General features: G+C 41.4%; 3 protein-coding genes across 17 annotated transcripts; 2 read left to right on the top strand and 1 right to left on the bottom strand.

The window, feature by feature from the left end:
- Positions 1-19,346: 19,346 nt before the first annotated feature.
- Positions 19,347-81,437, bottom strand: LOC108702752 (band 4.1-like protein 1). Of its 9 annotated transcripts, none has more exons than XM_041579093.1 (25): positions 81,086-81,437; positions 50,139-50,332; positions 49,370-49,513; positions 48,530-48,634; positions 48,276-48,318; positions 46,795-46,870; positions 44,323-44,541; positions 44,076-44,163; positions 43,758-43,910; positions 43,485-43,582; positions 42,945-43,120; positions 40,044-40,180; positions 38,073-38,105; positions 36,926-37,084; positions 36,712-36,813; positions 32,176-33,453; positions 30,757-30,867; positions 28,951-29,274; positions 28,256-28,390; positions 27,529-27,594; positions 25,800-25,886; positions 23,079-23,156; positions 21,416-21,496; positions 20,253-20,369; positions 19,347-20,110 (listed from the first exon to the last, which is right to left on the bottom strand). In XM_041579093.1, exons 2-25 carry the CDS (start codon positions 50,301-50,303, stop codon positions 20,102-20,104), a joined length of 3,984 nt encoding a protein of 1,327 aa, XP_041435027.1. In that variant the 5' UTR covers positions 50,304-50,332; positions 81,086-81,437; the 3' UTR covers positions 19,347-20,101. The 9 variants fall into 9 exon arrangements, with proteins under 9 accessions (XP_041435027.1, XP_041435026.1, XP_018093890.2 ...); XM_041579092.1 differs by having other exon boundaries at positions 32,167-33,453; XM_018238401.2 differs by lacking the exon at positions 81,086-81,437 and adding an exon at positions 59,498-59,662 and having other exon boundaries at positions 32,167-33,453.
- A 16,989-nt stretch (positions 81,438-98,426) lies between these two features.
- On the top strand, positions 98,427-108,558 carry srsf6.S (serine/arginine-rich splicing factor 6 S homeolog). Of its 2 annotated transcripts, NM_001086178.1 has the most exon segments (6): positions 98,427-98,556; positions 100,431-100,579; positions 103,382-103,494; positions 104,277-104,479; positions 105,720-105,875; positions 105,959-108,554. In NM_001086178.1, coding segments are annotated over 6 exon segments (2,004 nt in total). In that variant the 5' UTR covers positions 98,427-98,449; the 3' UTR covers positions 107,235-108,554.
- Positions 108,559-119,808: 11,250 nt separating this feature from the next.
- Positions 119,809-138,129, top strand: l3mbtl1.S (L3MBTL1, histone methyl-lysine binding protein S homeolog). 6 transcript variants are annotated; one of them, XM_041578585.1, is made up of 23 exons: positions 119,809-120,037; positions 121,292-121,413; positions 121,553-121,674; positions 122,555-122,655; positions 122,776-122,875; positions 123,175-123,298; positions 123,395-123,512; positions 123,859-123,949; positions 126,169-126,257; positions 127,143-127,247; positions 129,401-129,536; positions 130,128-130,219; positions 130,981-131,132; positions 131,241-131,317; positions 133,547-133,632; positions 133,991-134,101; positions 134,401-134,515; positions 136,072-136,171; positions 136,267-136,431; positions 136,516-136,565; positions 136,698-136,843; positions 136,983-137,045; positions 137,357-138,129. In XM_041578585.1, the coding sequence occupies exons 3-23, from the start codon at positions 121,569-121,571 to the stop codon at positions 137,489-137,491; spliced, it is 2,262 nt and encodes a 753-aa protein (XP_041434519.1). In that variant the 5' UTR covers positions 119,809-120,037; positions 121,292-121,413; positions 121,553-121,568; the 3' UTR covers positions 137,492-138,129. The 6 variants fall into 6 exon arrangements, with proteins under 6 accessions (XP_041434519.1, XP_041434517.1, XP_041434520.1 ...); XM_041578583.1 differs by having other exon boundaries at positions 119,810-120,037; positions 123,392-123,512; XM_041578586.1 differs by having other exon boundaries at positions 119,810-120,037; positions 122,588-122,655; positions 123,392-123,512.
- The last annotated feature ends 6,050 nt before the right edge of the window (positions 138,130-144,179 follow it).

Here is a 144,179-nt window from a genome sequence, read left to right on the forward strand (position 1 = left end):
AAATGAGGCTGTCCTGTAACATAAGATGATACTACAGGCCTGATTATTAAATTCTGATGCTATTTGCACTGGTTTCTGTACTGCCATGTAGTAATTATATCTGTATACCAGCCTTATATTGTGACATTTCTATTCTATGTGTACTGTATATTTTAAATCGGTCCTAAGCTCAGTAAGTGACAGCAGCACAGAGCATGTGCAGTGAATCGGCAGAAAAGAAGATGGGGAGCTACTGGGGCATCTTTGGAGACACAGATCTTTACTGCTAAAGGGCTGTGGTTGCCTTGGGCTGGTACAGAAGCCCAAAACATAATGTACAACATTTCTAGCCTATGTCTATAGTTAAGCTTTAGTTCTTCTTTAAATGGGTGGTTCACTTTAAAAGTTTACTTTAAGTATGTTATAGACTAGCTAATTCTAAGCAACTTTTCAACTGGCTTTCATTTTTTCTTCTTTACAGTTTTTTAATTAATTTTCTTCTGCTGACTCTTTCCAACTTTTAAATAGGGATCAAACTGGAGAGGTGCTGAATAAAAAGCTAAATAACTCAAAAACCACAAATAATAATGATTGAAAACCAATTGCAAAAATCATACTAAAAGTTATGGGCAGATTTATCAAAGATCAAATTCGAATTTGTGAATTTGTTTTTACTCTTATAAAATCGAATATACTTACAATTTGAATGGGAGGTTATTTAAGAAAAAAATAGAACACCTAATATTCAATCTAATAGTCCCAACCCAAAAATCCAAATTAAATTCAAATCAAGTTTTCCCTCAGAAAAAAACTCGAATGTCAGGAAGGCAATTATCATCTTCAAATGGTTCAACGGACCTCTGCCATTGACTTGTAAATTAACTCGGCAGGTTTTAGGTGGCGAATATTTGCATTAGAACATGGTTTACATGGTGTGATAAATCTCACATTGGAATTTAAAATTGAAATGGGGGATTAAAATTCGAATGTGTGAATTTTGACACCAACAAAAAAAAATTGAAAATTCAAATTTCATATTCAATCCTTAGGGCTCTTACTGACGAGCAGTTGAAGCTGTGCTCCCCTGCGTTCTGTTTTTCTGCGTTCAGCCACAGGGGAGCGCATTTAGCTTTTTTCAGTGGGACTGTACTGTGGGCGCCGAACGCAGGAAAAATGCAGCATGTTGCGTCTCAACCTGCGTTCGGCGCCTACACGCACCTGTGTGAGTACAGCCCCATTTAAAAAAGCTAAATGTGCTCCCCTGCGGCTGAACGCAGAAAAACGGAACGCAGGGGAGCGCAGCTTCAACCGCACGTCAGTAATAGCCCTTAATAAATCTGCCCCTTGATGTTGAACAACCTCTTTAGGGCCCTCTCCCCCAATCACCTGCAGTAAAACTAGTGCCTAGTGATGAGTGCATTTTTTCGGCAGGCATGGATTCACAGCGAAATTCCGCAATGCAACATCTGCAAATATATTCACTAAACTCAAAACACCAAAATCCACCACAAAAACATTTTCAGGCAAAAAAAGTACCCAAGAAAAAATTGTTGCTGAGACAAAAAAGTCGCCACAATAAAAATGCCCATTGACTTAAATGCACTTGAGTGAGAATAAAAATTGTTGCGTGCGTAAAAAATTGTTGAATGTTAAAAAATATTTGAAGCTGATTGACTTGAAAGTGTTTCGCGAATTTTTCTGGAGTCTTGCGAATTCTTCAGCGAAGCCGAATGGGATAGAATCGATCATCACTGCTAGTGACAGTAGCCTAACTGTTCTGTCTCCCGCTGTTGGTAATGTGCAAATATAACTCACCTGCTCCACTGAAACGCATAGAATGATCAGCCCAAATCCCCCACGGAGTGGAGAGCACGGCAAGATGCCCCTGGATCACTTCGGATCAGGATGGAATCTCTGGGTCTGATGTCCCGGAAGTTAATTGTCTATATCGGAGGCTCTTTCAGTCAGATGTGTCAGTTCCTAGTGTGTGACTTGCCCCCAGCATTCCTTTACTATACTGGAGGGATGATTTTGTTAATCAGACTACACTGCCACAATTACAAATACTCCAAATACAGTAGAACTGGAACAATTGTGACTGATTCAGTTTCAGCTCCTTTGCGGCTTCAGGGCTTCAGCTTTGGCTCCTTTCGTGCCTTCAGGTCTTTTCCCGGCTTCAGCATACCTCCCAACCGTCCCATTTTGAGCGGGACAGTCCCGCTTTTGACTGCTCAACCTGCAGTCCCGGATGTGTCCCGAGTTTCTTTTAGATCTGCCAGAAAAAGATACAAAGTTTCTATATTAATTGGCTCTTGGCAGAGAGCCCAGAATACTGTACATACTTTAGTAACGGTTTTAGATAAGATCTTACACAACTTAAAGGGCAATTCACCTTCATTAGCAAAACTGTAATAACATATAAAAACCACAGAAATGTGCAAACTTTCATAACCTGTCAAATTCTGTAAAATGGACATGGTAATTAGGGGGCGTGGTCACAAAAAACACACAAAATTTGACGCACTGCGCACGGCAAATCTTTTGTCCCTCTTTCTGTTTCCAACATGTTGGGAGGTATGGCTTCAGGACTTCAAATTTGAGTCTTTTTGTTGCCTCTGTCTTGTCGCGGCTTCGGGTCTTCGTCACTTTGGGTCTTTTTGCGACTTCGAATCTTCAGCTCTACAGGACTTTGGCGGTTCGGCACTGTCAAGGGGGGCCCAGCTGTGCTGCACTTTTCGAATTAGCAGGGCCCCCCTTGACAGCGCCGAACCACCAAAGTCCCATAGAGCTGAAGCTGCAAAAAGACCCGAAGTGACGAAGACCCGAGGGCCCGCTACTAATGATGGCGCCCCTGTATATTCAAATGCATTAGTGGGGGCCAGATCAACAATGAAAATGGTAGAAGGCATGCACAGCTTTATGCAGTGTTAGACTTAGGGGCCGATTCACTAAGGGTCGAATATCGAGGGTTAATTAACCCTCGATATTCGACTAGGAATTAAAATCCTTCTACTTCGAATATCAAAGTCGAAGGATTTAGCGCAGATAGTTCGATCGAACGATCGAAGGATTTAAATCCAATGATCGAAGGAATATCCTTCGATCAAAAAAAGTTAGCCAAGCCTATGGGGACCTTCCCCATAGGCTAACATTGACTTCGGTAGCTTTAAGATGGCGAACTAGGGGGTCGAAGTTTTTTTTAAAGAGACAGTACTGGTCGAATAGTCGTGCGATTTTTACTTCGATTCAAAGTCGTAGTCGAAGGTCGAAGTAGCCCATTCGATGGTCGAAGTAGCCCAAAAAGAACTTCAAATTCGAAGTTTTTTAACTTTCGAATCCTTCACTCGAAGTTATTCTACATCGCTGAGGGAAATTTTGGTACTTTTCAAAACATGCTAATAATAACACTGACCTTGTTAAAACCCATATGATCTCTCAGATATGACACAGGTCCATCATTTGTTTGATTCTTTGATAAAACTAGCGGAGCAATACCATCTAGTGGCCAATGAGACAGTTGTATCTGTATGAGATGAACAGCAAGACACACACCAGAGGGACCTTCAGCACCTAAGATTTTTATCAGCATCTGCACTTAAATTTAAAAACATTACCCCCCAAAGCTGTGCAAAGGAATAGCAACATAAATTTAAATGGCAGATGACAATAAACAACTTGGGTGCTGAAGGTCCCTTTGGTGTGAAGTTAATTTCCGGTTCAGCGCTCAGATGAACGCAAGCTGCCTAGAAATCGAAGGGCTTGGACCTAGGGCAGCAGGGACCTTTATAATATATATTTTTTTCTTAAAAACGTTTTAAATCTCCCCAGCCGCTGCTGGAGATTTAAATAAATCCGTCAGTAAAGGTGGATGGTGGGTTATATACTTCAGCAGATTTGAGGGCGTTCACCTAGGGTGACACCAGACCTAACTACAGTGCTGGAAGTAAGCCTAACTTATTATTAGCAGTTTTGTAGGAAATGAAGTATTTTGGTGTTACTAGTCCTCTAACACAATAATGCTTCAGCTATGGACAGATTATTTTTAGGACTTCTCTGGTGCAATGTTAAATCATCATCATCATCATTTATTTATATAGCGCTGTCAAGATACGCAGTGCTTTACTGCAGTTATAGCAAACAGGGAATAAATGGTCGATGACAGACAAGGATTACAGAGTACAATAGGGTTTACAAACTAAAAGGTTAGGGTACAATTGAGCCATTAGGATTGTATAAACACTTTGTCATTTTTGATACAGCAATGATTAATTAAGGTACATTGAATAGGCCTCTTTAAACAGATGGGTCTTTAAGGAGCGCTTGAAAGTTTGGAAGGTAGGAGAAAGTCTGACAGCTTGTGGCAGAGAGTTCCAGAGAAAAGCAGAAGCCCGAGAGAAGTCTTGTAGAGGAGAATGGGCAGAAGTGACCAGAGGAGAAGTGAGGCGAAGATCAGAAGCAGAGCGTAGGTTTCGTGAAGGAGAGTATTTGGAGATTAGAGATGAAATATAGGGAGGGGTTTCATTATTAAGGGCCTTGAATGTGAGTGTAAGTAATTTGAATTTGATTCTAGAAGAGATTGGGAGCCAGTGAAGGGACATACATATGGGAGCAGCTGATGTTGAGCGGCGAGTTAGATGAATGAGTCTAGCGGCCGCGTTTAGAATAGATTGGAGTTGTGAAAGGTGACTTGTTGGAATACCTGTGAGGAGTAAGTTGCAGTAATCAAGGCAGGAGATGATGAGAGACTGAATTAGTGTTTTAGTTGATTCTGAACTGAGATAGGGTCGTATTCGAGCAATGTTGCGCAGTTGAATACGGCAAGATTTTGCAAGTGTTTGAATGTGTGGTGAAAAAGACAGATGAGAGTCTAAGATGACTCCTAGGCAGCGTGCCTGTGTGGTGGAATGAAAGGTGGTGTTGTTTACGGTGAGTGATATCTGAGGGACAGGGGAAGATCTTGGAGGAAATATAATGAGTTCTGTTTTAGAAAGGTTCAGTTTCAGGTGGCGCTGTGACATCCAGGAGGAGACAGCAGAGAGACAGTCTGTGACTTGGGAAAGGACAGAATTAGAAAGATCAGGAGTAGACAAGTAGAGTTGGGTGTCATCAGCATAAAGGTGTTACTGAAGTCCAAATGACTGAATGAGTTTCCCTAGTGAAGTTGTATAGAGCGAGAATAGCAGGGGGCCAAGAACAGAGCCTTGAGGAACTCCGACAGAGAGTGGGAAAGTAGTAGAAGTAGAGTTAGAGAAGGAAACTTTAAAGGAACGGTGAGACAGATAAGATGTAAACCATGAAAGAGCAGTGTCCCGAATGCCAGATAGAGTGTAGAATGTCAAGGAGGAGTGTGTGGTCAACTGTGTCAAAGGCTACAGAGAGATCTAGAAGGATTAGAATGGAATAATGACCTTTAGACTTTGCCAATAGAAGATCATTGGTTAATTTGGTGAGTGCAGTTTCAGTCGAGTGTGATGGGCGGAAGCCAGATTGCAAGGGGTCGAGGAGGGAGTTGTGAGTGAGATGCTGGATCAGGCGTTTGTAAACAAGCCTTTCTAGTAATTTGGATGCGAATGGAAGAAGGGAGACCGGTCGATAGTTAGTGGGAGAGCTGGGATCAAGGGAAGGTTTTTTGAGGATAGGAGGGATTAGTGCTTGTTTGTATAATGATGGAAAGGTACCAGTAGAGAGTGAAAGATTGAATAGGTGGGTAAGTGCAGGAGAGAGTGTATCAGAGATTGGGTGGAGAAGGCGAGAGGGTATGGGGTCAAGGGAGCAGGTGGTGGGTTTTGAGCTGGCTAGAAGTTTGCTAACTTCATCTAGAGTTGCAGGGGTGAAGGAGTGCAAAGTAGATGTGAGTGGACTGCACGTTGGTCTGAGATTGTTGTCGGACGGTATGCTCAGCCTAATGAGATCGATTTTTTCATTAAAGAAATGAGCAAGGTCTTGGGCGGTAACATTAATAGATGGAGGAGGTCGAGGGGGGCATAGGAGTGAGTTAAATGTGGCAAACAGCTGCTGTGGTTTGGAGGACATAGTAGATATTAGATAAGAGAAGTATTGTTCTTTGGCTAATGATAGAGCTCGGTTATAGCAGGAGAGCATGAATTTGAAGTGGATGAAGTCAGGATGAGTTCGTGACTTTCTCCACCGTCGCTCAGCTGATCTACTACATCTTCTGAGGTACCGTGTGTAATGGAAACAGAAGTTTCTCACCTACAAGATGGCGACGGCGTCCAAGATGGCGACGGCGTCCAAAATGGCGACTCCTTCCTTCCCCATGTGGATCCTGCTGGTCTCAGTGTGATGATGTCGGCTTCCTCTCGCCCACCAATTGGTCGCCGGCGACGGAATGGTCGCCGGCGTCAGAACGTGCGTCGGCGTCTTGGCGACAGCGTCTTGACGCCGGCGTCAGTGTCATGACGTCATTGCGTCCAAATCTTGGCGCCAAACTCTGCCTATTTAAACCCCTCGGACATTACAGATCTTGCCCAAGTATAGGTTCATCTTCGTGATTCCTGGGTGTTGTATTATTGACTGATTTCTTGTGTACCTACCTTTCCTGTTATTCGGATTGACCCTTTGCTGCCTGGATTGAACCCTTTGCCTGTACCTCGACTATTCTCCTGCCTGATCCCTTTGTACCACGAACTCGGTGATTACCTGCCTCCTCCTTGGTCCGCACTCCTACTGCGCCTTTGGGCCCTTACACCGTGTTACACTAGTGTGCCAGGGTTGGGGTTTAGCTGGCCGGCTGTGACGGGTGGTAGAAGGTGCAAGGGAGTCAAGTGCTGTTGAAAGGGTATCGTTGTAGAGAGAGAAGCTGCCATATTGGGACAAGAGAGAGTATTAATATGAGATATGGATTGTGCTGATACTGTTGATAATTGTTGTGGTTCAAAGGCATTAAGGTTTCTGTACGTGTGGGTAGAGAGAGATGGTTGTGAAGGTGCAGGTGAAAGCAGTATCTGAAAGGAGAGTAGATGATGGTCAGACAGAGGGTAGGGAGAGTTAATTAAGTTGGATGGGAGGCATGAGAGGCAGAATATAAGGTCAAGAGCATGACCCGCGATGTGGGTAGGTGAGTCGGTCCACTGAGAGAGACCAAAAGAAGCTGTTAGAGAGAGAAGTTTAGAGGTGGCAGCAGAAGCAGAGTTGTCAATGGGGATGTTGAAGTCCCCTAAAATGAGAGCAGGTGTCTCACTGGAGAGAAAGTATGGAAGCCAGGCAGCAAAGTGATCCAAGAAGGTGGAGTAGGGACCTGGGGGGCGATATATGACAGCAACACGCAGAGAGATTGGAGAAAACAAACGTATGCTGTGGACTTCAAAAGAAGTGAAGGAGAGAGAAGTCGGTGTCGTTAGATTTTGAAACCTACATTTGGGGGAGAGAAGAAATCCCACCCCACCACCATGACGGCCATCCGGTCTAGGAGTGTGAGTAAGTGAGAAGCCTCCATAAGCAGAGGGCAGCAGGTGAAGCGGTGTCTGAGGGGGAGAGCCATGTTTCAGTGATTGCAAGAAGGTGAAGGGATTTAGCTATAAAGAGGTCATGGACTGCTGTTAGTTTATTGCAGATTGACCGTGCATTCCAGAGGGCACATGAGAAAGGCAGGGAGGGTGCTGGTTTTATGTGAATTAGGTTTGCAATATTAGATGTGCGTAAAGTCTGAGAGACTGGAAAAGACCTTGTTGAATGCCTGAGAGTAGGAATAAGTGAGGGTACAATTGAGTGAGTTGGACCAGGGTTTGGGGAGATATCCCCAGCTGCAAGTAACAGTAATAATGAGAGTGAGACAAGGTGTTAAATGTATGCTTTGTTCAATAATGGCAAGTTGTCTGGTTACGAAGGCAGCAACGTTTCAAACTACCACCACCAAGTTTAAGGGGTATATTTATCAAGGGTCGAATTTCGAATTGAAAAAAACTTCGAAATTAGAATTCAAAAACCGAAATGAAGTCAAAGGTTGTTTTTGGTCGAATAGGTAAGTTTTCAATCAAATAGGTCTGTATTCGGCCGAATTCGAATCATACGAATCAAAGGAATGTCGCAATCGATCCAATTGACTCCGAATAGGTTCTAGGAGGTCCCCCATAGGCTAAAACAGCAATTCGGCAGGTTTTAGATGGCAAATGGTTGAAGTCGAGTTTTTAAAGAGACAGTACATGATAAATTTCTAAATTCTAATTTTTTAATTTCCTTTCAAATTCAAATCGAATTTGGACTATTCCATAGTCGACGTACACCAAAAATAGCTTGAAATTCAAATTTTTTTCATTCGAAAATTCACCCCGACCTTTGATAAATCTGCCCCTTTCAAATGTTGGTATAATGTTCTTACTGTGAAATGCCATATCTGCTTTAAACTAGACATAATGGTGCCTGCGATGCCCACTTTTTACCTACATGGCTATAGACCATTGTACATACATCCCAACATTTTGGAAATAAAAAGAGGAGGAAAAAATTTGGCGTGTGTAGCGCGGCAATTTTTTTGACCACTCCCATTTTTGTGGCCACACCCCCTAATTACCATGTTCATTTTACAAAATTTGGCAGGTTATGAAAGTTTGAACATATTTCTGTGTTTTTTTCAGTTATTACAGTTTTGAAGGTGAATTTCCCTTTAAGCTGTGAGTCTAACTTTTCCAAAGGGACCTGTTACCTTTACCACTCAAAGTAAAGTTGGCCATATATGGAAAGATCTACTGGTTGGGATGAGGTTGCCAAATGAGTGGATTTTCTCCTAATATGCACATCTGAAGGTTGGCAACACCTAGAGGCACATTTACTAAGGGTCGAATATCGAGGGTTAATAAACCCTTGAATTCGACCCTCAAAGTAAAATCCTACGAATTTGAATTCAAAGGATTTACCGCAAATCCTATGATCGAACGATCGAAGGAAAATAAATAAAAACGATTTTAATCGACCGATCGAAGGATTTTCCTTCGATCAAAAAAACCTTTGAAAAGTGATGGGGAAGGTCCCCATAGGCTAACATTGTACCTCAGTAGGTTTAAACTGCCGAAGTATGTAGTCGAAGTATTTTTTAAAGAGACAGTACTTCAACTATCGAATGGTCGAATAGTCGAACGATTTTTAGTTCGAATCGTTTGAGTCAAAGCCGTAGTCGAATGTCATAGTAGCCTATTCGATGGTCGAAGTACCTAAAAAAAACTTTGAAATTCGAAGTTTTTTTAATTCGATTCCTTCACTCGAGCTTAGTAAATGTGCCCCCTAGTGATTCGTTCATCTGGCCAGAATACGGTGACGGGGAAAAAAGCCAATGCAGTCCTCCCCCCAACATATTTTAAAACCTGTCTGATTGATATCTGCCCAGATACTGTTGATGGTAGTTTTCACCCAGACAGCCCCAATTTTAGACATTGTAATCTGATCGCCCACCTTTGGTGGGCATTTTGGGGGTAAGATCCGCTGGTGACCTTAGTATCTTATAATACACAAAAGCCATGAATATCTTGTAAATTATATCCTTATAAACGGTGAGTTCTGATGTCATCAGTTATAAACGGTGAGTTCTGATGTCATTTCTGTCACATGACTCGCTGAAACGTGTGTATTATAATAAATAAAGTACCCCCAGTTGCAAAATATGAGGATATTAGAAGTTACCTCGGAGTTCCATGACCTGTATAAAAACATTCGCAATTCAGCCTCGTGTTTTTATATGGTCATGAAACTCCTCGGTAACTTATAATATCTCTATATTTTAAAAGAGGGGGTACTTTATTCACTATATAAATGGTATAGAGATGTCATCGGTTATAAATGGTGAGTAGTGACATAATCTTTGTCACATGACTCACTAAAATGTGTGTATTATAATAAATAAAGTACCCCTTGTTGGAAAATATGAGGCTATTAGAAGTAACCTCGGAGTCTCATGACCTGTATAAAAAGACTCAGCTTTCGGCCTTGTGCTTTTATATGGTCATGAATTCTTCGGTGACTTAAAATATCCTTATATTTTACAAGAGGGGGTACTTTATTCCCTATATAATACACAAAAGCCATGAATATCTTGTAAATTATATCCTTATAAACGGTGAGTTCTGATGTCATCAGTTATAAACGTGAGTAGTGATGTCATTAGTGTCACATGACACTAATGTGTTTTAGCCTCGTGTTTTTATATGGTCATGAAACTCCTCGGTAACTTATAATATCCTTATATTTTACAAGAGCGGGTACTTTATTCACTATAATTTATGGCTATCTTGAAAAATAGCTCTATAATCTTTTTCAGACGCATTTCAACAATATTTTTTACTGATCTCTTCTGGATCTGGAACTCCCTTTGATCATGGCATAAAAATTCTGGTATCAATATCAAAAAATATATTCCAAGGCATTCTATAAAAGTTAGAAAAACAGTTTTTATTTCATATCAAATATTAAAAAGTAGGCATACAGACCAATTGATGCTCCGCCTTATGCGTTTCGTACCCAACCGGTACTTATTCATAGGCATAAAAATTCCGGTTTACTACTTTACTATCATTGTAGGGTTCAGTACATACAACTATGATTTGAACCACTCATTTGGTCAGTTGATTAAGAAACTTGCAGGACAAATACTTTTTTTCCCGTTCTAGTGTGATTTATACAGGTCAGAAATGTCAGTACAGTTTATGTTATAATGGATATTGTACCCCCTAGTTTAATTTGTAAGGAAGTTAGACTCCTTATTTATTTTAGATGGAACTTCACGGTTCTATACAATGGAGCGATGTTGCATCAGTAACTCAGGCTGTCAGAGGACACTGGAAGCTGTAGATCAGCAGTGACTGGCAGGCTGCATAATCAAAATGATTTGTTTTATATCTCCCTTTCATGTGAATATAAAGTCTGACATTGAACAGCCATCTTTACAGTGCAGCTGTCACAGTCTGAAGGGTTGCAGTGACCAGATTCTCAGCAGAGGAAACGGTTTCTACATTAGCCACAGCTGGGATCTATCAGTCACATTATTGCCGACAATCATTTTGCCGACAGCAGGAAAACAAGATGGTTTATCCTTTTGTTTTATGGATTCCTAATGTAATCAGAATAAGCTGAATTTAAAGACAGGTCACTTAATTTGCAACAAGGTACCAGATGATCCAGAGCAAACAAAATCAAATTAAATTGCTTTTAAGTTGCTGCAGAAGAGAGAACTCTAAACAGGGGCGTAACTATAGAGGAAGCAGACCCTGCAATTGCAGGGGGGCCCAGGAGTGTAGGGGGCCCAGTGAGACCCTAATTAATTTTAATATATCTTGGTAAAATGGGCCAACTTATAAATATTTTTTGTGGCTCTAAATTGAATTTGCTATGGGGCCCAGTAACAACTAGTTACGCCACTGACTCTAAATTAGATACGTTAAATATAGGTTACAACTGCATTACCATGATGTTTCCTTATGTCCTTTATAATAAAGCAATCCCAGGTCCCAGAAAAAAGCAGGGTTTTCTTCACTTACTCAAATGTGAAGTTATTCTTCAATATAAGTCTTATTGAACTGTGCATTTGGTTTCATTTATACTTGAAGGAAGCACCATGCTGCTTGCTTTGCCACCAGAAAGAAAAAAGAAAGAATCAAAAGAAAAGTGCGCTCCCTGGTGGCCATATTAAAATGAATGCATACGTGACATCTGAAATGTCAGTAAATGCCGGGAAAAGCAACTGCACTTTGCAGGCAGAGCTGTCTCAGACAGTGATCCCGAGGGAATGATAAAATATGGATTACAAGAGGAAGCTGGTGGCAGGAACATGAGCAAATGAAAGAAAAAGAAATTGCAGATGATGGCTGAAATATAATTAGTTGAGTTGAGGCCAGAGGAGTGATTTTTACTTTAACAAGTTGCACTGAAGAGCTGTTATTAAATGCAGTTTTAGGATGGACATACAGCCTCTCCTTCTCTCCAAAAGTGTGAAGCAGGAATGATCAATTTGCCCCAGTAATGTATTATCCCCAGCACTGGGGAGTTGATCTCAACAATGTATGTTCCATTAACTCACCCTAACGGAGATAATTCTAGAAAATATGTGTAAATAAAAAAGGATTTAGCATCTATGTCCCTCTGCTCAGAAAGCAGGGCTGAGGGTGGGATTTGCAGTGGGGGAACACAGAGAAAAAACAAGAGGTATTTACAAAGACATTCAAGGAGAAAAAAGCCCAGAAAAAAATGGTGTGTGAGTGTAACAGAGTGACATAGTAACATAGTAAGTTAGGTTGAAAAAAAGACACATGTCCATCAAGTTCAACCTTTTTACTTTTTTTAACCTGCCTTACTGCCGGAGGAAGGCAAAAATCCCCATTTGAAGCCTCTCCAATTTGTCTCAGAGGGGGAAAAAATTCCTTCCTGACTCCAAAATCAGACCAGTCCCTGGATCAACTTGTACTATGAGCTATCTTCCATAACCCTGTATTCCCTCCCTTGCTAAAAAGCCATCCAACCCCTTCTTAAAGCTATCTAATGTATCAGTCAGTTGTGGCCAGGGTGTCAGGAGTAGTAACTCAAAAACATCTGAAGCAGCACAGGTTAGCCAATCCTGTTCTTCATCGCAAATGACTGAATTATGACCTCCAGTTGAAATATCAGCTGTCAGGCAAAAGCTGGAAATTCCTGTCCACATAGAAGAATATAGAGTTTAAAAACAGTGTGAAATACCTGCAGAGTATTGGTAAGGAAGTTATTCTGGGGTACAATGTCAAAGAAGAAGTCAATGGGTACTTGCACCATCAAGTGGTATAGGACATATATAGCTTCAATGTACAGTCTGGGTGCTGCTGGGAAAAAGTATCTGCGTGGCACAGAAGGTTGAGCAAACTCTTCCACTGCTCAAATGCTTCATACACATTCCCAAGCATAAAGCGGACAAAGGAGAATTGCAATTCAGCTGGGAAGAGAACAGTTAGTCAGGTTCAGTAAGGGAGGTCCCTAGTAGATAAAACCCACCTTCCAGTTCTAAACTATGCTAATAAACAATTCAGGGTGATCTCAGTAGGGGTGGCATTATCATGGTACATCTTGCTTAACCCTATTCCTTCTTTTTGCTTAATTTGAGGCAGCCTGGCCATGCCCTCCTTATAGCTTTGGCACGCACAGTCATATTTGGGAAGCAGGGCCGGAACTAAGGGTAGGCAGAAGAGGCACGTGCCTAGGGCAGAAAGGCAGAGGGGCGCCAGGCACGTACCTCTTCTGACGCCTTCCCCTAGTTCAGACCATTTTTTCCAGAAGAGGTTGCAGGGGTTCATGCAAGTGCTCGATCTCCGGGGCATGCGCACTCACACTTTCTGGTCATGTGCGCTGTTTCTCGCATGCGCACTGGCGCAGCCTAATCGATCTTCTGCGCATGCGCTCTAGTGCTCTCGCTGCTTGAGCACTTCACCTCTTCTGCGGGGCGACAATCTCCCTGAACTGCCTTTCCCGTGCCTTTCGCCAGCTATAATGATAAAACGCCAGCGCAATGGAACTCCCGGCGCTTCGATTTCCGAAGTCGCCCCATGTTGCACGTGACACAACATGGCTGCTCGCACCAGGAGCTCCCACCTGATAGGGGTAGCCTAGAGCTGGCGTGGGGCATTTTTAAAAAAAAAACTACTGTTATCCCCAACCGGAATGCGGGCTCTATTAGCCCTCACCTATGGTTGGGGATAACATTTTTACCCAACAGGTGCCCTTTAAAGAAACTCGGGGATTCTGCTCAACAGGGATAAAGATAACAAACGTATCAACTACAATTTAGAACAGGTTATGGACAGCTGTTTCAGAAAAAAAATTTAACTTTAAACTTCATTAGTCACAAATAGAGAGTTATTGGGAAAAAGTCTTTATTTCCGGTGGAACAACTGAACTGAATCAAAAAGGTGTTGGAAGGTGAACAATCCCTTCAATTGATCATGTCAGGATATAACATTACATGGCAAAACTCAACAATATTGTTATTCAGTGTTACGTAGTTCCAGGCCTGCCCCCTCCTCTCTAGTGGTGAAGTCCAACTCCTGTGCTCCTGTGGAGAAACCATCCCTGAACAGAGGCGGGGGCCTTCGAAACCACTTGTCTGCTACATACAATGCTGTTCTAACATCGGCGGTTTCAGAACACTTCACACATCCATTCATGCAACATGTAACACCTCTTTCGAGTTGCATGACACATTGGATAATCCTATCATAGTAACTACACAGAATCGACATACCTTCTTCAGATGTCACCTCTTTGAAGAGTTACAATTTGTTACAATTGTGATTGGATTAGTGGAAGAGTTTATATGCCGAGAACTTCCCACACCAGTCAGTTGAACTGATGAAGCTGCTCGGATGAGTAGTGAAACGTCTTCATTGATTACTCAGCAAGTCCAGTTGTTTTTAGATTTACCTATACTAGATATAATGCTGGGAAAGCAGTGAGCAATGTTTAATTGTGCTAAGGCCACCTCTGCAAATGACAACATTTCCTGCAAGCATGTTTGTTTTTTTCCTTGTGATGATATATGCAGGCTGATCTGATCATAACCTAAAGCAGAACCTCAAGTTACATCCAATGCTCCTCATGGGGTTTGTTGTTATGGTGATAGCACAGTGTCATGAGGGAGATCTAGTATTGTAGGGTCATACTGGGCCAGTGGGAAACCAGGAAAAAAGCCAGTGGGCCCCACAGCCCAGTCGGGAACTTTGGGGGAGAGGGGGTGACATTTCTAGGAGATGGAGACTGCAACTGGGGTGGGGGAACCCATGTGAACTACTGGACACCCCAGTCCAACACAGCAGTCCTGTTTTTTTCCTCCACACTAGATGATAAAATGAAATAAGGTCTCACAAGGCCAGGAGTGCATCATTATCCTTCTCATGACATGAGGCTGGTTCACACGGCCTATTCATTGAATTCCTTTCTCCTACGAGCCGCTGATCTTCCCATAAATTAGTTTGGGAAGTTGCCAACTCCATACCTCCCAAATGACCTGTTTTTCTCGGGACAGTCCCGATTTTGACAGCTCAGCCAACAACTGTCCCGACTTTCTCTTTGATCTCCTGCACTGAAGAGCTGGAAAAAGATAAAAAGTTTCTAACTTAATTGGCTTTTGGCAGAGAGCTCAGAATAGATATTTAGATACTTTTTTTTAACAGTTTAAGATAAGCAGGTCTCTTGGGAGAACTTAGACTCACAGCTTAAAGGAGAAGGAAAGGCTTGGTGCACTTGGGGGTGCCAAATGTTAGGCACCCCTAAGTGATTGTATTGACTTTCCTGAAACCCTGGGCCGTGCTCCTATCAGCAGAAAACTGCACCGGCCTGGGGTTTTACCAGTGAGCACCATGGAGCGATCCACTTCTGTCTTCTTTCTGGACATTTTTTTAGTTAAAGTTCGGCTTTTCGTTCTACTGCGCTTGCGCGAAGAAGGAGGAAGACAGAAGAGGATCGCTCCATGGTGCTTACTCGTATAACCCTAGGCCAGTGCAGTTTTCTGCTGATAGGAGCAGCGGTCCAGGGTTTCAAGTAAGTCAATACAATCACTTGGGGTGCCTAACATTTGGCACCCCCAATTGCACCAAGCCTTTCCTTCTCCTTTAAAGGGCAATTCACCTTCGTTAGCAAAACTGTAATAACACATAAAAACCACAGAAATGTGTTCAAACTACCAAACCAACCTACCAAATTTTGTAAAATGGACATGGTAATTAGGGGGTGTGACCACAAAAATGGGCATGGTCAATAAATGTGTCCCTCTTTTCTATTTCCAAAATGTTGGGAGGTATGCAATTCATTCCTTGTAATTTACACCAGAATTACAGGTTACCTCTGCCCTTGCAAATGCACCTGAATTACCTTAGAAAACAGCTATTCAGCAGATCTGGGGCATGGCAGGGCTTGTCCAAGAAATGTTAAAATACTAGTGCTAGGTTGGCATCTCTGCTGCAGTCAGGTTCAATTTAATGAAATTACAGACTGCCTGGGCATTTTTCTGCAGGCCAGAAAATACTATTGGTCTTTAGAGATTCTTTTAACATAACTTACTGGTCAGGGTTCACAGACCAGAGACAATCAAGGCTGGTGGTTCTGTGGATAGCATAGACATCAGACCTCAGCCTGCACCTTTAGCCCTAAAGCTTATGCATTGATGGTCCTACTGTACTACAAATGTGCTAATTGCTGACAATCCAAGGTACAACCCACCACCATAAAGCTTCACTGCCGGATTTAGCTTGTAGTATCTGGGGGCAGGCTGGAAGATTTTTTTTTGTGCATGATTTTTTTTTTAAACCATATAGGCACCTGTGAGCAACACTAGGCACAGGCCCTCGGGTGCCAATATTGCAACTGGAAAGCAGAGGGATTTTAAGTCCCAGAATCCATCCTTCACAAAGGTGATTCAGGGACCCTAAGGGATGGCTGGGAAAAGTTTCCTAAAAGTCAAAGTTTTCTTTAGATTATGTCTTTCTGTGCAAAAAAAAAAAAACATTTATATTCGGATAGTGTTTATGCAGCTTTTTTTTACATAAGGCCAAGTGAACAAGCTTATGTGGAATAGAGGGGTATTTTTTCCCGTTTAAGCACTAGGGCATTTTCTACTACCACAAGTAAAAGTAGTAGTAATGTCATATAATGATGTTCATACTAGAACTGAATTTAATGAAAAGAACCAACGTGTTTCTATAGATTTTCCAGCCCCAGCTAAAAGTTAGAGACCACTGGGAACAAAATTCGGGTTAAACAAAGATATATGTAGGGAATTATCTAAATTATGAAGTTCACTATCGCATATTTAAGGCTGGATCTACAGCAAGATGAGCGTGGAAGCACCAAATGCATAATCACTGGGCAAAAATCTTACATGGGCAGGCAATTCCATAAGAGAAAGATGGAGCATCAGGAGCCATGACTTAACTCTTGCTCAAGGTATAACAGGGACAAATGAACAGTTATTTTTAGGGAGAGCAGGTTGGGGGCAGGCACCTCCAAAAATGTCATATAAACACATATTTTTTAAGAGTTACACTAATTTTCCCCCATCCCTCTGTAGTAACGTCACAGTCACCCCTTTCAGCACTGGTGAGGAGCGAAATAGGTGCAGCTAATGGTGGAGCTGGGCATAGCACCTTGAGTTCAATACATTCAGCGTGGCATCTCTGTATTTGTGTTTTTCAATTATTTCTATCCATTGATGTACCTAGTGCCTACCATTCAAGTCAAAATCACAAAAAGAATGGAGACTAACACAAAGGAGTCACACCAAGTTTGTTTTTATTGGCTATAGAGCAGTGACATCACGGAGCACAGGGTGGAAGGGAAAAGGGGAGAGCACAGCATTGTATAAGGTCAGGCCTTCCCCTGTGCGACGTTTAACCCTTTCACACATACACAGCTCAGCCAATCCCCAGCTAGCAGGGATATCTCCAGGCTTGAAAGCTGACAACCAACAGGCTAATACAGCAGCATTTTCTACTTGCAAGGAGTAAAAAAAAAAAGGAAAATAATTTGTTCTGACCTTTGCAGTAAGGAAGCTCAGTTACCAGTTTCAAAAGTTACATAGTAAATAGTTATACTTGCTTGCTGCCTTCAGGATTGGATTAGATATGTTCCTGGATACGCAGAATATTCAGGATTTATGGAACACTACAGATCGAATATACATTTGTTTTTATTTTTTACTTTACAGTGGTCCTAGCTTTAATGGATTGTACTGGGATCTGCCGTCAGATACCAAGCTAAGACTTCAACCACAAACCAGACTACAGTGGGTGTTAGACCATTACATGGAATATAGGGTTGCTTGCCTGAAAGTCATGTTCTGTGACCCCTACAGAAGCAGATCTGGGGCACCCAGAGGCAGGGCAGTGCACTTCTATAAATTCACCACATACAGTATATTCTCATATTGTGCAGTGGCTATTAAATCAAACCAAAACTGTATATTATCCATTTACAGCACCCACAAAGAAAGCTGATACTAGGGACCAACATACCTTCCTTCCCTCTTCTCTGCCACTCCTCCAGCTTATCTCATTTTCTCTCCCCTATTGCCCGCAGCTTCTCAAGTTTCATTTAATCTTATATCTCTCCTCCAGTTTATTTTGCTTTCAGTTTTATCATCTCTCTTTTTTTGTCCTTTTGTCTCCATTCAGTATTTCCCTCATGACTGCTCCCTTTTCTTTCTCATTTTATTTCCCATACTCTGTCTCTCTCTACATCTGTTTATCTAATTTCCTATGCCGCTTCTCTTTTTACCCTGCCTTCTTGTTGCCTGAATTTCTTCCTCTCCTATTTTTTTGTGTAACCCTTCTTCTAACATGCCTTACATGTTTCTTCTTTGTCCATCAGTATGTCTTTTCTCCATTTTTATTCTCCCTTCTCTTATTTTTTTGTTAAAGACTACAACTTTCATTGAATTACAACACTCTGAAAGCCAAATGTCTCTGGCTGAACAACTTACTTAGGTTTATACCAAGTTGGGGTCCTACTCTTCTACCAGTTATTATCCTCCTCTTGAGGCTCCAATTGTGCCCTTTAATACTGCCCTCACTTGCTAATTAGTGTCTGTCCTCTCACCACATTTCCCCAGCCCATACAGTTTGCTGAGGGGCATACTACACTGTGATTGGGCTGCAGCACTGTTCATTTATACTAACGTACCAGTTACTCCTATCCAGTGCTTGCAAAATATATCTTTCTTATAGCACATTTGCTTCTCATCTCTTAAACTGAGAGCAACACTCTCTGAGCCATTGTTTTCAATTGAGATTAAATAATTTAAGACTTGGACCTATTATCTCTGCAAAGTTTAAAAATATTACCCTTTCTAAAATGTCTGGTGGTTTACTAAATTATATATACTTATATATGCTGGCAGTACATTTAGGGATATACTATTGGCCCAGGGATTTATTATATTGCATTTTAGAAGTCAGGAAGCTATACTGTATCCCTTATTGCAATATAGGGTAAAGCTGGCCATAGATGTAAAGATTTTTAAAAGATCCAATCGTTATCGTGAGACCACAATTATCTCGAAATGATCGTTTTAAATGTACAATGTGTCCGTCAACTAAAAAGACCATTTCAGGCGATATTGCCAGCAAAACTGAAGGGTAGCTGCCTGCTTGGCCCTGCAAACATAAATAGATTGTACTGGGGCCGATAAAGATTTTTAAACCTGGCCGATCAATTTTCTGACAGCTGTTGGACGAAAAATCTTAAGATGTAGATCGTTTGAATCCCACTAACCGCACGATAATTTGACGGATTGGACAGACTGCACTGAAATCGGTCGTTCACCAAAGAAGAATCTTTGCGTCTATGGGGACCTTAAGAGCTAGTGTTTCTGTATTTCCCTTGGCCAATAATCACAATTTGGGTTTAGTGAACATTTGCATTTTTTACTTTTTCATCTTCAATAACTATGTAACTATGTAAGCGGTTCTTTTAATTATAACTGTACCAGTCAACATTATAAGATATTCAGCATTTAAAATCAATCAAAGATCCAAAAGAGGTTGACCCACTGAGTGCAGAATATCAGATGATGCTTTGATTTCTAGCTAATTTGTCCTCCTGGATGCAGATTATCAGGACAGGCTCAGACCGTGCTGCGTTTCTATCTAATGCAGAGTGATTTCCAGGCTGCAGATTATAAGAACAGGCTCAGAGCGTGCTTGGTTTCTATCTATTGCAGAGAGGTATCCTGATTAATCCAAAGATTATCCCCTTCTAGGCTAGAGAGCCAAGATCATCAAGGAATTGATTCTTCAAAGGTCTCTAGCAATCCAGAGCAATAGTTCCTTAATAGTGCAGATAAAATGAACCCTGTCGATGTTGCATGCAGTCCCATATTGTCACACATGCGTCTCAGGAAGATTGGCCAAGGGGAAGGGGAGAAGGTAAGGTGTATAGTTGCCCTCAGCACTCTGTTAGGGAATCTGCTCCTGGGAGGGTGGCAAGTCTCTCTCTGTAAGGGTGCGCTGTCAGCATGGTTTTATTTGCCCCTTTGCCGGATGTGGTGGTATTTGCAGCTGGCATGGTGTGTAAAGAGGAAATTAAGGGAGGGAGAGGGTGTCCTTATCTTCATAGGTGAAAAACAAAGAGAAGTGGCCAAGGGAATGTTCACATCCAATATCCGATGTCAAGATTTCTAGAGTGGGGATAAAGACATACACAAATAAAAAGATGCCTTAGTCACTATTACTAGAAAATACTGACACATCATTTATAAACACACAGCATAGGTCACTACTAAAGGCGGCACATCTTCATACACGAGCATGATCACTAACCTCAACACTCTCTCCAGGCTCCTCAGGGGAGGGTTCTGTCTCACAATACACAACGGCCTTGGTGACCATCATATCTGGGTGCTGAAGTTTGGCTTCTTTTATGGCCAGTGCAAGGGCCTTCAGGGGAAGAGAGAGAAAGTGCATTGCATTATTATTAATATGTATGTGCCTTGTACCTGTATAATTTTAAAGGGATACTGTCATAGGTAAAAAATATTTTTTTGAAAATAAATCAATTAATAGTGCTGCTTCAGCAGAATTCTGCACTGAAATCCATTTCTCAAAAGAGCAAACAGATTTTTTTATATTCAATTTTGAAATCTGACATGGGGCTAGACATATTGTCAATTTCCCAGCTGCCCAAAGTCATGTGACTTGTGCTCTGATAAACTTCAATCACTCTTTGCTGCTGTACTGCAAGTTGGAATGATATCACCCCCTCCCTTCCCCCCCCCCCCAACAGCCAAACAAAAGAACAATGGGAAGGTAACCAGATAACAGCTCCCTAACACAAGATAACAGCTGCCTGGTAGATCTAAGAACAACAGTCAAAAGTAAAAACTCATGTCCCACTGAGACTCCTTCAATTACATTGAGAAGGAAAAACAGCAGCCTGCCGGAAAGCATTTCTCTTCTAAAGTGCAGGCACAAGTCACATGACCAGGGGCAGCTGGGAAATTGACAAAATGTCTAGCCCCATGTAAGATTTCAAAATTGAATATAAAAAAATCTGTTTGCTCTTTTGAGAACTAGATTTTAGTGCAGAATTCTGCTGGAGTAGCACTATTAACTGATGCATTTTGTTTTCCCATGACAGGATCCCTTTAAATTACATCTAATGAGTAAACCTACTGATAGTATAGCATTATAAACTATCATTGCTAAATACTAGCTGATGTTGATAATTTAGGTAGGTTTAGCTTTGTTACAGTTACCCAGCATCCACTGTTGGCTTATATATTACAAGGGTGTAGTCTTGTGGGTTTGTAACAACTACTGTAGATGTCTGTACAAGTGTGTGTGATACTGTGTGATACAGTTACTGTGAGTATTTGATCATCTTCATAGAGGCCTAAACAAGTGGCAGGGCCCTGGTAAGATATTTTTGCTGCCCAGGCTGTTCTGTGTGTTTGTCATTGATGGTAAATTTAAAGCAGTGTTACCTGCTCTTGGTCCACGTCTTCATCCCCGGTTATGATTATTCGTTTTTCTATTCGTGTCTCAGAAAATCCACCTTTAACCGTCTGTGTGTAAACAAAGCAAAGGTCAGATAAAAAAAGTGCAGAGGCAGAGAATGCAGCAAATAAAGTGGTAACAGCCATTAATGTGCCATAGATTGAGTGATGCAGTAGGGCGACTTTGCAATTTTATGTTTTTTACCAACCTAATACTCTATGAAGGGTTTCATGGTGGCATTTTCGTCAGACCATCAAGTGAGCCCATCTGACCATAGCTGGTCTTTTTGGACTAAAACCCTTGGTTACAGCTGGTCTATATATATTTATTTTTGGAGTTTTTTAATGTTAAAAAATAGTGTTATAAAGTAAAATAATGTTATACTGAATAATGTATCAATCAAAGAGCAGTCTGAATTCTAAAATAGATGGTAGAACCAAAAGATGAACACTAGATGGCATACTCTAAAGAAGAAGAGATTAGGAAAGAGAAGTTTGGAGCCAGAAAGGTGTTTTTTTTTTCCATAGAGCAGGGCTTTCCAACTGGCGGCCTGAGGCCTGAACCCCCCTTGTGTGGCCCCCCACAAAGTCTACTGTGGTTCCTTACCTTGTGTAAAATTTAAAAGGTATCAGTATTAAGATTAACTGGCCCATGCATTGTTTACACCTCAAATTCAGACTGTAAAATCCGGCATTGTTCAATCCTGTACTCCCCCCCCCCCCCACATTGTTCACACCTGTAACACCTCTATTGTTCACACCCTAAAGCCCAGTTCTGTTCACAAGAACCAGACTGAAACCGCCCCCATTGTTCACCTGCTCACAGGTCAAACTGCTAGGGGGGCACCAGCACTATCTCACTGTATGAACATATTGTGTGCCATATTCAGCCTGCCCTATGCTCCCTGTGTGTGCCATATTATGCCTTTCTATGCTCCTTGTGTGTGCCATACTCTGTCTGCCCTATGCTCCCTGTGTGTGCAATACTCTGCCTGCCCTATGCTCCCTGTGTGTGCCATACTCTGCCTGCCCTATGCTCACTGTGTGTTCCAGATTCTGCCTTCCTTATGCTCCCTGTGTTAGCCATATTCTACCTGCCCTATGCTCCCTGGGTGTGTGATACTCTGCTTGCCCTACTTTGTACCCTGTGGGATGTGAGCCTGGTAGTGTATACTAATTTAAGGGTATGTTTATGGTATATCTATGGGTATAACTTACATTTTTCACATATGAGTGATATCCCTGCAGTGAGCACCAACCATTTGTTTTTTTGGTGTGTTACCACCATTAATGTGGACATGATCTTGTGGTAACAAGGGTGTGGTTTAAAGTGGGTGTGGTTTAAAACAGGGAGTGGTCAACACTGGCTTACATTATCGGCCCTCCACCATGTAGGCCAGAAAAATGCTGGCCCTCGGTACCACAGAAGTTGGACAGCACTGCCATAGAGGGACAAACTGGAGACAACTTCAGGTGAGGTGAGGTGATGTTTTCACCATCTAACAGGTCAACTAGCAGTTTGATTAAACTGGATGACGTTATCATTATTCAACTTTAATTATGAAATACCTGTGAAAGCTTGATATTACTTGCTAGTGAGCATTTTCTGCTTTTGCTGGAGTATTGTGCTCTTATCTTATCATCTCCTTACCTTGGTCACATGGGTGGTTGTGGAGGAGGAAAGGGTCTCTGCTGTGGCACCATGGGAAAAAACTGCTGCAGGTATAGCCTGGAACACAAGCAGATAAATATTAACTTAGATCTGCCACTGGACAGACATAATGTCCTACATCATGAGGCTTTTTCCTCAAGTATAACTGTAGTTATGTTACTATGTGAACATTTTGTCTATACTGTATATATCTTGCTCATTACTGTAAAGGCATATGTTATTGTCCCTTTGAGGTATTTTATCTATCGATAAATAGATAAAGATGGTAATGAACCTGTACTGGACAATACAGAACACTAAAGCAAACAATATTTAATGGAGTGACCTCCAATAGATTTAATTGGTGGATGTGGAGGAAGAGTTTCCAAGGTTGGACAGAGAGGAAAGCAGAGAGAATGTGAGCTGGGGCCCTGGGAAGAAGAGTAAGGGAAATTGGAATTTGGGGGGGTGCTCAAGGAACCTCTTGGAAACATCAGATTTCTGGCTCTAAGAGGCTGGAAGAGGATTCTGGAAAGAAAAGGAAGGGGAGGAGCAGTTGAAGGGAGGTTGTGCCGTTTAGGTTCAGGAGGAGAGTGTCTTTCTGGAAAATGGTGATGGATCCCCAGGAATAACAAGGGTACACGGTGAAAGATCAGGAGAAGAGGGAATGTTAACTAAATCTCTTGAGAGCCTTAAAGTGAACTGCATCCAAATTAATGCACTTCTGTGTGTGTACAATATAGGTGGTCACGTCTTTGTGAGGGGAGCATGGTGGTAGTCTGTATTAGACTGAGGGGTCTGTGAAGGAATCATTTATATTACTGTAAAATAAATGAATTAGAACACATATAAACCCTGTGATAATATAGTAGCTCATTCACTTACTCTTTGGTTTCATCTGTTTTGTTATTATTGTTTCAAAGTATTGATTCTGTGTTCTTTACAATGTGTTTTATGTGCTGTTTTGTTACAAAATTCCCGCCCATATTTATACCTAGCAGATAGGGTCAAAAGGAATATTTTGTTCAAACTGTAAGGTTACTTTTCTGTTTATTTCAAGACAGTTGATAAACCATATTCATAACCAGAGCATAATTCATGAATGAATTGTAAAACTAAAGAAACACCACTGATTGGTATCCCTGTGTGTATATATATGTGTTAACCCAAACTATAGGTAGAGGTCTGACGACCCCACCAAATAGTTAATGCTATATCTATACCAAGTAAACTTAAACCATAAATTTCAAAACCGAAATAATTAATGATAATAATAATTCATTAAAATTTCTTTATTTTCAATTTTCAAACCGGGGTACAGAACAAAAAAAAAGGGGAAATGAAAGGGAAAATGAAAGGGTGATGTAGTTACACTTACATATGTCCACGCATATAAAAAAAGATAATAATTCATAAAGGTGCTGACTAATAAATTAGGTAAAGTGCTAGTGCAAATAAATATGGTGAAATCAATCAGTCCTTGGACTGATGAGAAAATAATTGATTATTCCTGAATCCAAAGGGTATATTAACCCACCAATAGATTCCAATAACACCCCTTAATAAATAAATTCATTCATTAATTAATGTATAAAGTGCGATTAATCAAGATAGAATTGGCAAATTGATATTGCAATTCAATTACACCAATAAAGTGCAGTGCAATAAATAGGCTAAAAAAAATGAGAATTGGTAATTAATTAATTGGTTAAAAAGGAATTAGTAAAAAATGGGCAGAAATTCAATATGGGTTAAAAGGTTATTCGGTCATACTCCATAGAATGGAGGACGCCGATGCGCGTTTCGCTTAGAAGCTTTGTCAAGGCGAAAGAGAGAAAACTTTAGCCTTGACAAAGCTTCTAAGCGAAACGCGCGTCGGCGTCCTCTTGAAAATTGGTCTCCTTAGATAATATTTTTGATTCTGAAGAAATAATTCCATTAGGGGAACATACTGGATATTCTTGATGGGGGCAGGAATTTTGGTCTAAATCCTTTGCTTTACCACCTCTTCTATCTTCCTTCCATTCTAAGGGGCCGTGAGTTTGTGGCTTTTTAGGGCTATTTAGCCTCTTTTAACTGTTAGGGCAATTTAAGTTACAAGGCCACAGCTCCGGTTACCCTGTCCTGCCTTTACTTTGTGGTGTCCCAGGCTTTAGAAACAAAATAGGCAGTTAGTTTTTGGGACAACTCCACCCTCTATATTTTTCAAATTTTCTTTAATCTTATTCTATGGAGTATGACCGAATAACCTTTTAACCCATATTGAATTTCTGGCCATTTTTTACTAATTCCTTTTTAACCAATTAATTAATTACCAAGTCTAATTTTTTTAGCCTATTTATTGCACTGCACTTTATTGGTGTAATTGAATTGCAATATCAATTTGCCAATTCTATCTTGATTAATCGCACTTTATACATTAATTAATGAATGAATTTATTTATTAAGGGGTGTTATTGGAATCTATTGGTGGGTTAATATACCCTTTGGATTCAGGAATAATCAATTATTTTCTCATCAGTCCAAGGACTGATTGATTTCACCTTATTTATTTGCACTAGCACTTTACCTAATTTATTAGTCAGCACCTTTATGAATAATTATTATCCTTAATTATTTCGGTTTTGCAATTTATGGTTTGAGTTTACTTGGTATAGATATAGCATTAACTATTTGGTGGGGTTTCTTTTTTCTTAAACAACATTGAATTGTAAAACTCACATGGTGGGTGCGTGAACCATCTGTATGCGATGTCTGAATACCATCCCCAGGTTCTGCAACTCTTGCCTCTGTTTTAAAGTCCTCAACCTGGTTAAAAGAAAGGAATTGAAGGTATGAATTGTGCCAGGGTCACAGAGAAATAAAATCAATTTATTTGCTGCTGTTTGCCGTTTAAGTTATCTTTTAGTATGTTATAGAATGACTAATTATAAGCAACTTTTCGATTGGCCTTCAATTTTTCTTTTTTATGGTATTGACCTTGGTCTGTCCCTCGACTACACTCCTGACTACACTCCGCCTGCCACGTTATGGTTCCCTTGTCTGCCCAGAACTCTTGCCTTGGTTCTCTCACTCTAAAGGGCATATTTATGAAGTGAAGTCAGAGATCGCCACAGTCCATCGAAAATGCCATAGAAATAATGGAGGATGACGGAATTTCACTCTAGTGGACTGTGGCGATCTGCGACTTAACTTTTTGTTAAATATTTCCTAAGACCTGGCAACATCCAAGTATCGAAGGGCTCCTCCCGAAGTGAAAGGTGGCAGTTATATGCAGAAATATGAGCCACAACTGGAACCTTGCCTGTTCTGGGTTTTGGGATACCATACGTTACATATTTATATATTATGTTCTACAGGCAGAGCAGGGCACACACAGGCAGAGCATGTCACACGCAGGTAGAGTAGGGCACATGCAGGCAGAGTATGTCACACACAGGCAGAGTATGTCACACGCAGGCAGAGTATGTCACACACAGGGAGCATAGGGAAGGCAGAACAGAGCAGGAGACAGGGAAACCCATCAGGACCACTCTAAGATGTACTAAATACAGTGACACAGTGCTGGTGCCCCATTAGCATTTTGTATAAAGTGTAAGCAGGTGAACAATGTGGGCAGTTTCAGTCTGGGTCTCAGGTGTGAACAGTACAGGTTTTATGGTGTGAACAATAGAGGTGTCACAAGTGTGAACAATACAGGGGGATCACCGATGTGAACAATACAAGGGATTAGTCTGAATTTGAGGTTTAAACAATGCAGGGACCAGTTAATCGCTGTAGTGATACCATTTAAATATTACACGTGGTAAGCAAACACAGCAGGTAGGTGGGGGGCCACACAAGGGGGGGGGGTTGGGCATCCCTGCTCTACATCATACTAAAAGTTAAAGGCAAAGGTGAACCTTTAAGAACTTTGGGGCAATGAAAAGGGACATTGTGGGCGGTTTTCTAGTGTTCCTGTCTTATATTTTGTTGAATAAAAGCATAGACAGGCCATTGACCTGTTAAGCTGATGATGGCAATTTTATTCATATGGCTGTATCTTCTGGGTTAGAGCTTGGGTTGCCACCTTTTCTGGAAAAAACATACCGCCTTCCAATATTTTTTCTTATTAATAACATTGGCATCAAGCATCATTTTTACCGGCCAGGTGGCAACCCTAGTTAGAGCCCCTAAAAAATCCTAAACCAACTATCTAAGTGATTAAGTCATTTGGGTCTTGGAGCAACCCAAGTTTCAGCCTTCAGTCTTCAGTAGCTCCAAAATCTGGGAATTTTAAAGTAAGTCGCGGCCCCAGAATATGGAGTCCTTCAAACTGCAGAAATTTCAACATTCTGTCAGTATCCCTTCAATAAATGTATAAACTAATCTGACAGTGCATACTCTCTCTCTCTTTGTTGCTCTCTAGCCACAATGAGAAGAAACTGCTAGCAATGAATGAGAAACAAACCTGAGAATAAGTTTCTGGCTCTGAGGTGTACAACTGAATGCTGTGCACATCCCCCTTCTTATCCACCTTAAAGAAATGTAGGCAGCATAGAAGGGAGTATGAGGGGGACACACAGGGAACAGGAAGTAGAAAGAAATTATAAGAGTTTGAATGGTACTTTTACATTTTGCAAGGCATCCCTTCCTTATTTCTCTTAATTTCCACCTTTGTGCGAATTTATTTTCCTTGTCCCAGCTCTATCCATATCTTCTCTCCCTCCCATCATCTACTTCAGTCTAAAACCAAAATCTCTACATTACAGTATTTAAAGCTAAAACCACCAATCACAAATTGAAGTCTGGTATCCAATCAGAAATCATGAAAAATCAACCAATTACTGGGGACTTCATAGAATAACAAGTCCCGCCCTCATGGTTAACATAAACCTATTCAAGTTATAAAGAAAATATATCAATTGAGAATGCATTAACTATATCTAAATACAAAGATTTATGATTATTAGAGCACTGGGCCCACCACATGATTTGCTGAGTCTACCTCAACAGTGTATTTGGATCCTTTATGTATGATTTGTTAGAAAGCGAATTGCTTAGGAAACCCAATGCCAGTCGAACTGTGTGCTGGAATTGGAATTAATTGTAATTAAATATTGAAATTAAGCTTCCACCCCCACCAAGACAACAACCAGGTAATTTTAGATTTACCATATTAACATATGAGAGCTTACCTGTGTGGTTTGTATTGTGGTGACCTGTGTTTCTGTTGTGGTGACCTGTGTTTCTGTTGTGGTGCCCCCATCTGCTGTTCCACTTACTGTGGTTAATGTGCTGACAACCTCCTTCTGTACAGTCTGTAAACAGGGCTGGGAGAAGAGTGAGAATGTTAATGGCGGATGGGTGCGGCATTTGACTATACAGCACAGTTATGGATAAAATGTTTGATGGAAAAGAGATACATTCTTAATCGATTTAACCATTAAGAAAATGAAAACGACATAATAACATGCATTAAACGATGTTGAGTTTAGAAGCACCTTGGCATGAGGTCAACCAAAGACTTACGTTAGGAACATTCTGATGATGTCATAGCTCTGCACATGACATGATCTCTACAACATGACAAACACAAATGACGTCACCAACACACACAGATAATGAAGGCTGCCAGTGAGCCTATACACAACATGCAGTGAAACGTCCCTGATCAGAAGTGGCAGTGTTGCGCACCACACACAGGGCACATGACTTTAAACCGATATAGACGTAAAGTTGAAAGTGCTTAGCCATGCAGCACATCTTGCAATATATCATGCATTGCACTATGACCCCCGGGGAAGCCACAGTGACAGTTTCAATGAAATGTTCCACAAACAAAAAAATAGGAATGGTGTTGAGAGATATGCACTGTGCATGTCCCTTGTACCTCCATGGTTTCCAGATCCTTTGTCTCCTCATCCTGCATTTCGTTAGACGCTGCTGTGGAATTGTTTTCTGTGGGACCTCCTGCCCCATCACCCTGATCTCGATGCAGCTCTGGCAGGCTGCGGGAAAAGTCTTCAAATCCAACGTTGGAGTGGTAATCTCCGATGACGGTGAAGTCTACCTCAGCTTCCAGACTGGATGTGGAGCTGACTGTGATGCTGGAGCACTTCCTTTCAATACTGAGCTGATTTTCCTTCAATAGCCCTGCATTCTGTTCCTCTTCGCCTATGCCCCGTGGCTCCTCTGTCTCCCTGCTGCTCGCTCTCTAAGGGGCGGAAAGAGCAGTGGATGGGGAAGGGACCAATGAGACAGACTGGTGAGTTTAAGAACATAAAGAAATATTTTTGTCTGATAATTAATCCAGGACTTTTTGATTAGATCAGTTAGGTCCTGGAATGAATTTCATGGGTTGCAGGGCTATCAGGGCATGACCAGAGTAAGTAAAGCCAATCAACTCTATGCGTAATTATAATAAGGTTTATGAACATCTATACAATACCTACAGACCAACCAGAGTTGAAATAAAAATGCTTTAACTATGATTAAAATAAACAGGCCAACAAACAATGGATCCACTTGGAGTGAGCCAAATTAGAATGGATTAAATGAAAGTATGTGTGTTACAGATCACACATGAGTTAACAGACACCACCATTATGGTACCCTAACTATCTGTTCTATAATGACCAAGTTTTTCTATGGAATATGTATGCAGACCAACTATAGAGTCGTAAAAGAATACGACTACTGGAATAATTGTTTACAGGACGCTGGCCTGCTACCAAGCAAATGAGAAGTATAACCAAGCACTATTGTGAATTCTGAATGTTGAAATACTACAGGAACAGGGCCGTTGCTTGGTTCAGTTAGACTTGGGGCACAAAGCTTCAACCAGAACTAGCAATCATTTTATATCAGCCTGTGCTGCTCTATAATTGACAATGGTGCTGCCAAATGAGGCTTACTAATAGTGTAAGTGATGACAGTTCATGTAAAAAGGCTCAGTGACTCCCAGCCTGTTGTACATGAGACCAGATGTATCATTCACTTGGGATGGATGGTGCGAAGTTCAAAAGCTGGCACAAATTGCCTTGTTTTTTATGCCACAATGTACCTTGCCCCCTTCCATTTGCAGCACCTGGTGCTGTCAGGTGCTTTCTGGACCTCCCAAATGGTGCCCAAGGCACAATAGGGGCACACTACTCAACCCCTGCTCATGGCAGCTGCTAAGTACATGGCTCTCCTGCATCAAGACACATGTTGCTAATCTATAAATTCCATAGCCCTCACACAGCTATCTTGCTAATTTGGATATTCCTTATTCTTACCAACCTTAACAATGGTCAAAGTATTCTTACTAGAAAGAAGGAATCATAATTGCATAGATACAGGGGTTATAAAAATAAATATGCATTTATATTTGTGCTGAATAACCTATGCTTGACCCAAGTCACAGGCACAAAACTCAACATTTCTGGACCAACCACTGAAAAATATAAGGAAAGACTTATGTTACAGGATAATGCAAAAAGTTCACAATTTGATTTGTGCAAAATGCCTCAGCATTCAGAAGACTTATTCTTTGCTAAATAAATCTTATTGATGTAAAGAAAAACTGAGGGCCAGCATGTGCTTGCTTATTTTGTGTTCTGCACCGAGGTACACTGTACATTTAGTTACGCCAAGAATCCAGGTGGCATAGTATTAGGGCATTGATAAAAACACTGGGCCATCCCTAGGCCCCAACCTGATAAAGAACACTTCCAGTTTTCCTAAAACCCTGGTCCGGCAGGGTGACCTCTCTTAGGGCTGATGGGATGTCCCTTTCTTCCCAAGACGTCGGCTCAAGGGGTTGACACTAGAGTGGGAGAAAAGCATTAGAGTAAAGAACAAGAAACTCAGGGAGCAACAGCCATACCCAATGCACGATGCCAGAGACCGACGCGAGCAGGACAGCACCAAAGCAAGGCTAAATAGAACTCTGATTTACTAGGCTGAATTAATCCCATTCTTAGGCCTAAAGCAGCGTGGCCATTCTCTAGCTGGTTTTACAATTTGGAGATAGCGGGTGAAGATTATAATAAAAAATATATGTGACAAAAGGTAAAATCTAGCTATTAATAATCCAATAATGTCAATGCCTACATTTCTGATTGCATTACAGGAGTATATATTTCGAGATGCTTAGTATTATCCTCAAATCAACCAAAGTGTGTTACAAGTCATTTTATCCAGGCAGAACATCTGCCAGTCAGTCTTGCTGCAAGTTTGGGAAATGTTTACAAGGCTTTAGTAAATTGGTGGGGAAAAAGCTGAGATGTATAAAGATATATGGAATGCTGATGCTTAGCTTAGGGACCATACCTTAAATGGCCCATATACTTTTTTCAGTTATGACCCTATGGAAACTTACCCTTCTCCTATCCTTCTGCATGTTCAACTTGAAAGGATACAGAACAGAGGGAAATAGTGAATTAAAAGAGAGTGGGGTCTTTCTAGAATATGGTCACAGTCATAGGATGTAATATGCCCAGCTTCAAATATTAACGCAGCCCAGTAAGCCAGTGTGTATGAGCAGCACAAAGCAAGGAACCAGCGGCCTCGGTGCAACAAGTGGGTGAGGAGGTGGGATGGAGATTAGTAATCACTTACTTGCTGTGTGTTTAAGGTGCAAAACCAGGCGTTTTATGTTAGATCTAAAACTGGGCCAAGACCCATGGGTACTTGACAAGCAAAGATGCTCCATAATTAATTCAGAATAGCTGCCAGTAAGCCATTCTGATGTCACTAAATGCACCCAATTCCTTGCGTGGGAACCAAGTATTTTAGTAGCATTACCAGAAAAAAAAGCAGCTCTGCCTACACCACTTACACTATCCCTCCTCCCACTCTCCCTCCCGTCTCCTCTTGTTTCCATGAGCCTCACATATTTTAAAGGCATGGGGATATATTTTAGCCAGACGGTGTTCCAGCCAGAAGCAGATGGGGGGGATTGTTTATGCACAAACAGGCAGACAGCTCCCTCCATTACACAGTGTCCGCTCTGTACACATACAGGGGCCGGACGTGCTGGCCAAACTACAACACGGCCACGTCAAGCAGCTTTAGGCTTTGTTCAACCTCCCCCCTCCCTTCCCCAACAGACATGCTGGGGTACCAAAGTTACCGCCGCTTCAGTCAGTGTGATTTCACAACCAGAGTCGGGAGAGGAAAGGTCCACTGGGGTATTGGTGGTAGACTCTGCTGGGCTAGCATCTCCTGCATTCTGGGGGGCAATGTGATTCCTGGGGTTGGATTCAAGAAGCGGACATTCATTTGGATTGAAATCACTCACTTGGTTTTCTCTGTTATTGGCCAATGTCACTGGCAGTGGTATGATGGTGGGCAACATAAAAGGGAGAGCTGGTTGGCCCCAGTCTTCAGCAGTTGACATTGCTCTGCCTCTCTCTGTAACACTGCAAATACCTGGGGAGGGTGAAACATTGCTTTCTGCAAAAAAAGCAGCAGTCTCCTCTCCTCTATTCATGCTTGTATGACGTGTCTTTTCTTTCTCTTCTTGTGGATTATTTAACATTATAAAATCAGTGGAAACTTTACTTAGAGTATACTCAGGTCTTTCATTTGAAGCAGACGTTGTCTGTTCAGGTGAGCTTCTATTGTTCTTTTGTTTATTACCTGATTTTTGAAATTGCATTTGCTGGCCTTGGTCATTGAATGATGCAAAACTGTCTGTGATATCCTGGTCTTCCTGCCTCACAAGCTGTTGATAACCTGAACTTTCACACCACACCAGTGTGCTCTCTTGTTCTTCCCAAGTCAGACCAACAGGCCATTCATTCGCAGTGTCCTCTGCACTATCTCCAGCTTCTTCCTCACACACAATAAGCCGCCTACTTTCTGCAAGGTCTAGAACACCCCTGCATATGTCTTTGGGTTTTTCTGACACCCCTAATTCTGTTTTCCTGCTCCTATTATTTTTCACAAAGAATGTCTCTTTCCCTTTGTTCACATTGGTCTTTCCTCTTTGGTGGGCTTCTTCTCCTTGACTGCATGCGGCAGTCAGTTCTAGTTTTTCTCCCTTAAATGTCCAACCCTTGCTGTCCTCAGCTGGTGCTCCATCTGGTGCTGTCCTTGCCTTGTTGTCCACATCTTCCCACTCATTGGCCACCATCACCAATCGCTCCTTTCTCTCTGTCAGTCTGATTCTTCTCTCTACTCCCCTTGTAGCATATATAGGTTTTTCTGACACCTTCTCCACTCTTACCTCCTCTTTTCTACTCTCCTCTCTTACTTTAGAAACCTGCGTTTCATTTAGGGGAGGTTCTTCATCTCTATTGGACAGGTCTAGTCCAGACAGCTGTTCACTTTCATTCTTTTCCATCTCTCCAGGGGACACCTGAGTGTTCTCTGATGGCCTCTCTATAAAAACCCAATGCTCCATGCCCTGCATTTCAACCGAGCAAGAGGAGTTAGTGTCCAGTGAATCATTTACTTGTTTACTCATCCTGCAGATGTTATTAATTGCATTCAGTGAAAGAGAATTACTGCTAAACACATAGTAACCCTCCATCCTTTAACAGCATGCTTTTAGTAGCGCATCTACATTTATTTACATCTATATTTATTACATGTATTTTATATCAATTATTAATATAAACATAACTGTGATATAAAATTTAAAATACAATATATAAGGGATTCATGAAATGGATACGATATCCTTTTACTGAAAATGTATATGTTCCGGCACATTGTAATGTGGGGTCTGCCATTCCTGGGGGATGCTTCATTTAAAAGGTTATTCTGTTTCAAAAATATGTTGTTTTGTCTCATTATATTGCCTCAATAACCTTATAACTCCAGTTTCAATCACTTAAAAGATGAAGGAATGACATGAGGTGATGATGAAAGAAGAAAGGTTTGCCTCTGACCCTTGTTTATATAGATTCCTTATTGTGATAACTTTAGATTTTATCTGGATGTAAAATCTTATGACATAAATAAAATGAGTGGAAGCAGTTGGTTGATTTCAGCATGAGGGGTAAAATCTAACACTATCCCTAACCTGCATCTCCAGAGTGTTGAGTAAGGCTTTTGTGGGTGAGTATGGCCCTTAGAGTCAGTAATGAAAATGTAATGGGGATGTATAGCATTACTCTAGTATTACTCTGGCTGCATTTGCATATCACAACTGTATTATAATAAAATGTATGCAGCTTCAGAGATTTATGAACAGAAGTCATCATATCAATCATAAATGTCGGCAACGGCCTATGATACGATAGATTGGACCACAATTCAATATAGTAAAGCTGTGGTATCCATAGATAGACTAAGTCACTTCAGTGACCATAAAACAACAATAGGATTAAGTTAGTTTACTACGCAAGTAATCCGTTGACTTTCACCAACCTCTGGTGATGATATTGTTACACTAAAGCCATTTCCAGTATGTGAGTGCACGCGTTTCCAATTCCCAATCCAGTTCAGAATGTAAACAAATCAATACAGGTATGGGATCCTTTATCAGGAAACCCATTATCCAAAAAGATCCGAATTACAGAAAATCTGACTCCCATAGACTCTATTATATCCAAATATTTAAAAATGATTTCCATTTTCTCTGTAATAATAAAACAGTATCTTGTACTTGATCCCAACTAAGATATAATTAATCCTTATTGGAGGCAAATCCAGCCTATTGGGTTTATTTAATGTTTACATGATTTTCTAGTATAAAATTTTGCCTTTCCCCCCTTCTTAGCCTGCTTCCTGAATATCCCAGGATATTCTGGTTCCTGGTAACTATAATAATTTGAATCATGTGTGACCACATGCAATTAGCTTTGATCATTCACAGGTAAAATGAACAATTGATTGGCTACTGCCCTGCAGTTACATTTTGCCCTTAGTTTTATTAAATCCCCCATAATAATACTAATAAAATTGTAACCCATAGCCAGCAAGTAGAATTTTCATCTAGATGACAGATGAGGACCCTAACAACTAGATAGTTACTGAAATTGCAAACTGGAAAGCAGCTAAATAATACAAACCCCACAGATATTAAAAAATAAAGACCGAATGTAAACTGTCTGAGCATATCGCTCTCTACATCATACTCTCTACAGCCCCCATGCTCTTTTAAAGGAACAGTAACACCAAAAAATTCAAATATAATGTACTGTTGTTGCTGGTACATTACTTCAGAAACTCTACTATACTATAGTTTTATATAAACAAGCTGCTATGTAGCCATTGGGAGAAATGGCACAGGATACACAGCAGATAACAGATAAGCTCTGTAGTATACAATGGGATTCTTCAGAACTTATCTGTCTACTGTGTATCCTGTGCTTGAATGGCTGCCCCCTTGGTGACACAACAGCTTGTTTATATAGACTAGTTGTGTTTCTGAAGCAACCAAAACCGTTTTCCCAATACAGGGCACCACTACGTTATATTGCCATTCCTGTAAAACACTTTTTTTTTTGGTGCTACTGTTCCCTTAATTGCATCCTACAGTGCTACAGACTAGTGAGCATGGTGGCATTACCTTATTAAGATGCAGACAATGTAATTTCAAATATCCTTCTTATATACTCAGAGGTGGTACAGATATAAAAGAAAAAGCCTATACTAGCAGTTAGGTAGGTAAAAGCTTGAATTTGATGGCCACATGTCTTTATGTGTTTTACTAGGTTGCACAATAAACCCCAGTCACCAGGTATAACATTATAGTAATCACAGAGTTAAACTGGAAAGCCGAATTTTAGATCTTCCTTCATAAAAAAAGAGATCTGCTGCATTTTCCCCGTTGCTTATATCTGCCATACCTAATTTAATTATGTCTAAAAACGAAACACCTGAATAAAAATGGAGCAAGAAGGACAGTTTAGAAAAGGTATCAGAGACCTTAGGTTAATGTCTCTTATCTACACACACAGAACTTGGTAAAAAGTTTAATTCTTTTCTATAGGGACGAGTCATCTGGACTACAAAAAACTGCATAGTGTAACAACACAAAAACAATATGCTACACATCTACATCACATCATCATATTTGTTCCTATCTTATATCTGTTGTATAAAATAGCCTACATTTTAGAACATGCAGGGACTCCACTAAGATGATTAAGAAAATAGGCACCCTAAGGGGAAATTACTGGGTGGTGGTGGGGTAGGTCCTACCACACACAGACTGGTTATGTGAGTAATTAAAAAGAACTAACTTTTTGCTGTAAACAATAAAAAAAAAATAGGATTTCCTGCACCCAATTAGAAGGTACTAAATAAGTAAATGCCCATTTGTGTATCAGGCCCCACCCTGTTGCTTCTGGTGCATGATAACTCCTATTATCCACAGACACCTGAAGGTTGAGAAATTTAAGAGCAGAAGGACTGTGGTTTGGTCATCCAGACAATATCTATTGTAACTAGTTTCTTCTGATGCTAAATAACCAGGGAGGTCAGATAATTCTTGGTCTCTAATGTAACTGTTTTTATGCTGAAGATCCAAGTCAACTGCAAATCAAAAAAGCAAAGGAAGGATAATGGATTAGTGGAAAAAAAAAACACTGGAATCTCAGTAGTGACCCAAATGACAAATAATAGTCCTATTTACAGTATGGTTAGTTGTCACTATTACTACATCAATGACTATGGGTTAAGTTGTAGGACAGATAATGAAGAAATTAGTTACCTCTGGAGAGGAAGCAAGGCTTTTCTGGGTGAAAACATCTGAGTCCTGGGCAGCAGCACTGTCAGTGTCATCTTCTACTCTTTTCGCTGTGTCCTCTCCATCCTGTTAGAACAGGGAATTTAGTGGATGATCAGGATGGGAAACAATAAATGATGGAAAATAAATAACGCTACAGGGTGCATATTGGAACAGGCCATATTTTGCATCTACTGACCTCTGGTTTAGGGGATGAGGAAGTGGGTGAGGATGGCAATCTCTTCTCCCTCCCCCTTTCTCTGTGGACCAATTTGCTGTTTGGCTGTTTCAAAGTTCTTTTCAATTCATTAATACTGGCCTGGTGTTTCAGCAGGACATCCTCAGACTTGTCTAGGAACTAAACAAATTCAATATGGAGTCAGCATCTTCAATATGGAGCCAGTCTCTCTCCCACAATCCAACCCACTTTATAAAAGATCCTATTGTTTTTGGAAGTGAACAGTTTTTTTTAACTATGATTCTCCTTCCAGCACAGGGCTCTGCTTTATGATCTGAGCAATGACCATAGATATCGAGATAAAGATAAAGCAGCTGTGGGGCTTAAGGCCATAGTCAGCTTAATGGAAAGCTTATCTCCTGGTCTCCAGATTTCTCCATCAACTACAAATGATTTGTCATGAGATTTAAAAGTGAGCTCAGAATTATATATCAATTCTCGTAAAACTCCAAGAAAAAGAATTCAGTTGTGAAATTAAATATCCCCTAGATTTGCTACAGTTTTCGGGATAATCATGGCCACTAGAGATAGATGGACAGAAGAAGCAGTTGGACAGAAGAAGCAGTATCTGCAAGAAATGGGAGGGCATTTCTGTAGATGCAAATAATGGTAGGCAGACACAGTTGGGATTTACTAGTTACAGTAAATGGGATTTACTGGTTACAGTAAATTGTGTAAATGGTGCTTTTGCTCGGTGGCTTCTGGAGACAATAGATATGTTGAGAGATAAATTGACATAAACCTGGATGCCCGATTATGTAAGTATATGGTTTGTAGGATAAGTAGATAAGGCGAATTATGTTGGTAGGTTGGTTAAGTAGTGAATGAGATCAGTAGGTGGCAAGGTAGTTGCTTGTTAGAATAAGGAACTGGGTAAAATAAAAAAATAAAATTAGGAAATGCTTTAGATAAATGTGTACAGAACTAAGTGGAAAGTATGAACACAATAGGTTCTGAGAAAAATGGGCAGATGTATCCTGTAGTAACAAGGTCCATGTAGAAAGTTAAAGGGTTTTTGGGAAAAGACATGTTGGGTTCAGAAGAGGGTTCTAGGATAAGTGGACAGGAGTTGGGTAGGTAAGGGGATGCTAAGTTAGTACTTGGGTACCTCCTTGTGCCGGGGGGTGCTCTCTTGCTCCGACTGGTAACGATAAGCAGGAAACAGAAGTATGCGAGTGAGAGGGAGGAAATGTAAAACTAAGATATGGCTAAAAACACAAATGCTCCATGATGCATACACAGCCACAAGTAGTGATATAGACACATGCACAGGTATTCATGTGAAAAGACACAGCTCATGACGTGGAATTAAAAGAAACAGGTCCAAACATCTGTGCATATATAAGAAAGTGCAATGATGAATCCTTAATGAGCCTTACAGCAATGCTTACATATTAGAGCACATGCATAACTCAAGCTTCTGTTACATTCACCACTATGATAGAACATGTTTAAACATTTCTGACTCTCCAAGGGCCCTCTTTAGGCTTTTAACTATTCCATTTCTTAAAGCTCATCTTGTAGGTTCATGTAATCACAGCCATAGATGTGCTTCGAATGAGAATTCTCATCTGCGAGTGTGCAAGAGTGTGAACGCAATGCAGCCCATTTACTGACATGGCATTATTAGCCTATTGCAAATCACCAATATTAAGATCTGCTTTCATTAAAGGACAAGGAAAGGCAAAAAAATAAAATCCCATTTTTACTTTCTTTAATGAAAAAGAAACCTATCTCCAATATACTTTAATTCAAAAACGTGTACTGTTTTTATAAGAAACCTGACTGTATCCAGTGAAATTCCCCCTTCATTTACTGCTGTGGATAGGAATTGTCAGACGGTCCCTAGCTGCTGCGCAGGGAAACAATCATACTTATGAACAGCAGGGGGAGCCCCCACCTTACTTCCCAGCTGTGCAGAACTCAAGCAGCTTTATTTCTTTCCCTGTAGAGCAGTCGGTGTCTATGTAGAGATTTGTATTGGATTTTATTTTTGCCTTTACATCCCCTTTACTGTTTCCAACTCCAGCTGCAGGGACAAAGATCATGGAGCCAGATTTAAACAGATAAACTGGGATTCAATTTGGAGGATACTTTGCTGCAGCCACTGGTTATGGAGAGTTGGAGAAAGTGTGTATTAAAGGACATGTAAACCCTATAAACCCTTACCATGTTTTTAGGTTGGGCACATATTCCCCACACAAAATGCATCATTGTCTCTGTATTGGGTCAGATAGTATCTGTATCCCCTCCGTTAGCCTGCACTGTAGTGTTTTCCTGAATACAAGATGTGCTTCAACCAGGCGGCCATTTTCTACCAGCTACATCATCATTTATTTTTGCATATTCAGCCACGCCTGATGACCTTGCTCAGAAGTTTTTTTTTTGGTAATGTAACTGAAAAAGTTCTGAAAAATCCCATTTTATACGACAGAGCTTATCTGTTTAGTATCCTGTGCCTTTTCTCCCTTTTCGGCTTTGAATGGCTGCCCCCATGGCTACACAGCAGCTTGTTTATATAAACTATTAAAGAGTTTTTGCAGCAAACATGCATGCACAAAAAAGTGCAGCTCAATCAGTACATTATATTTTCATTACTTTAATACACTTACATTTTTTTTAAAGTGTATTAAGTGTTACTGTTCCTTTAACATCCAACTCCAAAGGAGTAACATCCAAGGGGCCCACAAGAGACCAGTTGCAGGTTGGAATAGTGGCATAACAGGTATAGTGGGCAGTGTCGGACTGGCCTGGAGGGACACCGGGAAAAAACCCGGTGGGCCCCGACCCTCATGGGCCCCCGTCAGGCCAGAACCCTTCTCCGCCCCCTACATTGTTCTGGGGTTATAGTTTTCCTTTAAGAAATCAGTTGCGCAGTAACTGACAGTCGGTTGCACACATTTTAGATCCTTTTTAATTCTGTAATGGCATGACATTCCACAACACTGATCCACAATACACAATCACATATGTACATGCACATATCTGGATATACTGCCCATGCAGTATGCATCTACAGAACTCTCCATGCCAGCACACTTATAGAACTGTTACCATGACCCAATTCCATGCCCCTTACCTTTAGTTCCTTGATTTTGGTTGGTGTGGTCACCTCTTCCTGCCCCTCTCCACTGTCCTCCTCTTCTCGGAGGTCCTCTTCGTTTTTCTCTGGTGAAGAATCATGGTTCTCGTTTACAGCAGTCGGCAGTGAAAAACCTGAGCAGGGGTAATATAGGGGATGGGGGAACTGTAAGTTATTATAATAAAAAAAGGCAGAGAAAGAGGCAAAGCAGAGAAACACTTGCAAATTATATACAAGATACACTGTGAGGTCCATTTACTATTTTTAAAAGGTGCCTTTCGCTTACTGATATAGCCACATTTTCATGATTACCTTTTAGGATGCTCTACATTTGACTTTAACAACAGCAAAGAATTTGGAATAATGGCACCTATAGAAATTGTTCCAAGTGCAATAGGATCAACAGTGAAGGCTGAGCCAGTTTACAATAGTAGCAGATCATTGTATCCTATTAGCCATAGCTCAAAACAGGAGAAAAGAAAATGAAACCTTTCATTGGCCAACTTCATAGATTATAGAATGCAAGTTTTCAGAACTACGTAGGTCCCTGGTTTAACCTCCAATTCTAACCATATGTGTTGGCACACCACTGCAAATTATACTATACTAATTATTCTTTGTGTACAGCCCTTGTTTGTACACAGCACAGGATCCCTTATGTCCAATCAATGAGCCACGTGGTAATTAAAAGCCTGCAAACACAAGCAGATCTCAAGTTGCAATGCATGTAATCTATACAAGTTTTTATTATTGTGATGGAAACATATAATCATGCTGTATTGTGCTTATATGTGTCTTCCTTGAAGTTGGGTCTGTACTTGTTTATGTGTTTAGATGTGCATTTGGCAGGCATGGTAAACACTGTCTGAGGTCAGGGCAGACAAGTGCTAGAAAGCCCAAAACGTACATGAAACATATACCGAAAAATACACAAACTTCACATAAACAGTATTACAGATCACCAAGTGGACTCATGGGAAGTATCTGCACAGTTTTTGGTTTGCCTGTAATTACCAAAAGCTGCAGTCAGTCAGTCAGACAAGGCTTGGGACAATAATGTAGACTGTGCCCTGTAGCTACTCACTCCTTTGGCTACAGATATCTCAGGGGCGGCAACATCCAGGCAAGACAAGGCGGGTTAAACTACCTGACATGCTAGGAAATGTTTGTTTTATTTTTAGGCCTATTTACTTTTTCCAAACTTTATCTCAAAAAATTTTTAGGGTATAAGCGCCAACATATTTCGCAGTGCATCCACCACATTAATGTTTTCCCTATCCTTTAAAACTCAGCCAAAAAAAATGAAAGTCTTTTGAAGTAATGAAACCATAATGTACTGTTGTGCTACACTGGTAAAATTACTGTATTTACTTCCAAAAGACTACTATAGTTTATTTAAATAAGCTGCTGTGTAGTCATGGGGGCAGCCAATCAAAGCTGAAAAAGGAGAAACGGCACAGGATACAAAATGTTAGGCACCCCCAAGTGATTGTATGGACTTACCTGAAACCCAAAGCTGGTGCTCCTATCAGCAGAAAACTGCACCAGCCTGAGGTTATACCAGTGAGCACCATGGAGTGATCTTCTTCCGACTTCTTCTTTCTTCAAATTTCCCGAGGCAGACACATGTGCAGTTGAATAAAATAGCCGGCTTTTTAGTTTAAGTTCGGCTTTTCACTCTACTACGCATGCGCAGCCGCGCAAAGAAAGAGGAAGAATGAAGAGGATCACTCCATGGTGCTCACTGGAAGAACCCCAGGCCGGTGCAGTTTTCTGCTGATAGGAGCACCGGCCCGGGGTTTCAGGTAAGTCAATACAATCACTTTGGGGTGCCTAACATCCCCAAGTGCAAGAACACTTTCCTTCTCCTTTAATAGATCTCTGAAGTTACAATATCTTTCTAAAAGTATAAGAGCAATATGTCATTGGACAATTAATCCATCACTTTCTGTTCTCAAGGAGGTTTGGTTCCAGCATGCATTCACTAATGTTACTAACTGCCCCTGGTTCAGTACTAGTGGGGCTCATTTTTTATCAACAGTAGGCAGATCTCCACCTATGCAGTAACCTATGGCAATCCAATATTTGCTTTCATTGTTCTACCTGCAGCTGGCTGAAAAAAAAAAACAAATTACTGATTCGTTGCTATAGGATGTTGCCCAGGTTCAAATTTGCCTTGTGTGCAAACATATCATAAAATTAAAAAGGTAGAGAGTGCCAGAGCAATTTATTTTTCATTTATATGTTAGGGGTTAATCAATGGCAGGCAATTAGGAAAACAATCCCCTGCCCCCAGCTGGAATGTCAGTAATGGCAACCATATATGGGCAAACCAATCAACAAACTGATTTCGTTTAGGGGCAGCTTAAAGGAACAGTTCGGTGTGAAAATAAAAACTGGGTAAATAGATAGGCTGTGCAAAGAAAATTACACAGAGTTTTGGATATTTAGCAGTCATGTTTTCTTCCATATTGTGAAAGATCAAACCAAGATGCAACAATCCTTTCAATGACATCTGACACTCCAAGTCTAGATACTTCAATGTATTTTCTTAAATGTTTCCCCCTCGCATACACCCAAGGCAGTTTCACAGCACAACAACTCGGCATTTATAAGCTAATAATGACATAATACATTTAGCCGCTACAGTTTTTAAACCAGGATTAAAATAAATAGGTTCATGTGCAAACAGAGGATTTCTAATCAATCAATAAGTTTTGCAACACAAAAAAAGGGTTGTGATTATTTCTATGCAGAAATCTATACTGTTTATCACGCTAGTTCTTATTTAGAGTCGATATAGGAAAAAAGTCCTCTAAGTTCAGCCTTGCTCTGGTATTTGTCCTTGTGAATATGTGTAGTATCACCAAAATCTTCATCTAGCCAACCATTTCCTACCTTCTTCTTGGCTTTCAGACAGGGTGTACCGTTTGCTAGAAGAGCGTTTAAAGTTAGGTGCCGGTCGGTCTATGAGGGCGCTTGCCTGTTGAGTCTGTGCCTGCGTGCGCCCACTGTAACGGAACTTTGAACCCATCACTAGGAATCCCTTGGGGGCTGGTTCTGGGGACACAAGCCTAAAAAGTCAACAGTAGAGGTTTATGTATCATTCAAATATAATTTGCTGTTACGTTGAGCACATATCTGTCCTTACAAACCAATATATTTTTCTACTCCTGCACTCACCAATGGATATATCAGCACTACCTTGTAACTCCTTCTAATGCACTGAACTGACCTAATATATATGGTGTCTCAAGCTAATATTTCTAATTCTACTCCATTCAAAGATCCAAGGCATTAGGTTTTTAGTCCAACCTGTGCACATGTTATTACCCAACATATCTATTGTGGCCTTCTTATAATACTCCTTCTATTCTCACTATGCCTTACGGAGGCTGAAGGCTGTTTCAACACCCCTAGTAGTACCACTGAACTTACCTAAAGAATGTGTGATGTTCTATGCAAACTTTCCACAAACGCTTTGCAGCTCGATGATTGGGGAGCTTGAAACCAATGGTGCTTTCAAACTGCTCGTACTGAAGGAAGTTAGAACATGATATTAGTAGGAGGCAGAGGGGAGATGAATCCTCCCGTTTTATGAAAACGTGTAAGATGATCTTTTCCTCTTTCTCCCTACAACTGCTGTTCAGGGCAGTTGCCCTGATGCGGACAACGCTATGTACAAGGAACCCAATGCAATCTTTTACTCACCTCCCCCGGTCGTATTTTAATGTAAAAGTTGCTCCTTTTGTAGGAAATCTTGAGGATTTTGGGCCAAGCAAAGCGGTTTATTCGCAGCCGGTCTCTGTAGATCAAAAGCCCATTGGCACAAACTCCCAGCATTATATCAATCCCCTCAGAGTCCTGCAGGCCAAGGCACATGAGTCAGGTAAGACCGAAACAACTTACTGGCTCTGGCAATATCAGCAAATGAGGAGTTGCCATGGAATATAACAGACACAGACCAGCATGAACACAATAAGGATACTGAAGATAGAGCTTTGCAGGAAGTTTCAGAAGATAGGGTACCTTGGCATGATGTAGGTCCACTCCATACATAGACAGCTTCTTGGCATTTTCTAGAAAATGAATCTCAGCTTCTGCCGGAGTCATCCCCCTAAATTGTAAAAGGAGCAATTGTTATATGAATTGGGGATGCCCACAACCATCACATTCCATGAACCTGTTTTTGCAACCCCAACACAGTGATGGTAACTACCTCCAGTAGAGAGCACACACTTTTTGTTGCACTGCATCCCTTCAAATGCTCTCTTACCTGTATGTTTTGTGCAGTTCCATTATTCTCTCCTCCAGCTCTCGCGTCTGGTTGGGGGAGAAGCGCAGCTCGCTAACATAGTTTCCATGATGCTCCTCAGGATCATAGTCGCCCAATTCAGCTTGGACAGTATACGACCCAAGCAGGGCATGTGTGACAAACGAGCATGGTAGACGGCCACTGATGATGTCAGCACGTAGCTGCAGGCACAGGTAATACCTGCAAGACAAAGATACTGTATGATACTTCAAATTAATGGGATTTAATATGGTGCAAGAGACACAATATTGCCTGGGTCAGCTAATACCACCATCCAGTGCTCCTAAACAGACACTGCTTTTACTACTGTTGCACATCTTCAGTTATGTGTGTGTGTGTAATGATGAAAGAAAAACAGGCTGTTTTTTTACTGTCCTACAGCATTTATGCTGTATCAGATTTACTCGTTGACTCCTTCAGGTCTACTTCTGCAAGCTTGCCCACCAACAACTATTGCAAGTTGTGACTCTCAAGCTGAAAGCCCCAAAACATGGGCCAACATCTGTAGTACACATCTCCCAGTTTTTCAGTTTGACATTTTAGACTGTAAAGGTAATGTAATGATGGTTGGTGTTCATATGCCTGATCATGGGGACATCAGTGGCCCACTAGTTACACTTTTATAGGTTAATCTATGCAATTTGGTCATCTGCAGTACCCATCTCTGATCTCTCAGCCTATTCTAATGTCACTTTTAGTGTTCCCTATAATCTGTAAAAGCAAGAATAAGAAACCCTGCCTAGATATTCTCTTCTGCCATCGGATAACGGAACCCAATAACCTAAACTATTGGTCACTCTTCTTGATATTAAGCTGTGCCTTTTTGCTTCTAATTTCACATTTCGTTCTGTATATCAGAACCACTGTATAAATGCTGCTGCTTTTATTACCCATTTTACTTAACACTAACAATAGAAGGAATAAAAGAGCATGCAGTAGATTTGTGTGGGTGGGAAAATAACTGAAGAGGAACAGACAGACACCAAGCAGGGAATTAATGAAGCAAGTACCGCATAATGCTCTATTAATATTACTTGTAAGAATCACACACACACCACGGCAAGTCAGTTTATATCAAGACACTAAAAATGATTTCAGCCTGGACAGTGTTACTCTACACAAGGATAGCAATACAACATCAGGCTTTTGCTTGTAAATCCCTCCTATAATCAATTGGTGTTGACCTGCTCCCATTTGGGGTTTCACAGCTGCAGGATATGGCAGGATTACACGAGTAATATTTAAATAAGTGCAGACCCGGATTTGTGGAAAGGCCACCTAGGCCCGAGCCTAGGGCTGCAGGATTTTAGGGGGGCGGCATGCTGCCCAACCACACCCATATTGGTTCAAAAACACTGGGGATGCGCTGGAGATACAATCATTTTTTACATTTCCTGTGCACCAATCCTCATTGCTCAAGTCCAGATAATAAAAATTTGCACGAGGGGACAGGGGCGACAAACAACAGTGGGCCTAGGGGCGCCCACTATGTAAATCCGGCCCTGAATAAATGCATAAAAAATTGGCTTCTCTTGCTTATTGTGTACTGTGATCACCCACTTTCCAAGCAATAAACTACCTGTGTCTTTGTGTAGCAGTGGCGTATTTTGCTGAACCCCATAGCAATATCATTTTCAGGTCCCCCAAAACCTCAAAATTATTACCTTTCGTCACTAGTATATATTGAAATTAAAATACATGAAATTGCTCTCTGGGCAGGGGCCCATTGGGACCTCTGCACTTCTGCAACCTCCCGTACTCACAGGGGCTCATTTATAAACTTCACGCAGTGCAGAATCAATCACAGAGTGAATATATTTGCCCTGCACATGGTTATATTTATAAATCTGAATAATAGTGGTGTATTTAATGTGCAAACAGAATTGTAATTTTTTTTGCATTGTGAATGTTCATAACAGCTTTTTAAAGATGGCAAATTGCGAATTTAAAGCGCTGTCAACGATATTTTCGTGTACAACAGCCTCGCACAGTGGCCGCACTCATGCAAACACCCATCTAATTTGCAAAAATGTGTTCACAATGCAAACTTGCAAAAAACAGAAATATGGGCACAGCAATGCAATATGTTAGCATTCAGGAAAATACATCGGAAATCCAACAATTTGCAACTAAATATGCGCTGCAGAAACACTATAAATGACCTCCCATAGTGTCTACCCCTGGACTAGTAAGCAATTCTTACTAAGAGCCCCGCTATCAGCAGTGCCCTCTGTTGGCTGCTTCATTTTCATGAAAATGTTTTAGATTGCTTGCTTGGCTTTGCAAAGGATTACATTTTCAACAAATAATTCCCAAGGCACGAGTGTATTGCTCAACAAGGAAAGCCCTTAAAAAAGCATGTATTGTTCCCTAAACCCATAAGTGGTCAGTATACTGTTCCTGTAATCCATTTAGCTGATCTATAACACATACCTTGTAATATCCTCTGTAAGCAGGGATGGGTCTGGAGGATAAAACTTTACTGTGAAGCCAAATGTCCACGCACCACCTGCAGCGATAGTCAGTGAATGAGCAGGGTAATATGACCGGAAAATCACAGAGAAAAGACCAAGATTGACAGTAATGGTTAAACCTGACACTTCTTCATACAATATGCTCCGTTTTTGAATGATATGATAGTTTGTTCGCATTACCCATTGACTTGGCCGGTGAACCTCTTCAAGGCATTTATTGTGAATGGACAGTAAGCTCTGCGTCAGATAAGTATAATCAAACAGCTTCTGAAATATGTTTTATGAGGTTAATGCCAAATGGGGCTTAAAACCAGCCTGAGATCAGTCACTACACTAGCATTAGCATCCTCTCTTACCTGTACTCGAAATAATTGCGTCGGCCTGGGTCCGGCTGATTTAAGAGAAGAAGTGCAAAACTGCATTCTTCAGCTGTGTGTGCCTGCATCCGGTGCAATTGTTTCGAGTCAGGCATTTGCCTGATTCTGTACAGTTTAAGATCCACTTGCACATAAATATATTTATAATATTAATGTTCATATGTACTATTTTTTTTTTTTAAAAAATTGCATCTGTATGTATTTATTTTATTCACGTTTATTCATGTTAAATATCTATACATATACATCTATATATGGAGGCGCCTGTTTCCAAAGGGCACTGTATATAAGACAGTTCTCACTGACTGTAGCTGGACAGCTGACGCTAAATGCTAGTAGTAGCTGACTTATCTAACTCCTCTAGGCTGTGATAAATGAGAACTGACCCCAAGCACTTGCAATGCTGTAATGCTGTAAGCATAAACAGTAAACATGGCTTGTTAATACACCCAGATGGTAACCCTGAAATCATCAAAAATAAAGTAGATATGAATATTGATGTAGCAAAGTACAGGGGTCTTTTATGAGCACCCCTTAGTGCTCATTCACAGAGGATCTCTGCCCATGGATTGGCTGTGCTCCACACCCCATGCCAGATAAAAAAAAGTGTCTTGAAGGGTAGAGGTTTTTTTGGCAGGCATAGGCCAGCCCTGTCATATGGTCAGAGGACAGGCTGTAAGTACAGGGCTCAGTTGAAGCCTATGTCCACTACCACTTCCTAACCTGCACATCTGTATGAAGCTTAAGGTATTGGATAGGGTCACCAAGGTGCCTCTTGCCCCTCATGAATACAGAGTTGCTAAATGACAACAGGACTGTATTCATGGGGGATGCCAAAACAGAACACAGAAGCTTGCAGTAATTCTCTTTGAATTTGAATAATGCCTTCCAAATTGTTAATTAGCCCTTATTTGTATACAAACAGCACATGATAGTTCTCTTTGGGGCTTTTACCAAAAAGATGGGGTCAGGGATTCATTGTGCCTAAATACTAAAGTCACATAAATTCATTTTCCATTTTACCAGAATAAGGCTTCTAAGCACAGGGTAAATTCATACTCACTTTTGATCTGTTTCTTTATTTCTTTGGAAGGATCCAGCCAGTTCTGAAATACAGAAGGTAGATAGAAGTGAGAACCGCCATCATTTATGAGATGAGATGAGAATTGCAAAAGGTTACATTTTGAGCTAGCATGATCTTCAAAGCAAAACTAACACAATTGGGGGGGGGGTGTTAATTTGTAAATTACTGTTAGTCATGTTGGGATGGATATAGATGTTAATGTTGTCAGCAACAAGTTCTGAAAATGATTTCACCTTTTGACTGTCGGAGTCGCAGATTGTCAGGCCAAAGTAATCTTTTTCCAGAAGGTTGAGATGCCCACATACCGTATTGAACAGGACCTGCCCTCGAGAGTGCTTCTGTTAGGGAGAAAGAGACCTGACTGGTACCAATTCTTCTATATATTTTTATCTTGAATCTTTTCCCTGTAAGCGTGTAAATATGAGATTATCACAAGGAATGCTGGATGTATTCCCTTAGCTCACAGTTGCCCTTTCACCTAAGGCTTAAGAGACAGGCACATCAATACAGAACCTGCTCTGATTTTCCCTGACTCGTCCTTGTCAAGGAAAGAAATAATTTCACTGTAAAACTTCCCATTTAAGATGCTCTTTTGAGGCTGAAGATGAAGCCTATTCATCTTATATTAAAGATAAGATAAAAAGGGGTATTTTATGCCAGAGGCAGTACACCATCATATGCTAGTTATCTCCTGTAAGAACCAAGGACCCTTAAGGTGGCCATAGACGTAACAATCCCAAGAAAGATCATTAGTTTCAAAACACACGTGTAGAGCTGAATCATCAGATATACAGGTAGATTTACGGGAAGAAACAATAGAATTCTACCTGTATCTGACGATTCAGCACTAACAATGGCCGATATTTGGGTCCCTTCAAAGGCACCCGATCAAAATTTTCTGTCCAGCCAGATCGACGAGCCGACCGATATCCAAGTCTTCTGCTGATATCGGTCGGCTCTTTTTCCACCATACACGCACCGAATATCGGACGAAAATTCATTTCGTATGATATTATCTGCGCGTCTATGGCCACCTTTAGCCAGGTATCCACTGAATTGCAACAGTTACTCACCTCTACCTCACACTCATAGTTGGAAGAATCCAACAGTGTTACCCTGCAAAGAGCACTCTTGGGTTTCCTGGAATGTTTTTGGGGTGACCTCTGCATGTGGGTGGGTGTTGTTCGTTCTTCTGACATGTCCACTCTCTCTTCTCCCTGTTGGTTTATCCAAAACACATTAGAAGGGAAACTGCTGATCTCAGTATCAAGGCTTTCTAGTAACAGTTTTGATTAGTTAGCACTATAATGATCAAAAAGGGATACTTCACCCTACTATACATAAGGGGAATGCACAAGACCCAATGTCCAATGTATAATAGAACTATAATATCGAAATGACCATGAAGATTTTCATTCATCCAGGTCATGGTATATCTAGTATAGGTAAATCTAAAACAAATTAGAAAATTAGTGTCAACTTCAAGAACTACAAGGACCACTTCGTACTTTATAGTGAAACCCACACCTGAAACTAAATAAAAAACAAGGCTTCATGACCCAAAAAATTGATTATAATGACTCAATTTAAGCGTGGAGATGGTGCTTTTTAAAATGCCGGCAGAATGCTCTGATTCACTTAGACAAAATGCATGTACAACTGGACCAAACACATACTACACAGCAAGATGTAGCTACAATGATTACTGGGCACCAATCTGTGGGGTAACTAGTAACTAGTAGGGGTCGATGTGGCCTGGACACCTGCATTGCTGCAGCCAGAATCCACTAACTCCCAAAAGAAATAATTTCATTATTTAACTAGCTGTTTAACTCAACTCACCTCTTCAGGCCTCCATGCATTTTCACTGGCTCCTGGCCTCTCTACGTTGTTAGCAGGTGCATAGGGGGCATCTTGGGCATGTAGAGCAGGATTAGATACTCCATCCTGTGCAGGGCTCTCAGGGCCAGGAGTAAGTTCTGTCTCTGACCCCAGTTCTGTTGTCATGGTGACCGCTCTGTCTGATCAAGCAGGAGCTACAGAGAGAGACAGCATGGAAGAGAAACTGTCACTTTAAATTAGATAATACAAAAAAAATACATACATTAAAATCAGCGGTGCCACAATCAGGCATGATAACCTTCAATCAAGATTCCCAGCACTGAGGCTTTATAATCTTCCGTACGGTATATATTTGTCTACATTAGAACAGGCTGGCATTGACAAAGCCTGTCCTGATAATTATAATCACTGTCTAAGCCTGGCCAGATAATGCGTAGTCAAAGGATCCACTACAATACATTACATTGTATCCCAGCACTGTAAGCTAATAATTAGCAGCCAACTGAGCAATGCAAAAAAAAGAAAGGCAGTGGTCGTCTCTCTGAGACTGGTTACCAGCAGTCAGAAGGCAAGTGCACATTATGTAAAACACCAGCACTGCATGGATCTCTTCTTTAGAGCTCCCTGCCTCCTACCATATGCAGAAATCTCTCCACCCACGTACAGTGAGTCCAGATTATTCAGATGGGGTGTGAAGATAGAGGGATCCCCAGCCCCCGCACAGAATTGATTAATTTATATGGCACATACTGCCTAACGTACTGTGTAAGGCCTAAGTCTCTGCTGAATACTGTAGAACAGGGATATCCCAACTCCACACTGTAGGCCAGCGTTTGATCAGATTAGAATAAGGTTACAGAGAGAATGTAGTCTCCCTGCTATATGTACAGCAGAAAGAATTTGCCTTCATTTTTCTGCTTAACTGGCCTTCAAGCTGGAACCCCCAATCATAATTTGGCACCCAAGGAGGGTAAACCCCTACAGTTTGAGAACCTTTGCTCTAGCTGAAAAGTCACAATTTGGGTATACCTCCTTATAGAAAGTAATAAAAGTTGGTAACGGAAAGACTATTCGCACAAATAAGACTAAAAATCCACATCTCTCAATGTAAATTGTTCCTTAAACTGTTATTGCATTGCAAATTTTATTTTAAGAAGTGCTTGAAGGTGTTGTAATATTTTGGAGCAAACATAACAGAGGTCATTTATAAAGTTTGTGCAGCGAATATTTTTTTGCAAATGGTTGTATTGCCCATGTTTTTTCCTGAACGCTAATATATTGCACTGCTCTGCTCGTATTTCCGTTTTTTGCAAATTCACATTGTGAATACATTTTCGCAAATGAGACGGAAGTTTGCGCGAGCACACCCAATGTGCGAGGTTGTTGTGCGCGAAAATATCGTTGACAGTAACAAATTCCCACTTTGCTTGCGAATATTTTCTCCGCCACCAAAAGTTGTGGCGTAATTCAGTCGCAGAGTGTTCGCATAAATATTCGCAATTTGCGATTTTTGACATATTTAAAAAGCTCTTATAGACATTCACATTGTGCAAAAAAATTCGCAATTTTGTTTGTACCACACTTATTCAGCTTTATTAATATAACCATGCACAGGGCAAATATATTCACTTTGTGAATCAATCTGCCTTGCGCAAAGTTTATAAATGACCCCCAACGACTTTTTCAGTAAGAAGTTTTATTACATTGACTGCGCATTGGCGCAAACTATCAAATTTGTAAACGGTCTTCCACTGTAGGAAGTGGTCGCTAAACAGTTTCCGGGTTTGCAAAAGATATATTAAATTCGCGCAAAGCAAAATTTGTTTGTGCAAAGGCATAACTTTTCGCATTGCGAATAGTTTTTCTGTTACCAACTTTTAGTACATTTGGACTCCTACACAATCTGACCCACAAACATTTAATCCTCAACCAGACCAGCTACTGGTCATAAAAAATTGGAAGTGATGCCACCATAGGCAGAACGTGCTGTTATCTCCGTCCCCAGGAGTAATGCTAAGGGCAGTCAAGAAAATGGCAAGTAAGTCAGAGAAGCCTATTTTGCTGCCCACTGGCCTAAACCTCACCATAGCCACTTGTTAATCTGGGAACCCACCCCGCAGCAATACTCTTTCCTTTACATTTTAGTTACATACACAATGGGTGGGGATGCGAGGAGACACTGCCTTCGCCCAAGCAGGAGGAGCATATGGAATGACAGAGGCAATGGATATAGAAAACAAAAAACAATAAAAAGAGTAGAGTTCAGGGACACAGCAGATAGCCAGTACATTTTAACTTTATAATGCCTATATATTGCTACTTTACACTAGAGAGTTGCCTCTCCTTCTCTAACACTTCACTTCTTTTTCAATAGACACAATTCCAGAGCACTGTTTACTACAAGGGTGTATACATACAAATTTGATACAGATACTAGTCAGTACAGAAGTTAGTGTGCCCTGTTAAATAGAGGTAATAATCTTAATGTGAATTAGGGGTAAATGTGTCAATACAGGATTTTAAGGGTAAGGGCACACCTGGAGATTCGGGGAGATTTTGTCACCAGGCGACTAATCACCTCTTCTCTCTCCCCGAATGGCTTCCCCCTGTCTTCCTCCTGGTAGAATGTGAAATCACCTGCAGGATGGCACTCTTAGCGCTTCGTTTTCCCAAGTCGCCCGAAGTTGCCTATCGAATCGACGCAAGTGCATTGCCGCAGGTAATTTTTCATTTTAGTAGGCGGAAGGCAGGGGGATAGCAGTTTGGGGAGATTGTCGCGCCGAAGAAGAGGTGATTAGTCGCCAGGCGACTAAATCTCCCCGAATCTGCCCGTGTGCCCCTGCCCTAAAGGTAAGCTTATAAGTTGCTAAAAACACACTCTCCCAGTGCAACAGACTGAAGAACAGCTGGCTGCTTAATTGTTTAATCAATGTATATTGTTCAGCCTGCACTGAGACAATCAGACTGACCAATTGCAATCTGTGTATCAGCTGACACATAGCATGGGGTACTCCTGTTTCCAGTCAAGATTGCAAATGCAAGTGTATCATTGCTAAAATAGCTGCACGATTGGTACTTGTGCCCATACATTCTCCTTTGCACCTTGCAGCTATTTGTGACCCAGGCCTTATTTTTATTTTTCACATACCTAGATGGCAGCTTCAGGGGGGTGGCCCTTGCCTGACTATAAAGTCGCATTCAAATTAGAGGCAAGGTGCAGAATTGTAGGCAAAAACATTTTTTTTATAAAATGATAATTTGTTCCCAAAAATGCACTTTGCACCACGCAGTTTGTCGATAAATGAGCTTTTAGATAATTTGGGTCAATGGATTTGTACTGTATAATGAACTGTAGTATTAGGCCACAAGGGAAAAGCAAGCTAATGATTACTCAGTCTGGCATGTGTATGAGGCCTGCACTTTGACATAGGATTCTGAACAATCGGCCTGTGGTTTGTTGGGCAGTTTGGGCGGTTTGTTCTCCATAAGTGACTATCGACCCGGTGTCCCAAACTCTGTCCAATTTTGTCTGTCACCAGCTATGGTACAGTCTGATATATTACAAAACTTATATAAAATACTATAGTAGTTCATATAATTACTATGATATATTATATAGTTTATTCTGCATCTGCAATTCTGACTGTACAGTCACATACCTCCCAACTGTCCCTTTTTCAGAGGGACAGTCCCTCTTTTGACAGCTCAACCTGAGGTCCCTCATTTGTACTGGAAAGTCCCTCTTTTCTCTGCACTGAACAGCCAGAAAACGAAACAAAGTTTCTAACTTAATTGGCTTTTGGCAGAGAGGCCAGTACAGCTAACAGGTGCAACTAAGATACTTTGTAACAATTTTGAGATAAGAAAATAAGTAATTTTAACAGTTTAGATAAGGAGAAATATTTTCAAATTTTTATAATGAACATGGTAAAAGGGTGTCGCCACTAAAATGGGTGTGGTCAAAAAAATTGCCACACTACATGCAGAAAACATTTTTGTCCCTCTTTTTACTTCCAAAATGTTGGGAGGTATGCAGTCATACTATGCAGTTTTGATTAATCATACGTGCTGTGTATTTAATGTCATGCAACCATTTCACTGAATATTCATTCCTTCTGCAGAATTTTCTTTTATATGTATTTTCCCTGGGGTGAATACAGTATTTTCTCTTGTGCCAATTGACAGTAAGCCTGAACTCCTACAAACAGGAAGTCATATTTTCATTTCTAAAATAAATTACAATGTTTCCTGGAGCATTTGTGTTGGATTATTTTTTTGCCCAGGTGGAGAAAGTGCTTTCTGAGAGAGACAGGTGTCATTTGGGGCTCTGAGCAAGTTTCAGTAAGGCTTCACAAAAATACACAAAAAACACATTTATACTGGCCCAATTTGTACCCTGCGGTTTGTGGATAGAAGTTCCGGGTGCGAGTATAGACGCGGGTCGGCGGTTCTGCGGGCCGCTGGTCTTCTCAATAGCAATATTTAATCCTTTTTTCTGGTCACGCCTACTTCAGATGACATCACTTCCGGTTTACAATGAGAGTTTACAGACTACTGGTGCAGATCCATCAGGCTCAAGAGGTGCAAACCAAAGTGGTATGAATGGAAGAGCGAGAAGTAAATCTTTCTACAATATAACAAGGTCTGTGGGTGGGAGAAGCTAACAGAAGGAAACATGCTGTGTGTTTCATTTACACTGGGCACTGGGCCTGATGTACCAGATAGAAATTTTATTGGTAAAAATCTGCTCAAAGACTTTATGGGCTTCGCATCTGATGATGTGTATGCCTTCATTTATTTTCCTGGCACAAAGCAGTTTGATATCGGTTTTAAATTGCCCCAAAATCTGGATCTTTTCTGGGAAATTTTCCATAAAACTAAGAGAGGCCCTATATATAAAAACCTAAAGTTGGTTCAGTTATCAAAGCAGAGCACTGTGGCTATTACTGTTCTACTGCAATCTGAATTAACTGATGTCCTGTTCTGGCTTAAGAGAAAATGTCAGGTTCTGGAAGAACCTCAGAAACCTCAGTTTGATGATGAGGGTTACTGGATTGGAGGCTGGAAAATTAATCCAGATGGAAAATTTAATCCAGATGGAGGCAGAACGCAGCATTTGTCCCATAGCTTCTCCCTCCTGGAAGTTGCTGAGATGCCACCTAATCAAGAGTCACCTCATACACAAGCAGCCTCAGCAGATGATAGGTTCCAAGTTGTACAGAGGAAAAAGAAAAAATGTAAGACAAATGTTTAGGAGAAAAGGAAAAACACCAGTGATGATTCCCAGCAGTTACCCTATAAAGTTACTTCAGGCAGATTTGAAGTCTTGCAATCTTGTACTGAGACTGAAGATCAAACAGAACGTGAACAGTCACTTGGGAGATCAGTCTTTTGAGGAACTTCCAGAGAGACATGATGAGCCTTTATTATATTCAGTTAAAAGATGTGGCTCACAAGGTGACAATATGGGCAAGAAAAAAAATCTACGCTAACAGGTCCCAATGACTCTCAGGACCAGCTCACTTAATGTGAACAGTGTAAGAGCCACTGTGAGGGAGCTGATTTATAATGTCTTAAGAACTGTTATTTTTGATATTTGCTTTATAAAGAGACCAGGCTTAAGAACAATAATGATGTTTTTCATGCTAAAAGAGAGTGGACTTTGGGGCCCTCCTATTGGTCATTTGGATTAGATGAATATGTTGGGATAGAAGTCTTGTTTAAAAGAAATGATTTTTCTGTTGATAAAATAATTGAGATTCATCCTGGTAGGTGTCTCCTATTAGACTAAGAATGGTACCAGTTATCATATTATTAATGTTTATGGGCCTCAAAACATGTCTGATAGAAAAGATTTATTTTAAAAGATATTTATATGAAAGAATCTGATACAGATTACTGGAAAAATATGATTTGTATTTTCTGTTTTAAGACTCATTTGATGTAATTGTTTTTTTAATTGTTTTTGTAAATTTGTTGCAAGAATTTTTAATAAAACAAAAATTTCCTCCTATTGTTCCATATAACCTTCCCGATAACTCCTCCTATTGCTCCATATAACCCTCCCTATAACTCCTCCTATTACTCCATATAACCCTCACTATAACTCCTCCTATTGCTCCATATAACCCTCCCTATAACTCCTCCTATTGCTCCATATAACCCTCCCTATAACTCCTCCTATTGCTCCATATAACCCTCTCTATAACTCCTCCTATTGCTCCATATAACCTTCCCTATAACTCCTCCTATTGCTCCATATAACCCTCTCTATAACTCCTCCTATTGCTCCATATAACCTTCCCTATAACTCCTCCTATTGCTCCATATAACCCTCCCTATAACTCCTCCTATTGCTCCATATAACCCTCTCTATAACTCCTCCTATTGCTCCATATAACCTTCCCTATAATTCCCCCTATTGCTCCATCTAACCCTACATATAGCTACCCTTTTTGCTCCTATTGTTGCAACGATTATTACATATAACCCCTCCCAACAGTTCCTCATTATTCCCTCTTCTATAACCCTAAAATCATCATATTGTGTCTCTTTATTGCAATGCCACCCAACTGGTTCCGTAATATATATGAATGAGAAAGAGTTCCACTTGACAAGCAGCTATCCATGGCACATAGACAGGTGGCATGGCTGGTAAACCCCATTAACCCCCATTATTTCTCTTCTCGCGTATAAGCCTCTCTTCTGCTAGGCACAGGGCTTCAATCTAAAGGGGTCATACGAGACCTGTGTCTGTGTCACATAATTCAAGAAAAGGGTGGATTAATCCTTCATATAATCAATTTAACAAAAGCTCCTTCAATTTCTTGTCTTTTTTGTCCTTTAAGCAAGGCAAAAAGCCAACTGTGGGAATCTTATCGCTGGCTCCTTTTTCATGCTTGCTGTCATATTGCAGTCTTGGCTGTAAAAAGCTGCCATGGATGTGAGATTAACAGTCAGTGGGCAAGTTAGGTGGGGATATTATGGTACGGACAGTCCAACCTTAGATGATGGCCTAATGGCCTGTTCCCTCCAAGGCAGATGTGAATGTATTGATCATGTTTGTGCTTAAGCCAAAGAGCTTCTTTAAAAGAAAGTGGCGTTTATACAGAACTTGGCTCCCATGGGGCTCAAAAGGCTTTTCTGCAATAAACCATTTATGTGTATACTAAGTAGCTTGGGAGTTGGATAGGGGATGAGATTAACCCTCTAAAGCCATTATGTGAATCAAACATTGCTAGGCAGGTGAAAAAAGGGAGTCAATTTGAAAACAGAATTCATTAAAAGATAGTAAAGTGAGGCCCCATTGGGTAGAAAGAATTCTAGATCCAACTTAAACTGCAGCCTTTCAGCTGGTCTGAATTATAACTCCCAGTGTCTCCCAACAGCCTTCATCTGTAATTCAAGCAGATCTAGAGAGCTGCAGGTTGTACATCTTTGTTATATGTCATTCCAACCCCCCTCATATGGGCCTCAAGCTTCTGGCATTGCTTGGGGCCCACACTTTACTACCTACAATTCAAACCATGCTCTTTAGAGGTAATGTCAGAGAACTTAACCCTTAAGCCATATTTCATAACAATCAGGCTTTTAAAGGAAACTATATCTAAAGCACATCTCAAACTGCTGTCAAGCATTGTACTATAACAGTCATAAGTATTTATATTGCCTGTTCTGCACAGACCACACCCGCAAGTCACCCAAATAAATAAGGGAGACTCCTAGAAAATATACAGGCGTTAGGCGTGTACATCTCTTAAAGTGAGCCTGTTACTCCTCACAGCACAGTATCTGTGTGAGCATGATAAAAATTTAAATAATTTGTAGGGAATGCATTTATTAGCCACCAATCACCAATTTTGTGGGTAAGTGTCCATGCCCTAATTTTGATATAAGAAATGGTCACACTGTCATATTTATGTAAGACACTGTACAGTTGAATGTTGTTTTGCTTGTCTGTAGAATGAAACAATAATCCCAATATTGGTTGCAAGGGGTCACTACCTTAGATTACTAAGTAAGTACCGGGCTCCCATTGAATTTTGCCCATAATGAACAGCATGCAAATAAAGCTGCTCATAACATTGGCAGCTTTAAGATACCGATTCTGCCCTTTAAGACCAAGTCATTAGTTATCTGCCGACTCATCTATTGTTTATGGGCCCTCCGCAACTCCCTCCTCAACAGATATCTGTCCAAAAATCATTCATATATGTATGAGGCCTTGATATAACAACAACCAGTCTTGGCTCCCACTATGGTATCATTGTTGGCCCCAGGGCCAAACTACCAGGTCGGCTACATACAGCCCATCATATAGGTGGCCATTCTGAACAAAGATCCATTGGTTTAGCAATTTCACAAGTGGATCTTCGGGTTAGGTCAGCTGTAGGGTCAGGCCTCTGGACACCACTAGGCTAGTCACGTTCTGCCTCCAAAACTTGCACCCAGATGAAAATTATTCACTGACAGAACCTATACTTGGAAAAATTGGCACCAGATAGAGATGACTGCAATATTGGTGGGGTATGTTATACCAACAAGCATCGTAGCGCTAGGCCATTATAATCCCTTTTAAGGCCAGATCTATGCCAGAGAACTCCAGTTGGACACTCCTGACATAGGCCAATTGCCATCTTCCTAAAAAAAACAAATTTGGGTGTGTGTCTTCTAAAAAATAATGTACCCAGAAGCATTCTAAACACACGGCTGCATGTCAGATAAAAAGTAGCTCTGCATGAGTCATGGGAGGAGAGGCACAACGCCTTAAATACAGCTTTTGCCTTCTTTAGATCTAAGCTGACAGCAGCGTGGGATCCAAGCAACTCTGAGAAGGAAAGAACCCAAGCTTCCTACAAAATACTTCTCCCTGCTTCTGCTGAAAAGAAGTCTTACCTTACAGGGGCTGCCTGAACATTATAAGGAGTTATAGGCACGAGCATTAAGGGCACATTAATGCCCTTCTGAATTTTGGTTGTGTCTGTACCTAACAAGGTGAAGAAAGCAAAATAAGTTATAGGAAGAGTTTTATACCCTGTATAGAGTATTGGGGTGACACCAACAGCTGCTTAAGACCAATATAAGTAAAGACTCCCTTGCACCTAACAACGCTGCAGAGTGCAAGAGTGCAGTGCCCTCATGTGTTTAATCTAGCTGTATATCTACACACAAATACCAAATTTGCAAATTAATATGCATTCTACGTGGAACAACTGCAGGGGGCACCCTTCATTTCCCTAAAAATCTAAATAAGAGCTATAATTATGTCACTACCAGATATTCCTCTTGTATGAAACCAGAGAGATAAAAGTGGGCTGGACAGATTACACACACACTCTCTCGACAAAGTAAATACTCACAGTGTCAGAATTCCACAGGGCTTCACCAGCTAGTAGTTCTCTGTCATGAGGGTAATGTTCTTGGCAACCCTGCTTGCTCTGTCTCATTGCCAAAAAGTGAATCCCATTTGTAACCTGCTTGCTCCCCAAGGCAAAAAAATCATGGTGTGGCACTGAAGGGGTGAAACCTTCCCACACACACAGGGAAACACGGGGTGTGTACAGGAACTAGTGAGAAATCCTAGGGCAGGTTAGATGAGGAGGAGGAGGCGGCTCCAGGGCTGAAATGGGCTGGTGATACAAACCAGTCAGCACCACTTGCACAAGCAAAATGATTACCTGAGTATCCCCCTCAGGCAACCACAGTGACCTTCACATTCCAGTGATACACAACAACACAATACAGCCCAACTATCAGAGCATTACTGTACACAAACAGCACGACCGAAAACTGGCCGTCCGAAAAAACTAATAGTCACATCACAATCCCGTGCTCTGCACAAACACATCATTGCCGTACACTGGGCTCTCATACAACATTAGTCCTACAGGGGACAATTTTCAGGTGATTTCTTGCATGACAAGTCACACTACAAATGGCAGCCAAAGGACCAGTGTCCCATAAAGGAATGTTTACCATTTTTTGTGGCATTTTCTGAAATATTTAGGGCTGTTCCAAACTGGAGAGCTAGAGAGATGTTATTATGGGAAAGCTAGAAAATACAGCACAAATATACCTTCTGATTGTGTAGGCAGTGTGGCAAATATGAACAGTAGCTTAAACATTAACACATTAACACTAACACAAAAAAAATGTGTTTTTAAAGTAATTAAAATACAATATACTGTTTCCCTGCACTGGTAAAACTGATGTGTTTGCTTCATAAACACTGCAATAGTTTATATAAGCAAGCTACTATAGACATGGGTGCAGCCTTATAAAAGTCACAGGTTACACAGCAGATAACAGATGGATTTAGATTTCATTGTATTATACGGAACTATCTCCTATTTAACCTGTGCTAAGGATCAGCCTGTGCACTTTCCTCCACTTGCTCCTATTATCCCCATTACTACTGTAGGCACCATCTCTCCCTAATATACGTACCTGCTATCCCACAGCCACAGTCCCTTCCCAGAGACTATTATCCCCACTGTTACTATAGGCACAATCTCTCCCTACTATACCTGTTATCCCACAGCCACAGTCCCATCCCAGAGACTATTATCCACACTGCTACTATAGGCACCATCTCTCCCTACTATACCTGCTATCCCACAGCCACAGTCCCTTCCCAGAGACTATTATCCACACTGCTACTGTAGGCACCATCTCTCCCTACTAAACCTGCTATCCCACAGCCACAGTCCCATCCCAGAGACTATTATCCACACTGCTACTATAGGTACCATCTCTCCCTACTATACCTGCTATCCCACAGCCACACTCCCTTCCCAGAGACTATTATCCCACTGTTACTATAGGCACCATCTCTCCCTACTATACCTGCTATCCCACAGCCACAGTCCCATCCCAGAGACTATTATCCCACTGTTACTATAGGCACCATCTCTCCCTACTATACCTGCTATCCCACAGTCACAGTACCATCCCAGAGACTATTATCCCATTGCTACAATGTTACCATCACATCCTACTATACCTGTTATACTGAGGCTATTATCCTACTGCTACCAGTGGGAACTCCTCAGTGACTTATGCTTCTATTTTACAACAGGGGTTACTGTCACGGCCGGCACCCAACACCAGAACAGGTGCCAAGTACCCTGGTCTCGGCTCGGCTTCACCAGTAGTGTGACCACCGTTGGGCTTCGGGAGGAGCCCTCAGCTTACTTGGGTGCCACCTGGACTTAATGAGGGGTACAAGGCGAGATGTTCTGGCTGGCAAAGGGGCACGGCAGGTAGATAGTCTTTTGGGCCGAAGGTCACGGTACAAATGGAGCAGGCAAGAGAATCGTCAGACAGGCTGGGTCGAAGCAGGCAGATATCAAGAATTGTCAGGCAGGCAAGGGTCAAAACCGGGTAATCAAACAGATGGGGTCAGGCAGAAAGAGTAGTCGAGATGCAGGCAAAAGTCAGGATTCGGATATCAGAATTGTCAGGAACAGGCAGTGATCAAAAAACCAGATTAACAGACTAAAGTTACACAGGAACAGATAGCACAAGGCTTCAGGAACCACAGAAACAAGTTTCTATCACGGGCACTGGCTCGCCCTAGAATCAAAGATGGCGCCGGCACCAGCGCCAGCTCATGGACCATGCGGCGGGCGTCCCCGCCGACGGCGTGGCGGGCGACCCCGCCGCACAGGTATTGTTACAGTTACATTATTCACTATATATTGACACTTACAGTAAGAAAAATAGATATCAATAACATAAGGTCCTCACAATCAATCAGTTCACTGTATCAATGCAAAAGTAACACACACTGTAATCATTGTACAACATCAATGCGGTGACACAAACACAATTGTGGTTGAATGAAAATCACCAATATATTCTGCTGTGTGTTCAGCCAGGCCAACTTGTCCATCAAAAGCCACATGTCCCCACATGTCAACCTCATCTATGTGAAGTCTTCTGCCCCCTGGACATCCAAGTGTGCAAAGCGAGTCACATCACTGAATGTCTGCCCTGACAATAAGTGTACCTGGGGGGAAGGGGGGGTTTACCTCTGAGTTAAATGTAGATAGAATGTAGTGATAATCTGAAACTAATAATGCTAATAGTTTTATTTTTTTATTATTTGTAATTTTTGTTGTGTTATTTAGGGGGTTATTTATCAAAATCTGAGATTTTCTCACTATTTTACAAAAACCACTCTGACCAAATCTGCATTGACCCCCCCCCCTCCCTATTCATCAACGCATTTTTGCAAAAATGTCTTGTGCTGCAAATAGGGTTGCCACCTTTTCTGGAAAAAAAGTACTGGCCTTCCTATATATTTATCTTTTTTCCCTATTAATAACAATGGGATCAACCATAATTTTTACCGGCCAGGCCAGTAAAATACCGGCCAGGTGGCAACCCTAGCTGCAAAAGACTAAATAAAATTATGAAAAAAACCGAACCATAAATTTTTTTTTCGGATTTCACACTGAAAACTGCAGCTTTTTCGGATTTGATACCCAAGAACTGTGACTTTTTCAGATTCTAGCCTGAAAACAACTACATATTCGGATAACAGGACTAGACCAAGTACAGATCAGGATATCTTCCAATTGTAAACTGGACATCTGCCATTGATTTCTACATGGACTCTGCAGATCAGAGTTGGAGTACTTTTTTATTCTTTTTTTAACACCATCGGGGTTTAATAAATCACGAAAAATTTGTTTTTTTTAAAAGAAAAATTGCGTTTTCCCCTTTAAAAGTCCGACCAGAAAAAATTGGACTCTGATAAATAGTATTGTTTTATTCAAAAGCAATTTCAGCATTCTGGTTACTACAGTCCAAATTACAGTAGAAACCATGCATTGATTTGAACAAGAGACAGGCATATGAGGAGGAGAAGGACTGAACAGAAAGATGAATACAAAGTAGCAATAACAATACATTTGTAGCCTTACAAAGCATTTGTTTTTAGATGGTGACAGTGACCCCCATTTGAAAGCTGGAAAGAGTCAGCAGAGGAAGGCAAATAATTTATAACCTATAAAAAAATAAATAATGACGACCAAGTGAAAAATTGCTTAGAATTGTCCATTCTATAAACATACTAAAAGTTAACTTAAAGGTGAACCACCCCTTTAAATAAGGGACACACAAAAGTCTGTCTGTGGTTGGCAGAGAGGAGTTTGATTAATTATTATCAAAAGCAATGTCAGCCAAAGAGGGTCTACTGTTCTCTTTCATAGGGTATTGGTTATCAAATAACCCCCTGTGCCCTATCCCTTAGACCTTGCCCAGTACTCAGCCTTTTGAAGCCTCACTGCATTTAAACCCATTTCTACATTGCCTCCACAGAAAAAGGAAGGGATCATTTATCATTGTCTTGCGCTAAGTGATCTAAATGCATAATGATGTTGTCCCGGCAGAAGGCTGACATCACTGTATTAGATCACAGCTCTGCACACTGTCTAGTCTCTTTCAATGTAAAGGTGGCCATAGACTTAACAATTACGATCTTTCTTGGAAAAGTTCTTTCCAAGAAAGATTGTTCATTTCAATATACACGTGTAGTGCTGAATCATCAGATATACATGTAGAATTCTATTTTTTATACCTGTATCTGACAATTCAGCACTAACAATGGCCGATGTTTGGGTAAAGGCACCCAATCAAAATTTTCCATCCAGCCGATCGACAAGCCAACCGTTATCCAAGTCTTCTGCTGATATCAGCCGGCTGGTTTCCTACCATACATGCACCAAATATCATACGAAAATTCGTTTCGTACAATATTATCTGTGCCTCTATGGCCAACCTTAAGAATGATATAGATTATAGAAGATATACTGTAATCCTGGACTGAATTAGGGGAATAATGGCTATTTTCAACATGGCTTTAGATAATTTACATAAAAAGGGGCAACACCCCTGGATATCATGGATACCAAGGAAATTGTATTGGCTCATTGTAGAGGAGCTCTACAGCAGCAGTAATTACTGATATCCCAAAGCTAGTATATACAGTAGAAATTATCCCCATGCATAAAGACCATCTGCACAAATGGTCCCAAGGCCTATAAACCCTGCAAGTGGCTGCCTGGTGAGTCAGCAGATAACAGCTGAACTGAGACCAGACAGACTAACAAATATCACTGAACAAACACAGGGACTGTACAGATAGGAGCTGGCGGTTTGTTGGATTCAGGGAATTAAATAAGGATTTTATAAGCGAAAACAAAATGTATATATCTATATATATATATATCTATATATATATATATATATATATATATATATATATATATATATATATATATATATATAAATATATATATATATATATATATATATATATATATATATATACTTCCATCCATCACCACCACCAGCTAGCCGTTTGTGGGATTTAGGGAATTAAATTAGGCTTTATTAGCAAAATATCTATATTTGTAGTGTGTAGAGATAGTCTATCTAGAGATAGAGGTATAAATTTTTCAATATTCATAAGACCTGAGAGTGCAGATCTTATTCGTGCTGGTGGATGGAAGTATGTATGTGTATGTATATATATATATATATATATATCTCATAAAGTTATTTGTTTTCAATAAATTTCACTGATTTTTTGCATCTTAAGACCTGTAAGTGCTCGCCTTTTTCCAGGATATATATATATATATATATATATATATATATATATATATATATATATATATATATATATAATTTGTACTGTATATACTAGCTTTGGGATATCAGTAATTACTGCTGCTGTAGGGCTCCTCAACAATGATCTAATCCTTTTTCCAGGATATATATATATATATATATATATATATATATATATATATATATATATATATATATATATATATATATATATATATATATATATATATATATATATATATATACATCCATCCACCAGCACAGCCAATAAATAATTACCTTACAGACTGCTGGCTGAATATCCTCAGCAAATGATAATGACCCAGGCCATGCAATGCACTTAACATGTATATAAACCCCTTTGATTTATTTTTGTACTGTTGACCCCTTTAATGACATCTGTGGGGCTGGACCATTACTCACTCTGTTGTACGAATAGGGAGGGGGGGGGCAGGGCAGTATAGCACCTCCCTTAGCCACAGAGGTATAGCCATAAGGTCAGAAGGTTTTATAGAAGTATTGGGGTCCTGACTGATGCACAGCTTTATGATATATCAGCAGAATTAAAGATCATCATTCCAAAGGTTTTTGAAGGTGAAAAAAAGAATCACAGCCATATAACAGCAGTTATTTTTTTTTTAAAAAAACAGCCATAATTCAAACATCTGGCAGAAATACACCTTCAGATATTTATGAATATGATAAAAGGGAAATCCTTAACTTTCCTTGATTAAAATAAAGTATTAAATAGAAAATGACTGCATGTGTGGCTGGACTCAAAAAGAAATTCCTGCTTATTGTGGACTGCTGTATGGCTCCTAGATAAAGAACAGCCAGCCCTGGAGGACAAGTGTAGTGGAAATTGCAGACTTAAGGCCCCCATACACAGGCCGATAAAAGCTGCCGAGTGCCGACATACGGCAGTTTATTGGCCCGTGTTTGGGGCCATCCGACAGGCTTTACTAATCGATATCTGTCCGAAACTCAGCCAGATCTCGATCAGAATGTTAAAAAATCCCGTCGGATCGCGGCCACATCTGTGCGTGTATGCGGTCCCGCGATCCGACCTCCCGTATCGGATGCATTATGCCTCTAGGGCCCACGATCGGATCAGCCCGATATGACCCACTTCAATGTGCAGATCTCTACATCTATGGCCACCATTATACAGCAGCCCTATGATATGATGCATACTACATAAAATGTGTAGTTTGTAAAGAGGAGGTTCACCTTTAAGTTAACTTTTATTATGTTATAGAATGGCTCATTTTTATAAACCTTTCAATTGGTCTTCTTTATTTTGTGTTTTGTAAAGTTTTTGAATTATTTGACTTCGGATTCTCTCTAATGGGGGGGGTCACTGACCCATCTAAAAAAATGCTCTGTAAGGCTGCACATGTATAGTTATTGATACTTTTTATTACTCATCTTTCTACTATTTTTAGACCAGATATTATTCATATTCCAGTCTCTTATGCAAATCAATAGTCATTTGGACCCTAGCAACCAGTTGGTCAAAAATTGCAACAGGAGAGCTGCTGAATAAAAGCTAAATAACTCGAAAACCAAATTTACTAATATAAATTAAAACAAACTGTGAATTGTGTCAAAATATCATGTTAAAGGTTAATTTAAAGGTGAACAACTCTTTAAGGCTTTAGCACCCATATAATGTAAATATGTTTGAAGTTAGTTGATTGGTCCTCGTGTGGTGTTATACCTTCATGGCATTTAGAGGTGAATAAGTTATCCCCTTTGCCAGAACCAGGCCAATATGTGCTGTAAAGGCACCCACTCTTGCAACCTCTTCCACTTGCCACCCTCCCCTCACTAGCTTGCCTAAACAGCACCACCCTTCCCCCACAACTGCCCCTGTTTGCCACCCAGAAACTTTGGTAAAGCTTGGACAGATTCAGGGACTGGAAGAAGAGATCTGACCATGTGCCTCTTGTGCTTATTCCTAGTTCCAGCCCTGACTAGGTTTATTTGTAAATCGTGCAAAGCACTGTACAGTGCAAAGTGTTTCAGCGGACAGCCTAAAATGCACCTCACCCTGTGAATTTATCTGCTGTCCGTTGAAACACTTTGCACCGTAACACCAACCACATATTTATTATTTACATATAAATATATTATAATAAATACTTATAATACAATAATTTGCACAGCCCACATTCATATAGCAAGGCACTTTCAAGGCTGCCCTTTATCCTCATTACTTTTCATTTAAAGCAAAATCATAGGAAATAATAAAGATATGCACAAGATGCAATCTTGTCATATGACCTTCAGGTATATCTTGGTGACTCTATAAGCACATCACAAGTAGTGGCATTTATTTTCTAGGTTAAAGTTTACTAATGCCCCATAGAATGATGTAGTTGTTTAGTATGCTCCAGTGCACCCTGATCTTCCTAGCTCACCATCCAGGGCCTTTTTGTGTGCTACTCTCCTGGGTGTCTGCACAGTGAATACAGCTCCATGCCTAATATGCACTACTACAGGTGCAAATTTGGTTGTGCCAGGTTTATGGTAAGATGAACAGAGTATATATAGAGAATATATAGAAAAGTGACAGATGGGCTGCACTGGTTACATTTATGCAACAGGTACATGCCCCTAATTTTTAATCTGGTAACCTTATTTAGGGGAGAGCACCATGGAACCCTAACAGGAAAAATAAGTGGCAGAGATACAACAGTGGCAGGGCAGCATGACTCTGCTTAAGCTTCCTTCTTATACTCTTATTGAATAGATCTGCAGCACACAATATACTATAATACACTGGTTCCAAATCTGTGGGGTCAACCTCCTTGGAGGGAGGCAGATGCAGTGAGGGAGAGACTACAGTTTCAAGGTTAGTGGGGGTGAGATTTGACTAGAGCGATGTTTTGCCGTCTTAGATACACATGGCTAATTACATTGATAGTCTTGGTTGTTCACCTTTAGTTCAATGTTTAGTATGCTATGTAGCACAACTTTAAAACATTTAGTAACTTTTAGAGGGTGATATTCTGAGATAATTTAAAATTGGTTTTCATGTTTTATTATTTGTGGTTTTTGAGTTATTTAGCTTTGTTCAGCAGCTCTCCAGTTTGCAGTTTTGGCAACCATGCATTGATTTAAATACGAGACTGGAATATGAATAGGAGAGGCCTGAATAGAAAGATCAGTAATAAAAAGTAGCATAGCCAACAACAATATATTTGTAGCCTTACAGAGCATTTGTTTTTTAGATGGGGTCAGTGACCCCCATAGCTGGAAAAAGTCAAAAGAAGGAGGGAAACAAAAATTATAAAAATGAAAAAAAAATTAAGGCCAATTGAAAAATGTATTACAATTAGCCATTCTATAACATACTAAAATTTCACTTGAAGGTAAACCACCCCTTTAAGACTAAATATATTTTACACAATATATTTAATTTCATTTACTGACCCCCAAGGTACAAGTGATAGGGTTCTAAGGGCACACTAACATCTACTGTAACTCTTGTGCCCTGGGGAATGCTGTGTTCTGCAAATGCTGTGTTCTTCTCCTTGACCCACATTACAAACATGGTTCAAAAACCAACCAATAAGCAACCAATACTGAAGCACCTACTCATATTTATAAATACAAATATGCAGAGTAAAAATGTTTTGCTTCCACAGGAAATGCTATCCTTGTACTACAGAATCTAAGGAAATATGGCAGATCCCATGCATGTGAAAGTCCAAAAAAACATAAAAACGATGTTCTGTGCACACAATGATTTATTGCTGCCATCAAACTGCACTTTTAAAAATCAGAGTACTTCTCATACAGGGCTGATCCTATCAAATGTGGGGCCCAATTGGGACCTTGTTGGCGGGGCCCCTAGACAAAGTGTTGCTGGCTACTGACACACCAAGTATTTAGGAAAATAAGGGCATACAGGCACAAAATAGAAAGGAAAGGGGCAGACAAGGTAAGAGAGTGAGAGGGATGAAATAGGGGCACATAATAGGGGCACACAGGGTAAGAGAGAGAGGGAGGAAATAGGAGAGTAGACTGGGCCAATTCAGCTTGGGAGCAGGCTAGGTTGGATTGGGGGCAGGCAGGGCCAATCAAGGTTGGAGGAAAGCTGGGCCTATGAGAGTTGGGGGCAGGCTAGACCTATGGAGTTGGGGGATAGGCTGGCTTATCAGAGTTGGGGGTGGGCTGGACCTATGGATTTGGGGATGGGCTGGTTTCTCAAAGTTGGGGGCAGGCCAGGCAGCATCATGTGCTGTGGGAAATATTATCTGTGCTGCCCTGTGGTGCGGGGCCCCCAGAGGTGCGGGGCCCCCAGAGGTGCGGGGCCCAATTGGTCGAATAGGCCTAAGGCCGGCCCTGTTCTCATACATGCTGGTAACATCCAATGTTAAATAGTAAATAGGAGACATCAAAAAAGCATTTCCTTTAAAACTATACAAAGCAAATTATTATTTATTAAGTATTTGCAATGGTTTAATATGTAACTTAAAAATGTGTCAGACTGCAAAAGAAAAGTCAATATAAAGGAAAAGTGGCCTGAATTTTGGAGCAACTACTACTCTGTCACTGGGACAGAGCAAACACTGATATTCATATGCTGAGCTAGGTCATTGCCCTCAAGGAATGAATAAATGGATTCTGCTTTACACACTGCCTGGTATATATAAGACTAGTTACAGACGGGCGTTATTATGTGCTGGCAAAATGTAACACACTGGGTTTTTTACTAAAGTACAATTTTTTCTGGTCGGACTTTTAAAGGAGAAAACACCATTTTCTCAGAGAAAAAAAAAACTCAAATGTTTTGTGATTTATTAAACCCCCGATGGTGTTAAAAGTTTGAATATAAAAGTACTTTATCTGAAACCTGCTGAGGTCATCAGATATCCTGCGCTGGATTTTGTCCAATAATCCGAATTTGATAAATAACCCCCTGAATGTGAGGCCTAAACTTAGAATGACGGACAAAGGGTACATTCTTGTATCAATAGGGTATATGTTCGATTTTTCCCAACTGCTCTTTTGGCCTGTGTATAGCCGAAACTGATCTACTATACACAGGACTGCCTGGAGGGAGTTGCATGGGGTATCATGGTATAGCAGCATGCCATCAACATATAGTGATATATGCTTTTTCACTCTCCCCAGGCAGAGGCCTGTGATGTTGTCCACCTGGCAGATCAGGATTGGTAGTGGCTCTATGGCCAGGGCAAACAGAAGTGAAGATATAGGGCACTCATGTCAGGTTCCTCTATGCACGTTAGTGGCGATAGCTAGCCATTAGCCCAGACTCTTGCCAACGGTTGTTTATATAGTAGCTTCACCCACTGCATGAAGTGTTCCCCCAAGGACTTTTCAGAGGTATGTCCATTCTACAGAATCAAAAGCCTTGGCCACATCCAGGGACTCTACCAGTGTCGGACTGGGACACCAGGGGTCCACTCTCATTACTAAAATTCTTCATCTCCTAAATCAACCTCTATTCTCCCAGTTTGTTTTCTTTACATACTATAATCTATTATTCCATCTATTTAGCCTCTTTGTTCTCATAAAATAGGGAATGGCCAGGAAATAGGCCTGGTAACCCGGTGGGCCAGTCCGACACTGGACTCTACTGTTCGTGAACCCTGATTGTTGTGATTTGCAAATAGATTTGTAAATTGTCTAGGAATATTGACATTGGTGGACAAAGGGCACATTCTTGATGGAATATAATGCACCTGCATGAAACACATTTGGGTACATTGTGTAACATCCCCTGCTCCATATACACAATTAATATGCACTTACACTCTGTATACAGAGTGTAACTATCCTCTTTCAGTCCCCCCCCCAGACGCACATTTTCTTTACTGCGTTCACTGCAGTGTGGTCTCTGGCGGGCCCTTCATGGGAGCACCCGCCACTCCCCCAGTAGTTACACCATTTTCTGTATAACAAAGGTATGGACTGCTGCTCTGTGTATAATACAGATACACCCCTGCTCTGCATATAACAGAGATGCACCCCTGCTCTGTGTTGAATACAGATACTCTCCCCTGCTCTGTTTATAATACAGATACTCTCCCCTGCTCTGTTTATAATACAGATACTCTCCCCTGCTCTGTGTATAATACATATACTCTCCCCTGCTCTGTGTATAATAAAGATACTCTCCCCTGATCTGGATATAATACAGGTACACCCATGCTCTGTGCTGAATACAGATACTCTCCCTGCTCTATGTTGAATATAGATACTCTCCCCTGCTCTGTGTGTAATACACATACTCTCCCCTGCTCTGTGTATAATACAGATATACTCCTGCTCTGTGTATAATAGATACACCCCTGATCTGTGTTGAATACAGATAATATCCCTGCTCTGTGTATAATACATATACTCTCCCCTGCTCTGTGTATAATAAAGATACTCTCCCCTGCTCTGTGTATAATACAGATACTCTCCCCTGCTCTTTGTATAATACACATACTCGCCCCTGTATATATATATATATATATATATATATATATATATATATATATATATATATATATATATATATATAAAAGCAGTTCGTACTTTGATTACAAAAGGATACATAATCATTAAAGAGTTAATTCCAAGACTTATGATATGAGCACACCCCAGTGCCCTGTTCATGCCCTATGAAACACAGGTTGGAACAAGCACAGTGCACCTGCCTCTACCCTCTGAGTTACACCCAGACCTGGGCATCTGGCCACAAAAAGTTTCCTGATCTTTCATTTAATGGGGAGAGTTCAGTAAAGATTGTAGAACACTCTAAACATCCTACATAGTTATCACTGCCTCCCAGTTGTCTGCATTACTTATCAGATCAGGATCCTGCTGCTGGTCTTTCAATGTAAAAGCTTTCTGCACTTATCACCATGTATTTATATATCTTTGAAATTCCATAAAATCACTTAAAATACCATAAAAATCAATTAGAGGCCCACATCTGGTCTCCAGTTCACCAGCCCTGCACTTGCAAAAGGATGATGGGAGAATATACCTATTTTAAATAAGTAGTGTTTGACCATTATTGACTTTATTTTCTATAGGTTTCCAGATTATGCAACAAGGGGAGCCTTAAGGTGGCCATAGATGTAACAAGAAAGATCGTTTGTTCAACAAACACACTTGTAGAGCAGAATCGTCAGATTTACAGGTAGAAACAATAGAATTCTACCTTTATCTGACGATTCACCACTAACAATGGACGATGTTTGTGTGCCTTCAAAGGCACCCGATCAAAATTTTCCGTCCAGCCCAATAGACAAGCTGACCGATATCCAAGTTTCTGCAGATATTGGTTGGTTCTTTTTCCACCATACACGCACCGAATATCGTACGAAAATTTGTTTAGTATTATATTATCTGTGCGTCTATGGCCACCTTTAATTTATTTGTATATATTATTTTTGTGTATTTGTATACAGCAGTGATCCCCAACCAGTAGCTCGTGAGCAACATGTTGCTCTCCAACCCCTTGGATGTTGCTCCCAGTGTCCTCAAAGTAGGCGATTATTTTTGAATTCCGGGCTTGGAAGTAAGTTTTAATTGCATAAAAACTAAGTATAGTGCCAAGTAGAGCCTCCTGTAGGCTGCCAGTCCATATAGGAGCTCCCAAATAGCCAATCACATCCCTTATTTGGCACTTTTTTATGCTTGTGTTGCTCCCCAACTCTTTTTACATTTGAATGTGGCTCATGGATAAAAAAGGTTGGGGATCCCTGGTATACAGTATATGAAAGTTGCCATCCTGGCTGCTCTGAAGAATTCATTTAAACTCAGCTTAAGAAAATGGGGCCCAAAGAACAAGGGCACCCAGACCTGCATTTCTCCCACCCTGCAGTCTCCCTTCTGCCAGTACCTGTCCAGTGGTTGGATGAAGCAGGCTGAAATAATGTGCAGAAGGGGGCCCAAAAATATTTCTGCAGGGGTCACAGAATTATCAGTTTATGGTAGTGGGTGGAATGCTTGATAAGCTTTATTGGACAGTACCTTTACAATTAATGCTGTCAATACGTGCCCAGATTTGGTCAGGCAGTTTGGTTTTTCAGGTCTGTCATTCAAAACTTTTCTTGGTTGCTAGGGAATGTGTGACCTTAAGAAACAGTGTAAATTCTAAACTGCAGAGCTGCAGAAAAGGATAAAAGGGGTAATTCACTTTTAGTTGAACCTTTATTATGTTATAGACTAACCTCTTAGAAACCTTTCAACCTGGTCCTCATTTGTCATAGTTTATAGAGTTGTGCCCACATATTAACAAGATAAAAAGCTGTCTAACCCAAAAGCAATCCTACTCTTTATTCTCTGTTCTGAGAAACTACTTAGATAATGATAGTAAAGTATTGGGGTGGCTGTAAATTTTCATTTCTTGATGATATATCCTACTGTAACCTTTATAATCACTTTTATGGCGCCGGGTAAATGGACTTGCCTTGTAATATTAAGGAAGGCAGGCCGAAGGTGTGTAACTGAGCAAGTACTGTCAGAGCACAGATATTTGTCAGCACTTGATATATAATTAAAGGAAAGTCTCTGTACATTCTAGAAAAACAGACCCATGAGGTTTGGAAAGCTCTGAACTGGGGAAAATAGACCTGTGTGGGTTTTTTTTTTGTAGCTTTGCGTGGTCAGGGTAAGGGAAGATGGGGCATTACATAAAGTCTACTGTGATTGAACTACAACTCCCAGGATCCCTAATGTATATGAATAAATGGTCTTTTGCACAGTCTAATATGCCACAGTTACACAGAAACTGAGGGTGAATAACCACGCACATCCACCAGTTTAAAACCTTTGCTTCAGCTCCAATAACTCCTATTACACTTATAGCTGAGCAAGAGCAATACATAAAAATCAAACCCAAAAGGGAGGAAACTAGTTTGAGTTTGTTAAAAACTATCTACAACTACTTGAAGGGGTTGTTCACCTTCAAACATTTTTTTCAGTTCAGCTGCTTTCAGATTGTTCACCAGAAATAAATACGATTTCCAATTACTTTCTATTTGTAACCGTTTTTTTCTAATATTGAAGTGTAATGGTTACCAGTTCGGGGGTCGCCAACTTTGACTGTTCTAAATTGATACACTTAGTTGATACATTTATTATCCTTGGCCCTGCTGAGCAGAATCCCTGAGATGGAAAGCAATTGAAAAAGTCTTTGTTTATGGTGAACAATTTGAAAATCACTGAACTGAAAAAAGTGTTTGGAAGGTGAACAACCCCTTTGATTGAGTGATTCCTACAACTTGAAAACTCATCATAAAGAAAGAAATTACTTATGTGCACCTTTACTTGAGTCCTCCTTTGTTTTAATCTCAAGGGATGCCCTTGTGTTCTCTGCCAGTGCCAAGCCAAGAGGTACTTGTGCCCAAGGGAAGTGCTTCTTATCCTGGCTCCCACTTGCTCCTTGCCCGCCTGCCACAACTCCTACCAACACCACCTCTCACCACTTCGGACAACTCCTGCTCACAATTTCCATAACTTAGAGAACGGGTCCCCAACCTTTTTTACCTGTGAGCCACATTCAAATGTAAAAACAAGTTGGGAGCAACACAGTCACAAAAAAAAAAGTCTCTGGTGATGCTAAATAAGGGTTGGGATTAGCTATTTGGTAGTCTGGCAGCCTACAAGAGGTTCTATTTGGCAGTGCACATGGGCTTTAAGCAACCAAAACTTGTCTCCAATCAGGAATTCAATCTGGAATTCAAACATAAGCACTCGCTATGAGGCCACTGGGTGCAACATCCAAGAGGTTGGTGAGCAACATGTTACTTACTAGTCACTGGTTGCAGGTCTGGACTGACATTCAAAATAGGCCCTGGCATTTCAGGTACACAGAGGCCCAAACAGGCCACACAACAGCCCCCACCAGCCCAAGAAATAGTGACTGTCCATGGCAACTTACAGCAGCCCTTCTGGCATTTGCCAGAAGCCACAGATTGCCAGTCCGGGCCTGACTGGTTGGGGATCACTGACCCCACAGCTCCTCGCAGACCGCAATCTATCCTAACTGCTTCTAAATCTGTACTATGCAAAGATGTACTGAATAAGATATTTTAGAATTTAATGTATGCATTCCTTTCCTCCAATGTAAGCAATGCCATACCAATACTTGGCCATAAGATCTTTATAACTGGGATTTTTCATACTATTTAATAGCTTAAGCTGAGCATACATACATAGAACTATGGAGGAATAAAGTTTTTCTACTATATTGCCCGAACCTGCTGATGTGCTGTGAGTGCTTTATACATATATATATATATATATATATATATGTGTGTGTGTATATATATATATATATATATATATATATATATATATATATATATATATATATATATATATATATGTGTATTTATATAAATTCAGCTAAATGCAGTCAAATTGATTGGGAGGCGTTTCATAATACAGATGGACAATGACCCAAAACATACAGCCAAAGCAACCCAGCAGTTTATTAAAACAAAGAAGTGGAATATTCTTGAATGGCCAAGTCAGTCACCTGATCTGAACCCAATTGAGCTGCATTTCACTTGTTGAAGACTAAACGTTGGACAGAAAGGCCCACAAACAAACAGCAACTGAAAGCCGCCGCAGTAAAGACCTGGCAGAGCATTAAAAAGGAGGAAACCCAGAATCTGGTGATGTCCATGATTTCAAGACTTCAGGCTGTCATTGCCAGCAAAGGGGTTTCAACCAAGTATTAGAAAAGAACATTTTTATTTTCAGTTTTTTAATTTGGCCAACTGCTTTTGAGCCCCTGAAATGAAGTGATTCTATTAAAAAAAGACTTTAGTTCCTCACATTTTTATGCAATCTTTTTGTTCAACCCACTGAATTAAAGCTGAAAGTCTGTTGTTCAACTGCATCTGAGTTGTTTTATTTAAAATTCATTGTGGTAATGTATAGAAACAAAATTATAAAAAAGTTGTCTCTGTACAAAGATTTATGGACCTAACTGTGTGTGTGTGTGTGTGTGTGTGTGTGTGTGTGTGTGTGTGTGTGTGTGTGTGTGTGTGTGTGTGTGTGTGTGTGTGTGTGTGTGTGTGTGTGTGTATATATATATATATATATATAGATCTTACATACATATATATATATAATATATATATGTATGTAAGATCTTTAAAGGGATACTGTCATGGAAAAAAATTATTTTTTCAAAATGTATCAGTTAATAGTGCTGCTCCAGCAGAATTCTGCACTGAAATCCATTTCTCAAAAGAGCAAACAGATTTTTTTATATTCAATTTTGAAATCTGACATGGAGCTAGACATATTGTCAGTTTCCCAGCTGCCCCAAGTCATGTGACTTGTGCTCTGATAAACTTCAATCACTCTTTACTGCTGTACTGCAAGTTGGAGTGATATCACCCCCCTCCCTTTTCCCCCCCAGCAGCCAAACAAAAGAACAATGGGAAGGTAACGAGATAACCGCTCCCTAACACAAGATAACAGCTGCCTGGTAGATCTAAGAACAACACTCAATAGTAAAAACCCATGTCCCACTGAGACACATTCAGTTACATTGAGAAGGAAAAACAGCAGCCTGCCAGAAAGCATTTTTCTCCTAAAGTGCAGGCACAAGTCACATGACCAGGGGCAGCTGGGAAATCGACAAAATGTCTAGCCCCATGTCAGATTTCAAAATTGAATATAAAAAAATCAGTTTGCTCTTTTGAGAAATGGATTTCAGTGCAGAATTCTGCTGAAGCAGCACTATTAACTGATGTGTTTTGAAAAAAACATGTTTTCCGATGACAGGATCCCTTTAAATAAAAACCTATTATGTACTGTACAAACACAAAGGACCTATATTTTCAGCTTGTGCACCAGAAATAAAGACGCATTTCATTTTTAACCTACTCACTTCTACCAGTGAGCACCAGGGAACAATCTTCTTCCATTTCTACTTTCTTCAATTACCCCATGCCGATGTATGCGCAGTGGAGTGAAAACTCCAGCTTTTTTGTTAGAGTTCAGCTTTTCGCTCTTCTGCGCATGGGTTGTCCCGGGGCTATTAAAGTAAGAAGAATTAGAAGAAGAGAATCACTCCATCATTAGAAGAAGAGGATCACTCCATGGTGCCTGCTGAGAAGAACTTGTACCAGTGCACTTTTCTGCTAACAAGATAGCTGGTCAGTATCAGGTAAGTCAGTGAACCCCAACCAGTGGCTTGTAAGCAATATGTTGCTCTCCAACCCCTTGGATGTTGCTCTCATTGGCCTTACCATCAATTCTGAGCTTTCTGGAAATTGGTTTTCCGGGTAAGGGATTCATACCTGTGTATTTCTTATAATCTTAAATGAAGATGACACTAAATGATCATTGGGAAAGGTATGTGCAGGTGAAAACTAGCTAGTGAGTTAGGGAAAGCTCTAAACATGTAAAGACGCATCATGCTATTTGTGCAAAGCTCAGTCAATGGGAGGATACAAATGTGAGGGACAAAAAAAAAACGTTTTGCAAATCCCACCCGCTGACTGGATGTAATCATTGAGTTGTTAGAGGACATTTTGTCACAAAATACTGTAATACGCCCACATTGTTTCCTTTTAAAAATAATTACAATTCTTGTCATTAAAAATTTACACATAGGTTGTGCTGGATCATAAGAAATCTGGAGACCAATCAATCAATTTGCCAATCATCACACATCACATGTCAGTACTTGGCTGAATACTATTGGCTGTATCTGAGTCGTCTGTTGCTTTCCATTTGTTGCCTGAGTGGCCATTTGGTAGCAGCAACCCAGAGGCAGCAATGTAGTGACACAGATGAATGCTGGGGTTGTGTAATAAAAGACACTGAGGGGCCTGTTTTTTTCTTTAATCTAAAGATACCTGGTAAAGAGATATACATGATAAGGTCACAATGTTTACAGAGCCTTAACTCACATTATAATGAGAAAACCTAATCAGCAGATTTGGCATTGACAACAATGGTGTTTTTTTTAGTCTATGTCAATAAACTGTATTTGCCTCTCTATAAACAGGCCTCCAACCTACAGTGTCAACCGACACCCACATGTACACCAACAGTGCCTTCCCAGAGACTATTATCCCACTGTTACTATAGGCACCATCTCTCCCTACTATACCTGCTATCCCACAGTCACAGTCCCTTCCCAGAGACTATTATCAACTGTTACTATAGGCACATCTCTCCCTACTATACCTGCTATCCCACAGACACACTCCCTTCCCAGAGACTATTATCAACTGTTACTATAGGCACATCTCTTCCTACTATACCTGCTATCCCACAGTCACACTCCCTTCCCAGAGACTATTTTCCCACTGTTACTATAGGCACCATCTCTCCCTACTATACCTGCTATCCCACAGTCACACTCCATTCCCAGAGACAATTATCCGTACTGCTACTATAGGCACCATCTGTCCCTACTATACCTGCTATCCCACAGCCACAGTCCCATCCCAGAGACTATTATCTCACTGTTACTATAGGTACCATCTCTCCCTACTATACCTGCCATCCCACAGCCACAGTCCCATCCCAGAGACTATTATCTCACTGTTACTATAGGCACCATCTCTCCCTACTATACCTGCTATCCCACAGCCACACTCCCTTCCCAGAGACTATTATCCCACTGTTACTTTAGGCACCATCTCTCCCTACTATACCTGCTATCCCACAGTCACACTCCCTTCCCAGAGACTATTATCCCACTGTTACTATAGGTACCATCTCTCCCTACTATACCTGCTATCCCACAGTCACACTCCCTTCCCAGAGACTATTATCCCCACTGTTACTTTAGGCACCATCTCTCCCTACTATACCTGCTATCCCACAGTCACACTCCCTTCCCAGAGACTATTATCCACTGTTACTTCATGCACCATCTCTCCCTACTATACCAGCTATCCCACATTCACACTCCCTTCCCAGAGACTATTATCCCCACTTTTACTATAGGCACCATCTCTCCCTACTATACCAGCTATCCCACATTCACACTCCCTTCCCAGAGACTATTATCCCACTGTTACTATAGGCACCATCTCTCCCTACTATACCAGCTATCCCACATTCACACTCCCTTCCCAGAGACTATTATCCCCACTGTTACTATAGGCACCATCTCTCCCTACTATACCTGCTATTCCACTTTCACACTCCCTTCCCAGAGACTATTATTCAATGTTACTATAGGCACCATCTCTCCCTACTATACCTGCTATCACACTCCCTTCCCAGAGGCTATTATCCCCATCCCCATTTCTGGGTTCAGCAGGGTGAAGAGAAATCAAACATTCCTGTCCTATGTATCCACACTGGTAAAAGCGTCTTTATTTGCAAATAGACGTTCTATAGTTCCATAACAGCAGATTACAAAGAGGCCTTTCAGCCCCTCTTGCTTTTTCCTAAATATGTATTTAGAAGATTATAAACACTCCCTTATCTGCTCAGTCAAATCCCTTTCAATTTCTCTCAATATCCCTCATGGACAAATCACGCCTCTCACTGTCACATACCCTGTGTCACACTGACATACCAATGGATTATATATTTTGGTGGGGGGGGGGATAAACATGGCTGCTGCTGTGTATGGCTCTTGTGACCTGAGCTTGGAGGCAGATGACACAAATATCGTATAATTACCCAAACAGCGTGGCATCCGGTTTCCCAATGCAGGGCTCAAAGTGGTTTAAAACTCTAAATATTTACATTTGCGTTACTTGCAACAAACCAAATACTTATCAATCTACAGCAAATACGGCAATGGACATAGGAAATAAATCTATATATATATATATATATATATTACATATATTGCCCCTTTAATACAAATAATTGTATTAAAGGGGCAAATGCCCATTTGCCAAAACCTGCAGCCCATTGCTGTTCAAGTGCAACTCCCTGCAACTACCAAAGAAGGGATATGAGTAGGGTTGCCACCTTTTCTGGAAAAAAATACCGGCCTTATATATTTATCTTTTTTCCCATTTTTACCCACATTGGGATCAGCCATCATTTCTACCGACCAGGCCGGTAAAATACCGACCAGGTGGCAAACCTAGATGTGAGGTGTGTGGGAGTTGTAGCAGAGGGGCCATGGGTTTTACATTCCTATTTTATAGTATCAGCAGGTCTAAGGGGCCCATCACTACTAAAGAGGACCCTGTTTTACATAATGAATATGGTATAAAACATAATTTTTCATTTTTTTCATCATTTTTCAAACAATCCTGCCTATAGTAGTTGCAGAGGGGGAGGAGAGAAGAAAGCATTATGTAGGCTAATCTAGAGGATTATCCTTATACCAGCAAATATTTACAGAAAAAAATGGATATTATAAGTACAAACCATAAAAATGTATGTTTCATTAAGTAACAAAAAAACAGATAAATGATTGCAAAAAAACACAAGATGTAGGAATAGTATTCTTATTTAATAATATACGAACACTTGTATTAGTAGTGATAGTAATTATACAACAGAGCCCAATTTGCCTGCTGGAATAATGATACTTTAAGGGCAAAATGAGGGTTACAGTGATTTTGGTTGGTGGATCCCCATTGCACAGCTGGGGCTGTGGTTTAAAAAAAATGGAACATCTATTTTGCATGGGTGAATTTTCAAGATACAGATTTGGGGTTTTGCATTGCATTTCATGCTGTATCACACAAACACATACACACACACCCTGTGTTCAGAGAAAATCATCCCTAGATTACAAAGGGAGTGGTAGGGAGGTTACATGTGTGTTGTGTGCATACTGCTCGCTATACAGACATAGGTGTATGTGCATGCCTGGTACGTGTGTGTGTGTGTGTACATACTATAGGCAGCTCATTGCTGTACACAGGTGAATGTAGATGCTGGGATAACAATACAGTAGGGTGTGGATAGCATGAGGACAGTATGGTGCTCACATGGTTACACAGGAGAAGGGCAAGCACTGATTTGTGTACTACCTACATAAGCCTAAAATGAAACACCAGTAGGCAGGATTGTGCAAGTGGGTGACATGGAGCAGGGAGTGGGTGACAGATGTGAGTGTGGATATTGCAGCCACAGACAGATGTGTGCAGGAGCTGGGGGTGTTGGAGAGGGGTGGAGGAGACAGAGCATTGACAGGGGGAGCTGGAATAAACCCCAGTTTCGTTTTCCCGTTTAACCCTGCTGGGCCTGCGATAAACTGTACCGAAATGGGTTAAGCAGAGAGGTTGGCAGCCAATGCCGGGCACTGTGCCAGGGGTTAATTAACCATACACCCCCCCTTTCCCCTCTAAATCGTCCAGACAGCAGCAGTCCCTTACCTGTCAGCAGCGAGAATCCAAGGGGGAGTGGGAAACCCTCAACCAGCCATAGAGATCCTCCAGGGCAACCACCACAGGCAGCGATGGGTGAGGGGGGCACAATGTAATGGGCAGAATGGGAGGGTGGAAAAAGAGGGAAGGAGGCTATTCTGCAGCCAATGCCTCTCGACCCCCCTCTTTTCTTGCAAAAATGAAAGGGGAGAGGGTGGAAGGAGGGAGGGCTGCTCGGTGCAGCAGGCTGTGCCAGTACTGCAAAGGTAATGCTTGTACACCAGAGGCTGTGCAGGAAAACAAGGAGGCTGGCACAGGGAGCGAGAGAAGGGGAGAGAGAGATGGAGGGAGAGAGGGAGGGAGGGAGGGAGGGAGGGGAGGCAGGAGGCTGGGCTCACTACAGAGGAGTCCAACCTCCTCACATGAGATTTAAAAAAAAAAGATTTTTTTTTTCTCTTTTGCTTGAGTGAAGTAGATGTGAGCCGATGCCCCACCTAGTGTGTGTGTATGGGATCAGCTTGTAGTGACACCCCCACTCATAACACCCACATCTCCGGCGTGCCGGGGGTTAACAGCAGCCTCATGTGGATTGCAGCGACTCACAATGACCGTGATCAGACTAATGGGCTCTGCAGCTGTGGCAATGGCATGTGCTCTGGTAGCAGCAGCATCAGCAGGAGTGGGGGGGGCACATGTGTCATTCATGTTGCTGCAAGTATTCATCCAGATTCCCTCCTGCCATGCACATGCATTGTAAAAATGTATCAGTGCCATAATATAATGTATCCCTTGGGGGTTGGTGGCAATAGACACAAGCTGGGACCAGCTGCTCAGTATTTAAAGGGTTGTTCACCTCTGAGTTAACTTTTACTATGATGTAGAGAGGGATATTTTCAGACAATTTTTTTTTTTTTTATTATTATTTGTGGTTTGTAAGTTATTTAGCTTTTTACTCAGCAGCTCTCCAGTTTTCAATTTCCAAATTACCCTAGCAACCATGCATTGATTCGAATAAGAGACTGTGAAATCAATAGGAGAGGGCCCCTCACAAAAACAAAAAGCAGCATTAACAAAAAATTTGTAGCCTTACAGAGCATTTTTTTTCTAGATGGGGGTCAGTGTCCCCCATTTCAAAACTGGAAAGAATCAGAAGAAAACAGCAAATAATTCAAAAACGATAAAAATAAATAAATCATGAAGGCCAGTTGAAAAGTTGCTTGGAATTGGCCATTCTCTAACATACTAAAAGTTAACGTAAAGGTGAACAACCCCTTTAAGCACTCCATGCATTGGGGGATCACATGTGATGGTTGCACCTTATGGTAACAGTCCATGCCTACAATTGCAAATATTGGTTATCTTTGTAGTCATCAAATATATGCTGGCCTACAAGTCTCAAGTTTTTATTCAGGTAACCTAACCAAGTTTCTGGGGATGACCACTTGTTCTGGGTTAAACATTAATAACGTTATACATTTTAGCGTTCTGCTTTTGAGTGATGTCACAATTGCTTTAATACTGTAATCACCATTACTACAACAGTATTGTAAAGTAGAACCAAGGGGAACAATATGAACGATTACTCAAAAAATACTCAAAATTGCCCCAGCCATTTCTTTGCCAATTACCTGCAAATGCTGCAGCAGTCAATTGCTAGCCAATTTTAGCTTGGCAACACATTCTGCAATATTTCCAATTGACAATACCCAAATTGTATCCATGCTTGATAGTGATTGCCCTAGATAGGAAATGATCATCGATTCTGAGTAATTGCTCCAACCGCTTTTGTGTTATTGTAAGCAACAGAACACTACATTATCCCCATATGCCACAGCCCTAACTTGCATAGATATCAGCCCAGTCTTTCTGGTTAGCCTATGCTGTGTGCAAGTTGATGTCACAATCTCTGTGACTGTGTATGTTCAGACAGACGTGATTAAGGCAATAGACAGTAGATTAAGGGAAAACTGTGCCAAATCAGGGTGGCCACACCTAAATTAATGGTACATGTGTACTGTATGATCTATGACTTAGTTTTGTCATACAGTTCAGTGTTTTCTATCCCCACATTGTGCCTATGTGTTATGTATATAACCTGTCTTTAAAGTCTCCAGAATCAAACGCTTCCTTCTATAAACATCATGGGAATGTCTGACACTTGTCTTTTCATTTCCTGTCTTGTGACTATCAGCGATGTGGCAGAACGAATCCGTATGGAACAGGAGAGAGTTTATGTACACAATCTATGTGTAGTTGAGCGCTATTCATTCATGTGTGTCTGGGATTCAGGTAAATGACTTCCATGACGGGCCATATAACTAAAAAATGCAACGCTGGGGTGAGATAATCCCAGGCCCCACAGAGTAACATAGTTAAGCGCAGTTGGAAAAAAAGAATGTTACTCACAAATGAAAGGTTCACAGTACCTCTATTTATATAACTGAGATATTCAATGAATATATTTACTTTGCCTTAGCTACACCTGCTTAGGGATCATTAACAATGCCCAATGCAGTGTGAAACGTGGGGTAAAAAAGAATGCAATCCGTTATTTTATTTTCACTTCGCCAACTGCAAGGGGCACTGTGGAAATATGCCCAGACTCTGCCCTACATTTCAGAGTGCAGAGACTTGTGGAATGCTCCATGAATCAAACACTGCCTGTGTTAGGAAGTGCTCGATTCCGGAGAGATGAATGGGGAGCACATAGGTGTCCTGCTTTTATACAGGTCATGGAATATCATAAATATAAATATCAGGGTTCATCCAACCAGTTTGATCCCCACTTTGCATAGGATTAGCAAACTATGTGGCATTTAGAACATTTACATATACATACATACACACAGAGACACAAAAGCATGCGGTTACATCAAAGTAAGAATCTGACATGGGCATGTGAAAGTAGATAACAGAAGAGCTAAAAAATATAAGATAAGGATTTCTTGTTTATACCAAATGTATATTTTGAATATTTAGTAGGGACATATGCTGTGGTTATTTGATGTTGTCAGGCCCTTTGAACTGGCCATGGTTCACATATGGATGAGGGTTAGTCCCTTGGATATATGCAGCCTAGGGATGTTATAACTCATAATTTCACATTTTTATTCCGGTTCAAGCCCCTGCACAAGCTGTGAATCTGTGCTCTTTCGTTCTGTCTCTGAGCATCTGTTCTGTTTCCCCAACCGTACGTCCCACTGTGGATACAAGTGATGTAGGACCTGTGCCCACATAAACAGCACAGATAGAATACAAATACTGCATTCCCAAATGTTACACCGGGTACAGGGATCATTCTCCTGTCAGCCATTATATGTGGTCTACTTAATTATGTGTTAAACGTGTCCCACTGCAGGACTATATGTGAGAGAAGCAGGACAGAAACAGAACGAAAGGGCACAGATTCACCGTTAAAAACAAGAGGACAGAATGCCCAGTGAGAACCACTTTTTTACAGGGCCAACCACAGTATTAACAGCCTCAGAGTCACTGTACTTATGGGGAACTTTAACTCACAGAAGGACAGAGCAATGGCGGAAACATTTTACACCTTGGGCAGGGGCTTGAGCAAGGAATAAATGTTCCAAGTGCACCTAAGCACACGTCCCTACTAAATATTCAAACTATACATTTGGTAAGTGCTTTTTTTTTTTTGCCAAGTGCTTTTTAGGATAAACAAGAGATCCTTATCTTATCCTTTTCAGCTCTGATGTTTGTTTTGATTCCTACTTTGTTGTAACTGCATCTTTTTGTGCCTCTGTGTATGCATATATATATATATATATATATATATATATATATATATATATATATATATATATATATATATATATATATAGAATAGCAAAATACCGTACTCAACAGGCTCAGAGTATCTGATTTTAATAGAAAAACAAAAGAAATTCCGTTAATCAGTTACTCTAACTGATCCTGTTGAGTGCGGTATTTTTTTGCTATTTTGTACACATTCTACCTGCACCCAGGCATGCTGTGTTTTTGTATATATACTTCCAAAAAGATCAGTACACTCAGGTCTTAAAAATATAAACTAAGTTTATTAATAAAATAACAGAGACTAACGTTTCGGCCTACCCTAAGGCCTTTCTCAAAGTCACTTTGAGAAAGGCCTTAGGGTAGGCCGAAACGTTAATCTCTGTTATTTTATTAATACATTTTGTTTATTAAGACCTGAGAGTGGTGATCTTTTTGGAAGTGTATGGCGAACATTTGTTGATCGTGCACCCAGGCATATGAACAATCGTTATCTAGAGTGCCGGCTTCATGTGGATTTGTGTGGATTTATATATATATGCTCCTATTCACTGCTAATGGCACTGGTCCAGGGAATAACAGTAGAAGCCCCATATCACCATTGTCACGTTCGGCACCTTATATCCAGAACCCAAGCTATGCTCCCTGGTCTCGGCTCTCACTTCTGCCTTTAACTGCCGCCTTTCACCTCAGGAGGAGCCCTCGGCTAATTGGATGCCGCCAGGTCTTATTTGAGAGAGGAGCAAAGCTAACGGTTCTGGACAAGCAAAGGGGCACGATTAGGGTTGCCACCTTTACTCAAAAAGATTACCGGCCAATGGGGGGCGGGCACAAAAAAGGGGTGGTCCGTGATGTAAAAGGGGATGGAGCTACATGACGTGCCACAAAAGGGGCGGAGCAACATCACAGAGACATCCACTGCGCTGGAAAAAGGTAAGTTCTTTGCGAATTGGGGGCAGGCCAGGGGCTTTTTTTAAAGGGTATTACAAATTACCGGCAATGCATTGCCGGTAAATTTGTAATACCGGCCCTGGCCTTGGCAGGTGTTTTACCGACTAGGCCGGTAAAATACCGGTCGGGTGGCAACTCTAGGCACGATCGTCTCACCAGGATACTGAAAGGAAGAACACCACCAGGAACAGGCAGGCCAGCACAAGCAGAGAATCGTCAGACAAGCTAGATTCAGGGTTAGAGAGCGAAGAATAGTCAGTGGACAGGCAAATGGTCAGGATCGGAGAGGATCAGAATAGTCAAGAAGGCAGGTAAGGTCAAACACAGTAGATCAGATAGAATTCACTAAGAATAAACACCCAGGAACTTTTTTAAATAGAACCTAACAACGGGCCGTGTACTGATATCTGAATTCCCCTTTTATACTAATTGAATTTCGCGCCAGGCGCGATGGCGTCATCACGCTGGCGCATAAGCCAGGAAGCATGCTGGCGCGCGTGCACCATAGGAACACAGAACCCCAAAGGAGAAGGATGCATTCGGTGGTGCCCCTGCATGCCCAGGGGAAAGCCATTGGACCACCAGGGTAAGCGTTCTCCACTAGACCACCAGGGAAACCTTTCCTTACAACCATCTTCTTCTAAAAGCCACCTTTTCACTCTCCTGTGTATGCACACCTAGCTGAAAGCCGTACAGAGGAAGAATATAGTGATGTGGCACTCCTACAGAAGTAGCTGTGGCCCAGTGGTATTACTACAGAGGAAGCAGACTCAACGAATGCAGGGGGGCCCAGGAGGTATAGGGGCCCCCATGAGGCCATAATTAATTAGCAATTTCAACATATATTGGTAAAACAGGTCAACCTCTGGTTATGTTGGGGACCCTAAAATTAATTTGCTGTATGGCCTAGTAACATCTAGTTATGACCCTACCCCGGCCTGTGCAGTTCTCAGTAAAAGGAGCACCCCCAGTGATAATACCTTTCCTTCTCCTTTAAAGTGATGGCACTTCAAAACTTATTCTCCTCTCCTTGGACGTTCTGATGGTTTTTAGTCATAGAACATGAAATCATTTTTTTTTTGGACTAACAAAAATAGTGAATACAGATCTCTGCAAAGTTATTGTAATGATGTACAATCAAAAAACACAAAATAACTGAATGCATAAATTTAAAACACCCCTTTAAAGTCAGTATTTAGTAAATGCAGCAGTTGAGTGTGTGTGGATAGGTCTCTATCAGTGTATGTGTATATTCCTTTATCGCTTTTCTGTGGTGCTTTGATTCTCTAGATGTCACCACATCACCATGTAGCACTTATACAAGAAAAACAGGAACACTCACATAAAATATTCTGCTACTTTTCCTTTTATTTCCGACTACATACTGACTTGTGCTGTGATTGATCAATGTTTCGGAGGAACAAACACTCTAGCCTGCCTGACTAAGGGAGGGTCCCCAAAACATATTATTTAATAGTTACATACATATGGGGCAATGTAATATGTGTTGTTAGTGCAAAAATGTTCTCAGACACCTTTGCAAAGGTTAACAACCATGTCTGTGTATTTTTTTTGACCGATTACAGACCTGAAGACGAAGAATATTCGCAGTGTACTGTATGTAAGAAAATTTAGCAATTGTAAAGCACTTTTTGCAACAAAATATTTAACAAAACTCCAGAACAGCTGTTAACGCTAACCTTTGCTTAGCAATAAAACGCAATGTAATATTCGTCAGCGAATGTTGTTTCATTGCGAGAAATGGCATTTCAAGTAACATTTGCGATTTTAATTACAAACCCCCCATAGAATGTTGGGTTAAAAATAAATGTCCATCAAGTTAAACCTTTTATGTCTATATAAAACCTGCCCAACTTCTAGCTGATCCAAAGACAAAAAAAACTCATCTGAACAAGTCGGACGGGAGGGGTGGAGTCTGGGTGGAAAGTGGGCGGAGCTGAGATGGGGAATGGGCATGGCCTAGGCGGGACGGGAAGTGAGTGGGAGGGTGGAGACCAGAGTGCGCCGGGCCCCTCTGAAGAATTTTTTGCAGGGGGCCCACCGCACTCTACTTACGCCACTGCTTGATATTAAAAGCTATTTCCTATAACTTTATATTTTCTCACTAAAAACCCAGTACAACTGATTCAGGGAGAGACTTCTACAACTTCACAGCTCTCAATGTAAAAAAAATCTTTCCTAACATTAAGATGGAACTTCCTGTCTTTTTTTTTTTTTTTTTAAATTCTTTATTTGCAGCAAATTTTCCATATACATGCAACTTGAGTATATTGTCATATTTAGCACATGTCACTTATCCCAGCTCCAAGAAGATAGTACATGATATATCACATAGTGGCAACAAAAAAACAAAAACAAAGAGCTTTCGTTCACCATCTAAACATAATGAACAGTCTAATAACTATTGTCCTGTTGTAGTCATTATACATATAAGCTTAGCCAGAACCTGGGGGGAAGGAGGAGGACCGCCGGAAGTGCAGGAGGACTTTTTGTCGGAGCCAGAGGCAAAAATTTGAAGCCTCTAGCTTTGTTATCGTGCATTTTGTCTATGTCATTCGATCTGCATGTTCCTGGGATGCAGTAAACAAAAGCCAGTGAGTCCACCTGTGCCTAAACTTTTCTTCTTGTGTGTAATTTCGTCTGGGGACTTTGTAACTCTCGAATTGGAAGATTTCCTGCATTTGTGAGATCCATTCTTTAACCGTTGGGATCTGTTCTGTTCTCCAATATCTAGGTATTAATGCTTTCGCCACATTGATCATAGTGGATACTATAGAGCGTTTGTATTGTGATGTGGGCATGGGATTGTGGTGAAGTATAAAGAACGCTGCAGAGTCTGTAATATCCAGGTCTGTAAATCTAGGTAACAACTGTATAATTGCCGACCAGTAAGGTCTTATCCTCTGACAGTCCCACATTATATGTTGTAGGGTACCCGTTGCTTGTTTGCATCTCCAGCACGTGTCCGGAAAATTAGGGTAAATCTTGGCCAACTTGGAGGGGACTCTGTACCATTGGGATAAGATTTTATAATTGTGCTCCTGTAATTTGGTGCTTATTGCTGTTTGGAATGTTTTTTCCGTTATGGAAATCCATTCAGTATCTGTAAATGTGGTATTGAGTTCCGATTCCCATTTATATTTAAATACCTCCATTGGGGAGGCTTTCGTGTCTAGCATAATCCTGTAGAGTAGTGAGATTTCGTGAGGGAGTCGCTCCTGCCTAGTGAATAATTGTTCAAAATGGGTGTCTCCCGTGTCATCCTTACATATGGTGCCTTCTTCACGTAAAAAGTGTTGTATTTGGCAGAATCTCAATCGGTCTAGTGATGTAATGTTTTCTGGTAGCAGGATCTCTTCCAATGCTTTAAGCTGTCTCCCCTTCATCAGCTGAAATGCCCATAGTAATTTGTCTTTGGTCCAGTGTTTAAAGTTCACTGATCTCAAGCCAGGTGGGAACTTTTTGTTATATGAAATTTGGATCAATCTCGAGTTGTTGTGTTGTAGCTTCATGTTTCCTTTAAGTTTATCCCATGTATTCAATAGAGTCGAAAGGGCTGGGTTCCATGATTTGAGAGGTGGGCGGTTGTTTTTCTCTGTCCATAAAAGTACTTGTAAAGGCATCTCGGTTTCCTCTTGTATTATCGGTATCCATAATTTCTCTTCATGAGAGTGCCATATATCCAGCATTCTTTGTAATATGGTTGCCCTGTGATATGTGTGGAAGTCTGGGAATCCCAACCCTCCCTTGTTTCTAGGCTGTGTTAAGTATTCCAATCTCAGCCGTGGCTTTTTCCCTTGCCATGCGAACTTTGAGAGTGTTTTATTTATTGTTTGGATTATCTTGCCTGGAATTTGGAGGGGGGTCGCCTGAAACATATATAAAAACCGTGGCAAGATGTCCATTTTTATTATGGGAACTTCCTGTCTTTTATTCAAAATGGATGCCCATGTGTCTACTGCTAGGACAGCTATACATAATTATTATATCTCACTTAGAGGGCATGTGAACCCCAAAAAAACTAATTTTCCTGATAAAAGAAAACATAATTCTAAGCATCTTTCCCATATGCATTTATTAAATATTTATGTTACTTTTGAATATAATTACTACTGAAAGCAGCCATTGCTTAAAGGAACAGTAACACCAAAAGTTTTTTAAAGTAATAAAAATATAGTGTAGTGTTGCTCTGCACTGGTAAAAATGTGTTTGCTTCAGAAACACTACTATAGTTTATATAGACAAGCTGCTGCTGTGTAGCAATGGTGGAAATTGAAAAAAAGGCTATATGGCACAGGTTAAATAGTGGATAACAGATAACATTATGTTCTACAGAGCTTATCTTCTACTGTATCTGATGTGTAATCTTGAGCCTTTCCTTTTCTTCTTTGAATGGCTTCCCCATGGCTACACAGCAGTTTATTTATATAAACTATAGTAGTGTTTCTGAAGCAAACACAATAGTTTTACCAGTGCAGGACAACACTGCATTACATTTTTATTACTTTAAAACACATTCATTTTTTGATGTTACTGTTCCTTTAACTCCTGGTTGTTACTTTTTAAACAATGTTCCAAAAGTCAAAGTTTTTCAGAAAAGACAGTTCTGTTAATCAGCTGCCTTGTCTTACTTTGTTTCAGTCTGGGTCACCAGGACAGAATAGAAAGAGCAGACAAACACAGCTTATAGCATTACTTATACAAATAACTTAAAAAACACAGAAAAATTGTAATGAATGTATTTTGCAAAGTTGCTTCAAATAATGGTTCCTATTATTCAGCAATTTGTTTCATGGGGAAGGGGGTTGACATTTCCTTTAAAGTGGACCCGTCACCCAGACATAAAAATCTGTATAATAAAAGTCCTTTTTAAATTAAATATGAAATCCAATTTCTTTTTTTTATTAAAGCATTCATAGCTGTTGTAAACTCATTTAAAAAATATCAGCTGTCAATCAAATATTGCCTACCCCACCTCTATGCCTAGGCATAGAGGCGGGGCAAACAATTACTTTCACTTTCCATTCAGCACTTCCTACATGTCACTGCTCTCCCTGCATTCCCCCAGCTCTCTTAACGATTTAATTGTGTAACCAGTGCATGGGGATGGACATTGGGTCCCTGTCCCCTGGTGCACAAACAAGATTCTGAGATGATACAAGGCTTGTCTTAATAACAGTGTCCACAAAATGGCTCTTTCCTGGTTGCTATAATTATGAGTTCCCAGACTGATGGAAACAATATTCAAATAATTTATACAGTGTAATTAAAGTTCATTTTGACTAACATGATAAAATAGGATTTGGAATAATTTTGTTTGGGTGACGGGTCCCCTTTAAGTGCCTCTTTCCCAGCATAAACTCCAACTTGACCAGTCATTCTCCATAACTGAGAATTTCCAAAGACTTTACCAGCTTAGTTGCGCTTCTTTGGACTCTCTCTGATTAATAATGTTCTTTTTAAAGTTTGAAGCTCAAAGTTTATTAAGGACACCAAGGTCCCTGTCCGTAATGGATTTGCATTGATCTTCAGTCCTGTTTCCTTTAAGAATGCTCAGCTTTGCACTTCTGGATACAGACATTGTTCCACATTTCCCCTTGCAAAACTACTCAAGCTCTGTCAGACTGCAGTATTAGATTTTTCTTCCACTATTTCACTGCATTCATTCTATCCTCACAAACATTTCAGGGCCTGCTGCAGAAAAGCATCCCCATTGCATGGTGCTGCCACAGTGATTGGATTATGTATATTGCAGTGAAGGTCTACTTTAGTCTGCTGGCCAAAAATCGAAATTTTGATTATATCAGCTTATGGAACCTGCTTCCACCCGACTTCAGAGTCTCCCAAATGCCTGCTGGCAAACTGAAGATGAGATGTACTATGAGGTTTGAGTTAACAATGGCTTTCTGTCCAATAAAGCTGCTACTGGTGAAGCACCTGGGTAACAGTGTGCATAATCTCTCCTATCCCTGCCCCTAAGCATTGCAACTCTGTAAAGGAACAGTAACACCAAAAAACGGAAAGTGTATCAAAGTAATTAAAATGTAATGTACTGCTGCCCTGCACTGGTAAAACGGGTGTGTTTGCTTCAGGAAGACTACTATATCATATAAAAACAAGCTGCTGTGTAGCCGTGGGTGCGACCATTCATGCTGGGTAAAAGGGAAAAAAAAAGGCACAGGATACACATCAGATAAAAGATAAAACACCATTGTATTCTACAGGGCTTATCTGTTATTTACTATGTGACCAGCCCCTTTTGTCCTGCTTAAATGGCTGCCCCCTGTGGTTACACAGCAGCTTATTTATATATACTATAGTAAAGTTTCTGAAAGGGATACTGTCATGGGGAAAAAATTTTTTTTGAAATCTGACATGGGGCTAGACATTTTGTCAATTTCCCATCTGCCCCTGGTCATGTGACTTGTGCCTGCACTTTAGGAGACAAATGCTTTCTGGCAGGCTGCTGTTTTTCCTTCTCAATGTACGTAACTGAATGTGTCTCAGTGGGACATGGGTTTTTACTATTGAGTGCTGTTCTTAGATCTACCAGGCAGCTGTTATCTTGTGTTAGGGAGCTGCTATCTGGTTACCTTCCCATTGTTCTTTTGTTTGGCTGCTGGGGGGGAAAAGGGAGGGGTAGATATCACTCCAACTTGCAGTACAGCAGTAAAGAGTTGAAGTTTATCAGAGCACAAGTAACATGACTTGGGGCAGCTTGGAAATTGACAATATGTCTAGCCCCATGTCAGATTTCAAAATTGAATATAAAAAAATCTGTTTGCTCTTTTGAGAAATGGATTTCAGTGCAGAATTCTGCTGGAGCAGCACTATTAACTGATTCATTTTGAATTTTTTTTTTTTCCCATGACAGTATCCCTTGAAGCAAACACAGAACTTTTATTAGTGCAGGGTAACAGTAAATTATACTGTAATTACTTTGATATTCGTTTTTTGGTGTTACTGTTCCTTTAAGAGTTATCAGAGGTTTCTTGGTTGCCTTCTTTCCTAGTCATCTTGCACAGTCACTGACTTTTGGTGAACAGTCTGTTCTTGGCAGATTTACAGCTGTGCCATATTTCTTAATAATTAATGAAAATGTACTAGGGATACCAAGGGATACTGAGTGACTTGAAAATGTTCTTCTATCCAACCCCTGACTGGTGCTTTTCAATCATCTTTGAGTTTGTGGAAGTAATCTTTTACCCTTGTCGTGTACGTTGTGCCGTGATACTGACCACCAGCACCTGACAGCTGGCCCATTGGGGCTGATTTGAGCATGAAAATACATTATTTAGAGTTCCCATACCAAACTATGCCCCGTGTGTGCAATTATTGGACTTATGCAACAGCACACACATCAGGGGTTGCACAGGAGCAGATTGGTTCAGTGGAGAAAATGCAGTGTGCCTCTAGCCTTGGGGGTAAATACTTTTTTGCAGTCCATTTGTTCTATTTCCTGCTCCCTGAATTTTCTGGCTGTGCAGGGGAGCTCAGCACATTGCTCTGTAGGATAGGAACCAATCAGCAGCTAGCAAGACCTGAAAGGGAATTGAAGCCAGTCTTTGCTTGTGTGACTGCAGGGCTATGATTGGCTGTCCCCCTCCTACTGTGTTTCTGGCAGGGACTGTTAAGACATGCCCACTTTCCATTCAGCACTTTCTAGATGTCACTGCTCTCCACACATTCCCCCGTTCTCTTCACCATTTAATTGTGTAGCCAGGGCATGGGGATGGACATGGGGTCCCCCATTCTGGTGCACAAACAAGATTCTAAGATGATGCAAGGCTTGTCTTAATAACAGTATCCACAAAATGGCTGCTGCCTGCTTGATATAACTATGAATTCCCAGACTGAAGGAAACATGATTCAAATAATTGATATATTGTTATTAAAGTTCATTTTGCTTGACTAATGTTATAAAATAGGATTTTGAATATTTTTTTTGGGTGAAGGGTCCCCTTTAAAGCGGTATATAGAATATGCAGTGCAGTTTTGGTTTTCACTGCTTAAAAATAAACTAATAAGCTGATAAAGTGGATGGAAACAGGCCTTGATTTGCCAACCAGGCACTTTGGACAGGATATTCCAATTCACTTGCTTCCTTGTGCGCATGCACACTCTTCTGCTGCTAATGAGTTAGTGAATTAGCGCACAGGATGTTCTAGTTCTAATTATGAGCTTCACAAACACATGTATAGGCAGCAGGCCGCCCCTAAAATTGTGCCATCATAGGCTTGGGCCTTTGCGGCCTTCCCACAAATTCAGTAATGAATGGAAGTTTTAGGGGGAATGGCTGGCCAAGTTGCCATTGCTTACACTGAAGAAGAGACACTTTTGGCCGGGCCAATTTGTCACCGAGTGCCACCCTGAGGTGGCCAGCTGATCTCCCCCCCCAATCAGTTTTTTTTTTGCGTCAGAACAGGGCAAAAGTGCTAACTGCACCAGAAGCAGGGCCGGATTTACCCTTCTTGCCCCCCTAGGCCCAGCTACTGTGCCGCCCCCCCCCCGCATTTTCTGGAAGTGAATCTTTATCCAATCATTTATGCAAAATAATATAACACAGACAATAAAATGGAAATAATTATGTATTAAACCATAAATAACTTTTAAATATAACGAATATGTATATTTGTAAATACAGTAAAAAAAAATAACATAAATTATCTTGAAGTGTAGTCTGAGAAAATCTGAAAACTTTAGGATTAACAAAGCCTTTTAGAACGAACTTTCATCTTTGTGAATAAAGTACCCCTCCTTGTAAAATATAAGGATATCATATCATAAGTTACCGAGGAGTTTCATGACCATATAAAAGCATGAGGCTGAAGGCCAAGTGTTTTTATACAGGTCATGGAACTCCGAGGTAACTTCTAATATCCTCATACTTTGCAACTGAGGGTACTTTATTTATACAAGTTTTAGTGAGTTTTGTGACAGAAATGACATCAGAACTCACCGTTTATAACTGATGACAGCAGAACTCACTGTTTATAAGGATATAATTTAGAAGATATTAATGGCTTTTGTGTATTATATATACATACATACATACATAGTCCAAGCGAGCGTGGAACGAACACCATAAGTAAAAATCCAAATGCTGGGTGTCAGTCTGTAAAATTATACAAATATCCCATAGGTGACAGCACTCCAAAAATAGTCAGGATACACAGGTCATCTAGTCATGACTAGATGAACTGTGTATCCTGACTATTTTTGGAGTGCCGTCACCTATGGGATATTTATATATTTATATATATATATATATATATATATATATATATATATATATATATATATATATATATATATATATATATATAATATATATATTTGAAAGAAGTAGCCGCACTCACAGGTCTTATATAAAGGCTGGAACACCAGCCTTTCTTTCTTTGAGAAAGGCTGGTGTTCCAGCCAAAACGTCAGTGTTCTCTTTTTAATAAATATCTTCATTTATATAAGACCTGTGAGTGCCGGTATTTTGCCTGTCAATTGTGCTCCAGTGGGCAGTGGCAGTATCAGTTAAATATTAATTATAAAAAAAAGTAAAAATCCCTTTTCAAATCTTAGCAGCAGCATAATCTATGTCGTTAATATTTCTCAGCAGACAGCATTGTATAGCACTATTTTTATTATTTATATGATTATTAATGAAATTAACTTTTTAACCTACCAAGTGTTGCAATAATTAAAAAATATAGGGCAATAACTTCTGCCACAGCCACTGCTGCTCAGTTGCAGGCTTGCAGCAAGGGGCGGGCCGCGGGCAGCCAGCCAAATTCACATTACACATGCACATGCACTCTGTGTGCACTCATGCTCTGTGACCGTCCTCTGTTGTTGTCCTGACTCCTGTGCTGTTTGTTGCACTAGTCTCTGTGCACAGTGCACACACGCAGCAGGTGACGCGCTCACGTCATGAGCGCAGCACCCCCTCCCTATTCAGGCTGATTGAGGCTGGCTGGCCGCTGGCGCAGAGTGACGCATGCGCAGTCACGTGACGCCATGATGACGTCACAGCGACAGCGTGCGCTGCGTGCCGTGCGCACACTGACTGCCCGGAAGGCACCGCGGCCAGAGTAGAGAGCGGAGTGGTGACAGGCGCGCTGCACACACAGCAGGACTCTGTAGCCAGAGCCAGGAGTGGCAGCAGCGGCCGCAGTGTTAAGAAATGTTAAGGCCCTGCTTGCCGCCCCTAACATCTTGCCGCCCTAGGCCCGGGCCTAGGGGGCCTTTCCCTAAATCCGGGCCTGACTAGAAGAGCTAAAATTGGGATTTTTGCCAACCCTGGAAATTTCCACTTTTGTGAATTTGTCTTTTAAACACAGTTTTCAGACTTTGTTTTTTGCAAGACATTTTAAAGACATTTTTTCTGAATTTGTCTTTAGCTCTTACTAAACCTGTCAGTCAAACATCAAATTTGAATTTTTGGGGAAGGGGATTTATTTTACCTAGGAAAGTTATACATCATTTTTTTCAGGATAACATGGGCTTTCTAAATCTGCCTACATGTTTGTGGAATTCCAGTTCTGTAACAAGATATAAGAGTCTAAATACAAGAAATGCTGCACAATATAAGGATTTGTATCAGAAATATGGTTTATTATCTTAGGACAAGTGTCTAATTGCTGCTAAAACTAAAAATAATGGCTGGGAGACTTTACCTTTCCTTTACTCAAATTGCTGATATTGCCTCATTCATTAAGATAAAACTTGTAAAATAATGCAAGTGTGAGTTAAAAACTTTTTACATTTAAAATGGTATAAAATATACTTTTTTTTGTTTAATCAGTGTTTTACTTGTTTTGTTAATGAGGCTTTTACACCTATAGGATTAGACAGAAACTTGTGCCCAGACTAAATGCTAATCCCTATCAATGTGCTAATAACTCCCCAATGTATAATTCTAATAACTCCCACAAGAGGTGTGAAATGAAGATCGTCTGAACCAAAGCAGAGCAAGTTATTTTAGAATTGATATGACAGATGGGGAAGTTACACTGAGTTTACTCCATTTTTAAAATGTCAGGAGAACATGACGTTTAAAATGTCGTTTTTGCACCATTTTTACGTTGTTTAAAAGACAAATTCATTAGGGATGCACCGAATCCAGGATTCGGTTCAGGATTCGGCCAGGATTCAGGCTTTTTCAGCAGGATTCGGCCGAATCCTTCTGCCCAGCCGAACCGAATCCTAATTTGCATATGCAAATGAGGGGTGGGGAGGGAGCTCACATGACTTTTTGTCAGAAAACAAGAAAGTAAAAAATGTTTTCCCCTTCCCAGTCCTAATTTGCATATGCAATTTAGGGTTCAGCCGAATCCAAAATAGTGGATTCGGTGCATCCCTAAAATTCTTAACAGCGTCTGTAAACTCTTTCTTTCTCTAAAAAATTAAAAGTGGCAGTTGAGTCGGAATTTAGGCGGATTTCTGTTTGTGAATATGGAGAAAGTATTTTACTCCAGTTTACCACCACTTTTACTCCAAAAACGGGCTCTCTCCACTTTTGTGCATTCCCCCCCTAATCTCTTTTCTCTACATACTATACTCTATTCTTCCATTTTTAGGTCTTTTTGTTCCCATAAAGAATTAGGGAATTACAATGAAATAGGCCAAATGGTTAAGCAAGAGGCCCAAACGGGAGTTTTCCTGGTATCCTGGTGGGCCAGTACGACTGCATAAGGCTGTTTCAGCTATGCATTTTTGTGCCAAAACATGCTCCGTTTTTGTGTGCCCGCCAGCACCAGCTTGGATTTTCCTCCGTCTGCTTTTCCATGCAGGCAGCAAAAAAGAAACGGCCTTGTGTGCCATTAGCTTATGGTAGGGTTGCCACTTTTTCTGGAAAAAAATATTTTTGTGGTTTTTTTCCTATAATTAACATTGGCATCAAGCAATATTTTTACCGGCCAGGCCGGAAACCCTAGCCTATGGGGAGATATGATAACTATAACTTTCCCTTGTTTGTTCTAGCGGAGATATGATAACTATGCAGTAAATCATTTTATAGGACACTAGGGCATTCAGATTAGAAAAAAGGGGGTTCCATCAAAAAGTGTGGAAGGGCTGCGTTATAGTTAAGGTTGCCACTTGATCCCACTGTTATTAATAGGAGAAAAAGATAAATATAGCAGAAGGCCGGTATTTTTTTCCAGAAAAGGTGGCAACCCTAGTTATAGTGAAAGCTGTGAAGTTTGGGAATTCTCTCATTGAATCAGTCCTACAAGAAGATTAGACATTACATTACTTCAAAAAATGAGTTGAAAAAGAACAAATTGATGTAAATAAGATTAGAACAAAGCTGACTGGCGCAACTGCCATCTAGAGGTCAAGAAGAACTATTTCCCCCTCAAAAACAAATTCGAATGGCTTCAGATTGAATAAAACACACCGCAATAGAAACCGCGTATTTATTATTCTTTGGGGATCCAGCAACGTGCTCAAAAAATATAAAAGGAGGCGTATTTTACGCGCAGGGTAATATACTGCGCACTCCCGGGCAACCTAACTTACGCCTCCTACTCTCACGCCACGCCCCCGTAGTTTATAAGACTCTGTGGCCTAGGTAGTGGCGTCACTCTCCTGTTTTTGGAGCGTGTGAGTGAAAGGGGGGGGGTAATCGCCATGCCGCGAGTGTACATCGGAAGACTCGGCTATCACGTACGAGAGAAGGATCTCCAGCGGTTCTTCGGGGGCTATGGCAAACTACTAGAGATTGATCTAAAGAACGGGTGAGCTAATTCCCCACACGCAAATAGTGTGATTGTTCCCCAGCGGTGGCACGCATTGCTCCGACTGAGTGCGCAGTGGGCGCCATTTTGTCCTGCATGCTGTGGGGAGAGTGCGTAGGAGTTTTGTGCATGGGAAGTGCCTGCTGGGTAGTAGAAAAGAGATGAAGTCTATGAATAGGGAATGCGTGGGAAAAGGTAGAAGGCGCAAGGTTTAGGTGCCAGAGACGGGTTACTTAGGCAAGTCTGGGGCTCGAAATGGCGGCCCTGCTGCTGCCTCGCACGTGACTACGGTAGGGGCTTCTTATTGGTTTAGTGTCTTGTTGTGGCTGATGCATTTTTTGCCCATGTGCCTCCCATGGAACTTGTAGGTTACTCTGCTGAAACACAAGTGATAAGTGATGTATCATAGCACTGGCTGCAGCTCTCCAGCCTCACTGTGTTTTGGGAGATGACAATTGGACTGTAGGCCTAGTGGCTATTATAAGACTTATGGGAAGTTGTCCTTCAAATTGGCTTTTACTAAATCCCACACAACACCCCATTGCTTGTTCATATGATCATGTCCACCACAACTTTTAAGCTGACATAAATACAATCTTGTTTTTTTTTTTTTTGCCCTCTGGAGTATATTGATGTCCAGTGGCCCATCATGTTAGGACTTTATTGTTCCATTGTTCAGGGGTGGGGGTGGGCTCTGTGCTTTCTCTAATTGAGGTTTATGAAGTCATATTGGTCTTCTTGGAAGGGGTTGGTTTCCTTTTTGTATGATGTAGAGAGGGATGTTCTGAGACCATTTGCATTTTTTATTTGTGGTTTTTGGGTTGTTTTTTTTTTTTTTTTTTTAGTCCGTCGCTGTCCAGTTTGGAATTTCGGCCATCTGGTTGCTAGGGTCCCAATTCCCCTAGCGATCATGCACTGCTTTAAATAATAGACTGGAATATGAATAGGAGAGGCTTGCAGAGAAATATGAGCAATGAAAAGTAGCAATAGATAAAAATACTTTTGTAGCCTTAAAGAGTACTTGCTTTTAGTTGGGGTCAGTGGCCCCCCTGTTTGAATGCTGGAAAGAGTCAGAAGAAGAATTTCAAAACTATGTAAAATAAATTACGAAGACCAATTAGTTGCTTAGAAATGGCAATTCTATAACATGATAAAAGTTAACCTTCTAGAAATGTCAACCTTAAAAATCACATTTTGGTTGTTTTGTTCACTATTTTTACTACTAATGACTTGCTTTTGCAGAATACCCAAAGCCACACTCCACTAGCCCCTAAGGTATTTTGCTTAAAATAAGACTCAAGCCTGTCTCTGCTAGTTCTTGCATGAGAACACATACTGCCTGTAATTCTCACTGGGCAAGATCGAGATGTCAGATCTACATGTTTGTGTCAATAAAAACCTGACGAGCAAAACAAAGACCATTATTCTCACTTTTGTTCACTTTATATTCTGTGCCATTCAATCGGTTACTTGGCATATATTTTATTCAGTTTTCTTTCTAGCTAATCTCTTGCTTTGGAATTGCGCATTGCCTTCGTTTTCTTATATAAAGAAAAAAGTTAATCATGGGGAGCTGCCAATTTGTTAGGCAACCTCTAGTGAATATGAACTCGGACCCCTGGCTCAATGCTCCTGCTCGTGAGTAGTAAGTATTCTAGAAGCCCACTTGCTGCCATTTTATTTTCTGTCCCAGGATCTTTACTGCCGACCTGTGTTATGCACTAATGATGCTGAACCTTACCGCTAATATAATTTCATTTACCAGATCCAGTTTTTTCCTTTGTCCAGTTTTTTGTGTGGGGGAAATGTTATTTCTCATGGACACTGTACTGGTTCGAAAATACCGATTTCAATGACTGATGTGTATTTTTCAGGTACGGCTTTGTGGAATTTGAGGACTCGAGGGATGCTGATGATGCAGTGTATGAGCTAAATGGCAAAGATCTGTGTGGTGAGCGTGTGATTATAGAACATGCCCGGGGCCCACGGCGAGACCGAGATGGATACGGCTATGGAAGTCGCAGTAAGCATTGTATTCCTGGCTAGCAACAACTTGAGACTTCCCTGCATATCACTTTCAATACTGGGATTCATTCTGTTCAAACCTATTCGTGTGCTGGTGTTAACTGAGCCTAGCTGTTTATTTTTTGCAGTGTGAGGCCGGATGTTGGGAAACCATGTGATCAGCAATACCTTTGAGACAGGGCCTGCTGAGTTATCGGAGCTTTCCCCCAGGGCAAACAAGCTTGTCACCTTTGATAGTGCCTGGGACTATTGTATAAATCAACCCCATTATGCCCATGATCCCCACTGCTCATATACCTTATTCTTCTTTGCAACCCCATGGGGTACCTGACTTTTTAAATAGTGCTCTGTACCCCCAGATAGCAACCCTGTTTCCTGGGTTTCATACAGTCTTGTTTTTAAACTGCTTTTTCAGAGGTGTTTGATCCTGCAGCAGTGTCTGACAACATGCAGAGCTGCTAGGGTTAAACTGCAACCCAAAAACATACAATTTACATACACTGACAATTAGCGATGCACCAAATCCACTATTTTGGATTTGGCCGCACCCCAGAATCCTTCATGATAGATTCAGCCGAACACCAAACCAAATCCTAATTTGCATATGCAAATTAGGGGTAGGAAGGGCAACACATTTTTTACTTCCTTGTTTTGTGCCAAGAAGTTGCACATTTTCCCTCCCCACCCCTAATTTGTATATGCAAATTAGGATTTGGCCGGGCAGAAGGATTCAGCTGAATCCTGGATTTGGTCCTATTGACAATAGAGTGCTTGACATGTGGCTCTTTAGATTTTCAGCTATATGGTTGGCAAGCAGTAATGTCTGCGACCTGCCATATACCACTTGTAATGGCACATTAAATGTAAAGTCATGGCTCCTGTCATAAGGTTAAAAATAATGAACTGGGAACCTAACCGCAGTTGTTGCGTTGATGACCATTTTGCTGCTATTTGTGCTTTTAGGAGCAGTAGTTTGCTATGCACACTCTTCTTTGATATCCGTAGAATGGCTGAACAAAGCTTCTATGTTGCTGCCATTTTATTCCACTTTATAACAATGTAGTATCTGTCGGCAGAAGGGTTAAGTGGGAATATATATATATATATATATATATATATATATATATATATATATATACATACACACACACACACACGCGCGTATGATCCTGTTATCCAGAAAGCTCAGAATTATGGAAAGCCTCTCATTTTATCCAAAGTATGCAAATTTTTAAAAATGTTTTCCTTTTTCTAATAACAGTACCTTGTACTTGATCCAAACTAAGATATAATTAATCCTTATTGGAAGCAAAATCAGCCTATTGGGTTTATTTCATGTTTACATACTTTTCTAGTAGACTTCAGTAGACGTTCCAAATTACAGAAAGATCCATTATCCGGAAAACCCCAGTTTCCGAGCATTCCGGATAACAGATCCCATACCTGTATTTTGTTTTTTTTGGGGGGGGATGCTTTATTTTTTATCTTACCTCTCAATCCATTTATAGACATTTGAATAGAGTATGATGAAAGCTTAAGTCAACCAAGAATTTTTATGCATTTGAGGGAAATATGTCGGACAAATGCTCTGACTGTCTTGTAGTTGCTTTTACAAGTGCACTAGTTTGTGGCATTGTGATGCTTGTACCCAAAAGACGAAAGCCCAAAGTATACTTGCACATTTTAATTTGTGCAAATGATATCATTGACAAACAAATGTCATTGGTAATCTACTGACAGGTAGTATTGAAGGCAGTTGGTCCTTATTTTTCTTCCCTGCATGCATATGGGTTCCATGTTGGCTGAGACTGGTTTGTATTATCATTGGCAATGGAAGGGAATGTGGTAAGATAAAGAGAAGCTTCCATTTTACATAGGACATATACAATGATCAATTGACATTTGACACATGGATATTTCCAAGCCTTCAGTTTCACTTCTACGGACTAATCATTTTTTTGCCCCTTTGCTGACGTAAGATCCTTAGTAGGCAGTCTGTTAATGTAAATCAGCCCTTGGGCGCAAACTCTTCTGTCCCCTTGCATTCACAGAGCTGCGTAGCTGGGAGGAGGGGGATTGTTCTTTTGGAGGGCGGGACATGGTGTTTTGGTGTACGGAAATAATTGTCTTGTTTAACTTGTATATTCTTAACCTTTTTGCATGTCGAATTCCAAAATCCATTTTTAACAGTCCTTGATGTTTCAATTTGAAAGAGACCAGTGGGGGCTGAGACCATTGAGGCTTAAGATGACTGCCTTTCCTGGTTGGCCTTTCCAAACATTGTGTGACCCTTGCCCTATGACCCTTTGGCTGACCTTACCGGAAGCCATGATGACAGCAGCCTATTGCCATTAGACGCAGGGTGATGGTGAGGATTCCAAGGGTTAGACGAAATCGGATTTAATCTAAAATAGGTGTCTTCTCATGAGTGTGTTCCAAAAGCAGTCTGTTATACCTCCTGCCTTAATGTAAACAGTGACTGGCAATTCAAGTAACATTCCTGTATAGAAATGCATGTACATTTTGTAATGCCTTCCAGTTGTCTAAACCATATAATAAAATGCTGTGGGTAGACGTTGGCGGAGTGCATTCACAGAACAGACCCTTTGAAAAACAGCAGTGTGAAGTCTATAACACCACATCTCTGCTGCTCATTCGCCAGAATCACGGCCTGAAAGGAGGTTTTTTTAAAATTTTTCTTTAAATGTGCAAATTTTATGTAAAGCCCTCCCAGAAAGATTTAGGTAGTCTGCATGTGTTTAAGTTTGGGCACTGATTACACTTTCTATGTGCAATGAAGGTGGATACAGAAACCAGAGAACTGGCAGGGACAAGTATGGTCCCCCCGTGCGCACAGAATTTAGACTTGTCGTGGAAAACCTCTCCAGTCGATGCAGCTGGCAAGATCTCAAGGTGAGTATTAAAGGAGAAGGAAACTACCGAGTCAGTTTATTGCCAATAGATTAACCAAAATAGTGCAAGCTAGAACACTATATTTATTCTGTAGAATGCTTTACCATAACGGAGTAACAGCTTCTAGAAGCTCTGTTTGTTTAGGATAGCTCTATGCTCAGATTACAGCAGGGAGGGGGAGAGAGGAGCAAAGTGAGCATGCTCATGCAGTGCCCTGGAGATTTAGGGTCTGACCACACGAGCAGATTCGGGAGATTAGTCACCCCAGCGACAAATCTCTTCGGGATGACACTCACCCAGATATGCCTTCTCCATGCCCTCCGCCGGCTAAAATGAAAATCGTCTGAGGGAAGGCACACAAGGCGCTACGTTTTCTGAAGTTGCCTCACACTGGGGCAACTAATCTCTCCAATCTGCTCATGTGGCCTGACACTTGGGCTAAAAGAAGGAAGTCTGATACAGAAGCCCATGTGTATACAATAGAAGGAAAGACATGTGGTGGTTCTGCAGTTGTTATGCCTGTTTGGGTTTCAGACCTGGCTGATTTGAAAATCCCTGTAAAACAAGGAATGCATCTGTGTTTCAAGCAAGAACAATTTAGCCTATTAATCAAAATAAAAGGGTTTACATATCTGTATATTTAAAATATATATATTTTTAGTATAAAGATTACTTTACCTTCTAAAGTGGTAACATTTTAAAGTGCCCTTTTCAATGTGGCTGGGTTTTGCTAGGGTTACCCAAATATTGGTTGCTAATTCTGCTGACTTCACTTTTCTTAGGATTTTATGAGGCAGGCGGGCGAGGTGACATACGCTGATGCCCATAAGGAGCGTGCCAATGAGGGGGTTATAGAGTTCAGGTCTTACTCTGATATGAAGAGAGCTGTGGAGAAGTTGGATGGCACAGAGATAAATGGACGCAGAATCCGGCTAGTGGAAGGAAAGACTCGTCACAGGAGGCCTTATTCTGGTAGCCACTCCAGGTAACTTTTATAAGACTTCTCTACAAGTCTGTCTAAAGTAAAGTAACACTTTGTATTGTTGATTTCTAGATTCCCTTTTGGATATTAAAACTGTAGGTTAAAAAGTCAATATATTTGAAATGCATTTCACATTTAAATTGACAATGTTTTGGTCCTTTTTTTTTGCCATCTCGCTGCTGCATGTAATTTTAGGCCACCATAAGGGAGAATGCTTGCTGTGTTTTGTGTGGACAATAGTCTGGCAAATTTTTTAGAGCTTTATAACAGTTTGCGTGATCAATCTTCGTTTGTCTGTCAGCTTTGTTAGAAAAATCTGGCTGAAGTAATCAAGATGGCGCTACTGTGTTAAGTTTACTCCCTAGCAACCCATTGCTCTTAAAAGGGTTCTTCACCTTGAAACACATTTTCAGTTCAGTAGGTTTTGTTCACCAAACAAAGACTTTTTCCAATTACTTTGAATTTGTGACCATTTTTCTCAAATTAAAGGGTAAAGTTTAATTTTTCACCTTCTATTTTAAATTGATATATTTGTTGATACATTTGTTATCTTTGTCCCTGCTCAGCAGAATCCATTGGTTTCATTAAATGCAGCTGTTAGAATTGATAAAATAGTTGCCAATATTCAGCAGATGTTGCTGATCAACTAAATGTAGCAAATTGTAACAGTTCATAATGCTTCTGGATCACTGAACTGCCAGACTGAAACCACAGACACAAACTAGTGATGTGCGGGTCGGGTATAACCCACCCGAACCTGACTTCCGGGTTCCTTTTATAGACCAGGATGGGGCAGGCAGACAAATCATTTAAGGCATGGTATGGCTTGGGGGAACTGCTGCTTTAGTAGGTTTCGGGAAATGGGGTAAGGAGGACCAGGTGGCTTATGGTGTATTGGTGGTCCTGCAGTTCCAAAGGAAAAGGGATCATTCTGAAGGTCACTCAAATGCTAAGAGGGCAAGGTCTCGCATAGTATGTTGCACTATATAAAGATACACAATATGTTACTAGATAGCTATAATACATGCATATATGCCCCACATGTTACTCTTTCATTCCGTCGATATTGATGGTTTTATATTAAGCACAAACTCTATTCCTTGACCTTGTATTGCATAGGAAGAGAGTATACTGTCTTTTTTTCATAAGCTATTGTCACACATGACTTCACAATCACATTTTATTGTACAGTTCTATGAATTTTACAGAGTTTGACTTTATTTTCATAATCCTTCTCATGCAGATCACGATCTCGTAGCAGGCGAAGATCGCGCAGCAGGAGTAGGCATCCTAGCCACAGCAGGTCCAGGAGTCAATCTCGTTCACCTGCCAAGAAAAGCCGGTCTCGTTCCCTTGCAAAGAGCAGCCATTCACAGTCACCTGGAAAGAGCCAGTCCCGGTAGGTCTCCGCTAAAGTTTTTTTAACCTTCTTATATTTTTCTTAATTGATGTACCCTATAGTAATGTGTTCGCTTTTTTCAGGTCTAGATCAAGATCCAGAAGTAAAGAAAGGTCAAGCAAGCCAAAGTCTTTGCATGGTTCACAATCACGTAGCATATCCCGAGGAAAACAGGACAGATCTCGTAGTCGCTCTAAAGGCCTGGTCGAAAGGTCACGCAGTAGATCAAGAGAAGATTATGTAAGGTCTCGCAGTCGCTCCAAAGGCATGGGTGAACGGTCTCGTAGTTGGGCCAAAGTTAAGGATGACCGATCACACAGCCGATCCAAGGCTAAGGATGACAGATCTCGTAGCCGATCCAAAGTTAAGGATGACAGATCTCGCAGCCGATCCAAGGCTAAGGATGACCGATCTCGCAGCAGATCCAAGGATGACCGGTCTCGCAGCCGATCCAAGGCTAAGGATGACAGATCTCGCAGCCGTTCCAAGGCTAAGGATGACAGATCTCGCAGCCGATCCAAGTCCAAGGATGACAGATCTCGCAGCCGATCCAAGGCTAAGGATGACAGGTCTCGTAGCCGATCCAAGTCTAAGGATGACAGAGCTCGCAGCCGATCCAAAGCTAAGGATGACAGGTCTCGCAGCCGATCCAAAGCTAAGGATGACAGGTCTCGCAGCCGATCCAAAGCTAAGGATGAAAGATCTCGCAGTCGGTCTAAAGATGAAATGTCGCTCAGTCGGTCCAGAGAGAACAGGGAAAGATCGCGCAGTCCATCAAAAAGCAAGCATGACAGATCTCGTAGCCAAGGCAAGCATGAGATGTCTGGCAGCCGGTCGAAGAGCAAGCGTGATAGGTCTGGTAGCAGGTCAACAAGCAAGCAAGAAAGGTCTAACAGTCGGTCAAAATCCAAGCGGGAAAGGTCAAGTAGTCGCTCAAAATCCAAGCGGGAAAGGTCAAGTAGTCACTCACAATCCAAGCGGGAAAGGTCAAGTAGTCGCTCAAAATCCAAGCGGGAAAGGTCAAGTAGTCGCTCAAAATCCAAGTGGGAAAGATCCCGTAGTAGATCAAAGAGCAAGCGGGAAAGATCCCACAGCCATTCCAAAGGCAAAAGAGAGAGATCACGCAGTCGTTCCAAAGGCAAAAGGGGTAATTCTGAAGGTCGTCCCAATGCAAAGAAGGCAAGGTCTACTCGCAGTCGTTCCGGATCCCATTCTCCACAGCAGAATGGAAAGGGAGGTGCACGATCCCGCTCCCAGTCTCCTCTTCCAGCTTCTAGTAGCAAGGAGCGGTCTCTCAGCCCTCTTCCTCGAGCTGCTTCTGCTTCCAGTTCTAGGTCTCGCTCTAGTTCTCGAGAATAGAATACTGGCATGCAATGTCAGTAAATGTGTCCAAGCCCAGTACTAGAACTGTGGACCAACTAACATCTTGATGTATAAATGCAGTTCATTTTGCTCAAGTTAAACCTGTCAGGGAGTGCTACGTGCTGATTTTCATTGCATTGTTGAACTGTTTGTCTGAACAGGTCAATCTAATTATTTAGGTATTGATTGTTGTCCATTGGGCTTTTTCCCACTTGTTTTTTTTACCCCTCCCTGATGCTCCATCTGGTACATAGAGAGTGAAAAAGTTGTTTCCTACCATGACCTTCCTGGAATAGGGTTTAGAACTAGTGACTGCCATTTAGGATGCTATGATTACTCTGAATGTCACCAAATTGTTTGTGCTGTTATTCTCGAATTAACCATTTGGGCTACTGATGAATTTGATGCATTTGGGTGCCATATTAAATCCTGGGGCACCTAAATTCTAATGTGTGATAATAAACTAAAGTTTATGTGATGAGATACCTAATTATATGCTAAACTGTCTGGCTCATATGCATTCACTTCAAATCCAACTTATGTTTACCTTCATTCTTTATCCACCCAAAGTTTTGGGGCACCCTGTGAAGTTGCTGAACTGCCATTCAGAGGGTTAGTACATTTCCCAAGTCATGGCTGCTGACATTGTAAGGATTTCTAAAGCAGGTTTCTTTTTTAGTTAAATGCTGTAACTACATAATGAGCAGAGCAAATAAAACTGCTTTTCCAAGCATATTGGTTTGTCCATACCCCTTGTCTTGGAAAGCGGTCATCTAGATCCTAGTGTGGTATTGATCACTCCTGTGAATTGCTGAGCAGAGAGAGCTAAGAGCCTTTGCCTATGATATGGTATGCCTATGATACCATACACATGCAAAATCATCACTGTTTCTTGGCTTAGCTGATCATCATTTTATGACTCCATTTATGTTTTGTTTTTTTCTAATGGGGCCACCCACATGTTCGGACATTTAATTACATGAAAAATCAGTCTGTGTGGCCATTATAAGGATATACAACTGAAACTTAGGAGGCATTTTTAGCTAAATGCAGGCAATATTTTGTGCTTAAGATGTTGCAGTGTTTGTGCTATAGCTCAGCTCAAAGTGCGTATAGTAAGCCTGTGCTGCCCAAAATTAGCATATAAAACGTCCAATGTTTGGGGGTTGTATATTAAAATGAGAGCTTCAGAGAAGTTTGTGGAGCTATTGGGCAGTGTTGAAAAAACATTTTTTTTATAATTGTGCTACAGACTAGGTTGATATGTCTAGTATTTGTATATTGTTTTATTTAGATGCATTAATAAAAGTTGTGAAAGAAACACTCATGCTTCGCTTTTATTTATTTTTGTGGGTGCAGCCGCACACCCTCACCTATCATGTTTGTCGCACCATAATCTGGACCAATGGCTTTCCTGTCCTAAAACAGACAATGGGGGCTGGACGTTTAAAGGAAAAAAACGACTGCCGATTAAAGGGGACCCGTCACCCCAAAAAATTATTCAGAATCCTATTATCACATTGGTCAAGCAAAATGAACTTTAATTACAATATATTAATTATATGAATCTTTCTTCCTTTTGTGCACACTGTTGTTAAGACAAGCCTTGCATCATCTCAGAATCTTGTTTGTGCACCAGAATGGGGGACCCGATGTCCATCCCCATGCCCAGGCTACACAATTAAATGGTAAAGAGAACGGGGGAATGTGTGGAGAGCAGTGACATCTAGGAAGTGCTGAATGGAAAGTGACAGTAATTGTCTGCCCCGCCTCTGACTAAGGTAAGAGGAGGGGCAGACAATATTTGATTGAAAGTTGAGATTTTTAAATGAACTTACAACAGCTATGAATGCTTTAATAAAAATAGAAATTGGATTTCATGTTTAATTTGAAATATTATACAGATTTTTGTGTCTGGGTGACAGGTCCACTTTAAAGCCGTTTTTGAACTACATGTATGTGCAGAACTCCTGCTGACTATATGCACGGACTCATGGTATAGAAAGGTTAGATCATAGGCACATGCAGGATGCTATTCCACAGACAAGGAATTGTTAAAAGCTGTTTTTTTACACACTTCCTTCCGCTGGGACTTGCTTACAAAGGTCTTTAAGCAGTTTAAAATAGCGGCAAATCTGGCGTTCACATGGTGTAAAATAACAGACCTTGATAAATTTGCCATTTATTTCGACTGTATTTTATGTAAAAAATCCAGATCTAAAAAAACGATTTCCTGTAATAATAAAACCGTACCTTTTACTTGATCCAAACTAAGATATAATGAATCCTTATTGGAAGCAGAACCAACCTATTGGGTTTATTTAATGTTTACATGATTTTATAGTAGACCCTAAGGTACGAAGATCCAAATTAGAGAAAACCCCAGGTCCCAAGCATTCTGGATAACAGGTCCCATACCTGTATAGTAAATAGGCCCCTAATTGTTTCTTAGAGCTGCAATTTACGAGTCTGATGTCACACTGTTCGTCTGATTTAGCTGCAGGCCCATCAATAGATACATGCATAGTGATGAGCGAAGAGTTTTCCCCGCAGAAATGACGCCTGTATAATCCAATTGGTGAAAAATAAAAATTGTCGCGCGGCAAGAAAAAAAATTTGACGCCCATGGACATTTAAGTGGATTTTTAACAAAGCAAAACTGGTCAGATTCGCCCATCAACAATGGTTGTTTTTCTATTGTGCCGATTGCTAAGGCAAACAGCAATTGTTATGCTGCATGACAGATTTTTCAATATGCCCAGTCCCCAAACTGACTACACATTACATACATTGTGGACTGTATTGGCAAAACATTGCTTTGCGTGATATTTGTATGTTACTGGCTTTACACAAGCCGCTTTCTTGTAAAAGGATAATTTGGCAAATCAGGTTTCTTGGATGGCACCTTTTCAGTTGGTCTTCATTATTTTTATAGTTTTTTGTTTTTGCCTTCTGACTCTCCTTTCAAAAGGGTGACACTGGCCCCAGCAGCCAAAAAATGATTACTTTGCAAGACTACAATTGTGTTCTCTTCCTGTTCAGCTTCTCTCCTGTTCATATTCCAGTCTCTCATTCAAACCACTCCCTGGTTGCTAAGGTAATTTGAACGCTAGCAACCAGATAAGTACTGAAATGCCACACTGGAGAGCTGATGAACAAAAAAAAATAGAATATCTAATCTATTGGACGAGCGATAGTGCGATGCAATCTCCTGACCTGCCACTAACTATTCAGATCAAATAAAGTAGTAAAAGAACAGGTCAGTCGATGTTCTGCCTCTGACAGTCGTACGTAAGCTATGTTTGACAAAAGCTGGCAACAGTCTCCCACTGATATCGGCAATACAGGCAGAGATATTATCAGTAGCCGACAGAGGAGGGGTGGGCACAAGGTGTTTGCAGAAGGTTGCAATGGAACAATGTATTTTTGTATTTTGCAAACAGTCTTTCCTGCTGTGGAAAGGTGGAATCCATGCATGGATTTCATAACTGGTAAAGTGGAAGAATTGGAATGGCTGGACATTTTCACACTATTAATGTAATTTAGGTTGAAAAAGGATACAGATGAAGCCTAACTGCTAGTTTATCCAGGCAATGGGGGAAAAAAAAGATTAATTTGAGTCCATTTGGAATAGTCGCTTGATTACAAAGTGCTTATTAAAGGAACAGTAATACTAAAAAATTTAAGTGTTTTAAAGTAATGAAAATATCATGTAGTGTTACCCTTCACTGGTACAACTGATGTGTTTGCTTCAGAAACTCTACTATAGTTCATATAAACAAGCTGCTGTGGAGCAATGGCGGAAATTGAAAAACGGCTATATGGCACAGGTTAACTAATGGATAATAGACACCATTCAGAGCTTATTTGCTATCTGCTGTGTAACCTGAGCCTTTTCTCCTTTGAATGGCTGCCCCTATTGCTACACAGCAGCTTATTTATATAAACAATAGTAGTGGTTCTTAAAGGAAAACTATACACCCAAATTGAATACTTAAGCAACAGATAGTTTATATCAAATTGAATGACATATTAAAGAATCTTGCCAAACTGGAATATATATTTATATAAATATTGCCCTTTTACATCTCTTGCCTTGAACCACCATTTCGTGACTCTATCTGTGCTGTCTCAGAGATCATCTGACCAGAAATACTACAACACTAACTGTAACAGGAAGAAGTGAGGAAGCAAAAGGCAGAACTCTGTCTGTTAATTGGCTCATGTGACCTTACATGTGGTTTGTATATGTACACAGTGAATCTTACGATCTCAGGGGGCGGCCCTTATTTTTTAAAATGGCAATTTTCTATTTATGATTACCCAATGGCACATACTACTAAAAAAGTATATTATTATGATAATGGTTCATTTACATGAAGCAGGGTTTTACACATGAGCTGTTTTACTCGGTATCTTTTAATAGAGACCTACATTGTTTGGGGGGTATAGTTTTCCTTTAAGCAAACACAGCAGTTTTACCAGTGCAGGGCAACACTACATTATATTTTCATTACTTTTATTTTTTGATGTTACTGTTCCTTTAACTGAAACAAGCAATTTTTCACATACTTCGCTTTTGTGGATTCTGTTATGTCGTTTGTATTTCTAAATTACACTGTTTACACTGCAAATAATTCACTCTACAATATAAAATTTCATTCCAGAACCAGCAAGTGTATTTTTCTAATTTGAAATATTGGTGATTGCCATCTCGGGTCATTTTGCCTGGTCATGTGCTTTCAGAAAGAGCCAGCGCTTTAGGGTGGAGCTGCTTTATGGCAGGCTGTTTCTCTTACTCAATGTTACTAAATGTGTACCAGTAGACCTACAACTGGTGATCAGTAGATCTCAAGGCAGCCAACAAACCTCTTGTCTAAAGCACCCTCCTATTTCTCTAGTCGGCCCTACTGTCAGTGCAGACGTTAGGGTTTTGTCTTCATCACCTCTGGAGGCAGGACAGAAGAATTGATGTCTCTTGGCCCCTCCTACTGGTTATATGAGCTGGCTCCACCTCTCATCCTCAGTTCTTTTGTCCTGCCTCGGAGGTGTAGGACAGACTGTTTTTCTCATATATATTTTTTTTTTCTCTCCTTCCTTTCTTTTACAGCTTCATTTTTATTACACTGTACTGTTAGGCACGCAGAGCTGCCGTTTTCAGTGTATAACAGGAACCAGGAGGACGTGGATTGCAGGCTGACACTCAAACTGAACACGCAGAGCTTTTCATGAGCAGCCTAGCAGACATGCAGAATCGTGCATGTGGGACCCAATGGCACGCAGAGCTGTCTAAATGGGTTGCCTCACATGGGCCCCAGGGCCCACTTTAAACGATTGGGGCACTGTGGACGTGTATTATTACTACACGGATCGTTCGATTCGCAGAACTGTCTTACACAGTGTCTTCCCTCTATGCGCCAGTACACCCGCGCAGGGACACACTACAGGGCGCGGCACACGCTCCAGGGGCGCGGATTGCTAAGCAACGCCAGAATGCCAAAGACTCTATGCGCTAGTATTTCGCGCCATTCCCGGAGCGTGTTAGACGTATTGACGTCAATGTCGGGCGCCATTTTAGATAACCGCAACTAGGTTTACAGCGCCTCCGGTTTCCCTCCGCTCATTACACTGCCGTTTCCGACTTGGCGGCAAACTCCGACTAACTACCACAGACGGCTGCAGGCACTGCTGCACTCACGCACACCAGCCTGACAGAAACGTGAGTTCATTCTCAATTTACACCGGTCTTACTGACCACCAATATGGAGAAAGCTGATTCTCTGAGGGAACTCAGGGACGAATTATTATCCACTAAAAAGGTGAAGAAGCCTGACAAACAACCTAAATGCAAAACTTGCAAACATTCCTTACGGAAGTCTGAAAAAATATACTGCTCAGACTGCAAGAAACCTAGGGCAGAGGAGACACAAGAACCTCCTGTGCTTTCCCCACAACCTGCTCAAGCCCTAGCTTTAGAGGGATCCAATTCTGTTCCAAATACCCCTCCACCAGCCATTCCTGGTACTTCACAACCTAGGGTGGAGACTTCTCCAGCCATGCCTTGGGAACAAATTAATCCATCTCCTGTACATCCACCTGCACCCCCTCAACTTGGAGAGTTTTTGCAGTGGATCATGCACACTGTTCAGAATCCACAGGCTCAGACAGGAAAACATTCTAAAAAACTTAAAAATCGAGTCCCTGAATCCTCAGCCTCAGAATCTGAGGAGGGGTTAGCCTCAGACTCAGAGGAAGATAAACCCCCCTTTTTAGAATCCGAATTATCTGACCATGCACACTCATCCAACTCTGACTCTGATGATGATACTCCATCTGCAGCAAATCCAGATATGTCAAAAAAATTACTTAGGGAGATGCTACAAACTTTAGAAATCAGGGATGAGACCGTCACTCTATCTAAGGCTGATAAACTACTGGGAGTCCATAAAAAGCCAAAGCAAACCTTTCCTGTTTTCGGTGCTATTACACAGGCAATTGAGACCGAATGGGCTCAACCAGACAGACGCATTGCTCTCACACAGAGATTTTTCAAAACATATCCTGTACCCGAGGATTATCAAAAGAAATGGGATAAAGCCCCTAGGGTAGATTCAGCGGTTGCTCGCCTATCCAGACAAACCGCACTGCCTGCGGAAGAAGCCGCATTCAGAGACCCACTAGACCGCCGCATGGAATCTACTTTAAAAAAGAGCATATGTTCAGGCGGCAGCAATTTTACGCCCGGCCGCAGCATCGGCGGGATTATCTCGCACGGCCAAACATTGGGCACAGGAACTTACACTACACCCACCGTCGTCTCAACAACAACTTCAGTCTGTTAGGTAGATAGGTTGAGTTCTACCTTAGCATTTTTAGCGGATGCTGCCATGGAAGTAGTGAAGTTGGCGGCCAAATCAACTGCAAACATTGTTGTGGCACGTCGTGCACTCTGGCTACGACATTGGTCGGGGGACACCGCTTCCAAACTGAGACTACTGTCACTTAAATTCGCAGGAGACTCTTTATTCGGCCCAGACTTGAAGCAAATTATCGCAGAGGTCACAGGGGGTAAGAGCACTTTTCTACCCACGGGAAAAAGACAGAAATTTGAGATGTCAAACAGAAACCAACCCAGACGAAACTGGACATCCCAAAGTAGGCCCTTTCGGCCCTTTCGGTCCACCTTCAGGTCAACACCATCAGATCAGGGTAACAAACGGCCCAGACCCAGCTGGCACCAACAAAGCCGCACGAATAAGAAACCAAACACACCTAAACCCAACTCCGCCTGACTCCCAGCAGGGACTCAGTCCGCAACAAATAGGGGGCAAACTCCAGAGATACCTAGGAGAATGGCAAACACATGTATCAGATTCTTGGGTACTCAGCATAATTTGTCAGGGTTACAGAATTCCTTTCACTCCTCATCTACCACAAAGGAGGTTTCTTCCGTCTTCCACCGCTCCACACAGAGAACACTTGCTTCAACAAGAAATTACAACACTGTTGAACACTGGGGTGATAGAGACCGTTCCAGAACCCCAAAGGTACAGGGGGTTTTACTCAAACCTTTTTCTAGTACGGAAGAAGGAAGGAACCTTCAGACCAGTTTTAAATCTCAAGCCACTGAACCCTCTAGTCGCAAATCAAAAATTCAAGATGGAATCAGTCCGAAGAGTAATTGCAGCCATGGAACCAAATGTGTTCATGACTTCGATAGACTTACAGGATGCATACTTACACATTCCTATTTACCCAGAATCCCGAAGATTCCTACGGTTTGCCATCAAAGACTCACACTATCAGTTTACAGCATTGCCCTTTGGGCTTTGTACTGCTCCACGGGTATTCACCAAAGTGCTATCGCCAATAGTGGCTTACATCAGATCACTGGGGATCCACATAATCCCTTACCTGGACGACCTTCTCATTCTGACCCCTTGTGCTTCACAGGCAGCCAAAGACACAACAACATGCATACGAGTCCTTACTCAACACGGCTGGCTGATAAATCAGCCAAAAGGTGTTTCTTCCATCAAACAAAGTGGAAACTCTGACCTCCACCACTCACGCTTTCCTGACCGCGACAACTGTTTCGGCAGAGGACTGTCTTCGTCTTTTGGGGTTCATGGTTTCCAGTCTGGAGGCCATTCCCTTTGCCAGGTTTCACATCAGACCACTTCAGCGCAACTTCCTTGCTTATTGGAACAAAAACCACAGAGATCTACAACAGCAAATTCCAATAAGTTCGCTCAACAGAGCCAGTCTAGTATGGTGGACAGTACCAGACCATCTACGACAAGGTCGAAGCTGGGCAAATCCCTCGTGGGAGATAGTAACCACGGATGCCAGCCTACGGGGCTGGGGAGCAGTCTACAAACATCACACGCTTCAGGGTCTGTGGACACCAGAAGAAGCGTCCTTACCAATCAATATCTTGGAGCTTCGGGCAGTTGTACTAGCTCTACAGAGATGGACACCTCTACTACAGTCCTTACCAATCAGAATTCAATCGGACAATGCCACAGCAGTGGCCTATATCAACAAGCAGGGCGGAACCCGCAGCACGAGAGCCATGCAGGAAGTATCACACATCCTGAGTTGGGCAGAACAGTACGTTCCCAACATATCTGCAGTATTCATCCCAGGAGTCCAAAACTGGGAAGCAGACTACCTCAGCAGAACGACGGTAGATCAAGGAGAATGGTCACTGAACAACGAAGTGTTTGCCCGCTTGACTTACAAATGGGGCATGCCGGAAATCGACATGTTGGCTTCCAGGCACAACCACAAAGTCTCCCTTTACTGTGCCAGAACAAGAGATCCAGGGGCAGCCTTTGTGGACGCACTCGTCATTCCGTGGAATTTCAGACTAATATACGCATTTCCACCATTAGCCATCTTACCAAGGGTAATCAGAAAAATCAAACTGAGCGAGGCCACGGTGATTCTAATAGCGCCAGACTGGCCCAACAGAGTGTGGTACACAGATCTGATTCGGCTGTCCATTGCCAAACCATGGAGGCTGCCACTCCAACCAGATTTGCTCTCCCAGGGCCCGCTCAAGCATCCACATCTACCCCTTCTACGTTTAACGGCGTGGCTCTTGAATCCACATGGTGGACCCAACAGGGGTTCTCACAGACAGCTGTAGACATCTTGTTGAACGCGCGCAAACCATCTACGGCCAAAGTATACCATAAGGTGTGGAGAACTTTCATTACTTGGTGTGACCGACATCATACCCCTTGGCAAGGGGTGTCCACCAATCACATCATCGAATTCCTATCAGATGGTTTTCAGAAAGGACTGAGCTTACGCACTTTAAAGACTCAGGTGTCAGCCTTGTCAGTACTCATACACAATCGTTGGGCAGACGATACCACAGTCCAACAATTCTTCAAGGGAGTGATTAGGTTCAGGCCACCTCTAAGGGAACCGTTACCACCATGGGATCTCCCCTTAGTCTTGGATGCCCTACAAAAATCACCGTTCGAACCTCTCAGTACGTGTGATCTAAAATGGCTTTCACTCAAGGTTACCTTTCTTATTGCAGTGACGTCAGCTAGACGAGTCTCGGAGATTGCAGCATTCTCATGTAAGGAACCGTGGTTGGTTATACATCAGGATAAGGTGGTTCTGCGCACTACTCCCACGTTTCTAACCAAGGTCGTCTCTGACTTTCATTTGAACCAGGACGTCATTCTACCATCCTTCTGCCCTAATCCACGAAATGATAAAGAGGCACAACTGCATAAATTGGATGTCGTCAGAGCTGTTAAGATTTATTTGAAACGGTCGGCACCGTATCGTTCTTCCGACACTTTACTGGTCTCTTACTCGAAGGCTTATAAGGGAAAAGCTATTTCTAAAAGAACTGTGGCACGCTGGCTTGTGGAGACTATCAATTCTGCTTATGATAGACAACAGAGACCTAGACCATTTGCAGTGAAGGCACATTCCACCAGAGCTCAAAGCACATCCTGGGCTCTTTTCAATTTGGCATCACCTGCACAAATCTGCACAGCCGCCACATGGGTTTCACCCAACACTTTCATTAAGTTTTACAAGTTAAATGTTTTTGCTTCACAATCTGCCATTTTTGGCCGAAAAGTTCTTCAAGCTGCAGTAGCACAATAGCTAGTTCGTTCTGCAAATTCAGTATATAATTACCCACCCAGTTCACGGGACAGCTTTGTTACGTCCCCTAATGTCTGCACTGACAGTAGGGCCGACTAGAGAAAAAGGAATTTTGTACTCACCGAAAAATCCTTTTCTAGTAGGCCCGAACTGTCAGTGCAGTAAGTCCCACCCAGGCTGATTTTAGTATGGGCCACGGGACCTCTTTCTCGCTATCCTTTCTGCCTTTTGTCTCTTGCCCTTCCTTCTACTCTTTCTGTCTCAACCAACTGAGCTTTACAACCGAACTGAGGATGAGAGGTGGAGCCAGCTCATATAACCAGTAGGAGGGGCCAAGAGACATCAATTCTTCTGTCCTGCCTCCAGAGGTGATGAAGACAAAACCCTAACGTCTGCACTGACAGTTCGGGCCTACTAGAAAAGGATTTTTCGGTGAGTACAAAATTCCTTTTTCATGCTTTTCATTCAGATATTTATTATATTATGGTTACATAAGAAGTTTTAACTATGCTTTTATGGATGTAGAGTATAATGCAACATCATTATTGGGCCAACCACACAACCCCTTTTCTGGGTCATGGGTGGGTCCGGGTAGATCTCTTCTGCCTGCTTGCTCTCCCCGCCCGCAGCCTTACAATGCCGACTTCCAGGTTCAACTTTTATAGACGTGAACCTGCTCGCCCCGCCCCTTTTGTGATTTCATCGGTGGGGCAGGTTGGCACGGATCTATAAAAGGAACCCAGAAGTCGGGTGGAGGGAGGACGGATAACGTGTGGGTCGGGTAAAACTTGACCCACACATAACTAGACACATAACTAGACATCAACTAGACATTATCGAATTGAAAAAACTTTGAAATTTGAATTCAAAAAGACCAACCGAAATTAAGTCGAAGGTTTTTTTGTTTGAATAGGTCCGTTTTCGATCGAATAGGTCCGAATTCGAATCGTACTAATTTAATTAATAGTGCATTTGATCAAATTTGATCAGAAGTTTTTCCCCAAATAAAACTTTGATTTTTTTTAAAGTCCAACAAGTGACTCAAAATAGGTTCTAGGAGGTCCCCCATAGGTCAAAATCTAATTTTTAAAGAGACAGATTTTCGAATTTTTTTCAAATTTAAATCGAATTTGGTCTATTCCCTAATCGAAGTACACAAAAAATATCTTGAAATTTGAATTTTTTTTCATTCGAAAATTCACTTCAACCTATGATAAATCTGCCCCTAAAAGTAGACCTCGCATTAGTATTAAGTATAGCCACTCCCAGTCTAGCCCCATGTCAGATTTCAAAATCAAATATAAAAAAAAATCTGCTCTTTTGAGAACTGGATATCAGTGCAGAATTCTGCTGGAGTAGCACTATTAGCTGATGTGTTTTGAAAAAAAAAAAATCCCATGACAGTATCCTTTAATATAGAGCCATTACAGACTCGTCTTATAAAAATAAATGAATGTTTCTTGCCAGTAGAAACTTCACTCAACATTTTCAAATGAGTAGATTGATCAGTCTTCAGACCAATGGTCGGATCATAACTGATGTCAAGGCAGACCTGTAGTGAGCCACAGGGTGTGCTGATGGGGTCCTCATCCCACCAAATATCTGTCAGTGATGGCCCATACCTGGGCAGATTGCTAATTGGAGGGTGCAAAATCTGCATCTTAAATTCCCATTTCCCCCTCATCCACGCTGTACCCTTGCCCCTCTCTATTACACAACAGAACAGGGCTCATTTTTGCTTTAGGGCAGGCCTGGACTGGCAATCTGTGGGTTCTGGCAAATGCCAAAGGGGCTGCTGTATGGTTCAATAGAAAGTTACCATATAGTGGGCTGGTAGGGGGCTGTTTGGGCCTCTGTGTACTTGGAATGGCAGGGCCTATTTTGACTCCTAGTCCAGGCCTGCTTTAGGGTTGTGCCTTTTGTGACTGAAATTCTTTCAAGGAGGAACCATGTGGGTCAGGACATGCGTATCGACCGGCTGTCTCATTTCACTGCATTTGGGAATCCCACTGTCTGGCATTCTTCTTCTTGGCAGGTAATGTTCTGGAACAGACCTGGACTGGTGAGTGCCCATGGGACTGCTGTAATACTCCATAAACAAATTGTTTATATAAGGCCCCTGTAAGAAATATCTGCCTACTAGCAGTAGTTTCTGTCATAGACTGCATTTCCTGTTTAAGAAAATGGCTGCCATTTTTATCCCCACTGTGCCCTCTGAGAGGCTAGAGACAAATACATTATACATAAGCACTTAACAATATATATATATATATATATATATATATATATATATATATATATATATAATATATATATATATATATATATATATATATATATATATATATATATATATATATATATATATATATATATATATATGCAGGTATTTCACTCTTTTGAATGACGGAATTGTCAATATCATTGTGTTCATATATTTTCTCTATGTCAGACAGGTCTGATAGCATAATCATTATATTTCCATGGCACAAAGGCAGCTTGCCCATCCTCTTCCTACCGCCCCCATTTCCCCATTTATTGGTGCTGCTTGTGTGTCGTTCTGTATCTACATCCCAGGCTGTTGCACACACATAATCGTGCAGCGCAAGCGTACAAACACCCTGCAGATTCCATCAGGGACAGCATCCTTATCGCGCTAGGTAAGTCTATCTGGCGCTTAACCCCTTTGGCTTCTACAAAATGTGTGACATGATACACAGAGACTACGGTGCCATAGCGCTGCCCCTTTCGTTGAAGGGGTAAATGTTATTAAGCTTCTCCATTTCATTCATTATCTCTGTATCCAGTCACCCCCCTCCCACTATGGCTTCAATTCAGCTCCCGGAGACTGGGAATAAAAGATGGGGGGGGGTTGCTGTCCCCTTTTGCTTATTATTGTTTGCTTTGCAGCAGGGGGAGGTGGTTCTAGGAGATCTGGGAACTGCAATGAAGAATAAGATAATTCATCCATTCTACTCCTGGCACATGGGGGGGGGGGGGTGAGAGCAGAAAATCTCTGGCATTGGTCTCCGTTTCTTTGTCATGCCACCATTTTCAGCTGCTTTGTGTGTGTGTGTGTTTTCTTTTGTTTTGTTATTTTTAAATATATAGATATTTGTTAATTTGGTTGCCTCCTAATCCAAGTAAAATCAGTCAGCTCTATTATTGTTTTTGTCATGCTTATTTCTGATTCATAGATACTGATGCACAATGTGTACAAGCTGATTGGGTGTAAGGTCTGTTGGCTGTAGATTTCATAGCAATTTGGTTAAAGAGCAATGATGTGGGAGTAAAGGTGGACATTACAATTTTTCTCTCCCTAAAGACAAATTTTAGTGTGATCTGACGAATCTGTCAGTGGACACTGAACGATCGTGCATCCATCGATTTTTCGTCCATCATAATCATTCGGTCAAGTTAGAAAATTTTCGTTGTTCACAGTGAAATCTTTCAATTGTTTGCTGCCCCCCCCCCACCCGCTTACCTTTCTGGGGGTAGGCAGCAACGCTAGTACGGAGAGCACAATTATGCTCTCTCACTAGTAAAGCCCAATTTCCGGTTTAAAAAACAGAAATTCGTCTCTTAAAGGCACCAGGAGCGGCTTTTTGCCGCCCCTGGAAACCTGCCTGGGGTGAGTTACTCAACTCGCCTCATTGGCGGAGTGCCCTTGGCTACCCACAGTTTTTTCTAGCTTCAACTAGACGATATCGCTTGAAATTATCTTTTTAGTTAATGGGCAAATCATACATTTTATAATCCTATAAAAGCGAAAAGATCTTTTAAAAATCTTAACGTCTATGGCCACCTTAAGGGCAGAGACACACGCTGTGATTTGTGGAGATTAGTTGCCCAGCGACAATTTTCCTCTTCTTTGGGGTGACTAATATAACCCGAACTGCCTTCCCGCCCACTAGGATATAAATCACAGACGGGATGGAACTCGGAGCGCTTTGTTTTCCAAAGTCGCCCAAAGAAGTGGAGATTTGTCTCTGGGCGGCTAATCTCCCCGAATCACAGCGTGTGCCTCTGCCCTAAGGTAGGTGCTTTAACCACCAGTGATAACTTTACCCAACTGTCATTCTGTCTCCTTGAAATTTATCTTTCCCTTTATATGCCTTTGTCCCTTATCTATGTTCCATCCTTTCTGCCCTATTGCACCCCTTTCCTATTTTCAGGGAGTAGTGTAACACAATGGATTTGATAGTGACAAAGGTGAAAAGTGAAACTGAGACCGGTGCCCCTTCTAACATAGTAACCAGCGATGGCAAAGGGCTGCCGGCGTCCTTCCAAACCCAAGGTAATTACAGAACCTCCAGTCTGGTACTTTGGAAAAAATAATAGAACCCGACCAGAAAACCACCAAGATGTGTTTTACAGATGTCTTAATTGTGAAACTCAAAAACGCATATCTATTAGTATACAAACTAGTAACAGTGAGCTAACAGGGTGCAGGGGCCTTAACTTTCTGTCATATTTGTCATGTTTGACTGGCAAAGGCCGGCATCTTGGTCCTGCTACTTCCCAGCAAGCTCCATGTACTATTGTATATGTCAGGCTTTGTTACTGAGCCTGCTCTCCTGACAGGACCTCCATCTGGCCCCATTCCCACAGTGTTTTTGTGCCAATGTTAATGTAATCAGAGTAAGTTTATACTTTACCAGTTTGGTTATACCTCCCTTACTGTTGTCTTGTAATCGACACAAAAGGAGGGTTGTGGGGCACTGCAAGGCTAAGTAAAATAAATAAGTACAATGGAAGTGCGACTGATCTGGCCAAGTTGTCTACAAACATATAAAAGAGAGGAGTTTGAGCAGTGCACATTCCCTGGTCCACTGTTACACTAGTCATTTCGTATCTGCACAAGCTCATGTGCAATATATGCAAAAACAGTGGTTTATTGTAAGTTATGATCATAAAATTTACAAACTACCATACCACATCAGGTAAACCTCCATATAGTGGTCCCAAGTTATTTATCTTTTTCACAAGCTGGCACCTCCCTAAATAGTAGAATTGCTTGGGATAAGTCTCCTGACCAAAGGTATCTGCCAGGTGATGTATACTGATGAAGTTGACCCTTTTATATAATTTAGTGTATATAAAACTCTCACTAGATTAACAGGACTGACTCAATCACAGCTTCCTGGTATCAATTTTGTGGTTTTTACCAATTATAGCAGTAGTACAGCTACCTCACGCTCTTTCCTCAGAGATGCAACTCCCCCAGCTCAAGGAAAAGAAAGGAGCTGGATCTGCTACATCAGCTGTGCATCCACAGGTACGGTTCTCAGTTACCACCTCCTACTGGTCTCCATGCCAAAGCTCTTTATCTAATGACCAAAGCCCTCTTGTACTGGTTGTGAGAAAGCTCACGAGACCACTGTCTTGTCGTTTGTAGTCCCTGTGCTGGTCTGAGCCCCAAGAAGTGATACCAAGGGCTCCACAACAAGACAACCCTTTAGAGGCCCAAGGGACAGATCATCAAAGCTCCTCTCAAGGTGAGAAATATAGTTACATAGGGTATAATAAATATAAGGCATTTGTTAAAAGTTCCATTTGTGTAGAACCTAATGTAAGGGTCCATAAAGCTAATGTAATACAAGAAAAGTCCTTGACATCCACTTCTCTAAGATGAGTTTGCAGGAAGTGAAGATGTGCTTGAGAATGGGATAAAGGACCTTGTGCATTTATTATATAGGCAGCTGTTAATTTACTTAATAGGAGGTGTTTGAATGATATGTAAGGATGAGTGGAGTAAGTCCAGAAGAAAATTTCTCAATGCAGCTTCTCCTTTCAGATGCTGAGGGGAGGACCAGTTCCCCCAATGACTCGTCCCTGAGTCTCTGTGATACCTGTGGCTACCAACACATGGTAGGAGGGACCTGCAAGACCTGTGGTGATATCTGTCGCTTCAAAGATAGGTGAGACTGCAAAACTGCCTATTGGCGTGATGGAAATGAGTGGGCAGTGAGCCAATCTCACACTATCTTCTTTCATTTCTGGGGTGCCCTCAGTAGGTCCCTGGTTATGGAGACATCACTTGTGCTTGGAGGAGTAGTTGAGACCCCAAAGCCAGTCAAGAAAAGAAGACCCAAAGAGTATCAGAGTCCAGCAGAGTCCGAGGCAGAGTACCTTGTAAGTACAAGGTGCCACTCAAAGTAGTGTTGGGGATACATGGAGGCATATTTAGGTAAAAAAAAAAAAGCTTGCCACAGGTCCCAGAAATACATTTCACTGCCCTTTTAACAATTTGGGTTTTTTAGGGTAATATTTAGCAAAAGGCTATAGTGAAAGTTCACTCGAAAAATATACTCCCATTCAACTCAACAGAGACTGGAGGAATTTCCATCTGGTGACCTATGAAGCTCAATTTCACCTTTTGATAAATATGCCCCATGGTGTCTTTGGGTAGTTAGTGGTGTAAGAGCATAGAAAGTATTGCATACATATTCATATGCACATGCATGGTGTTTCTGTTTAGGAAAAACAGAGGGAACATAAATCAGGGGACATTGAAGAATCATTTGCAAGAAGCTGTGAGAAGGAAGATTGGCGTCAGAGAGACACCCAAGGTAACTATATATGCACTTCTGTCTATGTGCTGCACTTAGGTATTTGACTGGACTGCACAGCTAAAAATCCCGCAGGTTCTCGAACTGTGGGGCCTTCTCCTCCCTAGGAGACCCAAAGAGGTGGATGGTTGGACAAGTCTGAAGGCAATAAATAATGAATGATATTAATAATAATCATAATGAACTGAACACTCATTTGAAGAGTTAAGAATTCCTGGAATCCCAGTCTGAAGGGCAAGTGGGCTGAACATTTGGCTAAACTCACATTTGCTGTGATAGATATTCTTTGAAATAAGGTAGGGAGACTCGTAATGTAATTTTATGTTAAGTAGGACCCTGGCTACCTAAATGTGCCATATGAGCCAGCAAAAAGTATGAATCTAGGGTGTGGCATAGATAACCGCTTTCTCCACAGCACCTCAATTTAGGCAGAGGTGGTGAGGCTTGGTCTTAACTGAGATACTAGGTGGCTTTCCTTGAAATTGAAAATGCAAAGGAGATCTATAGAACATTGTAAAGAAATGTACTCTCCATTAATTTGCCTTCCCTAAACAGTACAGTGGGAAATACTGTTCACCCCTTTTAGTCATTTAAACCAGTGCTGTTCAACATGAAAGTCTTCCTGCTGTGACTGCTTCCCTTGTGTAAGCTTTAAAAGGTATCAGTACTGAGATTAACTGCCCCCAGCATTGTTTATAACACCTCTATTGTTCGCATTTTAGACCCAAATTGAAAGTACCCACCTTGTTCACCTGTTCAAACCTCAGACAAATTGCTATTATGTAGCGCAGTATGAACTGTGGTCCTGATAGGTTTCCCTGTATCCTGCTGTATTCTACCTGCCCTCTGCCCCTGTGTGCCATACTCTGCTTGCCCTATGCCTCTGTGTGTGCCATACTCTGCCTGCCCTATGCTTTCTGTGTGTGCCATACTCTGCCTGTCCTATGCTCCCTGTGTGTGCCATACTCTGCCTGCCCTATGCTCCCTGTGTGTGCCATACTCTGCCTGTCCTATGCTCCCTGTGTGTGCCATACTCTGCCTTCCCTATGCTCCCTGTGTGTGCCATACTCTGCCTGCCCTAGGCTCCATGTGTGTGCCATACACTGCCTGTCCTATGCTTTCTGTGTGTGCCATACTCTGCCTGTCCTATGCCCCCTGTCTGTGTCAAACTCTTTCTGCCCTTTGCTATCTGTTGGACAAGAACCTCATAGAGTTTGTTAGCATTTAGAAATTGTTGTTAGGGGGCCCTACGGTGTTTAATCGTGTGCTGGGGGTGCTGTGTTATTCACAGAGGAAGCATATGGTTTTAAGGGTATATTTTAATATGACTTAAAGGAGAACTAACCCCTAAAAATTTATGTGGCTAAAAATGCCATGTTTTATATAATGATCTTTTTGCACCAGCCTAAAATTTCAGCTTGTGAATAGCAGCAGTGATCCAGACTTTAAACTTGTCACAGGGGGTCACAATCTTGGAAAGTGTCTGTTAAACTCACATGCTCAGTGGGCTCTGAGCAGCTCTTGAGAAGCTAAGCTTGTGGGTTGTTGCAAATTTTCAAGTAGAAAACGAGGTTGGCCTGTAATATAAACTTATGCTACAGGGCTGATTATTAAAGGTGTCTTGGCCTGGTACAGGTACAGAAGCTCAAAGCATAATGCACAACATTTCTACCCTACTTCTTTAGTTAAGCTTTAGTTCTCCTTTAAGATTTTCACATATGAGTGATGAGTGATATCTCTGCAGTGAGCACCAACCATTTGGTTTTTTGGTGTGCTGCCATTGTTAATGCGGTATGGTCTTGTGGTAACGTGGATATGGTTTACAGTTGGTGAGGTTTAAAACCAGGGAGTGGTCAACACTGGCTTTCATTATTGGGCCTCCACCACGGAGGCCATAAAATTCCGGCCCTAGTTACCACAGATATTGGACAGCACTGATTTAAACATCATCAGCCTGGCCAGGGGAAAGAGAGCAGCAAACAGTGAGTGCTATAATCAGTTATTAGGATGTTTTTGTGGTTACATATTACTTATTACTCCTGTATTTACTCACAGACCCATCCCTGATTCCTATTGTAGCTCTTCAGAGTTTATGGGTATTCTCCATAGAGAAACTAAGTTTCCATAGATCTAGGTTGTTACTGAGACAGACCCTCACCCACTTTCTATATTTCTCCTTAGACTGCCCGCCTTTTATCTGTAGTTTATATTTTTTGAAGTTTCTGGGGAACTGGGAGAATCTTGGTCTTGGAGTACATACCTGGATGAACTGAAATGCATTGCTGCCCCACTCAATCTGTTCCGGGAGGTGAGTGGGAATAGGGTTTTGTGGTTGTTCATGACGTATCCCCGCTGTTTACTTTATTAAAGACTATAGTGATGAATTTGGGATTATACTGTATATTTTGTCATGGAGGAGGTTCTTCAGCTGACTGATGAAAGATGCCTTCTTTATCTCTACCCAAAATCTACCTGGACTGTTATAATCCCCTTGTAGAGAACAGAAGGAATGGTTTGTAGGGGTTTCCATAACGTCAGACTAAGACGCACCGTGGAGTTCAGCCCTAAAAGATCATGCATGATTATATGATTATACTAATAATATTTACCCTAGGACATTTTAGAAGTATTTACTTTAACTGACTAACGTGACTAGCACATGACAGTGGGACTGCCTCTTTCTGTAGTCATTCATGTCACAATGCAGGGCAGTGTGTGTGGGAATTTGTGTCCTGGAATGTTTGTAATACCTCCATTGTGTATACAAAACAAATTGTGTGAATTGGAGGGCTTCACTGCTGTTGTTTGTGTTTGCCCTGGGATGTGACGGTATCCTCAGATAAAGAGGGACACCCTCAGAATCCCACTAGCCTGTCTGGAGATGCTTATATTTGAACAATATATTGAGGGCTGTAGGTTGCCCTGTAAGAATATAGCAGTAACCTTTCATAAATGCTCGTAATAAGGTACCCATAGTTCCTCATGTAATACACATTTGCCTTGCTTATTTTGCATGCCTTGCAGGCTGGTCAGTGCATGCGTTTCTATCCCAGACAGCAGCCCATGTACATCACTGATGTATCTGTGTATACATATCCTAATGCAGTTGTATGTTTGAGAAGAGACTGGCACTGTCCTAGGGTTACACTTTTTATCAGTACTGCCATTTCATTTCCTATCTTCTTTGGTGCAGTGGCAGCTGGGTACCCAACACAAGAACGGCTTTAAAGTAGGCATGAAGCTAGAGGGGATCGACCTTCAGCACCCCTCCCTCTACTTCATTCTGACTGTAACTGAGGTAAGAATACCTATGGTGACTAACTGGCATACATGAGCTTATTTTCCAACAGACGACAGCGCATCACTAGTACCAGGGTCGGCAAAATGCTGCTTTTTTATCAAATTGCCAATTTTCAAACCGGAAATTCGGCTCTTCTAGTGCAGAGAGTGCAATTGCCCTAGCCTCCTGGACCCCTCCAGGAGGCTACATTTTGGACCCCCCCCTAACCCCAAGCAAGCTGCCTCAGGCGGTGGTGGGATCAGGATCACCCTATTGACAGGCACAGTGTAGTTGCTGATATTTGTCTGAAATTGCATGCTTTCATGTTTTCTGGCCCACTGACACTCTTTGTAGCTGCACTCAGACTGACGCTATACCTGCCAGTGGACAAGCCTGGATTTGTGGAAAGGCCACTTAGGCCCGAGCCTTTGGGCAGCAGAATTTTAGGGGGCGGCACCCTGCCAAAACACATCCACATTGGTTCAAAAACACTGGGGATATGCTGGAGACACAATAATTTTTTAAATTTCCCATGCGGCAATCCCCATTGCTCCGGTCCTGATGATGAAGGGGAGGGAACAGGGGCGACGAATGGCAATGGGCCTAGGGGCGCTGGCTATGTAAATCCGGCACTGCCAGTAGAGATACACACACAGGAGCATATAGGAGTGCATCCACTGCTCTCTGTCTGTGTACAAAACACAGGCAGAACCAACTGGACTGCACAGTGCCCTCAGCATATGTGTCTATCATACCTCCCAACTGTCCCTTTTTCGGAGGTATAGTCCCTCTTTTGACAGCTCAACCCGCAGTCCCTCATTTGTACTGGAAAGTCCCTCTTTTCTCTGCACTGAACAGCCAGAAAAAGAAACAAAGTTTCTCACTTAATTGGCTTTTAGCAGAGAGCCCAGAACAGCTAACAGGTGCAAATAAGATACTTTGTAACAATTGTGAGACACAAAAACACAGTTTAGATAAGGAGAAATATTTTGAAGCTTTCATAACCTGCCAAATTTTGTAAAACAAACATGTTAATTAGGGGGTGTGGCCACAGAAAGGGGTGTGGTCAAAAAATTGCTGCGCTACATGCGGAAAAAAATTTTTTGTCCCTCTTTTTACTTCCAAAAATGTTGGGAGGTATGCGTCTATGCATATAGACACATATGTTTGGCAAGCAGAGATATTGAAGCTACTCCCATGTTTTTTTCATAATGAGATATTTACATAAAGATAGTAAACAACTACCTTTCTTCAACATTTTGCTGTGACTGTTTTGCCTTACAGATATGGTCCATTATGCAAGGGGATTATACAGTAAATGCACTAGGGGGCAAATTTACTAAAGGGTGTAATTTCACTAGCAAAGGAGATAGACTCTAGCGGTACTTCGCTCCCTAACGCCTGGCCAATTTGCGCTCTGGTGAATAGACGTAACTAGGCAAATTCACTAAGATTTTACTGAACGTTACCTCTTGTGCCAGACTTGCCTTCACCACCTCAGACCAGTCGAAGTGCAATAGAGTAGATAGGAGTTGCTATAAAAATAGTTGAAAATTTTTCTAAGTCTCAAGAAACGCTGGTATCTTTTTCTTTTTCAGGGTGATAGGCTGAAAAAGAGAGTACTTTTTTTTGCGGGTAACCGGCTTCCCCCCTACATTTCCCCCAACATATGGCACCTAAACTATACAGTGGGCTCAAGTGTAGGGCAATATAACAACTTTATTTAATTTTATTAAGGTTTCTTAATATGTAGTGTAATGTATTTGCTGCTACATATACGTCCATTCAACTGTAACTTCCCGCCGTATGCAAATTAGCCAATGCTAGCGCAACTTTGCTTCGAGCAGTAACGCGAGCGTAACTTCACCAGCGTTCAGCGCCCTGGACGCAACTTTGGATTTTAGTGAATTAGCGTTGTCCTGGCAAATCTACACCTGTCGAAGTGTTGCGCTGTGAGCGAAGTTGTCGCTGGCGAATTTTCGGAAGTCAGTGAATTAGCCCCTAGGAATCTAATTGTCTACTTTGCAAGGATCAAACAGGAATTTTTTAAATTTCTCTGTTCATCTTAAAAAAAAATAAACTTTTAACCTTTCCCGATTTTTGTCTCTTCCTTATGATCTCTGCTTTCACCACCACCTTTTATGATTCTGTACCCTTCTCTCCGAGCTAAGGTGTGTGGGTTTCGAATACGACTGCATTTTGATGGCTACTCTGACTGTCATGATTTTTGGGTGAATGCCGACTCCCCAGATATCCATACTGCAGGCTGGTGTGAGAGGACAGGGCACAAGTTACAGCCACCAAAAGGTAAATTATGAGTTGAATTGTTGGTTGAAGCAGCAATTAAAGCAAGGTATAGCCCCTGTTTGTACATGGCAGCCCCTACAAGTATTATATTCATGAAATAAGCAGTGAAGGGGTGCCGTGTGAGAAGTTTGCATTCAAAATCCCGTAAATTATGCAGTTCAGCTCAGTTGGGTCACAATTAGTAAACAGAAGAGCTAAACTTAATTAGGAAGTATGGCACTTAATTTCCAATGCACATCTTGGGGCGCATGCTGGGTTGACAATATGTAGGAGTGCTACTTCATAGCATGACACTCCTGATAGTATATCATTATGTAATTATTTGATCTATAAGTTAGTATTTATGTGTTCAGTGAAGTAAGAATAAAAGCAAACATTTAATTGGTTGCTGAATCCATGAGGAGGGTGCAACTTTATAATGTCCAGAAAAGTACTTTTTGTCTTTTATTAGTTAACACACAAGGGTGCCAATAATCTTTATTAGCCCAAAGTGGCTTGTGGGTTTCTTATTATGTCCTTAGCTGAACCAAGGCATGCTGTGCCATATTTATTACCTAATAATAAGCCACCCTGCTTGCTTTGTATTTTAAGGGTACAAGGATGAAGATTTCAGTTGGACCAACTATCTGAGACAAACTAAGGCTCCTGTTGCCCCAAAGCATCTTTTTGTCACCCCAAAAATTGTGAGTATTCTTATTCAGTCGTTTCCATCATCCATCTTTCTTTCTGGCCAAATTGTTCCATTTCTGCACCATTCCATTATACATTGTACTTTATTGATTCCCTGAAAATTAGAGACATTTCTCCTATAAATTTGGATTTGTTTTGCTAACCAGCAAGTGATGCTAGCTATGTATTATTATCCCGTTTTATTCATTTTCTAGTCTGTCGTTTACACCCCTACCTAGGTTCCCAGGTGCAGTATAATATATGATCATCTGTCCTCCTTCTTTTAACCTAGTGGATATCGGATATCACATAGCATTGCTGCTGTTCATATTAAAGGATATGTATGAGGTCACAAAGCTGTAAGATGGTTTCTGATTTGGAGAGACACAGATAGGTAGAAGTGGGAGGAGTAGAAGGGCCAAGTCAATTAATGGCATGCATATTTATTGTGCTAAATCACACATTGCTGCAGGGACAGTGGAGGATAGACAAGCTTTAAACACTGCAGACTATTAAACAGAAGAAGGTATGGCACCATTTCACAGAATATTTCACTAGTGCCTATTTGGGCATATTGCAAAGCTTTTTATTTTCTTTCTAGAACCTACAAACCTAGAATATGCATTGAATATTCATCTCTCTTTGGATCTGTCAGACTCTTAGCCTTAACCTTCATATCCTCAATATTCATTAGCCTGCATGGATAATGGTTACCCAAATCTCTTTCTATTTCTCTGGTCTGTATCTTACCATTTTTGGCCTCCTTTACCATTAGGGGGCACCACCTTCCTTGTTTCGGGTCGGAATGAAGCTGGAGGCCGTAGACAGAATGAACCCATCCCTAATCTGTGTGGCTAGTGTCACTGATGTTATTGAAGATCGATTCCTTGTGCACTTTGACAACTGGGGTGACACATATGACTATTGGTAGGAAGGAGAAGAACTGATTGGGACATCAACTTTCAAGAACCTTAGAAATGAAAGGACTGGAAATACATGATGTGACATAATTCCTGTACCTTTTTTCTCTCCAAGGTGTGATCCCAGCAGCCCATATGTCCATCCTGTAGGCTGGTGTCAACAGCACAAGAAGCCACTAACACCCCCTCAAGGTGAGGGGTGTGATGGTGTGGCTCTTTGCATGGGATTTGCATGAATAGTTGTCAGGCTCTGCTGGGATTCGAGCCAGGGACCTTTGGGTTTCTGGTTCAATGCTGGGCCAGGTGAGCAGCCTGTAGGGTTGCTCACTATATTTTACCTTGCCTTTGCAGCCCTAGCCCAGCAGCCTGATTTGTGCCTTGACCTTGGCTGTTCCTGCTTCCTGTCCTGTTCTGACTTGTACCTGTGCCGTGTCTTATATCTTCCCCTTCCCTGATCCAGTCCTTCTGCTCCAGTCCTTCTGCATTCAATCCCCAGTCTGATCTGATCCACGCCCGCACCGTCCTGTCCCATCCAGTCTGTTCCTGTTCCACTCCTGCTCCATCCTTTTCCTATCCAGTCTGTTCCTGTCCCGACTCATCGCCCTCTTCATCCTGTCTAGTCTATTCCTGATCTTTGCCCCTCTCCGTCCTGTTCCACTCTGCACCTGTTCCAGTCTGACCCTTCACCCTCGTCACCCTGTTCCTGCCCTTCTGTTCTGTGTCCCATGGGTTCAGCCAGCTCTAACCTAAAGGTCTCACCTTCCTCCTGCTGCCTCCACAGAGCCCCCTACCTAATCCTTGACAATAGTCAAGTAATACAAACAGGTCCAGGAGAGAAGAAATATTGGCTAGTTAGATATGGGAGTAGATGAGGAGGAAAAGAAGCACACCGGCACACAAGGAGTGTAGTTGCAGGGCAAGCCCTTGCTAAAACTTTGTCGGAGCCCCGAAACGTTGCACTTCCGTAGTAAAAAGTTTTTGCAAGGGCTTGCCCTGCAACTACACTCCATGTGTGCCGGTGTGCTTCTTTTCTACTGGATTGGGAGGTTGCCGTATCCTCCAAAAATTGGGCACCAAGTTTATTGTAAACACTAGAAGGAGGGTGTGCGAGTGCTTATCTATTACATGGATGAGGAAGAAACATCTGGCTGCTTGGATAATGTGGGAGAAATACATAATTGACTGGATGTATAGGGAAGAAAAAAAATACATCATTGGTTGGTAGAATATTAAAGGGGTTGTTCACCTTCCAAACTATTTTTTTCAGTTCAGTTGTTTTCAGATTGTTCCCCAGAAATAAAGACTTTTTTCAATTACTTTCCATTATTTAATTTTTACTGTTTTTCCAAAATCTAAGTTTAATGCTCCTGTCTCTGGTGTTTTATTCTGGCAGCTCAGTAATTGAGGTGCAGACCCTAAACTGTTGTAATTTTGCAACATTTAGTTGACACATTTCTCCGCAGTATCTGTGGAATATTAGCAACTATTTTATCAATTCTAACAGCTGTCTGTAATGAAACCCAGAGATTCTGCTAGGGACAAAGATAAGAAATGTATCAACTAAATGTATCAATTTAGAACAGTTTACAGGGTCGACGAACCCCTCCCAGAGCTGCTTTAAAAGGTGAAAAATTACACTTTACACTTCAATATTAGAATTGTGACACATAGAAAATAGAAAGTAATTGGAAAAAGTCGTTATTTTTGGTTATTTATCTGAAAAAAAATAGTTGTTTGAAGGTGAACAACCCCTTTAAAGGTGGGTTGCATTCATGGTCTGGTTGGATTCTGGGGAGGAAAGAAATCATGATTAATTTGATATAACTCAAACTTGTAATACAATTTCCAGGTCTCAAACATTAAACTCACCAAGTCTGAAAGAAGGTCCAGGTGCAGCACCCTGATCCTTCAGCTAAGGGAGCGGATAACACTATATTGTAGTAGAGCCGACACTCAAAGACAAATCTTCTAGACAGACTTGTAAAATGATTTGTAGTTTATTAGTTACAACAGGATACAGCCTGTTGGAGGCTGTATCGTTTGTATACTACGGAAAAAAAAACCATCAAGCCATATGTAACTTTAAAAGTCTTTATTCATAAATAACTTACCGAATCTCCTCTTGCACTGATCTTCAGAAAAGGCGCCACACGATGGATCACCCGACTGCCTTTTCTGAAGAGGAGCGCAAGCAGAGATTCGGTGAGTTATTTCTAAATAAAGACTTTGCGATTTTAAAGTTTAATGTGTGTTGGTGTTGTTTTTTTTCGTAGTATACAAACAATTTTTTTAAAAAAAATGTTGACGTTACTGATCCTTTAAGGAGATTGGAAACTGCTCAACATACTGCAGGAATGGAATTCAAGAGATGCAAGAAAACTGTTACTAAGAGCTATAACTACTTTTTTATTGTGCCCATAGATTATCCTGACCCCGAAGGCTTCTCATGGGATAAATATTTATTAGAAACGAAGACGGTTGGAGTGCCAGCACAAGCCTTTCATCCGGTAATTATTTACACTTTACACTGATGGCCCATAACTTGACATGCAAATTGGTCTCTTACTGACAACATTGTTGATCTTCACCCATTACACTAAATTGCAAATTACATTTTCTTTGCTAGAAATGTATTATTTGACATGCCATTAAAATCCCCACTAGACAGTGAAACCAGCCATGGCATATCCCATTACTATACCCTGTAGTACCCTAAATATTTTTATAATCAGTCTCCTTTATGTATCTACACATATACATTGTCTTTTTCTATTTTCACTTTCTTCGGTTATACTTTCTTCTTCTCTTCTTCTTCTCATTTGTTCATCATTCATGAGTTTTTCCCTCTTGTTACTAATTTTTCAGCGCCCTCCTCACGGTTTCAAAGTTGATATGCGAATGGAAGCTGTGGACAGGAGAAGTCCCTCACTGATACGTGTATCTTCTGTGGTGGAGGTAGAGGAATTCCGGATAAAGGTAGGACATTTCTACCATACACTAGAACATATACCACCATCAGGCGTGACTGCCAGTCTGTGGATTATGACAAAGAGGCTGCTGTAAGATGCCACAGACACTCAGTTTTTAATGGGGGTCTGTTTGGGCCTCTGTGTACTTGAAATGACAGGGCCTATTTTGAATCCCAGTCCTGGCCACTGCCTCCCATGTTGGTATAAGGTTGTGATTCAGTTGTACAGTAGTAGACAAGTCAAATTACTCCCCCCATCATTCATTTTCAATTCTGTTACTAAAAAATATTTTTCCTAACGCCTTAGGTTCACTTTGATGGTTGGAGTCATATGTTTGATTTCTGGCTGGATGCTGACCACCCAGATCTCCATCCTGCAGGCTGGTGTCAGAGAACGGGCCATCCTCTTCAAACCCCCCTCAGTAAGTGCTTATGACTGTATTAGGCTATGGACACATAGGCTGTTTTCAGCAGGTGATCAGCGGCTGTTTTTAGCATGAGTAATTTGCAGGATGAGAGAAGCAGATCTGCTCAGTGCCCCTGCTCCATTGATTTGAATCCAATACGCAAACTGAAAACAGCCTGTGTGTGTCCATAGCCTAATTGTCAGTCTTTAGAAATGTGGTTCCTGATGACTGCCACGTATACAGTGGGTTTTATTGTTTCCTAGATATATGTTACCTTTATGAAGCTCAAACAGACATCCTTCTATGCCACACAGACAAAATACACTACAAACTGAATACATTACAGCAGGAGTCCCCAACATTTTATAATGTGAGCCACATTCAAATTCACAACACAAGCATGAAAAAAGTCCATGGGGATGCCAATTAAGGGCTCTGACTGGCTATTTAATAGGCCCTATGTGGACTAGCAGCATATAGGAGGCTCTGTTTGGCATTACATCTGGTTTTTAGGCAACCAAAACTAGCCTCCAAACCAGGAATTCAAAAATAAGCGCCTGGGAGCAACATCCAAAGGGTTCTCAATTACTAACCATTCTTTCACCTGGCAGAGGCACCATCTCGGCAAATCTGCTGCTGCTATTCACAAAACGATGTGCAATACAGAGTCAAATTGTTAGTAGGGTCACACCACATATGGAGGGATATATGGAGCGGTTGTTACAGAGAAGGTTACATAGAGCAATAGGAGGGTTGGCTCAATGGAGCGGTATTAGGAGTTATAGCAGAACATGTTAAGATTCAAAAAGTTGGCCAATGTACATTACTTATATGGACTAGAGAAATTCTTAAAACCAATAGCAAGGGTTAAAGTAAGTAACTACTGTATATGGTTTAATACAGTGTCATAAAATGGATAAATAATCGCCAACTTCACTTTCCTTAGGGAAAGGGTTAACCCATTGCTTTTCCTTCCTTCCTTCCTTTAATAATACATGTCCCAATATTTCTTAACCTATTATGACAGTATATAAGTGGTTTGCAAAATCTGGAGCTGACCTCCTGTTAGGGGCCCTAGAGCATTGCCTGGTCGGGCCTGGACTGATATGGGGACAATGTCAGTTTTCTGTACAAGATAGTGATGTACTTGACCTAAGCTTAGATGTAAATTAGGCTGTGTTTTAGTGTACACGCTTATATCCTGTCCTAGTTATTCATGTTACTGTTACTAAATGACTTATATAAAATGCTCATCTATGAACTATGGGGGTCTCTAAATAATAGTTGAGCCTTTAAAGGAGGACTTGAACAAAAAAAAGCATAAATCTTTCTGCCCTTGAGCTCTCTACTGGTAACATTGTTAACTGGCAGCAAGGAAATAAATGTGCATATGGTTACTGGTTACATTTTCCAAATAGTACAGCAGACTTATTACTGTCATGTTTATATAACAATGCTAATAATATTACCAGCCCTGTATGAAAAATAAGTCACAATTCCATAGAGGCCATCTATGTTGCCCATTTAACCCCATGTTTTTTTTATTTGTAATTCATTCACTCTCTATTTAGGGTACAGAGATGTCTCCAACATGTCCCCTGGGCCCTGCGTATCACTCAGCTGTAAGGAGATGTCACACACAAGGAGCAGCAAATACAGTTTGCAGCACAGGTCAGGATCCATCTTTCATAGCAGGCCCTGCTTGTATTGTAATAAAGATTTACTGTTTGCTAACAGTTGTACCCTATCCCTTTGCCTTGATGTAGAAAGTGCCCTACTCCAGGCTGTGATGGTTCAGGACATGTGACGGGAAGGTTTACGGCTCACCACTGCCTGTCCGGCTGTCCTCTGGCTGATCGCAACCAAAACCCAACGAGGAACAGGAATCCCATTCCATTTCCTTCCCGTAGGAAATCTCGACACCACGGCAGGTAAAGGGGTGTCATTGTATGGTGGGAAACGTTATTGTTTTTTCTTTTTGTTTAAAAGAAGATAATTCTAGTTTCTGCTGCTAGGATTGGCCGTCCTCCAAAGTATCGCAGGGTCCAACAGGATAGCTATCAGGGTGAGCTGATCTTTCTTGTCATTTTCTCCATTGTGATATCACTTCCTTTTTGTAACTCTATATATAACTATAGGGAGCTTCTCTTTTTGGTCACATTCTCTTTTACTCTTCCTGTTTGTTCCTGTGAACCAGACCCAGTGCACCAGTCTTTTTTCATGTCTGCTCTTTCTGTGCACCCGGATCGTGCCTATGCTCACTGTTGGGAGCAGCACTGCCGCCTCCTGCCTGGTGTGGCTGGTATCAGCGCTAGCACTGTATCTAAATGGAGCACAGAAGAGGTAAATATTTGTCAAGGTATCATACCTTTCTCTTGGGTCATACTTTGTCACTATAAATACAGTAGAGCTTACTACCAGTGTCACAAATATAAGACAAGCCACACAGGCATAACAGTCTCCACATTCTCTACCTCTCCAGGTCTTTAGCTTTGTACAGACCTTGACTGGTTGTGAAGACCAGGCCAGATTATTCAGAGAGGAGGTGAGAACAACAACTTTAAGGGACTAATACCATCCTTGAACCATTGCACTTCCCTTCATACAAACAGGCTTTCTCTCATGATCATGTGTCCTTTTTTACTGGTTCCCATTGTTTTCTTTCAATGACTCTACAGCAACACCACCTCTCTCAAAACAGCGGCTTTATGGTGTATGTGATTCCCACAATGTCCCACAATTCCTTTCTGCCATTTCAGCACACTGCCATCTTACTAGTTTCATAACTCATAACAGTTCTGTAGCAATCGCTACTGACTCACCCAGTTGGCTCCCATCCTATTTCTGTCCCTGTAGATGATAGATGGGCAGGCACTTCTACTTCTAACCCAGACTGATATTGTGAAAATCCTGTGCATTAAACTGGGACCCGCAGTCAAGATCTACAACTCTATTCTTATGTTCAAGAACACCGAAGACTCTGTTGATTGAGCAGAGATCCCAATTGGCCCTACCCAGTAGTCCTGGGACATGAAACGCATGTCCTTGTCGCAGTCGTGTGAGGGTGTTATTCTGTTATACTAAACAGTGTTCCAGAAAAACTGCATTTGTGTTAACTAATGACAGCCTCCATTGCATCTTGATAGAAGGCAGACCCAGATTTTGGTGCCCATGCTGTGGGAACTTCAGCTCAAAAAACAGGGATCCCATACAGGCAGTCTAGGGTTCACATTTGGAATGACATTTGGCCCCCATTGTAGTTCCGTAAATGTAGGTATGTTTCTTTCATTCTTTTAGAATGAAAGCTAATGTGCAGCCCTATAAAGCAAACTCTCTAATTCTACTGCATGTCACCACTGGTGGAGCTCACAGACTCAGTTCCTTAGTATAGAACAGACTATGGAAACTGCAGTCAAACAAGTTTACTGAGTTCCAAATGCATGAATGAATGAGTGAATAGTCTCTGTGCCTATGAACCCATAATGCATTAATGACCAGTGACCTCCCTTCTCCAAATACTTCTGTTAAGTCTGTTCTGTTAGATGCAGTGCCCACTCTGATGGTTTGTCATTTTGTATATTTGCTGAAATGCTTTATAAATAAATGATCTATATGTATATTAAATCTTCTGCCTTATCTCCAGTTATCTATGATTCTTCTGCTGTTGCTACATTTCTTTCATTCAAATCGATACTGACACGTTCCTATAAAAATCATAGGAACGTGTCAGTATCAAGTAAATGCTGCACCTGGAATAGTTCACCTCAAAGCCGCCCCCGGTCCCCCCACACCTGCATTCACCCGACCTTCCGGCACTGCTAAATGATCTTCTGTACCGTTTCAGTGACGCTGGGCTGGGGGGTGTTGCAATCCTTCCATAGGCTGATTATGAATAAAAACAGGAATTCAGTCTATGAAAGGATCTTTGAGAGGAAAATATTCGCCGTTAAGCACCTCCTTGATATGAACACGTTCCTATGATTTTGATAGGAACGTGTCAGTATCGCTCTAACCATCACTGCTTCTTTTCTTTTACCAAATTGAGTTTTGGCCTATAAGTAGCAGGCACTAAGAGGTTAATGGGATTCTGCCATGATTTTTATGATGTAGTTTATTTCTAAATTACACTGTTTACACTGCAAATAATTCACTTTACAATATAAAATTTAAATCCTGAACCAGCAAGTGATTTTTTTTTTTGTTGCAATATTGGTGCGTAGGCAGCCATCTCAGGTCATTTTGCCTTTCGGAAAGAGCCAGCACTTTTGTGCTTTCAGAAAGAGCCAGCACTTTAGGGTGGAACTGTTTTCATACAGGCTGTTGTTTCTCCTACTCAATGTAACTGAATGTGTTGCAGTGGGACCTGGATTTTACTATTGAGTGCTATCTGGTTACCTTCCCATTGTTCTGTTGTTAGGCTGCTGGGGGGGGGGGGTGATATCACTCCGACTTGCAGTACAGCAGTAAAGAGTGTTTATCAAAGCACAAGTCACATGACTGGGAGCAGCTAAGAAACTGACGATATGTCTAGCCCCATGTCAGATTTCAAAATTAAATATAAAACAATCTGTTTGCTCTTTTAAGAAATGGATGTCAGTGCAGAATTCTTCTGGAGCAGCCCTATTAACTGATGCGTTTTGAAAAAAAAATAATTCCATTTTCCCTTTAATGATTAACCAGCCCCGTTTCAGCTCCTTGAGAGAAACATTTGACTTTCACAACACTACACTCCCCCTTCTCTCCCCCACCCTCCTCCTCCTCTCTCCTCATCCTCCACCTTGTTTCTCTCCACCTACAGCAATTAAAAAACAAGATTTTAGAAGTAAGCAGAGGTAAGTCTCAACTGGGATCCGCTTAGAAGAAGGACCCCACCAGCAGTACCTGACAGGTACGGGGTTGAACATAAGAGGCCTCAGTGGTTAGGAGTTACTCACAGTGTCGGCCTGGGACACCAGGGGCCCATCAAAAAACCTTAGACCAGGGGCCCACTCACAGTACTATTATTCTTCCTCTCCTCACTCAACCTTATTCCACTAGTCTCTTTTCTTTACATACTATAATCAATTATTCCATCTATTTAGCCTCTTTTTCTCATAGAAATAGGGAATGACCATGACATAGACCAAATGTTTAGCAGCATGAGGATCCACTGACACCTGGGCCCACCAGGACTTTTCCTTGTATCCCGGTGGGCCAGTCTGACACTGAGTACTCAGCACAAGAAGTCATGGGATAATATACCCTGTCAATGACTAACACAGACCCATGTGGAAAGAATAATCAGAGTCTCTTTGGAGTTTACTTTGGCTGACTGGAGATTATAAATTCAATTACACAAGTTCTTATTATAAATCTATATATTTCACCTGAGCTTTTTGTTGCACCTTCTTCTCATCTTCATTCCCACCTCCCCCCATAATCACACTCGCCGGAACACAGTGCTGAGCACATAGAGTGTACATGAAGTGTGTAGAACAGGGCAAACATAAGTCAATGAATAAAAAAAAATCATAGCATATTCCTTGGTTGGTTTATGGCACCTCTGTAGTTATGCCTCTGCAACATTATTCTAATACCACTGTATTAGAATCAGTACAGGATATACCAGGATATAGCAATAGGAGGAGTTATAGGGAGGGTTATATGGAACAGTCGGGGCTATGTGGAGGGATATCTGGGACTGCATTTCCCAGTCACAAACACTGAAGGAAGGAGACAGAATTGGCCACAAAGAACAAGGATGAAAAGAACACGCTGGTGGTAAATATATCGACCTGCATATTAACTGATGACAAACTGAAAATATTATAAAAGGGGTTATCATTTTGCCCAGATTCATTACCCAATTTTTTTTGAAATTGACTTATAATTGGCCCGCTTTTTTACACAGATTAAGCTTAAGGCCTTTTTTTGGGGCTCCACAAACTATACAGGATACATTGGGCAATAGAAATACAGATAATGTTTATGAGAATATGTTTACTCTATGTTTGTTTAATTTACATGTAAAAAGTGATTTTACACCTAGCAAAGTCTATAAAGGTATCGATACATACATGAATATGGTTAAAAGCGATATAAACAACTTGGAATCGCAGTACAGACAAGGGGATTTGGATTGTAAAACTTTCAATTTAACTAAAAATGTGTTCCTGTCGTTTTTTAAGAGCCACGTTCTCAAAGACATTATAATCAAACCGGCAGATAAGGGAGGGGCAGTAGTGCTAATGGACAAAACATTTTATATTGATACTATTAAAGGAATGCTATTGGATAATAGCACATATGTTCCATTGCCCACTGATCCCCTCCCCAATATCCAAAATTTGATAAAATGCTTGTTGACAAATGCAGTGGACAATAAAGTAATAGAACCTAAATCAGCCGTGTTTTTGAAACAGTCTAATCCAGTCACTCCTGTACTGTAGACCTTGCCAAAAATCCATAAAAACTTACAGTGCCCACCAGGAGGTCCGATTGTGGCAGGTGTACAATCAGTTTTTAATCCTATAGCAGTGTGTTCCTTGATAGGATACTACACCCATATGTAGAAACACACAAATCATTTATTTTAGACACAACCCAATTTTTGGATACGCTACAGGAACTTGGAGAAATATTCGAGGAGATGTACTTGGTTACATTAGACATAGAAAGCCTTTATACCAATATACCACATTCTGGTGGTGTGGAGGCTGTTGAACACTGTATCAGTAATGACCCCTGTTGGGATGGTGCTCAAAGATGTCTAATTATTAATCTTTTAAGTATTATATTGGAAAGAAATTTTTTTATATTCTAAGACACTTTTTTAATGAACAGCGCTGTGGTACCGAAATGGGATCAAATGTGGCCCCTACATATGCAAACATATTTGTAAATCTATTTGAAGAACAACATGTCTATAAAAATCGAGAATTTCAGCGACACTGTAAAGCTTCGCTATAGAGACGATATCTTTATGCTGTTGAAGAACTAAATGGATACTTATGAGCCTTGAAATTTACTATATAGTACGATCTGTCATGTATAAATTTCCTTACACATGAGGGCAGATTGCCAACAGATTTATATGTAAAACCAACAGATAAAAATACTCTGTTACTTTAGTCTTCATTTCATCCAGCCCATATAAAACATTCAGTACCGAAATTACAATTCTCCAGAGAAAGGAGGATAGTGTTAGAGAAAGAAAATTTAACTGAAAGGATGAGATGGAAAATAAATTTCTGACTAGGGGTTATTCCAGTAGGAGCAGTAGGAAGCATCTGCTCGGCACCGTACAGTACAGGCTCCACTGTCTTCCTGCCTTCAAAGCGCTGGTTGGAATCCCGACGCGGCAGAGATGGGAAGGGGCCAGGCTCTGGGTTGGTCTGATCCTGTCAAGACCGCCGGGAGCGCGAGGAGTCGCGTCCGCTCCCGGCGGCGAAGAATTCAAGATGGCGGCGCCCAGTCAACCCACGTGGGTTCCGACGCCGGCGACGTGACGTCAGCGCGGCGCGACGGTCGCAGGCGCGCTGACGCTGGCGCAAGGGCGCCAAATTCAAACATAAAAGGACGCCTGAGACGCCAAGATGGCGCCCGAAAATAGGATTCTGTTCCCTGAGAGTTTCCTGGGTTCCCTTGCGGTTTTCCCTACTTATATCTGCCTGATTCCTTGTTGTGACCCTTTGCCTGGACCTGGACTTCGCTGATACTCTGCCTGCTATTGACCCCCTGCCTGGACTTTGGACTTTGATTATATTCTGCCTGCCTTGTGACCTGTTGCCTGAACCCGATTACCCTTTCTGCTTAATCCCTGGATACCACGATCCTGATCCCTCCTGAGGGGCTTCCTCCTAGATCCGGACTACTCCCCAGAGGGGGCTCCCGGCTCCCTGACATTATTTTCGGGCCATGGATCCTTCTGAGGAAGCCACACCTCATGTCGGACGAGCGCTCCGCGGACTGGCATCCCGCATGGAGGACTACGAAAACCAGCAGGTTCGCATTGGGCAAGCACTCGATGTCCTGCTAGCTCAAGTGCCTTCTGAGCCTTCCACTGCTCCACCTACTGGAGATCCCCCCATGGCGGCAGCCCCTACGAACGCAAGCTACCCGACAGGTGAGCCTCGCATTCCACCTCCCCCTCGCTTCAGTGGGGACCCACAAGCCTGCAGGGGGTTTGCCACGCAATGCCAAATTCAATTTGAGTTCCAACCCACACAGTTTCCAAGTGAGCGTTCCAAGGTGGGGTATGTGATGTCTCGATTGGAAGGCAAGCCACTAGAGTGGGCAACGTCTCTTTGGGAGAAGAATTCCCCGCTGACTTTTGATGTTAAAGACTTTCTCCAAGCTTTTCGTTTAATCTTTGATGCTCCAGGTCGGGTTACGAACGCCCCTGCCCGTCTCTTGCAGCTCCGGCAGGGAAGCCGCAGTGTCAATGACTATGCTATAGACTTCCGAACACTGATGGCGGAGACTTCCTGGTGTGATGACGCTTACAAGGCTGTATACTACCAAGGCCTATCCATCCGCATCAAAGATGATCTCGTCTCCAGAGAGACTCCTGACACCCTGGAAGGGCTGATCGCTCTATCCATTAAAGTGGACACTCGTCTCAGAGAGCACCAGGTGGAGAGAGAGCGCAGCAGACGATTTTCTCCTTGTTGGCCCCTCGCTTTCAAAGGCCGATTCTGCAAACACCCGCTGTTCCTGTGACTCATGTGTCGACGTCCCCCTTGGAGGAACCTATGCAAGTAGGAAAGACTCGCCTCTCCGAGCAGGAAAGACTCCGAAGACGTATGGCAGGTCTCTGTTTATACTGTGGTGGGCATTCCCATTTTGCCAACGCCTGTCCTGCCAAAACCAAGAGTTTTGTACCCCGAGGTATGTCTCAGGTTTCTCATGTAGGGGGCATCACTCGAGGTCCTCTGGAGAAGTATCAAGAAAGTTCACGCAGACTTCTTCTTCCTTTGCAGATTCACCTGGCAAGTAGGTCTATCTTCGAAAGGGCCTTCCTCGACTCCGGAGCGGATGGCAATTTCATGGATGCCTTTTTTGCCGAACGCATGAAGATTCCCCTGCTTCCATTATCTTCACCCCTGCGAATTACCGCCATAGATGACAAACCCCTGGAGTTTGAATTCGTCACAAAGTTCACGGCGGAACTATCTGTACAAGTTGGGGCGCTGCATCAAGAAAAACTTTCATTTTTCATCATCCCCTGTCCTTCTACTCCAGTAATATTGGGTCTTCCGTGGTTACGTCTGCATAACCCCACCATAGACTGGTCCACTGGGCAGATCTCTCGTTGGAGTTTATTTTGCCTGCAACATTGCCTTCCGTCAAAACCCCTCGAGAAGGTGAATGTCTCCTCTGCGGAATTAAAGACTTTGCCCTCCACTTACAAGGGATTTTCCGATGTGTTTTGTAAAAAGTCGGCAGAGTTCCTTCCCCCACATCGCTCCTACGATTGTCCGGTTGAACTCCTGCCAGGAGCTATGCCCCCCAGAGGGCGCACCTACCCTCTCTCTCCTGCAGAGACTACCGCTATGAAGGAGTACATCCAAGAAAATCTCCAGCGGGGGTTTATCCGCCCTTCTACCTCTCCTGCAGGGGCTGGGTTCTTCTTTGTGGAGAAGAAGGACGGAGGCCTTCGGCCTTGTATAGACTATCGGGGTCTGAATAAGATCACTGT

The sequence above is a fragment of the Xenopus laevis genome, chromosome 9_10S (genome assembly GCF_017654675.1).
Source record: "Xenopus laevis strain J_2021 chromosome 9_10S, Xenopus_laevis_v10.1, whole genome shotgun sequence".
Classification (NCBI taxonomy): domain Eukaryota; kingdom Metazoa; phylum Chordata; class Amphibia; order Anura; family Pipidae; genus Xenopus; species Xenopus laevis.

Bases quoted from the DNA above. Each gene is read 5' to 3' on its own strand.
- LOC108702752 (XM_041579092.1), bottom strand. From the start codon at position 50,303: ATGACAACAGAACTGGGGTCAGAGACAGAACTTACTCCTGGCCCTGAG. The intron at 38,106-40,043 runs GTAAGGGGCATG...TATCGTTACCAG, and splicing joins CCAAAATCAAGGAACTAAAG to TCGGAGCAAGAGAGCACCCC. The intron at 29,275-30,756 runs GTTGGGGCCTAG...TCCGCCCCTTAG, and splicing joins CTGGAAGTGTTCTTTATCAG to AGAGCGAGCAGCAGGGAGAC.
- srsf6.S (XM_041577619.1), top strand. From the start codon at position 104,283: ATGAGGCAGGCGGGCGAGGTGACATACGCTGATGCCCATAAGGAGCGT. The intron at 104,480-105,719 runs GTAACTTTTATA...CTTCTCATGCAG, and splicing joins TATTCTGGTAGCCACTCCAG to ATCACGATCTCGTAGCAGGC. The intron at 105,876-105,958 runs GTAGGTCTCCGC...CGCTTTTTTCAG, and splicing joins CCTGGAAAGAGCCAGTCCCG to GTCTAGATCAAGATCCAGAA.
- l3mbtl1.S (XM_041578583.1), top strand. From the start codon at position 121,569: ATGGATTTGATAGTGACAAAGGTGAAAAGTGAAACTGAGACCGGTGCC. The intron at 123,299-123,391 runs GTGAGACTGCAA...GGGTGCCCTCAG, and splicing joins ATCTGTCGCTTCAAAGATAG to TAGGTCCCTGGTTATGGAGA. The intron at 136,566-136,697 runs GTGAGCTGATCT...CCTGTGAACCAG, and splicing joins CCAACAGGATAGCTATCAGG to ACCCAGTGCACCAGTCTTTT.